This window comes from Magnolia sinica, chromosome 17, assembly GCF_029962835.1.
Source record: "Magnolia sinica isolate HGM2019 chromosome 17, MsV1, whole genome shotgun sequence".
Taxonomy (NCBI): Eukaryota; Viridiplantae; Streptophyta; class Magnoliopsida; order Magnoliales; family Magnoliaceae; genus Magnolia; species Magnolia sinica.
The window spans coordinates 3,919,385-4,063,563 of NC_080589.1; the positions used below are offsets into that span (position 1 = coordinate 3,919,385).

The 144,179-nt window shown below is 39.7% G+C and overlaps 7 protein-coding genes across 16 annotated transcripts in view; 4 read left to right on the forward strand and 3 right to left on the reverse strand.

The window, feature by feature from the left end:
- Nucleotides 1-4,184: 4,184 nt before the first annotated feature.
- Nucleotides 4,185-5,475, reverse strand: LOC131231422 (transcription factor bHLH147). 2 transcript variants are annotated; one of them, XM_058227592.1, is made up of 2 exons: nucleotides 5,337-5,475; nucleotides 4,185-4,970 (listed from the first exon to the last, which is right to left on the reverse strand). In XM_058227592.1, exon 2 carries the CDS (start codon nucleotides 4,891-4,893, stop codon nucleotides 4,324-4,326), a length of 570 nt encoding a protein of 189 aa, XP_058083575.1. In that variant the 5' UTR covers nucleotides 4,894-4,970; nucleotides 5,337-5,475; the 3' UTR covers nucleotides 4,185-4,323. The 2 variants fall into 2 exon arrangements, with proteins under 2 accessions (XP_058083575.1, XP_058083576.1); XM_058227593.1 differs by having other exon boundaries at nucleotides 5,124-5,441.
- A 16,176-nt stretch (nucleotides 5,476-21,651) lies between these two features.
- LOC131230817 (protein SUPPRESSOR OF QUENCHING 1, chloroplastic) lies at nucleotides 21,652-90,328 on the reverse strand. Of its 6 annotated transcripts, none has more exons than XM_058226816.1 (28): nucleotides 89,926-90,328; nucleotides 88,006-88,106; nucleotides 87,816-87,872; nucleotides 87,639-87,733; nucleotides 86,895-86,994; nucleotides 85,272-85,330; nucleotides 83,729-83,856; nucleotides 77,636-77,744; nucleotides 76,113-76,200; nucleotides 75,856-75,934; nucleotides 75,258-75,318; nucleotides 74,752-74,827; nucleotides 68,140-68,250; nucleotides 60,335-60,430; nucleotides 58,194-58,316; nucleotides 55,904-56,101; nucleotides 55,679-55,783; nucleotides 55,332-55,396; nucleotides 54,080-54,173; nucleotides 53,681-53,838; nucleotides 44,538-44,587; nucleotides 44,331-44,452; nucleotides 44,035-44,142; nucleotides 40,230-40,322; nucleotides 38,876-38,912; nucleotides 31,180-31,427; nucleotides 30,357-30,506; nucleotides 21,652-21,834 (listed from the first exon to the last, which is right to left on the reverse strand). In XM_058226816.1, exons 1-28 carry the CDS (start codon nucleotides 90,290-90,292, stop codon nucleotides 21,673-21,675), a joined length of 3,240 nt encoding a protein of 1,079 aa, XP_058082799.1. In that variant the 5' UTR covers nucleotides 90,293-90,328; the 3' UTR covers nucleotides 21,652-21,672. The 6 variants fall into 6 exon arrangements, 5 of the variants coding, with proteins under 5 accessions (XP_058082799.1, XP_058082798.1, XP_058082800.1 ...); XM_058226815.1 differs by lacking the exon at nucleotides 21,652-21,834 and adding an exon at nucleotides 21,845-24,497; XM_058226817.1 differs by lacking the exons at nucleotides 21,652-21,834; nucleotides 68,140-68,250 and adding an exon at nucleotides 21,845-24,497.
- Nucleotides 79,228-80,128, forward strand: LOC131230820 (uncharacterized). The gene is made up of 2 exons (XM_058226822.1): nucleotides 79,228-79,633; nucleotides 79,936-80,128. The coding sequence occupies exons 1-2, from the start codon at nucleotides 79,273-79,275 to the stop codon at nucleotides 79,968-79,970; spliced, it is 396 nt and encodes a 131-aa protein (XP_058082805.1). The 5' UTR covers nucleotides 79,228-79,272; the 3' UTR covers nucleotides 79,971-80,128.
- Nucleotides 90,329-103,025: 12,697 nt separating the features above from the next.
- LOC131231753 (FHA domain-containing protein At4g14490-like) lies at nucleotides 103,026-104,242 on the forward strand. The gene has a single exon (XM_058228057.1). The coding sequence runs from the start codon at nucleotides 103,088-103,090 to the stop codon at nucleotides 103,979-103,981; it is 894 nt and encodes a 297-aa protein (XP_058084040.1). The 5' UTR covers nucleotides 103,026-103,087; the 3' UTR covers nucleotides 103,982-104,242.
- A 3,451-nt stretch (nucleotides 104,243-107,693) lies between these two features.
- On the reverse strand, nucleotides 107,694-111,666 carry LOC131230818 (protein SUPPRESSOR OF QUENCHING 1, chloroplastic-like). 3 transcript variants are annotated; one of them, XM_058226821.1, is made up of 6 exons: nucleotides 111,422-111,658; nucleotides 111,165-111,243; nucleotides 110,567-110,627; nucleotides 110,053-110,128; nucleotides 108,558-108,633; nucleotides 107,694-108,104 (listed from the first exon to the last, which is right to left on the reverse strand). In XM_058226821.1, exons 2-6 carry the CDS (start codon nucleotides 111,238-111,240, stop codon nucleotides 108,085-108,087), a joined length of 309 nt encoding a protein of 102 aa, XP_058082804.1. In that variant the 5' UTR covers nucleotides 111,241-111,243; nucleotides 111,422-111,658; the 3' UTR covers nucleotides 107,694-108,084. The 3 variants fall into 3 exon arrangements, 2 of the variants coding, with proteins under 2 accessions (XP_058082804.1, XP_058082803.1); XM_058226820.1 differs by having other exon boundaries at nucleotides 107,694-108,633; nucleotides 111,422-111,666; XR_009164102.1 differs by lacking the exons at nucleotides 107,694-108,104; nucleotides 108,558-108,633 and adding an exon at nucleotides 109,835-109,879 and having other exon boundaries at nucleotides 111,422-111,635.
- Nucleotides 111,667-121,756: 10,090 nt separating this feature from the next.
- LOC131230774 (FHA domain-containing protein At4g14490-like) lies at nucleotides 121,757-126,297 on the forward strand. The gene is made up of 2 exons (XM_058226742.1): nucleotides 121,757-123,128; nucleotides 126,058-126,297. The coding sequence occupies exon 1, from the start codon at nucleotides 121,823-121,825 to the stop codon at nucleotides 123,101-123,103; it is 1,281 nt and encodes a 426-aa protein (XP_058082725.1). The 5' UTR covers nucleotides 121,757-121,822; the 3' UTR covers nucleotides 123,104-123,128; nucleotides 126,058-126,297.
- A 10,616-nt stretch (nucleotides 126,298-136,913) lies between these two features.
- The window catches only part of LOC131230775 (uncharacterized), an 8,083-nt gene continuing 817 nt past the window's right edge, over nucleotides 136,914-144,179 (forward strand). Inside the window, exons 1-4 of one of the 2 annotated variants that reach the window (XM_058226744.1) lie at nucleotides 136,914-137,064; nucleotides 138,982-139,170; nucleotides 139,264-139,523; nucleotides 142,131-142,468. In XM_058226744.1, the coding sequence (XP_058082727.1) occupies nucleotides 139,004-139,170; nucleotides 139,264-139,523; nucleotides 142,131-142,468 (765 nt within the window). In that variant the 5' untranslated portion in view covers nucleotides 136,914-137,064; nucleotides 138,982-139,003. Of the gene's footprint in view, nucleotides 137,065-138,981; nucleotides 139,524-142,130; nucleotides 142,469-144,179 lie in introns of both variants that reach the window. The other variant, XM_058226743.1, reaches the window with a different exon arrangement.

A 144,179-nucleotide genomic window follows, 5' to 3' on the forward strand; every position in this document is an offset into this window, starting at 1 on the left:
ATGCCCTAAAATGACCTAGAAAAATAAATGGATGGTATGGATATACAGTACATACATCAAGGTGGGCCGGGAACTCACCTAATAGGATTCCTTGATGCAAGGGCTATAGGTTGCATGGATTGATTCATTTCTCGACCTCAAGTATGTGGTCCACATCCATATGAAATTGATGTCATTTAAGACCAATCACTATATATTTCAAGAAACTCCCAATGTGTGGGGTCCACATCATTTAAACTTCATATATGTCATTGTAAGACATAGGTCATATTCAATTTCCAGCCACACATCAGGAAACGAGACAGATCCACCGCACAATGCATCCATTGAACCGTCACCATTGCATGGCCCACCGAAAGCGATTGCAAATTGCACGTGTCGCCTGATCAAATCCACTCCCGAAATGGATAAACTGGACGAGCTGCCTGTCCGACACGTGTCGTCCCTCAAATCAGGGAGAGAAAAGTACACCAACCGTTGGAATTCATGCATCCCAATCACTGGGCCCACCACCCATCATCAAAGATGGAGAGTTTAAAATCGACAGCTCCAAAGGTCACTGTTTTCTTTGTATTCTCATTTGGTACACCTCCTTCACGTACCTTCTAAAGCTACGCACCCCCCACATGATGACAAGGCACATGAAGCTAAAGTACGCCGGTGGGGAATGCATTAAAGGGTGGGCACATTTCTATTTGGACGTTCCTCTTAAATACTTTGGCGGATCCGATAATTTCTTTGATGGGAATTTTTGCTTGAAAAAGGGGGTATGCCGATTATTCGAATCTAAAGAGATATCCGAATCCATATCCGAAACCGTCAAAAGACGTACCAGGGTTAGTTTCTCCAACGTGAAGGAAACGAGTCGACGTGCATGAAATCCATCCGTTCGATCAGGTACACCACCCATTTTTTACCCTTGATCCCAAAGATCAGGCTGCTTCAACACTCAGGTCGGCCACCTGATAGGTACAAGTATAAAAAGCCACTAAATTCATCTAGTATGGCTCACCTGGATTTTGAAAATCCGTGAATTTTTGAGTAGTTCTTTCATCTTTATGAGGCACATCAGATTAATGGATGGGATGACATGTAAATACCACATTGGGCCTTTACACAAAATTAACGGTGGACATCTCATCTAAACTGTTTTATATGGTGTGGCCCACCTGAGTATTGGATCGTCATGATTTTTGGGTTCCGGGGAGAAAATGAGGCGATGTACCTAATGCATAGGTTGGATCGCGTGGTACGCTACTGAGGCTCTGATCATGTGCGCAGTGGGCCGTAAAAGCTGAATTAATGGGTCGAAAGGACACAAGGACACCTGATGGAAATAGCGTTAACCTGAAGAGAAAATTTTTTGATACTCTAGAAGAGTGTGATGATTGATACTCAGGAACTAAAAAATTACTTTGAACTTGCACATATGGCTTGCGATTAATTAAAACTAAACCGTTAAAATAATGTAAAACAGTTTATATGTTTCATGTACCAAAAATAGAATTTATTTGATCATCTGACTATCAGATTGATGAACATTTTTGTTGAACGGTTAGAATGAAAACATTCAATGGTCTTATTTCAACAGATAAGTGTGCTGGAATCAGAGGCTAGGATTATTTCAACCAATCTCATTTTTGGATTGTCACTTAGAGACAGCAGATACTTCAATTTAGTCGGTTGAATTTGAGTTGATATATGCCACGTGTACCATCGCCGTGTCACCGGTGCACCGACCTTTATGCACAGCCAGAGTATCGAATAACACCCCATACCTGAATTTATATCCAAACACTGCCATAACCCCACCAAATGGAGGAATGGGGAGTGGATTCGGTCAGGTAGCAGTAACTCAAGTTCGGTCAGGCCGTGACAGGGGGTCCCACCTTGGTGTATGGGTTGTATATCCACACCGTCCATACGTTTTTCCAGGTAATTTTGGGACATGATGTAAAAAATGAAGCAGATCTAAATCCCAGGTGGACCATACCACGGGAAACAGTGGTGATTGAACGCCTACCAGTAAAAACTTCTTGTGGTCAACAAAAGTTTTAGATCAAACTGATATTTGTGTTTTCGTTTCATCCAGGTCTGTGTGACCTTTTCAACGGGTTAGATGAAAATAAACATTATAGTGGTCCCTAGAAAGTCTTTAATGTTAGGCTTTCAATCACCACAGCCTCCTCTGTTGTGGTACACATGAAATTTGGATCTGATTCGTTTCTGGGACCATCAAATAAAATGAGCTGAAAAAACGGATGGACTGTGTGGATATACAACCCATACATCACGGTGGGCCCCACGGTCACGGCCTGACCGAACACGGTTTTACCCCATCCTGATCGAATATGCTCCCAATCAATGGCCAGACTCAATTTGTATTTATGACACCGTTACAGGGTCAATTTCGGGACAAGTAGTTAATGGAGTTTATTTCAGCGTTTTTTTTTTTTTTTTTTTTTTAAAGCGTATCGTCTATTTCTGCAACTGAGGCGGGCCACCCACACGTGTTGCTGACAAACCCACACGTGTGTAGGCCCACTGAGGTGGTCCATTCATTTATTTTGGATACCGTGGAACATCTGAAGAGTGAAACGGCCTGATTTGTGTGATTTGTATGTCAGAGAAGAATATCTAACAAGGATTATGTCCGACGTATTAATGTGCCAGATTGACATGCGTACTTGCGCGTGGACACACGTGTGTAATTTAGGACAGCTAGAGTCCGGAATGAAATCTTTTTCACGAATGTCTGTGGGCTGACTTGAACCCACCGATGCCAAACAACACCGTTGGTTTGGACCATGATCGAATAATAACCAGACAGTCAAGGGAACATAAAAGGCGTAATCACCATCGATCTTCCCATCCCTTATTTGGATGGTTCCCATCGCCCGATCAGGTTGATATAAGGGCCATGTGCAATTCACGGTGGGCTGCTTGTCCACCATGATCAACATAGTCCGCTCATTTGGGACCTACCAGTTCCAGATCCGAGAGATGGGGGCGTGGATTCAGTTGGATCGGGATGGTGGGGCCCACCTCGATGTATGTGTTATATATCCAGCTCATTTTAGGGTATGGCCCCAAAAATGCAGCAGTTCCAAATCTCAACGGTGGTGATTGCCAATTAAAATCTTTGTGGGCCACACGAGTTTCGGATGGAGCTGATATTTGTATTTAATCCTTCATCAATACATGTCTGTGTGACCTTATCAAAAGCTTAGACGGCAAATTAACATTAGGGTGGACCCTAAGAAGCTTTTAACAGTAGGCCATCAATGATCGCTGTTTCCCATGGTGTGGTCCACCTGAGATTTGGATATACTTCATTTTTTGGGCCCATGCCCTAAAATGATCCGGCAAAACGGATGTAGGGCGTGGATACACAACACATCCATCTAGGTGGGCCCCACGGTCACAACGTGACCGAACAGGGTCTGAATCCGCCCCCCCGAGAAACGATATATGCATATTTTCCTCTTTTTGGGATTAAAATGGTACATTTCTGTGAAATTATAAATATCAAAATGGCAGAAAACAGAACTGATCACCTACAGCCAACGTTGCCACACATGTGCGACCGTACCATCTCTCTCACAAGCATGCCTCTTTTGTGGACCGTCAGTGCCATGAAAACCGCAGGCCCCACCATGAAGATCACGCCCATCCATCAAATAGGTAGGCCACAACTGTCTGTTGAGTCAGACCATCGGTTTTCCAATGATTCTGATACAGTGGCCCACCTTATCATCGTACAAGCATGGTTTTTTCAGAAGCTGATATCTATGGTGGGCCCTAGCGTTTCCTTGGCATTGATTTCCTACATGAATCGCATTTTGGCGGGAAAAATGGTGCGGTATCACAAGTTCTGGTACGTCGCTATGGGTGATCAGTTGTACCAAAAAAAATGGATGCATGCATCAACAAATGGGGTGTACATATCATTTCTCTCTCTCTCTCTGTTTTTTTTTTTTTTAATGTATTATGGGAAAATCTCACAACAAATTTACAATATTACCCTCCAACTGCATTTCCCTGGTTTGAATTTCTAGGGTCATTTTTGTCAAACCCGTTAAAAATAAGACAATAGAATTAAATATCCACAATTGACTAAACTGCCATCAGATTGAGGTTACTCCTAAGAGATTTAAGAAAAAATTCAAGGGCATTTCCGTCAATTTGAAGATTAGAACGGGTTTTTTCGTAATTTCAAAATAAAAAAATCTTCCATTGCGCGTTCCGGGAAAAAGTCATGTATGTATACAGAATACATGAATTTTTAAGAAAAGAAACAAGAGGACACCTGGCAGCCGGCCGTTAGCTCGGCGCGATCCGAGCCGATCCGAGCAGGCTTTCCGACGCGGCGCCGGTCGAGAGAAGCTCCGTTAAGGCGCTCATGGCTCGGACTTGCATCTCCAAAGCTGCGATGTAATCAGTCGCTTCTTCTAGAAGGACCGGAAATGACAGTTTCCGGCAACCGGGAACAAGCCGCCCGAGAACCCGGACTCGCTTCTGCAAAGCCGGTAATCTCTTCTCAGGCAACCGGCAAATTCCGACTTTCGATCTCTTCGACTTGCTATTTCCCGTCACCGCCTTCTTCCGGGTCTTCAACTTAAGCCGGCTCGAGAGAATCGCGCGGCTCCACCTCGTCCGACCACGCGCCGCGATGGCCAGGGCCCGGTCGGCGGTTTCTCTGACGGCTCGGCTCGGCGACGGAGCGGGCGCGGAGGGGCTCCGGCGGACGAACCGGAGAGCTTCTAGAAGCTTCGATGAGTAGTTCAGATGCTCAGCCTCCGTTTTCCATCGCTCTTGCGTTTTCTTCCTCTTCTTGTTCGAGTTTCGGGTTTTACTGGAATCCTGGTCGAGATTTGAGATCGGAGACACCATCGAGTTCGAAATCTTGCGAGAAAATCGACTCAAAGAGACACTACGCGATATTTTCGGCGACCGGAAGAGAAGTAGACCTGCAGGAAACGAGAAATAGCGATAAGTTTCCGATCGATTCTTTCCTTGTTCCGATCTCATACAAAACAAGAGAGAGAGAGAGAGAGATCAGATCGGATTTTTAGGAAATCATGATTTTGAATCAAAGTGTCTATCCGCCAACGGATTCGTACCTTAGAGAGAGAGAGAGAGAGAGATCGGACTTTGGAAAACTTGAAATCAGAGGTACGATTTCCGCGATAGGATTCGTACGTTTGACCAGGAGAGGGGGGGAAAGGAGAATCGGATTTTGGAAATTCTTGAAATCAGAGGTCCGATTTCCGCGATGGGATTCGTAACTCGGACGCGAGATAGAGAGAGAGATGCGTCTGTGACGGTATTCGTACCTTGGAGAGAGAGAGATAGATCGAACTTTGGCAAATCTTGAAATCAAAGGTCCGACGCTGGGGTTCGTAGCTTTGGGAGAGGGAGAGAGAGAGAGCTGGGGCTGAGGTTGGGAGGGAGGGGAGGACGGAAGAGAGGCTTTAAGGGAATCACGCGATCCCACGCGTCGCTCCCTTAATCACATTAAATGTCTTCCCGATTTTTCATGCGCCGAGGTTCTATTCTCTCTCTCGTTTCTGTTTTTGTGGGGGGTGTACCTTTGAGTTATACACTACACATGCCCCGCATATTTCCATACTATACACCTGTTTTCCTTTCTGATATGTGGGGCCATTTTCTCTCAATCCTGACCATCCGTATCCTGATTCATAGAATGGATATCTAATTCCCAAGGAATATTCCATGTACCAAATATTACAAGTTTTTCTAGTTGAATATGGATCGTTGAATTTCTCTTACTAACCGTCTATTTTTAATCTACAAATTGAAAGATTGATGATGTTCTAAAAATGGGTACTTTGTGTATGTAGTCCATCCATAGACGTACAAAACATTCCAATGGTCTGGATTAATGAATCATGGGCCCACTTAAGATATTTGAAAACCAGTGTATATTGTGGATCAAGGCGAGCCACGTAGACAGGATTCCTCGCAGAGCAGCATGAGAAGAACAGTGTACTGCCGCGCGCAGCTGGTACAAGTAACAAGTCTGACTACATTTAGATCCAACCGTTGATCTGATGTGACAAATGATAGGGGGATACCGCAAAAATATCCAAATTTGGAAGATCTTAGCCGTTCGATCACGGCCCATAGAAGGTCGATTAATGACTGATTTAAACTTTCGTTGATTACGGAAGTGATGAGGCGAGTCTATAATACGAAATGAAAATGGCGTGGTGATTCGCGCGAGGAGAAATTATAAACACGCGACTCTACAATACTCCACATATTTCAGAAAGTTAAAGGGATTTATATATATATATATATATATATATTAGAATTGCATGATTAAACACATTTTTCTTTTTCTCTTTCAAACAATTACCACTAAAAATATTTTTGGGGGTGATTTATAAATTAGATATTAGTGGTAGCTGCCCATTAATAAAATTAAATAAATATTATTTTTTTTAAAAAAAATAGAGATGAACGAATTATTCCAAATGGCTCAAAAATGAATGAATTGAGATTGGCAAAGAACACCATTGTTACCTATACAATTTTCCTAATGCATATAGAAATTCTAATTAATTTAATTAGAATTCTCTATTTTAAACTTATATATATGTGTGAGTGTATCTTTCTCTTCATTATTTTGATTACAAACTGCATTAAACCATGCTTTTTTGTCCTTCAAAATTTTCAAGATTACAAATTCTTCCACACCACCTTGTAAATGGGACTTGGCCCCTCCGGTACCTAGCTTGATATTGGTCGGTGCCAGAAAAGTTACACATCTCCATTGTGATGCTTGTGTTATGTAATACCATCCATCCATTCAGGGAGCTTGTATAGGGTGTAAGCTTGAAAGCTAGGAAGATTCAAATTTTAGATGTACGTATGCTAAGAAATCATGAAAATTTTATATTGCCATTGAGACATTATTGTAGTTATATATGTTATGGATGAGGATAATATTTGCATTTTTCCTTTTAACATGGTAAGTATCACTACATAAATGACTCAAATGTAGGGTTGAACACAAGTTGAACCGGGTCGAGCTGGGCAAAGCTTGGCTCCGCTCAGCTAGTAACCAACCGTAATTCAAACTTGGTTCGACTTAGTCCTCAAGCTTGACTATCCAACTCGGCTCGATTCATTTAGCAACTCAGGCCAATTCGAACTTATGCGACATTTCTTCAAACACATGAAATGCATCTTTAATCTATTACAAAACGTAAAGCAGGAGCAATAGTTTATAGGTATTTAATCAAACATTTGGTGGGCAGCATCAAAATCAAAATATAAGAATAGTTTTATACTGTGAAGTTTTTTTTTTTTTTTTTTTGTAGTGTTTTGTTTCGTATCCATTAATTCTTCTCCACTAGCCAATCATATGGACAATGTATACACCCAAAACAACACTTCATTGAGTCATTTCATCAAATACTCGGCGAGCAGCGTCAATATCAAAATAATTGAGTCACCGAGCTGATTCAATCCGATTCTAGTCGAGCTCGGGCAAGATCAAACTCGGCTCGAAATTTTTTTGAGCTCCAAAAACCCATTAGACTAGGTCTGAATCCAATTTTGAGCCGAGGCGAGTCGAGTGATCTGACCGAGCTAACTCAACTTGTGTACAACTCTACTCAAATGACATATGATGAATGTGGTGGCTCTTGCAAAGCTTATGGACAAAGGGTCTGAGATTGGATGTTGTCCTTATGTTGAGCTTCACATGCAGGATTTGATTGGATGACAATTCATCTTAGAAACAGCCATGCAAAAAATCTTTGAAAGTTGTAGGTTGGGTGACTCTTAAAATAGTAGCAATGCTGAACAATCAAAACTTCCCACCAAGTGATGCCGGCCTAGTCAATAAGGCCAAAATAGTAGTAAATCCCCAACCTACTCAATCAAAGTCCAATTTAAAGGGGATACCGTTTGACTAGTAACCCTACACTTGCCACCTAAGCTGGTGTCAAAGGTTCATGGCCCCACTATGATGTATGTGTTTTATTCACACTATTCTCTTTTTTTTTCGCTCATGAAATAATGGGGATTAAACACTTATTATTGAAAACTTTTTAGGGGCTACAAAACTTTTAGATCAAGTTGATATTTATATTTTCCCTTCACTCATGCCGTGTGACTTTATCAATAAGTTCAATGACAAATAAACATTATGATGGGTCCTATAAAGTTTTTAAAAATAGATATTTAATCAACACTAATTTTATGCAGTGTGGTTCACTTGAGATTTGAATCTACCTTATTTTCGTGCTCATGCCCTAAAATGAGTTAGCAAAATAGATAGATGGTGTGGGTAAAACACGTACATTATGATGGGACCCACGGAGCTTTCACACCAACTAACTTGGTATGTTAGGTCAGTAGCCAAACCGCATCAGGTTAAGGAGATGAAGACGGTGTCCCAACAAGATACATAATTTAGTTCTTTTAATCTCCATATCTGAAGTGATGTCGGCCTAACCAATAAAGCCAAAATAATAGTAATTCCCCAACATACCCAATCCAAGTATGATTAAAGGGGATGCGGTTTGACTAGTAACCGTACTTTTGCCACCTAAGTTAGTGTCAAAGGTCCATGGCCCCACTATGATATATGTGTTTTATTTACAGTATTTATTCATTTTTTTCAGCACATTATAGGATACAAGCCTAAAAGTGTGCTAGGTCTAAATCACAGGTAGACCATGGGACATGCAATATGTGGGGATTGAACCTTTATCATTGAAAACCTTTTAGAGGTTGCAAAATTTTTGGATCAAGTTGATATTTATGTTTTCCCTTCATCGAATTATGTGTGACTTTATCAATAAGTTGGATCGCAAACAAACGTTACAATTAGTGCTTAGAAGTTTTTAATGATGGACATTCACTGTTTTAATATCATGTGGTCCACCTGTGATTTGAATCTGCCTTATTTTTGTGCTCATGACCTAAAATGAGCTAGCAAAATAGATGAACGGTGTGGATAAAATGCGTACATCATGGTGGGGGCCCACTGAGCTTTCACAGCAACTAACTAGCCGTGTTAGGTCACTGGCCAAACCGCGTCCGGTTAAAGCAGCTCCCGGAAATTCGCGTCCTATCTTGTGTTGGGAAAATGGTTTGTTTCTCCTGGCGCGAGGCGCCTCAGCATTTTTCAATACGTAATGGACCGTTACAACTATCGTAATTGCTGGGATCATAGTCTTTGTTTCTCTGCTAACTGAACTTGCACACGTGGCATCATACCGTCCCTATACCACGATTGATGCGAGTACAAGCAGTTCATCAACGGTGGCCTTTTGCGAAACGGCCCTGATCTTGCACGCGTGGCACGTGGGCAGGTTTGCCCTACCATCCATGGACCGTGAGGCAAAAGACGTACTGATCGGATCATGCTGTTCATCCTGGAGTCAGGTTCGTTTCTATAGCCATCCATTTTTCAATCATGGATGGAATAGAAGGGGTCATCTGATCATGGTGATTGTTTAGGACTATTTGCAATCCGTGATGGGTTTGAGCATGTGGATGGTTCGGATTGCTGATTGGACGAACAGTTCATAGACAGTCTTCCTCGTTGATTGGATGGTTGTAATTATCCAAGGAGTATGATTTTTCATGGTGGCCCGTTAATTATGGGCTGGCCCTAATTGACGGTCCACATAAATCGACTGGAGCATCTAAAACAATTAGCGGCTAGGATCTTGAAATCTCAAGAGCTTTCGAGCATGGTCCACCCACATATGGTCGCAACAGACCAACGGTCTGGATTATTGAACCAAGTTTATTCATGTACTACAACTCTGGCTTCAGTGGAACAAAGCATTGATATGATGGGCTTACTATGAATGGTCCATCCAACAAAAATATCCCAGATTGGAGAAGATCATAGCCCTTTAATGCAGGCATGAAAATAGAGCAATGGCCTATATTCGACCAGGAAAAGTCCAAAGATCCAATGGCTGCCTTGTTCCAATCTAGGAAATTTTAGGCGCATGGGGCATCCAGGATGTGACAATTCAAATCAACGGTTTGAATGACTGGATTTCAGCTCTACAACCTGATACTCGAGCTTACTGCAGATTACCTTCTGAAAAATTACAGTTATGCTTCTGTATTTTGTTTTGTATTTACTATTCTATACCTACATTTCGGAAAATAATTCCTTTTGCTTCTTAAATAGAATATATTGATATGGACAAAAATGCCCACTTGCCTGTTGACTACAGGATAAATAATACTTCCCATTTTCAACTGCCAAAATCCTTGTGGCACACGTGTGAGCAATTGCAATCTTGTGATCATGTGGCCACAGTTGCACAAAAATCTGTTTTTGAGAAGTTTTTCAGTGATTTAAACAGCTAGTGGGCCATGGCCAAAAACTCTTCTCCAACGCACATTTCATGGGCCGCCATACAAACATCACACTGATCAGAAACTAAGGATGGCAAAAGAAACTAAGCCAATTCAAGGATAGATTGGATCATCCAATCAGTGCAATTTTTGAATGGTTATCTAAGAAATGTCTTATGGACTCAATGGACGGTTCAGATTGATTGATTCAACTGTCCAAGTAGACCTTTGCAACTGGGAGCACTATAGCTTACCATGGTCATCAAGAGCGTTGAGCATTTCTTAATTTTGCCTGGTTTGCCGTTTTGCAGAAGGACATGGTGGTAAATTTACAAATCTTTTTTTTTTTTCTTTTTCGTGGCCCACCAAAAGACCTGGAAAAGCTGGGGGCCGTTGAATGCATCAGGAATTCCGAGTTCCCACGAGCGGACCCCACCTCTGGTAAACAGGTACATGATTCAAGATCCAACAGTTACGGGGAATGGTCACATACGTACTTACGTATAGTTATCATCATACGTTCGAGCTGTGTGGGGCCCACACATGATGTGTATGTGGAATCTAAACCGTTCATCTGGTGTGCCTCATCATGTACACTGTACTTTCCGAAATTTTCCAGATCGAAAAATCCGTGGGACACACCAGAGGGAGAAACGTATGATCAAACCTAGAACAGGTATATTCAATTGTTGTGGCCCACATAAATTTTAAAATGGCTTTAGTTTCTGGAGGCCCCTTCATCCTTGTGGGGATCACCCGATGACTGGGCTGGATGCGATGTACGAAATACGGTGGGGTCCCCATTGCTCCTTTTTGTGCGGTCAACCTGAGCTACGGATCAAGCTGGATACTGGGACACCGGACTGTTAATGAGCAGTTGTATGGAACTCGCATATCAAAGTGGGCCCTATTTTCGAACGGACATGATCATTCCCCTGCCACATGAACACGAATATAGAAGGCTTATCATCTGTCCGCCACCACCACATGTGACAACGTGGAAGACACGTGCAATATCTAAGCCGTCCATCAGGTCGTCCGGAATAGTAAAACTTTGCACTATTGAACTTGGATCACCAAGGTTGAAATGACTTGCACGTTGCACCGGAGTCGTTCGTAACGCCTGTTTTATGCAACCCATAAAAAATCCAAACTCTGTGGGGCCCATTATATTGTATATAAAACTTCCACTCCGTCGATCAAGTGAGAAACATTATTATCACCGTAAATAAAAAATATCATCGGAATAAAATACTCAAGTGGGCCACACCAATGGAGAAAAAAATGCAAAATTGCTACTAAAAACTCCAAGTTCAAGTGGTGTGGCCTGCATGAGTTGTTTTATATAGATGAACTTCGTATTTTATCTTTAAAATGGTTATTTAAACATGATTAACGTCTTTGATGAAAAATACACATCATGGTGGCCTCACACAGAAACCTATGGCTGAAATACCATCTCCATTTTTTCATGTGGTATGGTCCTTATGAGTAATATATATGGCTGATTTTTTTAAACTTATCTCAACGTCGAGGATAGTACATGATGGACGGATTGGATATTACACATATAAAGTGGTGGCCCCACAGAGTTGGTGTTTTACGGTTTGCGTACAACAGATGTGGTAGCCGATTCCACTGCAAGGCTTCAGATGTTCCATGTCTGACACCCACCCGACTCGACTGATAAATACATCCGTCACGCTAACGTTACTTTCGTACGGACTTTTGCTGCCATAGACGGAACGGATTCATGTGGGTGAGATCCACACCGTCCATCAGGTGATCTACCTTTTTTCTTAGACTGGCCCCAAAATTCAGGGCTATTAAAGAATCAGGTAGGCTATACCGTAGAAAAAGGTTGAGTTGGGACACACACTATTAAAATAGTTCAAATTTCGTGTGGGGTCCACTGTCAATGTATATGCCATCCAATCCATTCATCTGATGCACCATCCCAGGATAAATGGATTTCCATAAAATCAATGCATTCCAAGACTCATGTGGGCTACAACACGTGAAAACGGGAGTACGCACCTAATGGACGGGATGGATCTGATGCATGTTTGTCCCACGCAGGATCCGCGTGCCCGTGCAGGTCAGGCTCGTGCAATCCTTGTGCTTGAGTAGAGGAAAACTTTGATACTCAGGCTGACAATGATGTATGATACACGGGCAGTTGGAAATTACTTAAAAGATTGCAGATGAGGCATAAAAATAATTTATATTAGATCCCACTTCATATATCAAGAACTAATAATTGAAGATTCTATCTACCTATTAGATTGGAGGAAATTGATTGGACGGCTAAAATGGCCCTATTTCAACAACCGAGTGACGACGAGTCAAAGGTCAGGATTGTTCAAGCCATCGTGGGTCCCACACGGTTTAGTTTGAGTTATGCATGATACGTGTACGATTACCTGGGTGCCTGCGTATAAAGAGCACACACTGCAACCAGTAATATATTTGAAAAACTTTAATACTCCGGCAGAGTGTGATTGATGATACGCATGCGCTTAGAAACTGCTTACAAGTTGCATATGTGACGGTCAAATGAGTCGATTTAAACTGTCCAAATTATATTTCCATTTTATATGTACTAGAATCCAAAAATATATTTCATTTGATTATCTAACTATAGGGCTGGCGGAATTTTTTGTACGGTTGAAATTAAAAATATCCAATGGTCCCGTCTCAACAAACAAGTGTCAACAAATCAGAGATTACGCTTACTAAATGAATCTGATTTTGGATTATGATTAGGTGTCAGTGGGTTCCACAATTTTCAACGTTTAATTTGAGTAAAATTATGCCACGTGTACATGTTCTAAGTGCCTGCGTATCAAGTATCATATGCTTCCCGAGTATCATAATAGCTCCACTTGTAATATTTATCCCGGAAGTAGAAGGGAGATGGGAGGAACCGCACTCCGTCAGACCGATATATCGTTACGGTACACGTGGCAATGTAATGTGCTAATCGTGACTGTCCATCTAGTGGGCCCTTCTATGGATGGCATATGTCTCAAGATACACATATATGGAATGATCCTGGCCGTTCGAAAAGTGTTAGCGGTCAACCTGACTGAAAGTGAAGAAGAGTGCGATTAGTTTGACTGTCTAAACGTAGGCCATCCATAATAGGGTCCTCTCGATGGACGGTCCTGAGACGCATCATCATGCCACGTGTACATTTTCAATTTGTCCACGTGGATCCCACGGTTCACCCTTGCGATGACTCACTCTCGAATCTTGATGGCCCATTTACTAAAATCTCCGAGGATCTTTGCTGTAGAATTAGTTGGATTTTATCATTTATTAACCGTTTATTTGCTGGCCCACCTGATGAAGGCTTCAAATTTTCATGTGATTTTAATGCATGGGCCATCCACAGTGGGGCCCATCATTTCAATGGTTTGGATCATTTAAAAATAGAGTCTCATGGTTGGATTCAATCTGATTTTGAGGATATACGCAGTTCCACTGGGTCCCACTATCTGGGCAGTTCCAATTTTTGTGTGCATGTGGACCGTGTATCAACCTTCTACCGTAACCGAGCGTTTTCGTTTTGAGTATTTATAATGACCAAATTAGCCTTGCGTGGGTCGAACTATCAATTTTAGGGGGTGTAATAACAATCCACCTCTCTACTCATCAACCTCTCACGTGTTCTGTGTGTAGTTTGATAATTCCTCACGCGTGTGGGAACGCTACAAATTCACATGCAGCGTGTGACATGATGTACGACGTGTGAGATCTGAGTTTTCTATCAGGTGAGATACAATGTTTAGATCTTCTATCATAAAAATCAGGCCATTTCATACCTCATGTGGGCCATAGAATATCAACGCAAATGGATGGCTAGAGAAAAAGATTTTAACCGTCAATTAACTTTGCATGTTGTCGGCCTATCCAAGGAATGAAATTTTCTAATTTTTTAGGAAAAATATTTAGGAATTATTTCTATCCTTATGGAAGGTTCAGATCTCACACATGTGCTTCATATTTTAACGTGTTTCCGCGTGTGGACGTGTACGGATCTATACGCGTGTTGAATTAGCAGACAACAGCGTACCTGCGTATAAACATGAATATGTTTGTTAGAATACATCCGCCTCGTATTGCAATTCGATACATCCGGACTTTCGCCTTTGAATGTAGATGATCTTCCAATGATCCAAGCCGTTTATATGACGAGTTTTACATCGTATCGTGGATGAATGGTCACCATAGTTTCTGTATAATCGAAGGTCTGGAGCATCCAATCTGATATTTTTCCGGGACATCCCCATCGAAGGGAATCCCTATCAAATGAACCGTTTGGATCATTGAAAAACGCCAGATCCAACGGCCACAGTCCCGATGTAGCATTTTTCAATACATCGATACGTATACTAGCAAATCCTCACCCAACAATCAGGGAACCGCGATGACGTCAGCCTTCTTGTCGTGCCTCCCACGGCAGCTCGGTGCTCCCCATACCCACCCTGTCCACCGTACTCTATGATGACGTGGAGGCATCTTACTGGCTGGCCCAAGTGGGCTTGTCTTCCACTAGTTGGCCTGATGTGGGGCCCACCTGAGCCCTTGGTTTTTATTCCTAGCAATGATTAGTGGGTGATGGTACAAAAGGAGAAAAAAGGGAGTGTATGCAAAACGCATGTGGTTGTTTCCAAAGCACTTTCTATCTTGTTCCCTTTTATTTGTTTTTTTATGTTTGGCCTTTTCTCCCTTTTAGTTAGTGGACGGGTCGGATCCACCTTGCCTAAGGTTCCTCCCCACTTGATGATCCAAGCCGTTCATCAGGAATGTCCCATCAGAGATGGACCATGTGGCTAAGATCTCGTTGATTACAGATCTCTGCAGTCCTCCCACAGGTGAATTAGAAATAATGGTCCAAATTTCAAAACTTGGGTAGATGATACACATATAAGGCCTTAAGATGGGTGGTTTATATATATATATATATATATAGCCATTAAAGTGATGGCCTAGAAGAAACAACTGACAAGATTAACAGTCAAATATTCAGTGGGACAAACTGTAGAGAAAATAATGGATAGGATTTCTCATGGGTTTTGTTTTTATAAGATGCACCATCTTCCTTGTCATGGTTTAAAGACTCATTGAAGTGCGACTCGGTCGAGTTGACTCGGATTCAGCACCACATGATCAAGCTCTATACCATAAGCCATCCCAAGTCGGTGAGTAGGCCGACACATGCCTTAAATCAGGTAAGTGGCAATTTAAGTCATGACCAAATGGGTGGACCAGATATGTGTATTACACCCTGATCCATAGCTCAAGTGGTAGACTGAGTGAAAGACACCTGGTTTCAACACTGCGGTCTAGGTATCGATCCATAGTGGGGGTGGATAAAAGTGAAGTGTGAATTGACAGTGTTGTGTACTAACAAGCTAACAAAAAAAAAAGAAGAAGAAGAAGAGAGATAGACCCATCTTATTACAGTTCTTTGAACTCTACCATGTTAAATTTTACTATATTGCGGTTTTTATGGCTTTTAAGTCTTATTTGAATTGAGGATTGCTATGGTCATGCAACAGAAAAGTATCATTATGATTTGTTGCCGACACATCCTTTTAACTTGTGTTAGTGACAACTCGAGTCATGGCCAAATGGGTGGATCTGAGCTGTGCCTTACCTTGCTATGCGTCCTTTAGTGAGATGGTTCCATCATATTTCCGTTCTTTTAGCTCTACCATATTTAATTCTAGCATATTACGGTTTTTAAGGCTTTTAAGGCTTTTCCGCGCTGGGGATTGCTATGGTCATGTAATAAAAAAGTGTCATCATTACGATTTGTTACTAACATACCTCCTAACTTAGGTAAGCGACAACTCAAGTCATGACCAAATGGGTGGATCTGATCTGTGCATTACCTTTCCATGTGTCCTCAGGTGAGATGGTTCTATAATATTGTAGGTCTTGTTAAAGGCCGTCGGTGACTCCAACGGCTAAAAGCCGTCGGGGAAATTACCCTAATGACTGTCAGCCTCTGGTCCTTTTTTTTTTCTAAAAAAATCTTTTTAATTTTTAATTTTTTTAGCGACCATGTTAAATTCTACAGGCTTATCTGAATTGGAGATTGCTATGGTCATGCAATAGAAAAGTGCATTCATTTCGATTTGTTGTTGACACACTTGTTAATTAGGGTAAGAGAACTGGAATCATGGCCAAATAGGTAAATCTCATCCATGCATTACCTTACTGTCTCCTTTGGTGAGATGGTTCTATCACATTGTAGTTCTTTGACCTCTACTAAGTTAAATTTTACTATATTATGTATCTTTTGGCTTTCAAGGCTTATTTGAATTGAGGATTAGTATGGTCATGAAATAGAAAAATGCTATCATTATGAATTTACCACTGTAAAACCAAACATAGCCAACCTTAGTCAAATGTAAATGTTTATAATCATTGCACTTCTCGATCGCAATCCTGTGCAAATTTTAAATCTAAACAAATACATCAGTGTATGGATTTATTAATTTAACTTTGTAATGAAAAAGTGTCATAAATATTGATAAATCATGCATAGGGGCTATTGATCAAATGTAAATGTTTTCAAGAGTGAGATAAAAGAATGAGTAATTATTTTACTTTTTATTACATTATGGTAATCCTCGATCTAAACAGACTCTTACTATATTATCTCTTATAATGATGGAATTGAAAGAACTGGAACATGGTAGAGCCATCTATCCACAAGCCACATTACAAGGTGATGTATATTTTGGGTCACCCATATACTCGCGTGGGGAGGGATGGCTTATCTTTAAAAACAAAATCACAAGATGTTATTTTTCTTATGGTTTAATTATTTTTATTTTCCACCATCACTTTAATGGTTACAAATTAAATTGAAATAGGATTGTATAATATGAGTGATTTTTTAGACAAACCATCTAAGCTAGGGGCTTGCACATGGCGAACCTGGTCTGCACATCTGGCTCTACCATATCACTGTTCTTTCAGCTCCATGGTATCATTTCGGAGCTGTAATTGGTGCATCTCAGCTGTCCTTTGGGAATCAAGACAAATTGTGATGTCAGCCTGGACCGTGGATTTTCCATGGCCCAAAATGTACAATGATCAAACGGTTCTAACTATCACCTTGTAAGTGATCCTAGTTGCATTGTGGTGGGACTTTTTGAACATGGTCCATCCAAAATAGGATGAAACAAAGCAGTGGTTCGGATTAATGAGGCATGGGTCCCATATTTCAGGACCACATGTCTTTCCATAATTTAGAAAGGACCTACGTTAGAGGTTTTGGTAGGAATTGAAAGCCTACATTAGTTTTAAATATTTTGGTATCTTTTTCTATGTAGAAATCAAAGCTTGAAGCAAACTCTTTGTTAGACACTTTGTTAAACCTCTACAACCTAACACTAACCAATCTCTCTCTCTCTCTCTCTCTCTCTCTCTCTCTCTCTCTCTCTCTCTCATTGTGGGTGGTCCGGATCATCCATTTACTTGTAGATCATCCACTAACTTTTGGATATTGGGCCCATCCATAGATGGTCAGAATCATCCCTCTCTCTCTCTCCCCCCCCCCAAGAAACGTGATATACATTTAAAATAAGGCAAACAGCTTACTCTTGACTCTTTAAATGAAGAAACATAACTGCCCAAACATACTCATTTCACATCGTTTTCATTTCATTAATTCTACATTTCTACCCTTCAATACTAGACCCTACTTCACCTGTTCCAGCCGTTAACAATGTCAAAACAATAGAAAATGTACAGTCATGATAACCATCCTTTTTATTAAAAAATGATACAAATAACCATGTCTCCACAAATATTTTTTCAATAATAAGGTAGCGTTTAGACGCGCCCCAAATCATGATTGAAACAAATATCCACCCATATGTACCCGTCCATCGATCGAGTGTTGTATTTGGGAATATCATTATTTTCCCCATGTTTACATCGGGAAAAAAAAAAAATCCCACATCCCACCCCTTAGACTAGTGGGCCATTTCGATTAGGGCACATGAATAATTTAAATATTTCAATTACCTAGTATTGCAATAACTAGTGTATTATAATTGCTATGAATTATAATCACTGCATTTGAATAACATCTTGGATTGGGTGGTTATGATGGGAATGGCGTACAAAAAACATATGTATAATGGAACAATGGCCATTATTTTCCCGTGGACATTTTCCTTTTTTTTTTTCCCTATTTTCTTATGGTCATTACCATCATATAACAATAATCTTAGTTGGGTTTTATGAGAATGTAATGTTATTTTTTGTAAACCTCCATTCACCTTCGAAATGCGTAGGTTTCAGTAATTTTCTCTTAGGCTTACATTAAAGGGTAGTTGGGAAACTTAGACAATAGGTTGCAGACTGATCACCTACAAGCAGTGAAAGTTTTATTTATTTATTATTTATTTTTTAATCTAATTGCATATTTTCAAGGGCAAGATGATTATAAAAGTGGGTCATAGGATAGGTTAGACAACAACTGGTTGTAGGTGATCATTTCTCTCTAGTAGGTCTAAGAACTGATCACCTACAACAGGTTAAATGACACAAGCCACCTTTTTTTTTTTTAACCTTTTCTTTTTGCCTATTGAATTTCTATCACCTTTAGTGTGGATATTTCACCTATTGAGAGCTGGTGACGAGAGATCTGCATAGGGTTGTTACACCAGGATTCAGTGCATGTCTTATAGAGTAGAGAAAAATCTGACTGTCAAAATTGTTGAATCAGTGGTACAGATTAAAGATTGGCTCAGACACCATGATAACAAATAATTTGCAAATAATTTGCTTGTATGTACTTTCTCTATATTGATGGTGTATATATACATTGAAAGGTGTATAATATACATTGAATATGGACATTGTCAAATTTTGAATTTTGAAAATTTTGAGGCCATTGATTGATAATCAGCTAGCTAGAGAGGAGCTTTGATTGATGTAGTTGCCTAATAATTTTCAAAGGTAAAATGCTTGTAAAAATGGGTTGTAGGTTAAGTTAGCCAACATCCGGTGGCGACCCGCTCACATATATAATCCTTCGGTCTTTTGCTCTTAAAATCAATGGATATTTCCGAGAGCAAAATGCTCATAACGGCCGTAGAATTTCGTTTCCATTTCCACCCTTGAAAATAGTAGGATGTTTTCAAGGGCAGAATGCTTGGGAAAATAGGTTGCGGGTTAAGTTAGCCTACAACCTTTGGTGGGTAACAAGTAGTTCTCAGTTGGGTCCTTGTTAAGTTAGCCTCTAGGTCTTATCTATGTTTTGTGGCACTTAAAAAAGAAAAAAAAATCATGCAAGTGGATAAGGTATGCAAAAGAGGTCATTTAAGACAAAGAAGCCCTTGTAATCTTCCCACTCATCACATGATTATCTATTGTATTCTATTCCCTTAATATAAGTAAAACATTCTTTAGTTTTAATAGGGAGAAGGGCTCAAGTCCAACTAGTTGTACCATAAGTTACAATCCATAGCAGATAACTTCCAACTTATTAAGTGCATGCGACATCCAACCCTTCCAATAGATTGGCCCCACTGGGAGGATCACTTGATGAAGAAAATCAGCCCCATCTATTCATCAAGTGGGCCGCACCATAAAACAATATCTATTGATTGGTAAATGAAAAAAAAAAGTACAAACATTGCCCATTCAATGTGGGTGTGGCTGATTTTTGCACTAGGTGATCCTCAAGACGGGGCCAACCTCTTGGACGGGTTGGATGTTGCATGCACACGAAAGGTTGGAAGTTATCAGATGGGTGGACCACTTAACTTGTGGTCAGTTTTAGACAATTTCTTATTTAAAAGTAATGAGAGTCATTGCTTGGGAATTGGGTTTGATTAGCAAGATGTGTCCCTCTCATTTGTCATGAGAATCAGTCATCTTTCTTAAAGAAAAATCACAATTATTTTTTAATAAATGCATGTTTGGTGCTGACAAAACCAAAGCGAATCAGATCATGAGATGAGAATGGTTTTAATTATCTGATCTATAGGAGTCATTGGCTAACCTGTTTTGTGGGTGAAATAAACTCTGCAGTTATCTTTCAGTTGAAAAAAAAAAAAAAAAAGATCTTTTATGGCCCACCTTTTAATTGACATGCCGGGCGGCCATTCGTCGATCTGGACTGTCCATTCATTCATACCAATGATGTAAAAGTCATACCTGATCTTGTTTTGTTGTGTTTGGATCTTAAGACTGAGATAATATCACATAATAAAAACATGGACGGCTATCAGCCAAACTCTAATCTGGTAAAACTTCTAATCTCACGTGTGTGTAAGAGAAGCTGCCGACACACTTTGATAGTTTCACAGGTGCGGCAGGCTGGCACGACAGAGCATGGTGCCTTTTCTCTGCTTAGGTTGATTGCTATATGACTGATCAAAGTGAAATAGGAAGAGTACCGCCCACAAACATAGAAAAGATTAAAGCAATTCTACCTTTTTGACAGAAATTGTTACTTTGCTTAAAAGAACAGATACTAAGATTTATCAGTATCGATTAGATCCGAGATTTGTTTAATAAAAATGCTTGAAGAAAACTCAAACCTCTCTTTAAGTACCCTTTTTATTAAATGTCGGTCGGCCAATCTTTTCACCATAACACCCAGCATTCATCACACACACACACATCTATGAAATGCAACTGACTTCAATCTAATCTAAAACCCAAAATCATTTCTCTCATACATGTGAGAAACAAAGCTTACGTGCGGCAATGATCGACAATATGGATAGACATGTTAGGTTATGGATTTGGTGGTACAAGGGTGTTTAGGTGTCATTTCTATCTAATATATAATACAACCACTGATTACACATTACTTAAATGTACAAATGCTTGATCATGTATCGATTGTCGCTTTTAAAATTAATTTTCGATTTAATGTATTCTTTTGATAGGTATACATGGGGCTCTACATTATTTTTTTTATCAGCATTGTTTAGTCATTTATATTCCCAATCAATGATCAAGCACTATCGATTAATTAAAGATGCGGCACGTGCATGAGTTAGTCAAGAACTCCATCCCTGAGTGACCCTGGTTCAAGAAAACCTGCTCAATCTGGCACAAATCGGGCAGGACCCAAAAGAAATTTTCGGTATTTTAATCCATTTTTTTGTATAAAAGAAAAAAAAAAAGGCCATTTGATGGTCCACAAGTTAAGCTGTTTTGGGCATGATTTTAGATGTTGGTCTTATGATAGGAAACATATCAATCAAGGCACTGATTTTGAGTTAGAGATAAGAAAAACTCTTCTTTTTTTTTGGTATAGGACTAGTTGGTAACTGATAACTGTAGGCTACCTGTGGGAACTTTGGGCTGTACAGTAAATGGAAGTGTGATCTCCGCCGTTGATTCTGCGGCATTGTCTTTGAAGGGTACTTCAAAGGCCAGAGATTGGTATAAGCAGACCTCATCCTCCTTGCAGTAGTAGACCTGCCAACACAAAAAAATGATTTCAGTAGGGCTATCAACGGTCAGGTCCTATAGCACCCTTAAACCGGGTTTTGGTTTTTCTGGGTCTAGTCTCATTCTTGAATATCAGTACCTGGGTCCAATTGGGTCTGGGTACTGTCAGGTACCCATTTCGTTATTAGATCTTGGTTTCTAGTTGGGTTTGGATTAAATAAGAGCAGTTACATGGGTGGGTCCATCTGATGGATAGATTAGATCATACACACATGTGCCACTTTGACACATGCATGGTGTGTAAATGGGCTTTCTCAATATATTCAACACTTGCAACATTACCATTAAAAATAACTAGACCTGACCAGGACCCAACTTGACCTGAAGTGACCAGATTTCAACTGGGTCCAAGCTGATGAACCTGACTTGAACCCAATTAGACCCGAATTAAATCAGGTCCTGCAAGGTGAGACACGAACGCGACCCAAGTTCTTGATGGGTGTAACAAATTGGACCTGGACCTGTTAAAATTGGGTCAGGTCCAGTCTGGGTGTCCATTGACAGCCCTACATTTCAGCCATGATAAATAAGTTGGCTGAGCCATGGCTAGGACAGCCCAGAGTTGTGGACCACATTATTACATGGGCTAGGCTTGGGATGAGCCCTGCCCAGCCCATTCCTGACCTTACCTTCGACTCGAAGGCATCGAAGTCATCAAAGTAATCATTTTTAGATGACAAAAATGCCCATGGATTTTGATAATTCATGAGGATTACCACACTCTGAAGCATGGTAGAATCAGAAATCAAACATATCAAGCATTCTACCAAATTAGTAATTATGTGGGGTTGGTAGTGCTATCAATGGGCCGGGTGTGGGCCTGAGAAAAATCAAAATTTTGATTATGGTGGGCCAGACAGGCCGAGCCGAAACAGTTTAAAATTCCTGCCAAAACCATCCCTGGGCCTAGCCCAGTGACAGCTCTAGGGGCTGGGGCTGTCCTTAAAGGATTCCATGCATGTGGGGCCCACTTTGCTCGTAGGATTGTTTTTCATTGGGTTGGGGACAATTTCTGTTTTTTTCTTGTTAACCGTCGATTTGGAAATCATTGATCCAAGGGTTAGGATCTTCTTATCCAGAAGATTTTCGAGGCATGCCCCAAAATGCTAGGGATTTGGACCAATGGACTACAGCGTTGTCAGTGGGGCAGCCCGAGATCTGTCCAAGCCCGGCACACATACAAAATCCTAGGCCTGAGCCTAACCCGGGCCCATGACAGGTCAGAACAAACAGGCCCAATCCACGACCATGATGATTGTGCATGACCCAAGCTTGAGCTAGGCATGTCCCATCATGCATGATATATTACTAAATGGCCTCGGGCTTGTATTCAAGCCGAAGCCTGTCTGAAAGCCTGTCAGGCCAGCCCGGCCATTGACAGCCCTAACATACAATGGTCCCACGTGTATGGAATCCTGTGCCTAGTTTTATAATTATCATAAGTTAGGGGGATTTTGGACAGTTCAATAGATGAGTCTGAACTGTCCATCAAGTCAGGAAAAAATTTCATAGGCTAAAATGCAAAAATCACATTGATTGGGTGATTCAACCTGTTCTTGATTTTGGCCTTATTTTTCTGGTTATCCTTTTCCCATTCCATGTATGGGATAGTAGCTATGTACAGGATGGACAGATCAACGGAGCCCGGCTTTTGATCCAAAAGAAAACAAGAGAAGGAAAGGAGAAGTGAGTTGAGGAGAATTTGAAAGTTGTTGGATTGTAAATTCAATCCAAAAACCTATCTAAATTCAAGAAGATATCTCAAGTCTTTTGCTCTAAGAAATGAAATTTCATTCATATTCAACAAAATGTCCTACAATCTTCAAAACAAGTACTTGTAATAAGCCCTGGAACTACTAAACAGCCTTGTAACAAACTTCGTAACTAACCTTGGTAGGCTTAAGTCTTGTGGTGTTGGCTGCCCTAATCGATCCCAGACCTCCATATAGGTCAGGTCCACTTGCACTGTATTAGCCTACCTTATTGGGAAGGACTCGTCCTCGAGTCATCACATTCTTTTTCAAATTGGTGGTGCCACCAACGTATGGGACAAGATGCTTGATATACGTTCACTGTTTGTATGCGGCTAGGCAATCGAAGATGGTAGGCATTATCATTGGTCTTCTCTATGATCATATGAGGGCCAATCTTTTTCTCCTAGTTTGTGGTAGTCACTAGCAGGAAAGTGCTCCTTGGTGAGCACGGCCCACATGTAATGACCTACTTCAAGAACGACTCAATGTTTATGTGTATCTGTTGCTTCCTTGTGGCAGGTGTTTTGTGCTTCAATTTGAGTTTGCACCTTAGAATGAATGCCCTGCAAATGTTTTGCCAATTATTGGCCTTCCCACTAGACCAGCCAACTTGCGGTATGGGAACAAGATCCAACACAGTCGCCAGATTAATTCCATAGACCACCTCAAAAGGGCTCATCTTTGTAATATGATTTGTTGAATGGTTTATAGGCAAACTCCGCTTGAGATAGAGCTGTCCCACTGCTTAGGCTTGTCTCCCACTAGTGCCCATAACAGATTTCTGAGGCTATGGTGTGTCACCTCCATCTGTCCATTGGTTTGTGAATGATACGCACAGCTAAAATTGAGTTGTGTGCCCATCTTTCTCCACAGTGACTGCAAAAAATGATCAATGAATTTTGAGTCCTGGTTGGAGGTGAGGCTTCTTGGCACGCCATGGAAACAAACAATTTCTTTGAAGTAGAGATTGATGACGTTTGACATATCCATTGTCTTCCAACATGGCACAAAATGCACCATCTTTGAGAATCGGTCTACCACCAACATAATGAAATCACAAAATTTTTTAGTTTGGGTTAGACCCAAAACAAAGTCTAGGCTTCATATCAATCCATCGACCAGATAGAATGGGATGAGGTGTGTATAATCTGACATTTCTGCCCCACCTTTGGAGATTTGGTAAATTTGACAACGGTTTATTGGGACTTGTGGAAGCACAAAGCAGAATCAAGTAATCACAATTGCACAAACAAACCCAACAAGAAGACAATCTGAATTTTATGTAGAAAAACCCTTGTGGGAAAAAGCCACAACACAAAGCGACAAATAATGCACTATGAAAGTAATATTACGATATAGTAGATCTTACCGATTCGAACAACCCTCGAATCTCCTTGAATCCCTAGCTATGCCCTTGAACCCTTTAGAACACCTTAGAAAGCCCCAATCACCTCTAATCCTCTCCCTAATCCCGATTACACCTGGTATATATACTACCCAACCAGAATAGGAAACAAATCGCACACTTACGCAAAACTGCGCACGCATTTGATGGGTCCTTCAATGGCATCGACAGACATCGAAGATCAGTCAATGACATCGAAGATCCTTCAATGCCATTGAGTAGCAACTTTCAAAACTGTCCAGCAATCAACTAGGATTTTTCTGGATTTTCTCGATGGGATTGACAGACCCTGTTACAGATAGACTTAAGGCATTCAACAACATGGTCCACTTACTGGCCAATGTTGAACCATCTATGGCCAAAAATATCGTGCACTAACTAAAACTAATGTTTTGTCATGGACAAAATGGCCTTCATTGTGCAACTCCTTCAATACACTCTCTTATAGATAACAATCCAGGATGTAAAGTCACACATTCATGAAGAGAAACCCATCGTGCACATTGTAGGCGTTCCTCCACACCTCACAAACATCCACCCAAATCCTGCCGAGAGGGATTGTTGCTATAAAAATCTTGCAAGTGTTCGAAGCTGGTCATTGTTGCCCACATCGTAGGCAACAAAGTGACCCGATGGCTCAAAGCATTTGCCACCCAGTTCAAGGTCCTAGCCTTGTGCTCGAGAGAAAACATGTATTTCGAAAAACCATCACCCACTTGGCATGACAACGGTTTAGCTTGCTTTGACCATCAATGTACTTAAGGGCTTCATGGTCCAAATATAGCACAATATCGTTTTGTATCAAGTAATGCCTCCAATGTTGGAGGGCCCACACGATAGCATAGAACTCAATGTTATATGTGGAGTAGTTTAACTTGGACCTGTTGAGCCCCAACATGGCACCAATGCCAAAACGAGATGCATCACAACTCACCTCAAACACTTTATTAGAATTGGGCATAGCTAAGATGAGAACTTTGGTCATCTTGAGTTTCTCAAGTTGAAAACTATGATCCGTAGCTTCGTTCCGTTGAAACTTTCCACTCTTCATACAATCGGTAAGTTGTGCAACTATGCTGTTGAAATCTCTAATGAAATGATGGTAGAGGGTAGCAAGCACATGAAAGCTGAATAGTCTTCGGCATTAGCCATGAAACAATTGCATCCACCCTGCTTTGATCGACCTTTATGCCATCGGCCGGCGCATCATAACCCAAGAAAACTACATTGTTCGTCAAACATCTACATTTCTTGGCATTCACATAGTGCTTATCCCACCTCAATGCATTAAATAGACAATGCAAATGCTTCAAGTGTTTGTCACAAGAACAGTTATAAACCAATATATCATTGAAGAAAGCTACAACGAAGTTACCATTGAATTGCCACAACACTTGGTTCCTCACTCTCATGAATGTACTTGGGCGTTTGACAAACCGAATGACATGACAAACCACTCATACAACCCCTTGCTTGTCTTAAAGGCAATTTTCCATTCATCCCCAGGTTGGACAATTCATCCCCAGGTTGGACACAAATTTGATGGTAACCAATCTCCAAATCGATTTTTGAGAACACCCTCAATCTTACAAGCTGATCAAACACGTCATGTAACCATGGAATTAGAAATTGATACTTTACGATACTTATTCGTGGCACGACTATCGATACACGCGCCATGAACTATCCTTTGGGGCAAGGACAATGGGAACTACACAAGGAACTTTCTTGTATATAATCCTTCTCAAGTAGCTCCCGCACTTATCAATTGAGTTCTTTATGCTCTTTAGTATTCATCGACATGTCACCTTGTTTGGTAAACTAGAGCTCAAGATGAGGTCAATATGATGTTGGATATTCATTGGGATAAGCCCTTAGGAAGGTCGTTTGGCATGCTAGCCTCATGCTCTTTGAGTAATGGCTTTACTACATCTGGTACACTTGACAGCATGTGCCACCACAAGATAGACCTTGTCCTCCTCTTGTGTCGCCTTCACACTCCTCTTGTTTCACCTTCAAAAACAATGACATGGAGAGGAAGTTCTCACCCTTCCTTTCAAAGGCTTGGGTGGTACTTCTCCCTGCAACGGTCCCAAAATGATCTTAGCACCGTCCTTGTAAAGGTCTAGGTGTTCATTCTACCGTAATGGACGGCGCTATGACCAAATTGCCATGGTCTTCCCAATAGAAGATAACAAGCATTGGCACCATGTTGCAATACACACGGTCCACATACTTCTTGCTAATTGAAAAAGAAATGAAGCATCATTTAGTGATGTTTACCCGATTGTCCTTGTTAATCCATGAGAGTTTGTAGGGAGTCGGATGTTGCTCCTTCGACAAGTATAGCTTCTCCACAGCTTCATGAGAAACAACGTTATGTAACTTCCTCCATCAATGATCAACCTGCATGCCTTGTCGTTTGGAAAATACTCGAGTGGCCCCAATCCTTCATATCAGTATTCTTTGGGATCAAGAAGTTTATCCGAAGCACCAACGCCTCCCCATCATCACCATATACGATATCATCACCACCCGTCGTTGTCCTAGTAGTTGTAGATCAGGTCGCCACTGATCTCCCAATTGTAACCCATCTCGCTTCCATGCACCATGGGTTGCTTGCCTTTTCCATGAGTGAAGGGCTTAAAGTAACAATTGGCCGCTCGATGCCCCGATTCGTCATACTGGAAGCACTTGAGAAGTTGTGCCTTGACATTCTCTAGAGCGGTTGGTGGTGCTCGTGCACTGCCCACGGTAGTGTTGAGAGGTTTCCGAGGTTGGGGGATGAGATCTTGAAGCTTAGTCGACCGTGGAGCTAATGTCGTTATGGAGGTTTGGAAGGAAACATCTCCACGGGGTTTCTGCACCATACCAAGGTAGCTTTGCATCCCAGATCGAGGCTCGATGGATAGCTTTGAGCACCATCTACAACTCTTGGATCATCATCCCATCAGTCGATTGCAACCCACCAATATAACGTGACATGAGTTGCATCATCAAGCCTTGGAGTTGTTGATACATCATTCAATCATAGTTGAATGGTAGGAATGTCTCGGGTAGGAGATGCTTCATCTTATGCCAAGAGGAGACGGGTGCTCGACTTGTGCACATTCAGCGCATTTGCTCCCACTACGCTGAGGCTCGCTTGGTCAAGCGAATTGCAACAAGTTTCACTTGCTTGTCTTTCGGAATCTCGTAGAAATCAAAGATCCTCTCAATGGTATCAATCCAATCAACAAATTCCAAAATCTTCCACATGTGAACCTCCATGGAATTCGGGGATCTTGATCTTGATTCCAAGATCGTTGCATTCTCTTCCACTAGGAATCCTCTTAAGAAATCCTCACGCTCGTAGACCTCACACAAAGGACCTCTACGGCGAGAAGAACCTTCGAAGTCATCTGATGAATCCGACTCGTCAGCAAATGTGACTCATTGGGTTGTGTTGTGCAAGGCACTAGGATAGATCTGAAAGCAAAGAGAAAATGATATGAAGGCAAAGAGAAACGATTCTCCTTTGGTTTTCTGTGTATTTGAGACAACCCAAAGGGGTTGAATATATAGAGATTTATAGTCATCTATACAAGGTAAATGATAAAGACAGAATCATCTATTTATGGAAATTAGATATATAAGGCTTGAGGCTATACAAGGCATGTGGCTATACAAGGCATGTGGCTATACAAAGCATGTGGCCAGCGGCCTGTCTAACAAGATCCACCACCTACCTTTTAGTCTTTCAAACTCCTCATCCTCTGAATTGATTGCCAGGTCTTCGTTTCAGATAGTATATCCACAAAATCCTCCATGAGGTGGCATCATGACCTCCTCCAATCACCTCAAATTGACTCTCAAACTCTTCAACCTCCGAAGGTGCTGCTACAAACAACTTCCCCTACACAACTTCCACTCAATGTCATGTTCGTTGATTGCTAGTGGTCTATGGTGATGAAGCCTCTCCCTCGAAGACATGCGGAGATTGATCAGATATGCAGGGTTTTTTTTTTTCGAAACCCTTGCTCTTATACAAAATTGATGACGAATGGGATCAAAAACTCGATGAACCCCGACCTTGGATCGAAAAGAAAACGTGATAAGGAAAGCATAAGGGAGTTTCAGAGAAATTGCAAAGTGGTTGGATTGCAAATTATAATCCAAACCACCACCCAAACTCAAGAAGAAGGGCTCTCAAGCCTCCTAATCCAAGAAATGAAATTTCATGCAAATTCAACAAAAAGTCATTTTACAATCTTCAAAACAAGTATTTATACTAAGCTCTACAACTACTAAACAAACTACAACAAACTTCCTAACTAATCTTGATTAGGTGTAACTAATCTTGTCATTAGTTGCCTAAGACTGCAACTAAATCTACACCAAACTAACTACCAACCACCCACAAGAAAATGTCCAAAATATCCTCAGGATTCCCACCAAAATTTGAATTCAAACCAAACAAGTGCTAGACACGCGTGTAGCCCAAGGTGTCAGTTACCCTAATTGATCCCAACCCTCCATATAGGTTAGGCCCACTTGCACTACATCAGGATAATCAAAATGGCCTAGAAAAAAAGTTTTTTCTTTAAAATCATAAGCAATTCATGATGGGCCCTAAAAAATAGATGGGCCAAGTTGTTGATCGGACCCATTTTGTGTAAACAATATTGACTGTCCATATTTAAGGGTTTTGTTAGATGATTAAGATTGTCTTATCAATGTGATGTTTGCATGGTAGACCATGAAATGTGCATCGGACCTAATGTCTAAATCAATGGATTGGACCATAGTTCGAAAACCCAAAAACTTGACTCAACTCAATGTCTATTCGGCTCAAGTCAACTCAAAAAATAGCTATTTAATAGGTTTTGAATATAAACAAAAATATTGACACAGGTGGTCATAAATGATGTGCATGGCTTGTTTGTAGGGTCGGTTGACTTTCCAAGGTTGGTTTCCAAGTTGAGGTTGAGGGCTTGAATCTCTCTCTCTCTCTCTCTCTCTCTCTCCCCCCCCCCCCTTTATATTTTTCATGTTGAACAGCAATCACCCACTGAGCGACATTTGAATTGTGCTGAGTCACATCGAAACGACGAAGTAAGCGAGCTGACTCAATGAGTTTGGCCGATTCATGACTGAGTTGTGCTCACCAGCGAATTTCATGGTGACTTGGCTCAGAATCTCATCGAGTTGAGTCACTGAGTTTAGAACTTTGGATTGAACTAAGAGTCCCAGTGCAACAAGAAGCACTACAACTTATAATGCTCTAAGAACACTGGATCATTTCCATTTAAATTCTAGTAACATGGATGGAGGCATAGATTATGGCATACCTTGCAGTTTATTCGCCCCATGGCAGGTGAAGAGGTGGACCTCCTGAAATGAATGGAAACAGATCCTTCTGGACTGAGAACCCCTTTTGAGGGTTCGACAACGACTCCATTGTCTGGCTCGATGTCCACATCGAACTTGCTTTGTGCTTCCTGCATTTGAAAATTTAAGGCCATAATCTACGTTTACATGCAAAACTTTCACTGTTAAGACCCCAACTATGAGATAGTCATATTACTTTTAAATACTCTATAGTTGGCTGTTTTGGCATTAATTACTCAGGTGTTAGACAGTTTGCGGCACACGTGTCAACATGGCACACTTGTGGCAGAGAAAAATGAGGTCTATTAATCAGGGAGCATGCACTGTGTAGAGATGATGATCCAGCGGGCCCCACATAATTGTACTATTGCAATTGTTTATCTGTAACAGTTTGCATATGTACACACTGTTAGAGATAAATACATTGCAATGGTACAATATTATGTGGGGCCCACTGGATCATCATCTCTACACTGTGATCATGCCATGGACCCAAAACTTGAATGGTCCACTAATCAGTCAGGCCAAAAGTGTGAGTGAGTATGAACTATTGGTCGGGTCCAATGAGTGGAAGTGTCCGATCTATGATGGAGCATGCTCACAATGAGTAACTGATGAATGGCATTGATCATGTATGTGTTCCACGTTGGCACATGAGCTGGGCAAGCAAATCGCATTCATGGAGAGTAAATCATGGCTTAATATAAAGCCTTTTGTTAAATGTATGAAAGTTAAGAAAAAGCATGTGATAGTAAAGAGTGGGTTAATGATTGAGAAGAAGACCTTGGAGAAATGGTATCCTTCGGGGACAGATATTTTGATAAACAAGTTTCCTTCTGTGGAGGAACTGCCATCGATCCTAACAATTTGGGTGTCAGCAGATGGCCGGCTTCTAAGGCGTTTGAAGGATCTTGATTTTAGTGACGGTGGTTGGACTCCTTTCAGTTCCAAAGTACGGAGAACTGCATCTTTTTCATTCAAATCTAGACATCTGATTATGCTGTTGTTCGTATCTGCGATGAAGAACTTTCCTGCAAAATGTATCATGCAAAAGTTCTAGTTAAGGATCACTGTCAAAACAAGCTAAGGTGCATGTGAAACTGAAATTCAATTCCTGCATAAAATGGAAAATCAAATTCAGAAAGAGGCCTATAGTACATCATGCAATAAACTAATGTTGGTTTGTTGCCACTTCAGCAAAGACAAGGTTATATGGTTAGTGATGTAAACAGAGAGGAGCTGAAAGCTTTTGTGTATTTGAGACAAACTAAAGAGGTTGAATATATAGAGATTACAGTCATCTATACAAGGAAAATAATAAAATCAGAATCCTCTACCTATGGAAACGAACTATACAAGGTATACTAGCTATACAAGGTATATGTGAGTCTGTCTAATATCCCCCCTCAAACTAATGCGGGTCATCGACAAGTAATAGTTTGCCAACTAGAAATGAGTGACGTGCAAAAGTGAGGGACTTGGTGAGAATGTTTGCAATCTGATCATGGGATGCAACATGTGGAAGATAAATGAGGCCAGACTGAAATTTCTCGTGGATAAAGTGACAGTCAACTTCAATATGCTTTGTCCGTTCATGAAAAACCGGGTTAAAGGCAATCTGAATGGCACTTAGATTATCAACATGGAGTGGAGTAGGATTCTGCAGAGGAACGCCCAAGTCGGAAAGAAGTCTACGTAACCAGACAAGCTCACTACACATAGCGGACATTGTCTGATACTCGGCTTCTGTGCTTGATTTGAAAACAATGGCCTACTTCTTACACTTCCAAGAGATGAGAGAAGTGCCGAGAAAAACACAATAGCTAGTGGTATATCTTCGTGTGAGAGCGCAACCAGCCCAATCAGCATCCGAATAAGCACGAAGGTCCAGAGTCGCCGTGGAGGAGAAGAACAGTGATCGATCTAGAGTTCCACGTAGGTACCGTATGATGCACAACACCGCAGTTATATGAAGAGTCCGAGGAGCAGAAACAAACTGACTGACGACTTGGATAGCGTAGGCAATATCAGGGCCAGTCATATTTAAGTAAATCAGACTCCCAACCAAACGGCGGTATAAGTCGGCCTGTGCAAGTAGATCACCATCGTCAAGGCTATATTGAATGTTAAGTTCTAAGGGAGTTTGAATTGTCTTCTGATCCGTCAATGATGCTAAGGCGAGAAGATCCTTGGTATATTTACACTGGCTGACCAGGATCCCACGTTTATAACGTGAAATTTTAAGCTCAAGAAAGTATGTGAGATGGCCAAGGTCTTTCATCTTGAAGGAGGATTGCAGAACTTCCTTTAAAGCCAAGATGCCAGTAGCATTGCTACCAGTCAGAAATAGGTCATCAACATATACGAGAACAATGACAATTCCGCGAGCAGTGGTGCGCAAAAATAAGGATGAGTGATGACTACTTTGAGTAAAGCCAGCACCGGTAACAACATCGTGAAAGCGTTGGAACCATGCCCGAGGTGCCTGTTTGAGGCCATACAGGGTTTTCTTTAGGCAACATACCTTATTGTCAGGGATTAAAGACCTAGGAGGAGGTTTCAAATATACTGTTTCTTGGAGGTTTCCATGAAGAAAAGCATTTTTCACATCCATCTGAGCAAGTGGCCAAGAGCAAACAGAATATATTGCCAGAAGATACGAACAGTTTTCATCTTGGCCACGGGAGCGAATGTCTCATCATAATCAATTCCGTATTCCTGTTTGTGTCGCTGAGTTACAAGTCGAGCCTTGTATCGATCTCATGATCCATTAGACTTGAGCTTAACAGAATAAATCTATTCGCTACCAATTAGCTGTTGGTCAGCTGGTCGAGTGACAATGTCTCACGTATGATTATCATCTAATGCCATAAGTTCTTCTGCCATAGCCTTCTTCCAACAGTCATGAGTGGCTGCTTGAGAGTATGAAGTAGGAATAGAAACAGTATCCAGAGTGGCATTCATGGCAGACATAGAGCATATCAAGCGATTAGGTGCTCGATGTACACGATCGGAACGACGTATCGAGGTAGATTCAGGATCTGCAACAGGTACAGTAAGTTCTGGTTGAGTAATAGGTGGTAGAGCTGTACGTGATCGACGCGAGTAAACCTGTAACAGGCGAGAGAAAGTACTCGAGGCAAAAGGAATATCAGGAAAGGTGGTTAGACCAGGAGATTTTGGGGCATGTGGAGGAGGAAGAGATGAATGAAAGGCAATATGTTCAAGAAAAACAACATGTCGTGAAACCCAAACATGACGAGAAACCGGATCATAACATCAAAAACCCTTCTAAGTTTCTCCAAATCCCAAGTACACACATTTGATCGATTTAGGAGATAGTTTGTTACGCTCACGTGAAGCCAGGTGAACATAACAGACACAACCAAAAATACGAAATGTGGAATATGCAAGAGGGAAGCCGTGGAGAACAAAGTATTCAGAACGTTGGTGGGCATCCGATTAATCAAGGAGACTGAATGTAACATTGCTTCCGCCCAGAAAGAACGAGGAACACTCATAACTGTCATCAGGGTGTTGGCAGTTTCAACAATATGACGATTTTTTCGTTCAGCCACCCCATTCTGTTGCGGAGTATCAAAACTGGTGGTCTGATGAATAATCTCATGACCCTGAAGAAATGTACAAAAATCGGTTGAGAGATATCCCCCCCTGAGTCAGAGCGAAGAGTTTGAATTGGAACCCGAAATTGAGTCTACACCATAAAGTGAAATATCTTGAATTTTTCGAAAACCTGTGACTTCGAGTGCAGAAAGTAAATTCAGGTGTAACGTGTGAAATCATCAATGAATATAACATATTAACGTAACCCAGAGAGTGACATAATTGGTGAAGGACCCTAGACATTTGTATGCACTAGTTCAAACATAGAAGATGATTTTATAATACTTAGAGGAAAAGGAATACATTTACTTTTTGAAAGACAACAAGATGAACAAGAATAATCCAAATCTTTTTTATTAAGAGAAATGTTCCCTAACATGCCAGAAGAAAACAACTGAATTAACCGATCGGAATGTGGATGACTCAGGCGAAAGTGCCACAGTTTCCATAATTTATTTGCCGAACATATATCTAATGAAGATGGAGAAAAGAAACAACGAGCCGAAGTGACAGATGGATCAAAGTCCAGTATGTACAGACGACCATGTCGCCTACCTATCTTAAGTACCTTTCCCGTTGCCAGATCCTATACAAAACAACAGTTGGGAAGAAATATGACTAAGCAGTTATTGGATGTGAGTTGACCAACTGAAATTAAATTGGAAGAGAGGTTAAGGACATGAAACACATCACGAAGGGTGAACTGGTGATGAGCAGAAGGAGAGAAAGTCAAAGATCTAACGGACAAAATAGGTAGTCTAGTGCCATCTGCAGTAGAAATAGCCTGATTGCTGGTGTAGAGACGAATGTCATGAAGATGGGATACAGCACCAGTCATATGATTGTAAGCACCTGAATCGAAGAACCATGGAGAAGATGGGGATGTACCTAACATACCGGCCGCAGAAAGGGCCTGAACGATTTGTTGGAGTATTGCAGGAGTCAAACGTGATGAAAGACCTTCAGCAGAAACAGTAGATGTATAATCACTAATAGACGGCTCGGAAGAAATAGTGGCAGAAAGAGCATGACCACGGTCACGACCACGACCGAAAGAAGATGCATAGGCACGTGTACGACAGTCCTGAATACCATGACCAGTCCGTCGACAATAAGCGCACCACTCTTTGCATTGAGCAACAACATGACCCACCTTGTTGCAGCCGTAACAAGTCAAAGGAGTGGAACCACGTGTTGGTGTAGTGGTAGACACAGCAAGCACCATATCAGATGATCTTGGAGTTGAGGAAGGAAGAGAGAGAACTTTCAAAAGGGCGCCGATATTTCGTTGTTCCCACCAACCACGGGTGGGAACTGTAGCTAACAACCCCCTTTTATCGATAAAAGGGGTCGTTGTCGGCAAGAAAATCATAAACAACATAAGAAATACCCGTTTTTTCGCCCGGATTTGGAGGAAGACGCGAATTCAACAGCTGTTGAGTGCAGATCGGCATTTCCGGTAAGATTCGACCCCAAAATTTCCTTTTTTTTCGTCCAAAAATCCTCTGCAACGTCTTGATTCCGCCAGCGGGCCGAGATCTTGGTTGAAATTAGGGGGTTTTTTTTATTTGGGATAAGGGAGAGGGATTTTCGGGTTGAAAATCCAGAGAAATTGGTGGGAAAAGAGATAAAATTTCGAAAATTTTGAAAGGGGAGAGGGATTTTGGGGGGTTTTATCACAATTTGGGGATCGGGCGCCGTAAATGGCATTGCGTATGTGGTTAGTCAATACGCTCTTATCGTATGAGTACACTCTGTTGGCCCACAGAGAATGTATCTCGTCTATCCATGCAGTCCATCCGTTTTTTCATATTATTTTAGAAGTTGAGACCAAAATTTAAGCGTACTAAACGATCAAGTGGACCACACCATTGGAAATAGTTTGAATAATGACTTCCACCGTTAAAACTATTCTAGGGCCCACAATGATGTTTATTTCTCATCCAACCTATTTATAAGATCACACAGACATGGATGAAGGGAAAAAACAAATAGAAGTCTGATCCAAAACTTTTGTGGCCCCCAAGATATTTTCAACGGTAAATGTCCAATTCATACTGTTTCCTATGGTGTGGTCTACTTGAGGTTTCGAGATGCTTCGTTTTTAGACTCAAGACTAAAATTATCTATTAAAATGGATGGACGGATTGGATAAAATACATAAATCACGGTGGACCCCACAAGTGAGCTTTGACGGTGCAGCTCACTTTCACTCTGACGCTGTTAAAAAGACCCACGGCGGGTGCAGGTCGGTGCTACGTGGGCCCCACCTTGATGCATTTGTTGTATCCATGCTATCCATTAATTTTGAAATATTATTTTAAATGTTTATCCAAAAAATGAGTTAGATCTAAAACTCAGGTGGACCACACCAAGTGATTGGATATCCACCATTTAAATCCTCCTAAGGCCCACTGTACTGTTTATTTGACATCCAACCTGTTAATTAGCTTATAAAGACTCAGATGAAGGGAAAAAAACAAGATCAGCTTGATCCAAAACTTTTATCGTCCCCAAAAAGCTTTTAGTGGTCTACATTCATTCAACATTGTTTCTTGTAATGTGGTCCAATTGAGATTGGGATATACCTCTTTTTTTTTTTTCTTATATCATAAAATTACCTATAAAAATAGATGAACGGCATGGATTAAACACATACCTCGTGGTGGGGCCCACAGAGCACGGCAGGGGAGTAGCCAAAGCCCTTTCCGCAGGAAGCGGATTGCTTACTGAGTAACTCAGTACGGTAAGCGTACTGCGTAAACTACGTGGGCCCATGTGTCATTCATGCATTATATCCACTCCGTCCATCTCTTTTAACACATAATTTTAGGGCTTTATCCCAAAAATGGAGTATACCCAACCCTCAAATGTATCACACCACCAGAAACTGTGTAAATTGAACATTTACCATTGAAAAAATTTTAAACATCACTGGGGGCTTTAGAAAATTTTCAACGGTTGAAATCAATAGTTCCACTTTTTCCAGTGGTATAGCCCACTTGAGCTTTGTATATGCATCAATTTTGGGTTGAACCCATAAAATGATCTAGAAAAACGAATGGACGGTGTGGATAAACCACATGCATTCGCGGTGGGTCCAACTGAGTTTACTCAGAACCATAAGAGCGTACTGAGTAACTCAGTACACAATCCGATTTCCTTTCCACATGGACCAGGGACGCGGATTTACTGCGGAAACCTTTCCCACTCTTCCTACGCTGCAAGCTCGGGTGGGGCCCACTGTGATGGCTGTGAGAAATCCTCTCCGTCCATCCATTTTGTGATTTCATTTTAGTACTTGTTTTAAAAAATGAACGGTATCCAAAGCTCAAGTGAGTTGTACTAAAGGAAAATGTGGTTTGGGAAATTCCTACCGTTGAAACCTTCCTGGGTTCAACAGTGATGTTTAGATGCCATCCATACCGTTGAAACCTTCCTGGGTTCACTTGAGCTTTAGATACGGTTCATCACAGTGGGCCCCAGAAATGGGGACAGTCATCCACCATTCAAAACTTCTTAGGGGCTACAGAAGTTTCCGATCAAGCTTATATTTTTGTTTTCACGTCATCTATCTCTATGTTAACTTATGATGAGGTTGGATCTAAAAAATACAAAATAGTGGGCCTTATAAATGTTACAACGGTGGGTGTGACTGATCCCACAGTTTTTTCAAATCAGTGTATCAAATTGCAGATTACATCCTGCCCTTGCAAGGCTCTGTGGGTCCCACCTTAATGTATGAGTTTTATTTATGCCATCAATCCATTTTTCCATGTCATTTTAGGATATGAACCTAAAAATAAGGTAGATCAAAGGCTCAAGTGAACCAAACAGTGGGGATTGAACTGCCACCATTAAAAATTTCTTGTGAGCGGCAGAAGTTTTGGATTAATCTGATATTTGTGTTTTCCCTTCATCCATGTTTATACGACCATATGAAAAAGTTGGATGGAAAATAAATATCATGGTAGTCCCTACAAAGGCTTCAACAGTGAGTTTTATTAATGCAACTGATTAGTGTGGGGCGGTCCACTTGAACATTGGAACTGCCTAACTACCTAATTTTTAGAATCATGTCCTAAAATGATCTGAAAAAATGATGGACGGCGTGGATTAAAATCCATGCATCACGGTGGGCCCCACAGAGCGCATCCCTACACGCATTAAATGTGGTTTGCTATACACGGATGCATGCTCTCACGTGCACATGCATTGATGATTCCATTGGCCGCAACGGAGGATGGGTCAATTTTACTCCATCATGTTGTATGTATAAATCACAATAGGCCCCATAGAGTTTACTCAGTATGCAATCTGTAGACTCTTTCCTCAATTGTAACTTATAAGAAATTTTGATTTGATCTAACATCTTAGCCCTTGAAACTCATTTTGATTACTATTTGAGTGATTTCTTACGACAATGCATGCCTTTTGGCCCCCATTAAATGGTAACTTATTATTTAATGCATTTTTATTACAATTTTTTCATTCCTGAATATGTAAATATGTGTATTTAGGCATGTCCTGAAGTTTCACTAAAAAATTCCACCATTTTCTCCATGTTTCCTCCTTTTTCCCTGCATCTTTAGGTTTTCCAACCATATTAGATGATTTTATTTTATTTTTTTGACAAAGAGGTGTAATTGAACCCTTCTGAGTCATCTGTAATAATGTGAATTATGAAGCTTTAGCCATGCAAGGAAAACAATATCTTCAATATCGGTGAAGATGAAATAATAAATTTTGCAATATGCACATGTAGGGATTCATCAACACCAAATAGCTGGACAAGACAATGATGATGATGACAGGGATGTAGGATCATAAGTTACAGATAAAAGGATAACATCACCATTTCCAGCTTCAACAAGTCCTGATGGCTCTGACAGCTGCATAAAACATTATAAATGCCTCAGAAGTGGATTTGATTGATATTTATTGAGCCTGTCCAAAGAAATTTCAGCAGATTGATACACTATATATATATATATATGCTGTTCATTTTCAGACTTATATGGATAGAGAGATCGAAACAGATGCCAGTAGGTACAAGTAGATCGTATGTGGCCCACTAGCAGAAGTATTACAATGGCTTCATTGCTAAGTAATTAGTATTCACATTGAAAATCAAGTTGCAGACATCTACACTATTGCTACCTTTAGATGGTGAAGTGAACTGTATTCCAATAATTCAATTCAATAGTGGAAATGACCAGGGGGAGCTGGCCCCACTCGCAAACCCAACCATTTCAAGTTGGACTTGAAATTCATTGAATTATAATGTGGGATTGGAATTGCATTGGGACTTAAAATGATCCCACTTCCAATTTGGTTATTTTGTTCATATTTAATCGAATCATTTCCATTCATTATTCATCTCAAATGAGAAATCCAAATGCACCCAAAAGCTAATCCATATGATTAGTTCACTTAACATGGGAAGTGGTCGATGGTTATATTATCATAATATTATTAAAGCTATTCCCTTCAATAGATTATTGTAGACTTCCTATTTAATGGTTATACTATTATTTAATCAAACACCTTAGATCCATAAATTATCACTTCATAATAGATCACTTTTTTCATAAACCATTGACACTCTTCTATGTACAATTTTAGAGTGTCTTTAGCCATTCTCCATCTTCATCACCACATGCTGGAAAAGATTCGTTTTGTGGGAATTGCTTCTGCAAAGTATGAAACATAATCAGACATACGCTAGTTTTATCTTATGAATTTGAAGAGATTAACTTAGATTTCTGGTAACACACTAAGATCAACTTCTTAAAACTGGTTCTTTAGTGTTTCTCTTTCCGGATCATTATCAAATAGAAATTTCAGAAAATGACCTTGATGTGGAACTCCCTAATATGTACACCTTTTCCATATCTTGTTTTTGCAAATTTCCTAGTTATTCTTTTATCACATATTTTATTTTTCTTAAGGAATCTGAAAAGATCTGATGATTCATGGAATAGATTTGTTTATTCTCCAGAATTATCTTTTCCTCTTCATTGTTGTATGCTAACATAAGAAAAATGCCAACCTCCAATTCTGGGTAAAATCACAAATAATTTAGACATTTTTGCTTCTTTATTTTTTCTTTCTTTCTTGTAACAGGATGGTCATTGTACCTATTGGCCAGGAAACAAAAATTTTCTTTAGCATTAACGAGGACAATAAAATGTCAAGCATTTTCAGACCTGAGCTAATAGGGCTGATCCGTCCTTGAAACCAGCACTCCCGGTACCTGCTAACGTAACAACTCTTTTACTCACTGTATCGAGTTTCTTGATCTGTCATTATGGAAATGCAGTTTAGCAGATGGCTGGAAGTTGGTTCAATGCTTATAATAATCAAAAGAGCAATCTGACAGAGAAAATTGTGGCACTGTGATAGAAGCTATTAAAAAAAGGGAAAATCGTTACAAAATTTGGGAAATTCACTAAGAGATCTATTGTGCATTAAAAAATCTGCATTGAAAGGTGACCAAAGACAACAGCAGAAAATATCCTGATTCCAGAGTGACCAAAGAGCTTAAACTTGGGTGATTCCGTGCACAGTGAAAGGTACGTTTCTGGCTTGGCACGACAGTATGCCTGTTAGTTTGCAGAAGGCAAGTGGAAGATGGCTCTGCTTGGCAGTCTGTTGACCATTTGGGGCGTGAGAAATGACTGTTGTTTCTGAAATCTGGGTCTGTTCAGGCAGCTATCAATCGAGTTTTTTCGCTTCTCAGGGATTGGGCCCCTGATTAGGGTTTTTTATTTCCTGTTGTTTGCTTGTATTCTTTTTTCCCATTTTCTTGGCCTTGCTTGGGGCTTGGTGGGCTGTTTGGAAGGAAAGAAACATGAGATGTTTCCAAAATGAAAGGAAGTCGATTGAAGGAACTTCCCAAAGGGCAAGATTGTTAGTGGTTGAATGGGCCTCTCGTGTGCCAAAGCTGAAGGGCTGTATTTTTCTTTTTCTCGGGATGTAATAGGGTTGCCCCCTCAGCACCCCTGTTTCTTGCTTTCTTTGTTCATTGTTTTCTTTTGCTATTTTGTTGCTTTGTTTACCTTTTTAAATAAAATTTCCATTATCTCAAAAAAAAAAAAAAAAAGGTCTCTGCTTCTCTATAGGGAAAAAAGAAAAAAGAAAAAGTAAAGAGCTTAAACTTGTTTGAGAGGCATCATTTGAGGCGATAAAGGCAAGGTAAGAGCACTGTGATTTAAAATTGTTCAAGGCATCTTTTAGGAGGCATCTCATCGCTATATTTCATGAGCATCATAAAACCAAAAGAAAGTTGCATATACTAGAGGGCAGAGATCACCCAAAAGATTCAGAGGCCTAAATACTCCCTCTTTTGAGAGACTCTCAGCTACTACATTTGCTTCATGGAGTATAGGTATGAACCTCTATTAAACTAGCTGCTACATCATAATTTATTTAACTTTAGGCTCCATTCCCATGGACCTATCTTTGATTTTGATGTTCGTGAAATATAGCTTTAGTAGATTCTTCTCATTATCAGCAGAGAACAAAATGACTTCTGCCACTGAAACATGCATTTATTCCACCCTAGTCAGACTGAGTCATATTGGTTTCACTCTCAGGTGAGTCACACTCTGAAACAATGTTTTAAATAACGGCTGATATATGCCATGATATATCTTGTATCCCACCCGTGCGATACGAAACGCACAAGTAGTGCCGATATATCTCACATATTTGATCCGGTGAGCATTTTCAAACTTCGATCCTTTTTTTTGTTGAAATTATGTTAAATCAGTATCAAATGGTTATAAAATCATTGGTTCTTCATGTTAAAGATCATGGAGTTGGAGCTATGATTTTGATATTCATTGGTTCTCCATGTGCTCCATTTTATTTATTTTTTTTTCAAAAATTTCCTTTTCAAAGTATTTAGGAGTATTTGATGAAACGATCATCACATACACTCTAATTTCGAAATATGAGTGCAGGTGGTCCGATTTGGGGAAATTGGGAAAAATTCAAAATTTCCCCTATTTCTCCCAAATCGCTTGCAATGTTGCACTCCAAACATGAAATCAAGCATGTATGAGAGCTGATCTACTGATTTGTTAAGTCCTTGTCAATTTTCAAAAAATAAAAATCATTTTTAATAAAAATATTAATTTGTTTTCGAATTTCCCTTCAACCAGTTGTCATTTGAGACTAATATCTAAGTATTTAGGAGTCTTTAGTGAAATGATTATCACATATACTCTAAATATTTTGCATTCAATTTGAATATAGTTGCATTAGTTTAGTCAGACAACGAATGGCTTAGAACCCTATACAAAGGAAACCTATTATGAGCACTTCTTTTTTGAGATGTTATGATTTAAAAGTGTGTATTGAGGCCCTTTTTAACAATCCCCGAAGTTTCATTGAAAAATTCAACCATTTTCCCAATGTTTGTAGTGCGATAAATTACCCGATACAAACGATATATCCCGTGCGATAACCAATACATATCTGTATCCTAATGATAAGATACATAACGCAATACCGACATTTCGAACAATGTTCCGAAATAGGCATTTCAAACCGTGACACATATTAGGCATAGGTACTTTTGGGATGCCAATACGACTCATGAATGCTTCCGCTTTCAAGTTCATGTTTCCCCACCAAACCTAGTCTATGTTTCCGCTTCTACTGATGTTATAGTGAAGGTAACTCAAATGTCATTTTGATATTTCTGGTAGAATGCTTTAATTTACAAAAATATTTGTTAGGGAGAGAAGGAAGAAGAACTAGGGTTGTGTGGGAAAACCTAGCTTTAATACCATGTTGTAGAGAACGGGATTTTGGGAGAATTCCGTATTAGGGAGAAAATGACTCCCTAATCTCTTTTATTAACCATAGAATGTACAAAGTTATGGTGCCTCGAGAGAGCACCCAAATAAAATAGAAAAAATACTCTCTTCTCTCTCTAACCATATTTTTTATTACAAGGTTTTTTCGTAATGAATTCAATTTGAGGACCAGATAACTCTTCTTCTTCTTTTTTACCCACACACCCACACCCTGCACACTCACACACCCATTCACACCACATGGGCACTCGATCCCTTGTCTCAATGTTGAAACAGAGGCCTGTCTACCACTGAGCCATGGAGCCGGACCCAAGGACCAGATAACTCCTCTAAATCATGTGACTAGAAAACTTCTACGCCAAATACTTACCAAGAGGTTTTACGTATGTTGTGGCTGACCAACAAAATCCCAACGTATACATGTAGGGAAGCAAAGCATGTAGCCACTTGGAAAAAATTGGGGCACATAAGATAGAGCTTTTCACTGGGAAATCCCTGCCCATGTTGTAAGGTGTTTGTAGTTTTAATCATAGGTCAAAAACTCAACTCGACTCAATGGCTAGCCGGGATGGGTCAACTCGAAGGCTCGACTCAATATTTTAATAATTAAATTTAAAATAGTTAGGTAGAGGAGAAAATCTTAAATTTCTTGGAAAGTGATAAACTACAAAAATACCCAAAAGAAAACAAATTCCATTCAATGAAGTGATGATAGTGACTAGGAGCTTCTTGTCTAAGTTTATCTGTTCAAACTCTATTGCATGCATATTTAAAATTTTTAAAAGTCAAACAGTTGAGTGGGTGAGTGACTCAGTTGAGTTATGTCAAGTTGAATAGAGTCAAATGAGTTTTTGAGTTGATTCAATGAGTATTCTGGAGTCCCAATCAAGTGAGGGTCTCCAGCGCGTTTCCAAGAGACTCGGCTCGAAATCTCAAGATTCAAGTTGACTCAGCCAAGTTCTGAGTCAATCCACCGAGTTTTTGAACTATGGTTTTAATTAAGCAGCAATGTTACTTATCAGAAGAAGAAGAAGAAGAAGAAAATTTGTGTTGTATCTGAAAATTAATTCTCCCAAAATTTTTCGAAGCTGAAATTTACTACTACATTTTATGCCTTTTGGGTGTATAGAGCCATTTATCTTTGTCAGCAATCCTAATGCTTATGCTTAGATTATTTGGCTACTACCTTGTGATTGTAAGAGTCTGCAATATAAATCTGACCATCCTTCCCACACAAGACGCCCAAGGGATGTTGGAAAAGTGCATCTGAGCCACTTCCATCATGGTCTCCAAACTGCAAAATGTATGAACAGTTCAAATCATTAGAAGGAACTTGATCAAGAAACTGACAAGAGAAACTAAATGAGTTGATTGGGTTGAAAATCTGTCCGTGCCTGCATGAATATGTTCAGAGGTAAATTTCTGAAGTCTGGAATCTTAACTGAAAGGAAATAATGGAGTATCACTGATAATAACGAGTACCTTAAACAAATTTTCTGAAAAAACAGGATCACCCCCCGCAAGCAATCTCGATCCTCCTGTTTTCAGATCAAGTGCTCTTATGGAACTGCTTTCACTATCAGCAACATACGCCTCCAGCGAATCTACAGTACATACTCTGTATGAATTTACAATTCAGTAAAATTTGCTAAAATTCATAAAATTTAAGAGATGCTTGTAATCTATTACCAGGGAATAAAGATATTCCAGAAGGCTGTGCAAATGATGTGCTTGCAGCGCTACATCAATACACAAGAATAAAATGTTAGTGCATTTGTGCCTCCTAGATAATACAAGTTGATGAGAGAGAGAGAGAGAGAGAGAGAGAGAGAGAGAGAGAGAGAAGAACTGATAGAAAAAGGAAAAAAAAAAAAAACCAGGAATTCAGGTGCTGATGCAAATTCTCTGATACACACTTGTAAATTTAGTTATTGTACAATTAGCATGGAAGAACCAAGAAATAGTACTAATTGATAAAATGCTTTATGTTGATTGGAAGTAGGAGGATTTCTAAGACCCGGATGATCGACACAACTTGAAGCAACAAATGGATGCATCCAGGACAGGATGGACTACACGTGTGACAGATTCTTTTTATATAGGATCAGATTGAACAGTGGGGCCCACAAATCCAATTGGATGGTGTTAAAAACTTAAAGGTACCATATATCTATAGGAGTTGCATTGTACTTACCATATTTATTTGGGTGTGTGAATGCATTGTGTTGTGTGCTCTTTTGAAGCATCTATGTTTGTTTCTAGTGATATAATAAAGGTGTGTTAGTGCTTGTAGCTATAAAAACACAAGACAAGCCTTTCTCAGAGACAGGGATGCTTGGATGCAAGCATGCCACTATACCTATAGATACTGCTGTGAAACTCAGTTCTAATGATGGCACTCTCCTATCTGATCTAGGGATGTATCGTTAGTTGGTTGGCCGACTTATTTATCTCATTATTAATTGGTTGGATCTCTCTTATGCATACCCCTCATACCATGCATTTGACAGCAATGTATTGAATACTTCGGTATCTCAAGTCCGCAGCTAGTAAAGGATTGTTTTTTCAGCAGGATGGGCATCTTCACCTTTCTGGCTACTCCAATGCCAAATGTGTTAGAAGCTTACATGATCGACGGTCTACTTCCATGTGTTGTACGTTTGTAGGTGGCAATCTTGTCACCTGGAAGAGTAAGAAGCAATCAGTTGTTACACGATCTTCCGTTGAAGCCAAATAAAGGGCGATTGCTCATGCGACATGTGAGATTGTGTGGTTTCGAACCCTCTTACAAGAACTTGGCTATAATCCTTTAAGTCCCATTCTTGTGTACTGTGATAATCAGGTTACCATTCACATTGCCAACAATCCAGTCTTTCACGAACACATGAAACGCATTGAGATTGATTGTCACTTCAATCGGGAGAAGGTCGCTAACAAGGAGATTGTCACTTCAATCGGGAGAAGGTCGCTAACAAGGAGATTGTCACTCCCCTTGTTCACTCCGGGAAACAAAAGATTGATGTCCTTACCAAGTCTCCTAATCAGGATGCTCTTATCCAAATTACTGACAGTTGGGCATGATCAACATCTATGCTCCAACTTGAGGGGGAGTATAGGAACTGCATTGTACTTGGTGTATTTATTTGGGCGTGTGAGTGCACGATGTTGTGTGCTCTTTTGGAGCATGTATGTTTGTTTCTAGACTTCTAGTGATATGATAAAGGTGTGTTAGGGCTTGTAGCCCTAACACACAAGCCTTTCTCTCAAAACTTACTCCTCTCTCCTTCATCTCTTCTCTTCCTTCCTCATCCCAAATCTCTCAAATCAACTATATCAACTGGTAGTCTGTTTCAAGGCTTGAATAAATAACCATAAAGCATGTATAATAACGTATGGCTATATTGTTGGAGTATAAGGCCCATATGGCCGATATATTGAGAGCAATGTTTTAAATAGTGAATAGCGTGTAGCATACCGTTCACCCCTCTAAAGCGTGAGTCTTAAGCTATATAGTGTGTAACATAAACTATGCGTTACTTCTAGATTTCTAATCAAGGTTGTGCTTGGTTGCACCAAATATCATGGAATTTTATGATATTTTGCACCAAATTAGTATAATTAATAAAGAAATTTAATGACATTTGGTGCAACCAAACACTGCCTAAAATAATAGGAAAAATACGCAAAGATTAAGTATAAAGGTAAATAAAGAACAACCTAACTGATTTAATAATATTACTTATACTATTTTACTAAAATCATTGAAAAGATTAACTAATTTTTATTAAAAAATGAAAAATATAACAAATGATTGAAAACATTAATTTATTTTAATGTCTTAGTGAAGAATAACTTGTAGTGTATGCTACACAGCGTATGCTATAGGCTATGTGGTGTGTAGTGTATACAAAATTAGCATGTAGCATAGGCTAACTTAAGCTATTTGCACGAGCTACGTGGCGTTAAGGCTAAGCTATGGTATGTAGCATAAGCTACACACTGCATAGAGAAGCTATTTAAAACACTAATTGGGAGATCTAGTTGAAATTGGAGTCCTCAATGGCATTAAGTGAGTATATAGATTAACCGGCTCCCTTTCTTAGGATTTATACACAACCGTACATTCGTATTCCATATTGTTGTGTATAATGAATAATGTTCCCATGCGGTTGGTGTAAACGAAGTAAGATTTAGTTTTGGGTTCCTTATTTGCAGAATTTTAGTTTCTATATTTAATTTGAGTGGGATTAGGCCATCATATATCAACCAAGAGGTGTAGCCTTTGCCTTTATTAGGGATTTGCATAAAAAGGCTATGAAGATGGCCATATGTATGGGATCGAATGGACTATGATGACTCAATTATTGGTTTTGATAAGATTTTCATTTAGTTGTTCATCAAAATTGATGGGATTCAAAACTCTACTGGTATGATCCCTCTGGAGCCCCGTTGATGCGATGCCATTGGGTTTTGTGTACAGTGATCCACATATTTATCTTTAATTGCTGTTTCTTTATCGTTATTGATGACTCATAAGTTGATTGCAGGCATGTGACATCCTAGAGGAGATTAGATCTCTAAATTGGTATGTATTTTCAAATCCAACACTCTTGTTCTTCTAGTTGCTGCATCACAATTAGGCTAAGTTTTACTTACACCTTAATATTTTAAAAGCCCAATAAGAACTCTATTGAATGCTGAAAAAAACTTTCAAGTTTATATACTAGTGCATTTCATTACTCAACCAATAGCTCTTAAATTTCTGCATTTTCTACATTCAAGTGCCCTCATGCCTGAGTTAATTCAATGCAGAAACCCCAAAACAAAGGAAAGAAAAACTTTTAGCAAAATGGCAGTTGCACACAAGCTTTTCTATGCTCTCTGTGTTCTCTCCAGCTTTGGAAAAGAGATTTGTGCGTCTTGGAGCTTATTAGATATTAAAGTGGACCAAATGATCACCGGAAAAGACATCCAAAGCAACTTGCAGTATGCACTGGAGGCGAGCAACTGGTGTCTACGTCACAGACAGACATGCAACTGAAAAATGATGAATATAGTACCATCAAGAGGCTGAACCCTGTGATCTTTAAACTTGATGGGTCGAACTGCCTTGTCAACAAAAAAGTGTAAACAAACCAAAAAACAATGGAGAAGAATGGAGATTTTGAGGAGAATGATTCTCCTTTTCTCTTTTGTATTTGAGACAACCCTGAAGGGTTGAATATATAGAGTTTTACAACGACTATACAAGGTAAGATGGTAAATACAAAATCTTCTATATAAGGCATGTGGCCTGTCTTCTATACAAGGTATGTGGTGCCTGTCTAACATCCCCCCTCAACCTAATGCTTGTCATCAACAAGTAATAGTTTGCTAACTAGAAATGCGTGTCGTGCAGAAGTTAGGGACTTCTGAGAATGTCAACAATCTGATCATGGGATGCAACATGTGGTAGCAAAATGATCTGAGACTGAAACTTCTCACGGATGAAGTGACAGTCAACTTCAATATGCTTTGTCCGTTCATGAAAAACTGGATTAGAGGCAATCTGAATGGCACTCAGATTATCTACATGGAGTGGAGTAGAATCTTGTAGATGAACGCCCAAGTCAGAAAGAAGTCCACGTAACCAGATAATCTCACTACAAGCTGCTGACATTGCTCTATACTCGGCTTCTATGCTTGATATGGAAACAGTGGCTTGCTTCTTACACTTCCAAGAGATGAGAGAAGTGCCGAGAAAAACACAGTAGCAAGTGGTAGATCTGCATGTGAGGGTACAACCAGCCCAGTCAACATCTGAATAAGCATGAAGGTCCAAAGGGGTCGTGGAGGAGAAGAACAGAGATCGATCCAGAGTTCCACGTAGGTACCGTAAGATGCGCAATACTACGGTCATATGAAGAGTTCGAGGAGCAGAAACAAATTAGCTGACAACTTGGACCGCATGGGCAATATCAGGACGAGTCATTGTTAAATAAACCAGACTCCCAACCAAACGGCCGTAAAATGTGGGATCCGCAACGAGTTCACCATCGTCACGGCCATAGTGAACGTTAAGTTCAAAGGGAGTTTGAACTGTCTGTTGATCCGTTAAGGAAGCCAAAGTGAGAAGATCCTTGGTATATTTATGCTTGTTGACCAGGATTCCACGTATAGAATGCGAAAATTCAAGTCCAAGAAAGTATGTCAGATGACCTAGGTCCTTCATCTTAAAGGATGACTGCAAAACTTCCTTTAATGTCGAGATGTCAGTATCATCGCTACCAGTCAGAAGTAGGTCATCAACATATACGAGAACAATGACGATTCCATGCTTAGATGTGCGTAAGAATAATGATGGATCATGACCACTTTGAGTAAAGCCAGCTCCTGTAACAACATCATGAAAACGTTGGAACCATACCCGAGGGGCTTGTTTGAGACCGTATAGAGCTTTCTTTAGGCGACAGACTTTATTGGCAGGGATTAAAGATCCAGGAGGAGGTTTCAAATATACTGTTTCTTGGACTTCTCCATGAAGAAAAGCATTTTTCACGTCCATCTGAGTGAGTGGCCAAGAGCGAACTGATGATACTGCCAGAAGAGTGTGAACAGTTTTCATCTTGGCCACAGGAGCGAATGTCTCATCATAATCAATTCCGTGTTCTTGTTTGTATCCCTGAGTGACAAGCCGAGCTTTGTATCGATCCAATGATCCGTCAGACTTAAGCTTCACAGAATAAATCCATTTACTTCCAATTAATTGGTGGTCAGTAGGTCGAGTAACAATGTCCCACGTATGATTATCATCCAATGCTACAAGTTCTTCTGCCATAGCCTTCTTCCAACAATCATGACTGACTGCCTGATGGTATGAAGTAGGAATAGATACAGTATCCAGGGTAGTATTTATGGCAGACATAGAGTATATCAAGCGATCAGGCTGTTGATGTACACGAGTGGAACGACGGACGAAGATAGGATCCAATTTGGTTACGGGTACAGTAGGGAGAGTAGTAGGTGATGGATATGTACGTGGTCGTCGTGAATAAACCTGCAATGGACAAGGAGGTGTACTCGAGGCAACCGGAATGTCAGGAAAAATAGTAAGACTAGGAGAGTCTGGTGTGGGTGAAGGAGGAACAAATGAATGGAAGGCAATATACTCAAGAAAAACAACATGTTGAAAGACCCGTACATGACGAGAGACCGGATAATAGCAACAAAAACCCTTCTGAGTTTCTCCAAATCCCATGTGCATACATTTGACTGATTTTGGAGAAAGTTTGTTACGTTCACGCGATGCCAGATGAACATAACATACACAACCAAAAACACGAAATGTGGAATATGTTGGAAGAGAACCGGTGAGAACAAAGTAGGGAGATTTACTATTTAGGATTGTAGTTGGCAATCGATTAATCAAGTAGACTGAATGCAACATAGCTTCCGCCCAAAAGGAACGAGGAACACTCATAGTTGTCATTAAGGTATTGGCAGTTTCAACAATATGGAGATTTTTTCGTTCAGCCACCCCATTCTGTTGTGGAGTATCAGAACAAGTGGTCTGATGAGTAATCCCATGACCCTGAAGATATGTACGAAAATTGGTGGAGAGATACTCTCTCCCTGAGTCAGAGTGAAGAGTTTGAATTTTTACTTGAAATTGTGTGTTCACCATAGAATGAAATATTTAAAATTTTTCAAACACCTGTGACTTAGAGTGCAGAAAGTAAATCCAAGTGTAACGGGTGCAATCATCAATGAATATAACATAATATCACAGTCCAGAGAGAGACATAATGGGAAAGGGCTCCAGACATCCGTATGCACCAGTTCAAATATACATGATGATTTTGTAGTACTTAGAGGAAAGGGAATACACTTACTTTTTGAAAGGCAACAAGAAGGACAAGAATAATCCAAATTACTTTTATTAAGAGAAATATTCCCTAACATGCCAGAAGAAAAGAGTTGACTCAAACGATCAGAATGTAGATGACCAAGGCGAAAGTGCCAGAGTTTCCACATTTTATTTGCCGAACAAATATCCGAGGAAGAGGGAGAGAAGAAACAACGAGCTGGAGTAACGGACGGATGAAAGTCCAGCACCTACAAACATCCATGCTGCCTACCCTTCCTAAGTACCTTCCCCATTGCTAGATCCTGCACAAAATAACAATTTGGAAGAAATATAACTAAGCAGCTATTGGATATAAGTTGACCAACAGAAATTAAATTTGAGGAGAGTTTAGGGACATGAAACACATCACGAAGGGTAAACTGACAATGGTCAGAAGGAGAGAAAGTTAAGGAATCAACAGACTGAATTGGTAGTTTAGTGCCATCTGTAGTAGAAATAGCCTGATTGCCAGTATAGGGACGAATATTGCGAAGATGGGATACATCACCAGTCATATGATTTGAAGCACCAAAATCAAAGAACCATGGAGAAGATGCGCTAATACCTGACATACCAGCCGCAGAAAGGGCCTGCACGATCTGCTGGAGCATCGCAAGAGATAAAGGTAAGGAAAGACCTTCAACAGAACCAGTGGATGCAGTATCACTAACAGAAGGCTCGGAAGAAGTAGTCACAGAAGTAGCAGAAAGAGCACGACCACGGCCACGACCTCGACCACCATGTCCACGGCCGAATGAGGATGTGTAGGCACTGGAACGACAGTCCTGAATACCATGACCAATCTTTCGACAATATGCGCACCAATCTTTGCACTGAGCAACGACATGTCCCACTTTGTTACAGCCACGACAAGTTAAATGAGTGGAACCACGGTTTGGTGCAGAGGTGGATACAGTAAGTGTCAGGTCAGATGGTCCCTGAGATGTCCCCTGAGAGAGGACCTGCAGTCGTTGTTCCTCGGCTAATAAATCATTGATAACCGAATTCATTGAAGGAGTTGGGCTATGGTTCAGGAGAACAGCCCTGCAATGCTCAAATTCCGGACACAGTTTCATAAGAAACTGTCTAACTTGCGCGCTCTCGCGCATTGTGTGGAATATTTTAAAGTCATTTGGGAAGTCAGGATCCATCATAGTCATCTCTGTCCAAATTATAACCATTGTAGAGTAGAAAGGTTGAATACTCTTGTCACTCTGAGTAAGGTGAACCAGATCTTGTTCCAGGCGGTATAACTTAGCCGCATTACTCTGTTGATATATTGTCTGGAGATGCTCCCACATAGTCTTAGCAATGTGATGTGGCGTGAGGCCAACAGCTATTGATCGATCGACTGAATTAAGAATCCAGGTAATAATTCGTCCATTTTTCATTTCCCAATCAGCCATTCTGTCGACATCGGTGGAAGCGGGGATAGTAATAGATCCATCAATCATTCCCCACAAACCACGACACTTGAGAAAACTTTGAAAGTGGATGGCCCATAGATTGTAGTTGGTGCCATCAAAACTACATCGTGCAGCCCCTGTATGGGAGTCTTTATCCATAGATAGGACGAGATAAATAACGATGCGGAAGAAGAAAGTACCTTGCAGTCGAAGATCATAACAGCAACCAGCAAAAGATCCGATGGAGCAACCAGCAAAAGGGGATCAGATGTAGCAGTAGATTAGCTGTAGATACTGTAGAGCAGGAAGCAAAGATCGGAAGCAGAGATCGGAAGCAGAAACGCAACAGAGATCGGAAGCAGAGACGCAACAGAGATCGGACACAGATCGGAAGCAGAGATCTGGAGTAGAGATCGGAAGCAGTAGATCGGAAGTAGAGATCGGATGCAACAGAGAGGCGCGAAGGGTGCAGGGAGCATGCGTGCGCAGGGACGTGCGCAGGTGCAGATGCAAGGACATGCGTAGGTGCCTGCACAAGGTCGTGCACAGGGGACGCATAGAAGGGGCGTGCGGACAGGCCTGGGGAAGATCGGACGCACGTGGGGAGGGCCGGATCTGACAGATGGTAGGTGATGAAAAGATGCCGGATTAGGATCGGTCTGATACCATGTAAACAAAACAAAAAACAATGGAGAACAATGGAGGTTTTGAGGAGAATGATTCTCCTTTTCTCTTTTGTATTTGAGACAACCCTAAAAGGTTGAATATATAGAGTTTTACAACGACTATACAAGGTAAGATGGTAAATACAAAATCTTCTATATAAGGCATGTGGCCTGTCTTCTATACAAGGCATGTGGTGCCTGTCTAACAAAAAGCAGCGGGTTATGTTGAGGAAAAAGGATCATGTACAGGTATGCATGGGATGCATTGACTGACTTTGCTCCTGCCAATGTTAAATGTGCTCAAGGAAAGAGTATAAAGATGGGCTTTGCTATCTAAGTTTTTTTTTTAAAGGTGGAATATGTTTTTTAAGTATGGTTTTTAGGTTTATGATGTCGTATTTGTTACTTTATACTAAAATGGTGGCTTGTAGTTTTCAATAAGAAGTTGTAGTGTAAAAAACAAAGTTAAAGTTAATTCAATGCAAGGCCAAGTAGTGCTTTCACTTTATTCTATTGAGCTAGTCTTTCAATATTTTACTTTTCAGATTTTTAACCATGTTAGAAAGAACTCAAGAGCTGAATGATTCCATTGAATACTCTACAAAGTCCCAAGGCTAACCTATGCCAACTCAGACCCTTGTTGAGGAGGGTTTCAAGTTTTTAAACCTGGTTTGAGTTTCCAACTTATTCATGTAGCCTTATCCCTCTATAGCATAGTAGTTTTCCATGAACTGTCTTCTACATGCAGATAAAATAGAAACGGCACAACAGTTCCTTGTGGCATAGAATTGCAGAAAAAAGAAAAGAATGGTTGTTCACAGAACTTGATCGGAGAATCATTCATAGCATGATACCCTTTTGGCTGATGTCTTTTACCTTGACCCATTCAAGTTTCTTTCAAAACCATCACCACTAAAAGCTCTTGTAACTCCATCTAATGTATTGTGCTCCCAGATTTGATGCTGCCCAGCCATTGCGATGTAAACTATCTCACTGGCAGGCTCAAAGCAAAGATCCCATGGAGAGTTAAGAACCTAAGCAGAACACACCAAGTCATGCATAAGAAACTCTAGAGAAAATAGTGAAGCTCTCTCTCGGAAATTCAATTATTAAATTTAAGAGATTTTAACATGAAATTCAGTAAGTCAGCATCAAAATGAAATGCACCTTAATAGATATTGTCATAAAAGGGAAGCAACCTTTTGAAAAAAAAAAAAAACATTGCAATAATTCAACTAAAAGAAATTGTGAAAGGCCATGATCATTTTATCTTGCCTGACTGGTCCCTTTTCCTCCCCCTTTGTAGTCAGAACCTTTGGTTCCATTTCCAGCAAGAGTCTGCACCATCTCATTCACAAAATCAATCTCCCTGGAGAAATAATAGGAAATTTCATTAAGTAAAAAACTATCTGAAGAGGAATATGTTTAAGACTCAGCGAACTCAATTTTTTCACTACTAGGGAAAATTCTATCTTTTCTAATTTGTCCTCCATTTTTAAAAAATAGGGTTGGGTAGTAGTTCCACAATCAAACCCCAGGAAAAATTCAGGGCTTTAAACAAGCTAAAATCAAGTTAACAAGAGTTCGACCCAACTTGACTTGCTGAAATCACAAACTCGCGATCGTAGTCATCTATTGCTTAGATCAAGTTGATAAGAGTTCATCCCAGATCAACTTGCTGAGTTATCATAACAGCAGCAGCAGCACCAATAACAACAACATCACTATCATCGTTATTGTCTTCATTATCCTCACCACTACAACCACCACTGCCTGTATCATCATCATCATCACGACCACCATCGCCACCATTGTCATCCTCCTCACCATAGTCTTGTCCCAGCTATTTGATGTTGGTTTTAAGAAAATTCTCATGGTAGCTCAACAAAAGTTTGAGGACCAGCTGCGTGCTCAACCCTCCACCAACAAGGGGGACAGGCTAGTGTAATTGCTACCAGGCATAGTTCTCAAATTCTGATATATGAAGCACGGAAATATATAAGCACTTTCCCTCTATGCATCAATATTATGGCAGTTCTTTCTTTTCTTCTTTATCTGTACCCTACTGAAACAGTACAAGTTTGAAATTTAATAGAAGCTAGGAAGATATTTTTGCAACAACACTACGTAGATCACTTTTTAGAACTTCACAACTGATGTGAACAACATAACGATGGACCCAATAAGCATCATCTCTCGAATGCTTTTCTCCACATTAGAGCCTAGGAACCAAATTAAAATCATTTCAGCTCATCTAAGGTAAAGAATAACTACAAGCTGTTCCTAAAAGAAACATGTTAGATGGTGATTAGGACAAGCACATGTGATACATGTTAGACAGGCACACATACCTTGTATAGCTAGCTTTCAGCTCCTCCCGGTTTACAATACAAAGGTACCTAGCTCTTTTTTTCTTTTCTTTTTTTTACATTTTTTATATTTTTATTTTTATTTTGCGTAAGTTCAATGGCCCAAAGTTGAATCCACCATGAAATTCAAAACCTTCATGCTATAATTCACTGCATACCTCAAAGCATGATTCTCGGTATCTGCTACATACAGCACATTTTTCTTTGGGTTGTATGTCAGGCCCTGCAAAAAAATAAATATAATTTATGGATAATGTGCATGAAACCCACTTCAAAACATGCACGAAGGCATGAATGACAAACACGGATATTGGTGTACAAGTATGCAAATGAGCTAAAAGATTGATTGAGAGATTAGGTGACCCTTATCATGCATAAATATAAACTCCTTTTCATGTGCAATATATTCTAAGATGTAATGAATGCACAAAAGCATTCTGAGATGAATTACTAATTCACAAAGCCAGTGGCTTCACAGCTTTGAATATTTGACTACTATTCTTACCTGAGGCCGATTGAAGGTGGCAATGTCGAAGGTACCATCACGTAGACCCTCTTCTCCAGTGCTCCCAACTTGGACAATAAAATTCCCTTGTAGATCCGTTACCACCTAACTTCCATACAGGATAAGATATTGATGGGTATGCTTTCAGACCATAAAATCTCAATACTTAATGTCTAACAGAGAATTGCATGGGAAATGATCTAAGACTTAATATAAAATACCCACGATGCGGTTATGGTTACTGTCTGAAATAAAAAGCCTATTGTTTAGCACATCAATAGCCAGCTTTCCGGGAAATTTCAACGGTGATGTCGATAAACGTGGATCGCTATCCTTCTCTAAAGCCAAGGGAATGCTACTGTTGTTCAGGATCTTCTTTTCTCCATAAAATTGAAGAGCTGCCTCTACAAAATCATCAAGATCCTGAAATAACATTGTTCAATATTACCAGACACATAACCTGGATGTAAAACAAATGAGTGTGAAATACCATAAATAACAACAAGAAGGTCAGTTGGAGCTGCATGAGTAACAACATCATCTAGAGGAACATTAAATCATTTCAATAACAAGTTTACTAATATAAAGAAACATGTTTCAGTCATGTCCAAGTCATAGACATGTAAAGTCAAGGCATACCTTAAGACACCTTACAGTCTTCATGCCCATGCTGGAATGGCATGATATGGGATGCAGCAAAACACAGCAACTTGACATGTTAAATAATGTCATAGTGCATGATAGACTTAATAGTCAGTAGTTGAGATTTGAGAATGCAAATGGCGGTGTAGACCGCCAACAGGTGAAGTGCTAAATCTAAAAACAAGCCTTTGTTGTCTTGAGGTGATATCTAGCCTTATGATTAATGCCAAAGTGTCATTGTGGGAATTTGGATGGAGGAGAGGCTTGTCAAGTGGCTAGCACCGATGTTGGGATGCAGTACTGAGACGCTTCCTATTTGGAATATGAGCCCCCCTATTGGAGCATATGCAAACATGGTTTTGATTTAGGACCAGATGAGCCTCCTATGTTCGAAAAGCACCTTGAACCTGGAAAAAGAATTACCTCTCTTTCAGAGGCCTTATCCTGCTGATTAAATCGGCTCTAGCTAATCAACTGAATGGCACATTAAGTAATGTGCAACTAGCACTTTTTTGTCAACATGTCATGTGTGTGTTACATGCAACCCATCCAAAAGATTGTCCACCATAACAATCTCTTAGGAAAACAATTAGATCCTCCATTCTGATCCAAAGTATAGGTAGTGGCCCACTTGATGAGTGATTGGCCTGATTCTTGTGCTGGATGATCGTGATGGTGGGGCAATATTTTGGACAGGTTGGATGTCATACGCACATGACATCCTGGAACTAATACACCAGTTAGACCATAACTTAACAGTAGAACTAGTTGTTTTTATCACTCTTCTACAAGTGTGGGTGCATGCATGCATGCAAATAACTGGAATAACTGCAACAAGGCTATGATGATTTTACACACACACACACAGGGAGAGAGATCTATATATGTTGAAAACCATTTAAAGCCACATGCTTATTGTTCAAAAAAAAATTAAGCCACATGCTTATAGAAGTCAAGTTTTCTTGAGTAGGATAAAGACATGAACAGGTTAAAGTCAAAAATAGCATGCGTACGTCTATCTAGTTTATCACTAGACCATATACAGATGTTATGATTCATCTACACACATATATGATGCAGGACAACTAACCACTTGCTCTAAAAGCTCAAATTGATAGAGTGTGATGAATCAATCACTTTATCTCATAGCCCAGGTCAGGCCCTCAGCCAAACCCCCCTCATGGGCCCCACTTCACACAAGTCTCTCCTCACATGGACTGCCCACCCCGAGTGTGTCCCCACTTCACACAGGCCACCCCACTCAAGCCCAGTGTGAAAATGCCCCTGCATTAGTGTATTTGCATGTCTATGCAAATATGATCATATGAATGCAACACATGCATGTTTATATTTACATCTACATATTCATAGTGGCAAATGATTGTACAAATGCAATATATGTATGCACACGTCAATGTCTACATATTTATAGTTGGTCCAAGATAGAAAATGGAAAATGCAGATAGAGAACCATACAAGAGAAAGGCCATGCTTTCTAACAAGTATACAAATAAGGGAATCATTAGAAAATTGAGAGGGACACCATGTGCCAGAAATCCTCTTAAAAATGTTACTGGACCAGAGTTATCCATCTTCCCTGGAACTCTACATCTTGACAAAAATCATGCATCAGTTTATTCTAATCAAACACTTGAAAGCTACGTTGATCCTAAGAATGGAATTTTAGAAATTGTATATAAGAATGTAACAATGATGGCAAAGATAAACATCGTAGTTTCTCTGAAAAAGAACCAGAATGGTATTTCATATAAGAACACTCCAAATATAAACATAACACTTTAGTATATACATATTAAAATTTACGAAGCTGATTTGAAGAAGAGATTAAAAACATTGTAGAAGATACCAATACCTTTCGATGACCTTCGCCTGATATCTGTGCTAAGAGCTTACCACTAGGGGCCACGATAGCAAATGTAGGCCATGAATTTATACCTAATGCTCTCCATAAATACATATCCCCGTCATTGACAACCTATGGAGCAAAAACATGATTTACTATTTGAAAAGGTGATAACTACATTATTAGGGGACGTGTGTAGGTGATATGAGGTGTCTCACAAAAAATTTCATAAAATCAATCAAAATACTTAGACTTGGGGGGTAGCATAACAATATTTTAATATGTCAATTGATTTAAGAATAACTTGTAATCAACCTATGTGATAGACAATTAGATAGCACTTGATTGTAATCAACCTATGTAATTGTCTATTACATTGCGCCTGTGGGAGTTCTATGCTCTCATTGCTATTCCCCGGCCTGGTTAAGGAGGAAGGTTGCGTCAGGTTGGCAGACGGTGTCAGACTTACACCAAAAGTTCCAGTATAAATCCGATAGCGAACCCCAATTAGTTGGGATAAGGCTTAGATGATGATGATGATGATGATTAATTGATTTAAGAATGAAACTAGCAAATATTTCAAACGAGGATGCAATAATAGAATACTAAGAACAATGATGCTATTAATATTATTATTCAAAAGACTACCTTGAATGCCAAATTTTGTTTATTCAATACTTCCATAATATAATATTTTAGCTAATGATAGCAAGATTATCTATTTATATTCCTTTTGAGAGGAATCATCATCATCTAAGCCCTTATCCCAACTAATTGGGGTTGGTTACATCAATCTTTTTCCACCATTCCACTCTATCGAGCACCATAACTTCATTCAGACCATTGGTCAAGTCTTTTCTTACTACCTCCACCCGCGTCCTTATGGCCCTTCCCCTTGCCCTTTAAGAGCCTTCAACTTGCACTCATTTCTAATCAGAGCTCACACCTAACCAGCACACTTTCGAGAGGTATACTCTCATTTTTTTTAGTTCAAGGTGGTCATATTACAATTAGGGTGATTTCTATTTTCACAATCATGTAATTTACATGGAGGATTTTACCATTTTATTATCATTAACAGATTATATTATGTATAACTGGCGAATCAAGTGAGCACCATATTAGTATCTAGGGTAGTTATGTGTCATATCATATGTTACATCATATTCTACCTGGCATGCATTGGAAGTTGGCAACACACCTAGAACAGAACATCATCATCATCATTGTCCTGGGTGTGTTGCCAACTTCTAATACATGCAATTTTTGTAAGGCGATACATTAGGTAATATCCCTATGCATGAGGAAAGGAAAAAACCAAACAAGCATCAGGCATGAGAATCTAAATAGCACAAAGCAAAGATCATCAATTGACTTTCTCTTTCCAATAAACCATCATGGGCAAATTTTGGGACATTGACTAATGGCCAGCAAGGTAAACTGCAGTAATTCATGGCTGGCAGTTTTGCATTTGCAGCAGTTGTATAAGCCTCTAGCCGTGATTGATATGAACAAAATGGCAGCCTGTTCTGCAAACAGCGATCATGTATGCATGTAACGGAAGCTTGAAGAAATCTGTGCCACTGGATCACAAGAATTGATGGTTGTGGATCCCCAAAAAGTCATATTTGCATGAACACATTACAAGCTTCAGGAACAAAGAACCACATTCAAACAGGTTTCTCATGCTAATATTAATTTGATTAATGAAACGATATAAATAATATGTTTAGAGTGATTCAAGGCGAAAGATGTTTATGGGGCCCACTGATACTTTAATTGTATATATATCATGGTAAGCAATATTGTATTTGATGATAACTTCAACTTTGGCATTGAGTAGTTTAAGAGCATGACAATATTTATTCCCACCAGAAGAACAAGTTCATGCCAATAAACATAACTACAGCACCATACAAGGGATGCACAGCCTACAAAAAGATTAAAAGAAAAATCATGCATGAGGAACCATGTCGACAACATAGACCCAAGCAGGGGCAACATGCTATCACCCAGTCACTGTTGTCTTTTGCACGCCCATTTCAATAGAAATACTTGTTTACAATATCTACATCCCCATATAAGAATTAACATTTCTTTCTCTTAACATTGTCAATGTTTGGTATCAAACTACTTCACATTTGACTTACTGGGTGTGTGATGTTATAGCGCAACACTGCATTTCGAATGGCTTCTAGGTCCTTCTCATTATCAAACTTTGCAGAATGCACTCCAACAACTGTAAACTGCAAAACATAACAATTCAATATGACACTGTAAAATGGCATCATTGGCATTCAAATGTCCGTGTCATGGCATTAAAATGATTACATTATGGCCATATTGGCTGTTACATAAAGGAAATGGTTACCCCGTTACGCGACACAGGGGTGACTTTATCCCTTGTGAAAAAGTGGGATGTATCAGCCCATATCGGCTGAAAGGGCGCCCATTATGAAAGTTTTTATTTTCAATTTTTCTCTCATTTTCCACTTCTTTATTCATTTCAACCATGAGGAAGCTTAGAAACTAAATTTAAACTAGATCTAGGTCTATTTTGGGGATCAAAACACAAAATTTTAGTGGGATTCAATGAGCCAAAGCGAAGTGGACCATTTTGGAAAATATCAGAAGGGTAAACCATCACTTTTTCATTATTCCATCTTCTTTTTCGTATTTATATGTACTGGGCTCTAATCCACCAAATCCTGCTTGATTTGTGTTTAGCTAGGGTCTATTTGGTTAACTTCCAACAGGTCAAGCTGATATTACCAAATAGATAGCATTCTTACCGAGGAATGGCCCATTGCACCCTCAAATACACATCTCCGGAACCAAAAGGGGAGAGAGAGAGAGAGAGAGAGAGAGAGAGAGAGAGAGAGTATTTGGAATCTTCACATTTTTTGAACTTTACCAATATTTTTTGAGATTTTTCCTCAAAAAAAATCAGTCATTACAGGGAAAATCAGCCTATACACCAGTCGATGTCATTACATAATACCTTTGTTGAAGTAAACCGGCTCCTTATCACACCACAACAATAGAAACTCGAGCCACAACAAACCCAGATCAACCCTGGGTATTAGAAATACGGATCTAATACCACTACTAATCTGTATGCTTTGCAGAAGCATGATAAACGAAGATAGAACAATATAATAAAGCAGATAACCGAAAGCAAAAAACCACAAACACAATGATATTTTACGTGGAAAACCCTTGTGGGAAAAAATAACGGCACAAAGTGACAAAGATCTCAACTATAATCAAAACATATACTACTCACCTTCTTCGATTACAGGATTGCCCCATCTCCCCTTGTGATGTGCACCTCTAGGAAACCCTAGATCCCTTGAGAAAATCCCTTCTCAAGCCCTTATAAGTGTAGAAACCCTCTCCCTTAGCAAAATCCTTGCCTCTTAAGTGAAAACACTCATATTATTAAAGCCATAATCTAATTCAGACTTAAATACCCTCATTTGCGCAAATCCACGCAAAACCAATGGTCGCACCACGGTCAACCGACGATCAACTGTGAACTTCACAACGAGTCACTGTCGACCCTAGAATTCCCTAGTCGATCGTGAACATCACAGTGAGTTCCGATAGACACCAGAATTTCCCGTTCAAACCAAAACTCTACACCTGCAAAATGCAGGCATCCTGCACAACAATCTCCACCTTGACTTGCATTCTGCTTTATGGAGTGATCCAGACCGTTGGATCAGAGGGACGTGACGATCGGGCTGTTGGATCACATGATGGGGCCATTGATCGTGGATCGTCCACATTAGTTTTTCTTAGTTTTTATCAGTTTATAGGATTTAGTTTTGTTTATGTTATGTTTGGACGCAATTATGAGTGTTTTTAGTTGATTTTAGTTAGGATATGGTTATTTTTGTCAAAATTCACAAAACAGTGTGTTTATTGTAATTTTTGAACTTTCTTGAAGCTATAAAAGAGGGTGGGCGTGTGACCCTCACCCTCATTGGATTTTGTGATTTTTTTTATTTTTTATTTTTTAAGAAGAGAAAAGCTCTTGCTTTCTTCTTCCATCTTCATGCGATTTGAAGATACTTCCATGTGATTTGGAAGGGAGATTAGTGCGAGGCTAATCTTCATCAACGGAGGTGCGAGGTCTCCATATATCCTCACACCATCTTCTCTCTTCCCCTCCATCAAGGTATTTTCTTCGAATTATTCGATTCTCCCATCCTAAGCCTTTATCATTTCAAAAACCCATCTTTCCTTTACCTATCCACAATCCCAAACCCTAACCGACCTAACCCGTCCATCCCACGCCACCCGTGTTACCGTACGGCCACACATGTGAATCCTACGGGTTGACTGTACAGCCACACCTTGCCCATTTTGACTTTCCATCACCCTTATGTCAAAACCCATTTCTTCCATTCCCAAAACCCTAACCTTAAACCTAAAATCCCTAATTTTCCTACTTTCCCAAATTACCCAAATCCTAATTTTTGCCCTAGGTTGTATTAGGCATTCTACTTTGAAATATACTATATCCTTTGCTAATTGGATGTCCCTACATCCATTAGATCCTAGTTTCGTTTTATTTACTGATCTTGTGTGATGATGTTGGTAACTTAGGCTAGGATCATGCATGATGTTCTTTTGGTTTTCATGGAATTCGTGATGATTATGGCAATGCTTGTGTTTTTTTGTTAATTGTCTTAATTCTGCTACTTGATCTCACATGTTATTTGGTTCATGCATTGGTCATGCATCAAATGGTGCCCAATCTCATTAATGGCTAGTGAGATTAATCATGCCCAAGCAATGCTTGAACTTCTCTGAGGTCACCAACTTTGTTAACATATCCGAAGCATTCTTGTCCGTATGAATCTTCTGAAAATGGATCTCCCCTAAAGTAATGAGCTCTTGTATCTTATGGAACCTCACGTCGATGTGCTTGGTTCTTGCACGATACTCCTGATTCACTCCAACTATTGCAATGTAGCTAAATCGTCTCCTGCTTTAGCTTGAGCTCTTATCAGACCTTTCAACCACAATACCTCCCTTCGATGCCTCTTTCACAATCACATATTCCGCCTCAATTGTAGACAACGCTATCATAGACTAGCGTAGATCTCCAACATACCGGTCTACCTGCTAATGAGAAAACATATCCCATAGTGGACCTTCTGTTATCCAGATCACCTAATCCGAATCCACGTAGCCTACAACTCCACTTGAAGCTCCATGTCCCCCGAACATGATTCCAGATTCGACTGTACCCCTAAGATACCTGAGAATCCACTTAACAACATTCCAATGCTCATTCCCTAAATTCGACATATATTTGCTAACCACACTGATTGCCTATGAGATATCTGGTCTTGTGCAAACCATTGCATACATGAGACTCCCCACTGCATTAACGTACAACACCCATAACATTTCTCAAATCTCTTCCTCTGTACTTAGACACGACCTAACTTACAACTTAAAGTGACCTGCTAGAGGTGTGCTAACTAGTTCAGCACTTTCCATATGGAAACTCTATAGCACCTTTTACACATAACTCTTCTGAGAAAGCCACAGTTTCCCAAACTCTCTGTCTCTGCTGATCTCCATGTCTAGGATCTTCTTCGCATCGCAGTGCCCAAATCCTTCATGTCAAATTCCTTGCTTAACAGAGACTTAAGCAAGTATATCTCCATCTTGTCCTTCGCAGCAATCAACATATCATCTACATAAAGCATAAGTAGAATGTAGGACATGTCTTCAAGTACCCTGTAGTATCGCAACAATCATACTCGCACCTGTTATACCCAATCTCCACCATGTAGGAATCGAACCACTTATACCACTACCTCAGAGAATGCTTAAGCTCATACAGCGATTTCTTCAACCTACACACGTGGCCTTCCTTAACAAGCTCTTCGAATCCTTCAGGCTACCTCACGTAAATGACTTCCTCTAAGTTTTCATGAAGGAATGTTGTCTTTACATCGATTTGCTCTGATTCTAAATTGGATTCCGCTACCATCGCCAATAGTACCCTGATTGAAGTATGTTTCACGACCGGAGAGAAAACTTCATTGTAATCCACTCCTTCCCTCTGTGAGTACCCCTTCGCTACGAGCCTTGCCTTGTACTTTTCACCCTCCTTTTCTGTTAATGCTTCTTTCTCCCTGTAGACCCATTTGCACCCTATAGCCCGCTAACCTTAAGGAAGTTTCACCAACTCCCATGTTTAATTCCTATGAAGAGATTCCATCTCCTCCACCATGGCCGACATCCACTTGTCACCATTCTTTTTATATTTTGCCTCTTGAAAGGTGAAGGGATCTCCACTCCCTGTGAACAATGCAAAAGACACCATGTCCTCAAACCTGTACTGCTCTAACAGTTCTTTTCTCCCTGTTCCTGTCTATACTTTCCTGAGTATCCTGATGATTATCTTAATCAGTTTCTTGCCCTTGCTGAATTTCACCTTCAGTCACCTGCTCAACTGGCTCCACTTGCACCGACAATCTCTCGATCTCACCATGTGTATTTAACTGCCCTGTCGCAGCATCCTTGTTGGTCTTTAGCATTGACGCCTCATCGAAGATAACATCTCTACTAATGACCACCTTCTGTGAAACTAGATCCCAAAGTTTGTAGCCCTTGGCACCTTTTCCATTCCTGACAAAGATGCACTTCCTAGACTTTGGATCCAACTTTGACCTTTGTCCACTCTGCACGTGGACGTATGTTAGACACTTGAAGATTCTCAATCCTAAGTAATCAATGTCCTTACATGTCCAGACTTCCTTTGCAACCTTTGAGTCCAACATTGTAGGTGGTGACTGATAGACTATATGGCATGCCATGTTAACCGCTTCAACCTAGAAGCTCTTAGGTAGCACTGCATGCAACCGCATACTTCTCGCCCTCTCAAACAAAGTTCTATTCATCCTCCCTGCCACCCTGTTCTATTGTGGGGTTCCTAGAGTTGAGAAGTGGCTTGTGATGCCTTGTTCTTTGTAGAATTCCATAAATTCCCCCCCTCTATACTCTATACCATTTTCTGACTTGAGACACTTAACTTGTCTCCCACTTTGCTTCTATGCTTCCACTTTCCATTGCTTGAACTTGTCGAATACCTCACTCTTGCGCTTCATGAAGTAGACCCAAATCTTCCTCGAGTAATTGTCTGTGAAGGTCACGACATATCGTGCCCCTCCCTTAGACGGTACTGTCACTGGACCTCAGACATCGAAATGAATATAGTCGATCAACCTGCTACTAGTGTGTGTAGCAATCTTAAACCTTACCCTACACCACTTGCCTAGGATGCAATGCTTACAAAAATCCACCTTGCATGCCTTGACTCCCTTTAACAATTTCCATTTGTGGAGTTTCATCATGCCCCTCTTGCTCATATGCCTTAACCACATATGCCACATATTTGTATCATCTATGCCGGATTTTGTGTTTGGGGTGGTAGCAGCCTCACCCATAATTGTGCTCCCAACCAACTTGTACAGATTTCCAACCTTATGCCGCTTCATCAACACCATTGCACCTCTGGTGACCTTTAATACACTGCCGGATGCGGTGAATGTGCAACCATTCAAATCTAAAACCCCCAAGGATATTAAGCTTTTCTTCAGATATGAGACATGTCTAACATTACCTAGAGTCTGTACGACTCTGTCAAACATTCCTCACCTTGATAGTCCCTATTCTGATAGCCTTGCATGCTGCATCATTGCCCATCAGAACACTTCCACCATCATAAGACTTGTTGGAATCAAACCAAGTCCTATATGGGCACATATGATATAAACATCCTAAATCTAGTATTCAAGTGTCTGAGAGACAACTCGTACCTGAAGAGACCAAGAAGAGGTCTCCTTTTGAGTTCTCCTCTGCTACGCTCATTGATTCACCTTGTTCCCTTTTCCTTTTCTTTCCAAGTCATCCTTTCATTTCTGGCAATCTCTCTTGAAGTGCCCCTTAATGCCACAAAAGAAGCATCCGTCCTTTGCCTTCAACTCCAATCTGGACTTTTTCTTCTTGTCAGATCGAGATCACTCCACAAATTGCTCACGTCCTTGACCCCCTTTCGCAACTAGCCCTTCTGCCTGAGATTCCTCATCACTCGGCTTCTTCCTCATCTCATTGAAAACAAGAGTTATAATGATTTCTTCAAGCTTCACTGTATTCTTCCCATATATTAAAGTAATGACAAGATGGCCATATGACGAGGGAAGCGATGCTAGAAGTAGCACCGCTTTATCTTCTTCCTTGACCGTCTCTTCGAGCTTTACCAACTCACTACAGACCTTTGTAAATGTATTCATGTGCTCCAGGAGATCAGATCATTCCTTCAATTTCAGCCCGAAAAGTTATTTCTTCACAAACAACTTATTTGTTAGGGACTTCGACATGTACAGGTCTTTTAGCTTTTTCCACATCTCTGGGAGAGAGTCCTCATCCAGGACATTGTACATAACCTCATCCAACAGACATAAACATATGGTGCTCATAACTTTCTCCTTGAGATCGCTCCAATTATCATTTAACATCTTTTCAAGTTTTGTTTCCAACAACACCTTGCTCAACCCTTTTGAAACTTGCCACAAACTAAAATTGTTTTTCCCATCGAATTTCTATATATCGAATTTAGATCCTGACATCTTCGTTAAATCCCGAACGTCCAACCTGACTCTCTGATAACACTTTGTTGGAGTAAATCGGCTCCTTATCACACCACAACGATGTAAACTGGAGCTAAAACAAACATGGATCAATCCTAGGTATTAGAAATTTGGATCTAACACCACTGTTAATCCGTGCGCATTGCAAAAGCACAATAAACAAAGATAGAACAATATAATAAAGCAGATAACCAAACCAAAAGCAAACAACCACAAACACAATGATATTTTACGTGGAAAACCCTTGTGGGAAAAACCACGGCACAAAGTGATAGAGATCTCAACTATAATCAAAACCTTAAGAGTACACCACTCACCTTCTATGATTACAGGATCGCCTAATCTCCCCACATGATGCGCACCTCTAAGATACCCTAGATCCCTTGAGAAAATCCCTTCTTAAGCCCTTACAGGTGTAGAAACCCTCTCCCTTAACAAAATCCTTGCCCCTTAAGAGAAAACACTCATATTATTAAATCCCTAATCTAAACCGGGCTTAAATACCCTTATTTGTGCATATCTGTGCAAAATCGACAGTCACACCACGGTTGACCGTGAACTTCACAGCTAGTCACAGTCAACCCCGAACTCTGCACCTGCAAAATGCAAGGCATCCTACACAACATCCTTGATCTGTGTAGATCACTTAAGTTGCTTCACTTCGATTTGGGTATCATTTAATGAAGTGAGGATGATTGAAAAATGGAAGTTTGTAAAACTTTAGGGAAAGAAAAAGGTAGGGTTGGAAGTCTCTAAAGAAAAGAAGCTTAGTTGGAAATCCAGTTTTGCCAAAAAAGTAAGATTGCCAAGTGTTCTTTAGGAAATACAAGAAGAGGAGTGAAACTCATTTGTGCCTAGGCTTCAGTGAAAATCTTGTGTTCTTCCAAAAAAAAAAAAAGGAGTTCCCTATATAAGTCTAGCTGTTAGCTCTTGTAACTTGACATGGAAGATAAAGGTCAAAAGATTCTAAAACCTTAAGCCCGGAACTTTCTAATCGTGCACTATCCGTTGCATTTCACTGTCAAATATAAAACTATTTTCATTGAGTTGGTTTGATAGTACCATTTTCACTGGATTAGGCTAGCTTTTTAGAGGAAACTGAAAACTGAATTGGGTAAGTGAAAACAGCTCTGTTAGGAGAAACCAGTTACAACAAGGTCCAAAAGCACTTCTTAACATACAAATAACTAACAAGAATAAACAAAAGAAGTAAAATTTACATGGAACATTAGACAAAGAGCTAATGGGGATGCATAAAACCAAGAAGGGGATTTTACCGGCTTATCATTATATTTCTTCTCCAAGAAATCGAGATCTGGCAAAACATGCATACAGTTTATACAGCAATATGTCCAAAAGTCCAGTAGAACCACCTTTCCTTTCAAATCCTGTTAGAGGCCGAAAATAAGCTTAGATCTGAGGCCCATTAGTAATTATCGTCTTCCATCTTAGAGATGCTATTGAAAAAAAATTTCAGGGAAAAAAATAAAATAAAATCTTGTTGAATTTTAATAAAATAATAACAGTATTGAAATAGAGCAATTCATGTTCGAAATACTCAGAAACTTCAAAACCCATGAACAACTCGCTAATCCAGTGAATGGTCAATACAATGCCAGAGGATCATATACTTGATTTAGTATTAGTGGAAAATCTCATATCCCATGCTTCCTTAAATAATTTACAATGGCTTGTCCATATAAAATGAATTCAGATGCAGTCTTGTCTGACAATCAACATCATAGAAACCAAGTATTAATAAAAGAAACACAGAAGGCTACATATCTGAGTTAGGCAGAAATGCCTCAGTGCGGGTCAAAGACCTGATTGATGCAGCGACTCTAGGATTGGTTGTGTGATTGGCTGGGACAAAGCTTAAGTTCAAGAGAAAAACTTTGATACCTTGGCAGAGTGTGATTGATGATACGCTGGCATTTAGAAATTGCACACATGGCATACAAGTAGCCAAATTGAACCATCCAAATTATGGTACCCAGTGTAGATGTATTATGAAACAAAAATTAAGCTCATTTGGTCATCTGGCTATTGGATTGGTGGACATTTATTCAATGGTTAAAAATGAAAAACATCCAACAGTCATATTTCGACAAACGAATGAGAGATTAGGATTGTCCAATCGATTTAATCTTGGGATTTGACTTGGCGACAATGGGCTGCACAATCCAGTCCGTTTTAATTTGATATCATATAACTTCTTCAAGTTCAAAGGGGGCAAACCAAATTTTTAATTGTGAGGCATGAGTCAGTGATTGGTGATAGTGTTGCTCATGAACAACTAAACCTGCATTTGAGCTAGTAAGTTAGTATGGCATCTCTTCTCTGCTTGATAGAAGTAATCACATGTTACTTCATAATCGTATACCTGAAGATTTGCATGGCACTATGAAGAACATGGGACACAAGAATTATACGTAGATTATTAGTGAGAAGCAGTGATTGAAGTATCAATATCACTACAAGTTTCGTTGGCGGGGGATAAGGAATAGTATCATTATCACCAATAATATCACCAATTCTCGGAATATACGAGGAAATATGGGGAAAACGGTGGAATTTTTCAATGAAACTTCAGGAGATGCTGAAATACACATATTTGCATATTTAAGAATCAAATAATAGCGAAAAAAGATGCATATTTGCATGTTTAGGAATCAACTAATAAGTTTTCCTTTATCAGGGACTAAAAGTGTAAATCTTTGACACGAGAAAATATTGGGGAAACATGGGGAAAATGGTGGATCCATCTATCCATGCATGCACATACGTACATACAAACAAACATGCATGATGCATCCATCCATCCATCCATGCATGCATGCGCGCACACACACATATACACATCCATCCAACCATCCATCCATCCATCCATCCATGCATACATATACACATACAAACATGCATTTAATCATACAACCATGCACCCATTAAAAATTTTGAAATGATTTTTTCTTTAATAAATAGATTTTTGGTGATATTGATAGATTGGCAATACATTGGTGATACATTCGCAATATTATCGAAATATCGCTAATACACTGCCGATACAAGCAACGCCTAAAATTTGCATGGTAAAAAATATTGACAATACATTGGCGATATCGATACATTGACAATACAAGAGACACCTGGAATTTACACAATCGAAAATATTGGCGATATATCAATACATTGGCGATACTTAGTGATATGTCATCGACACTTGAAATTTTTGATATACCAGCGTCCAGTGTTATCGCTATCGCTACCAGTGTTATTGGTATCGTCGAGCTGGAGATACAGATAATATCGAGGATATTTTGATAATATCGAGGATACTCCAAACAATGGTGAGAAGATTATGAAGAGCAAGCCTCTATTAGTTAGCCTTCAAAAATCCATTTTCCCAGGGGTTCCACTCACAACCTTGCATCTGCTAAAAAAGATCATTCACCTACATACATTTTTCATATGAATAAGGAAAATCGGGTACAGATGTTAAAAGAGGAGAGTTGTGAATCCGGTAAACCGTTGTCCAAAACAAAATTGGATCAAAATAACATATCCAATCTCATTAAAATAATTAATGCGCTTGTAGAGAAAATTGAATAGAGTTGTTACAACTCAGTTGCATTTGCCTTATGTAATTTTCTTAAAATAAGGATGTATAGACATGTAGTGAGATTATCTGGTTACGTGGACTTCTTTCTGACTTGGGTGTCCATCTGCAAGATCCTACTCCACTCCATGTAGATAATCTGAGTGTCATTCAGATTGCCTCCAATTGCGCTTGTAGAGAAAATTGAATAGAGTTGTTACAACTCAGTTGCATTTGCCTTATGTAATTTTCTTAAAATAAGGATGTATAGACATGCAGCTCGAAGCCCAACCCACAAAAGATCAAGGAGCCCACTCTTTAATGAATTGGAAAACTTTACAAAGAACCCCGTTGATAGAACACTTCTTATTTTCAAAACAACGGTTATTCCTATCTAACTGGATGACCCAAAGAACGGCAAGAAGAGCAAGTTCGCACTTGATTTGGAAACAGGAACACGAAATTGATTATGATGAGACATTCGCTCCTATGGCCAAGATGAAAACTGTTCGCACTCTTCTGGCAGTATCATCAGTTCGCTCTTGGCCACTCACTCAGATGGACGTGAAAAATGCTTTTCTTCATGGAGACCTCCAAGAAACAGTATATTTGAAACCTCCTCCTGGATCTTTAATCCCTGCCAATAAAGTCTGTCGCCTGAAGAAAGCTCTATACGGTCTCAAACAAGCCCCTCGGGCATGGTTCCAACGTTTTCATGATGTTGTTACAGGAGCTGGCTTTACTCAAAGTGGTCATGATCCATCATTATTCTTGCGCACCTCTGAGCATGGAATCGTCATTGTTCTCGTATATGTTGATGACCTACTTCTGACTGGTAGCGATGATACTGGCATCTTGGCTTTAAAGGAAGTTCTGAAGTCATCCTTCAAGATGAAGGACCTGGGTCATCTGACATACTTTCTTGGACTTGAATTTTCGCGTTCTATACGTGGAATCCTGGTCAGCCAACATAAATATACCAAGGATCTTCTCGCCTTGGCCTCCTTAACGGATCAGAAGACAGTTCAGACTCCCTTGGAACTTAACGTTCAATATGGCCGTAACGATGATAAACTCCTTGCAGATCCCACCTTATACCGTCGTTTGGTTGGGAGTCTGGTTTACTTAACAATGACTCGTCCTGATATTTCCTACGCGGTCCAATTTATCAGCCAATTTATTTTTGCTCCTTGAACCCTTTATATGACTACAGTATTGCGCATCTTATGGTATCTACGTGAAACTCTGGATCAATTTCTGTTCTTCTCCTCCACGGCTCCTCTGGACCTTCGTGCTTATTCAGATGCTGACCGGGCCGGTTGTACTCTCCCACGTAAATCTATCACTAACTACTGTGTTTTTCTTAGCACTTCTCTCATCTCTTGGAAATGTAAGAAGCAGACCACTGTTTCCAAATCAAGCACGGAAGCCGAGTATAGAGCAATGTATAGACATGTAGTGAGATTATCTGGTTACGTGGACTTCTTTCTGACTTGGGTGTCCATCTGCAAGATCCTACTCCACTCCATGTAGATAATCTGAGTGTCATTCAGATTGCCTCCAATCCGGTTTTTCATGAACGGACAAAGTATATTGAAGTTGACTGTCACTTCATCCGTGAGAAGTTTCAGTCTCGGATCATATCGCTACCACATGTCGCATCTCATGATCAGCTTGCCAACATTCTCACGAAGTCCCTCACGTCAACACGCCACTCATTTCTATTTTGCAAACTATTACTTGTTGATGACAAGCATTAGTTTGAGGGGAGATGTTAGACAGCCCACATTCCTTGTATAGAAGATTTTGTATTTATCATCTTACCTTGTATAGTCGTTGTAAAACTCTATATATTCAACCCTTTAGGGTTGTCTGAAATACAGAAAAATATTCTCCAAATCCATGTGTTTACATCCATCACTTGTTTTCGAGCTTTCCACCACCCCCTATGTCCCAAGACTGAAGACGCCCATCGATAAAGTAGGGCACGACCCAAGAGACATCGGCCTGCTACAGGATTCCACTCCAAACTTCCGAGAAGGGCCAGTGAAGTAGCAAGTGATCCATCAATTCTACATCAGCAAGGCAAAAGAGATAGGCACCAGGGAGGAAAAGGCCTCTCTTCTGAAGGTTGTCAATAGTGAGGATACGATTTCTGCCAACCAACCAAGCAAAGGCCGCGAATAAGACCACACTAAACCCATACAACTAGGGGAAGCTTGATCCTCAGGGGAGGAAAGGATGCCATAGAAAGATTTCACCGTGAAGGCTCCCGACCTGTCATGGCTCCAAATGATTAAATCCTCTACCCCAGGGTCTACCACGAATCCCTACACACGAGAAAGGAGAGCAAATAACTCCACTATTTCTTCATCCTTCAAATTTCTACAGAATAGGGGTGTCCACCCCTCACCAAAGCCGCTAATCAAAAAACAATCAACCACAAAGATCTCCAGGACTAGACAAAGTCTAGATAAGGTTGGGGTGGAGAATATAAGGGAAAGGACACAACATCAAGGGTCCAACCAAAATCTAACCTTTTTCTCTATTGCCCATAGAAACAGTTAGATTACGGAAGACCAGGATAGCCACCTTATTAATCTCCTTCTAGAGAAAGAAGGCCCTATACAAGGAGGATTTCTTAGTCCTCCACCCTCCCAGATCCACACAATACTTGGCCTTGATTATAGATTTCGACAAACTGACCTCCTTAGAAGTTAGAACCAAAACACCAAATCCACTTACCTAATAATGCAAATTTAACCAGATCAAGATGTTTAATACTTGTTACTCACTCCAAGATTGGCTTACACACCTCATTGCATTTTAAAAGAGGAAATTTCCTAGTCTGAGATCCACCCTGCCAAACAAAATTTCTCCAGAGCCTGTCAATCCTCAAAATAACTGATTTAGGAGATCAGAATAAAAACATGAAATATTAAGGGAGGTTCGAAATAAAAGCCTTGATCAAAGTAATTCTCCCTCCTGGAGAAGGGAGGTTACTTTTCCCCATGGATAATTTTCTCTCCATCCTCTCTAAAACCTTATCCCAAAGTGCAAGGCCAGCTTACCAATGCCTTCTCAGCAATTTCTCAGCCCAAAAATTTCTCGAGAGATTTTCGATTTTTGAGTTTTTTCTCAAGATATTATCAAGAAAATCTTACCAAAAATAAAATATTTTAAAATATTTATTGTAAATTAATAAATAAATTAAAATTTTAAATATACATTTCTATAACAAATTCCTTAAGGTTGTTACTAATTTCCTGATAGTCTCGCGATATTATCACAATATAGATGTGAGATTTTAAAATCTACTGATTTTTTTTTTATAATCTTATGATAATATCATGGAGTGTATTTTCGCAAATATAATTGCATGATTTTCAAAATCTCAGCAATATTTCTCACATTGCTTAAGACTACTAAACTGCCACCAAACTTTAATATTTTCCTATAGCCACTTGATCATAAACATGTCTCAAAAATTTCCATGTCTTAATTGGATAAGCCATCACATAAGTGTTTAGCAATGGCATACTTCATCATAAAACTTCATTTTCCGTCATCTAGTTCTTTCACATTACTCTATCGGCCCATGAGATGACTCCAATGAGCATAACTATATGAGATTCATCAGTCCAGTGACTAACTTACGATCCTATCAACATCTCCTCTATAAAGATTAAAGAGCAAAAGACTATCAATTAATCAAGTAACAAATTCCACCTCACTTAAGGTTGTTTGCAGTTCCCTAAACCACATTTAACGAGGTTACAAACCGCCGAAATCAATCAAATACCAAAAATAAGAACAACAACACTTAGGTTCTTGATAAATCGATGGAAGTGCATCAACTTGAATTCCTCTTCGAAGGACAAAATCTGCACAACTATTAGTGGTCCAGTACCATGCTGAAAAACACAAGATGAGCAGAATGCACTTTCAACCATTGTTTTCAGACTCAGCCACTCATTTAGTCTCGAGTCAAGTTGTGACTCGCCGGGGGGGGGGGGGGGGAAAGAGAGAGAGAGAGAGAGTCCTAAAATCATACTTACAAGTTTCAAACCACCCATCAATTTCCAGATTCTTGGATCTTTTTAGTTTGAAAATCAAACAAACTAAATATGTAAATGAATATAAGTCAGAGAAAGAATTCAATTAATAGATAAAACTCTTAGATCACCAAGCAATCATTACTACAATAAAAATAAATACTAATGAGAAAAAGAAAGAAAAATCATCTGGAATGTACTATAAAAGATCTATGGTATAATAAATATGTAAGAATTACCCTGTGCCATTGAAGTGGAGCTGTATTCAGCCAATCAAGTTTAGATGGAAACTCTGGGACAGTAGGGGTAGTCCCGCTTCAAGAATAAAGAATGGCAATTAGAAGTGAATTAAGTGATGAAAATGTCAGGAAAAAAAAAAGGAAGATAATTTCCAACTCTACCAGAAAATCTACACTAAGGGCCTGTTTAGAGAGAGAGAAAAGAAAAAGAAAAATGTAATGATTAATTGATTATCCAATGGTGATTTCCATGAGCACTATTCAAACAAAGATTCCCATGGATTTCATTTTTGTGAGTTTTCTTTGGATAGCAAGTGCAAATCTTATAAAGCTCTTACAATTGTCCACTCGTATCTTGTGCTCATAATTTGACTATGTTATTTTGGTAGATGTTGCTGTTTGAAATCCAAACATGGTGAAACATCCCATTATGGAAAAAGCAATCCATTTTTTTTATTTTCCTTTCCCCCTATCCAAACAGGCCCTAAAAGCAACTTGTTATCTACCTGGCTTCAACATCAGATATATATTTCACAAATTGTTGGATTCTTGAAGATTGTGATTCTCCTATCACCAGTAAAAAAAAGCAACAAGTTATGAGTATTAATTTCTTGATGTGAGTTCCAATGAATCAAAGAAAAACCAAGATACACCACCACAAAGTGCCATGATTTGCCTCCATCCAGGTTCTAGCTTGGCATATTTCACTATCACAGTGTTTTCGTACTGACTTGTTTGCATTTTGCAACTCTCAAAGCCATCGTGTTCAAGATTCTATATCTGTGTCTGAGACCAGCACACGTGCCATTGTCTAGGTTACAATTTTTTTTAATGTATCCCAAAGAAAAAGAAATGAGTTGCTTGCACTTTATCATTTACCAAAGGTGCTACTAAATGAATGAAAGGTGGACTCTATTCAAGTATTCAACCTTTGAAGAGGAAAGATCTCATCACCATGAGATTCATTAGTATCTTCTTCCTATAAGAACATATCTTGGAATTTTGCAAGAGGATGCGCTGGGAGAGCACAACTGGCATTGAAACTATCAAAAACCCCACCTCCTTTTGAAAGAAAAGAACTTTCATAAATACAGGATATCTTACCTTTCTTCTGATCAAGGTTTGGCTGGTTGACCCCAAGTAACATATTTAGGACACCCTTTGGAGATGCATATTGCATTGCCTACACAGTCGTAATGGATTCCAGTTTATCCAATACAGGAACTGAAAACTTAAAATTGAAGTGCTCCACAAAAATAAATACAAACTTCATGTGATCCATCAAACAATTATGCCAGATGTAGTTGAAATATGCCAAATGTACGCCTTCTAGTTTGTGCTTTCTGTTTGGAGAGTTTTACCTTCCAATTGGTGGCAGTAAAAATGAAACAAGACACAGCAATGCCCAAACTCCCATATCTCAAAATATCTCGGCGAGAACCCTGCAACCTGTCAGTAAATTATTCTGCAATCCAAGGCTAGATTTATTTACTCAAATAAATTCCTTAAAATACTGCTCAATTACCAATGCAAACAGGAAACAATATAACCACAAAGCAATGAATATAGAGCATTATTGGAAGAAACTAGGTGCAAGATGGAGCTCAAATGAAAAAAAAGGTCACCCATGAGTCAGGTTTCACAGAGGACTCTAACAAAATCTTCAGGAAATAAGCATATGACTAAAACGTCCTTAAGATTAATTTACTAGAAACTTATTTAACTCTAAAATGATAAGGTTTGTGAGAGGGGCCTTAGATGCCATGCCAAGTGGTGGAAGTGTTAGTGGGAGCAGCAAAAATACATAGACGATTAGCTATTTTATGTGAGTGGGAGCAGCCAAATTACATAGAGAAATTAGCTATTTTATGTCCAGAATTTTCTAGGAATTGTAAGATTGAGTGGCGCCCTGTGTTGGAAATTTGTGTACTATAACTGCGGCTCTTTCTCAACCCATACTCATACGAAGTCCAAAGGAGCTGCTGATGGTTTGCCCCAGTCATACTGTTTATGTGCTAGATGTAAGGAACATGGATTTAATACTCCAATTATAAGCTACTTGTCATGGCCCAAGTGGTTCCCTGAGCATAGGTTGTGTGGCACTCGCACTCACAGTCCTGTTCTGGGTGAGTCACCCTACTCCCCAGTGCAAACACTGAGCATTGTGCACCAAACACTATCAAGATGCAAGAGAGATGCAAGTGAGAATGAAAGAATGCTTCCAAAGAATGGTTATAAATGATGACAACTCCTCATATAGACCCAAGAACCTTCTAGTTACTTTACATGGATGGGTAGAATGGTACTATGGTGGTCATCCAATAGTCAAGAACACTCTAGAAACCTTCTAGATAATTCTACATTACTCTCGCTGCAAGAAGAGAGTGGAGAACTATAGAATATTCTAGAGATCTCTACAAAACTCTACACTATTCTTGTGCTTGAATTCTCTACACAACTTTACACACTATGTACAAGCCTCTACCATACAAGATGAGCATAACTTGGCCAAGTCCCAGATTTAGTTCCTGCAACTGTCCGGTTGGTGAAATACTGCTTCCTCCATACTCAAAAAATTCTCGATGAAAGAACACATCATACACAGACCTTATAACCCAGGTTTACGGCATGGTGACAGTATATGACCCAAGTTATCCTAAAGTTTGGAGTCAAGATCATGAGTGGGATAAGCGTAGGGGATCTATGACTCTAAAGCATTTACATCCACTATATTGATTTTTCTAGAAAAGGCTTTTTTAAAAGGATGATGCAATATTATTAAAAAGCCAAAGCCGAAAAGAAAAACACAACCAGAGCAAAAAAAAGGAAAAGTAGGAACTACAAAATAATTTCATCAATGTTTCCCTCACAGAACTCATCTTACCTTCCAGACTGCATGTCCTGGTTTGCCTGACCATCTGTTGTCTCATTGAGCAGCTCTACAGAACTCCGTGTTGAAGAATGACCATCTTGGGAACCCTGCATCTTCTCATCTGCAACAGTACCTCTTCTTTAGATCACATCATGCCAGAAAATAAGTACTCTTCATTCCATTATTTGAACAAAAATGTTGGAGGAATGCAAGAATTGACACTTTTTCTTTAAAATGATAATCCGAGCTTAAGCATGTTAGACAGACTCACATACCTTGTATAGCTAGTATACCTTGTATAGTTCGTTTCCATAGGTAGAGGATTCTTCTTTTATTATTTTCCTTGTATAGATGACTGTAATCTCTATATATTCAACCCCTTTAGGTTGTCTCAAATACAGAAAAGCTTTCAACTCCTCCCGGTTTACATGGTATCAAAGCTTCATTGATCCAAAACCGGCACCACCTATCAGATCCGACCATCCCTGCGTTCGGTCATCATCCCTGGTGCATCCGGCCACCTTCCCTGCTCGTCCAACCGCTCCTACGTCATCCGGCCACCCCTGCTGCGTCGTCCGACCATCACTGCATCTTCCAACCACCCTACAGCGTCGCCCCTACTCGTCCGACTACTCCTCTGCTCGTCCAGCGCTCCTGCGTCGTCCGGCCACCCCTATTGCACGCCCCTCTGCGTCTCCGGCCACCCCTCTGTTCCAGATCTAGCTTTTCCAAATCTAGAGCCCCTATTGTTGTTGCTCCATATCTAGATTTTCTAGATGCAGATCCAGATCCAACGCCCCTGTTCCTGTTGCTCCAGATCTAGATTTTTCAGATCCAGATCCAGCGCCCCTGTTCTTGTTGCTCCACATCTCGATTTTCCAGATCCAGAGCCCCTGTTGCTATTGTTATTCCGCCAGATCCAAAAACTACAATCCCTTAGGTATCTCCTGCTGTACGGTATATGTAAAACCTTCTTCTGCTGCAACTCTTTGTGTGCTTTACATTACTTCAGATCGATGGACAAGAACTCATCACGTACAGAGGCCCCACGTTGTAGTTTTGAGGGTACCAGCTATTCTCAATGGGCCATCCATTTCAGATGTTCCTTAAGGGTCGTGGTTTGTGGGGACTAATTGATGGATTTGTTACTATCCCCACTTCCACAGATGCCGACAAATTACCTAATTGGGAAATGAACAATGGACCTGGATTCTCGATTCGGTCGATTGGTCCATTGTTGTTAGCCTCACACCTCATCGCACTGCTAAGCCAATGTAGGAGCATCTCCAGACAATTTATCAACAGAGTAATGCGGCCTGGTTATTCCACCTGGAACAGGATCTCGTTAACCTTACTCAGGGTGACGACAATGTTCAATCATTTTACTCCAAAATTGTCACCATTTGGACAGAGATGGCTATGATGGATCCAACATTTCTTCATGACTTTAAGATATTCCAAATTATGCGCGAGAGTATGCAAGTTCGACATTTTCTTATGAAGCTGCGTCCGGAATTTGAGCATTGTCGGGCTGCTCTCTTAAACCGTAAGCCTACTCCTTCATTGAATTCGGTTATTAATGATTTATTAGCGAGGAACAACGACTGAAAGCTCTCTCTCTTCCTTCCTCAACTCTGGGATCATCTGATATGGTGCTTGTTGTGTCCACCACTACACCAACACATGGTTCCACTTTTTTGACTTGTTGCGACTGCAACAAGGTGGGTCATGTTGTCGCTCAATGCAAAGAATGGTGCACTTATTGTCGACGGATTGGTCATGGTATTCGAGACTGCCGAACACGTGCCTATGCATCTTCTTTCGGCCGTGGACGTGGTGGTCATGGTCGTGGCCGTGGTCGTGCTCTTTCTGCTACTACTGCCACTATTTCTTCCGAGCCGTCTATTAGTGATTCTGCATCTACTGTTTCTGCTGAAGGTCTTTCATCACCTTTAACTCCTGCGATGCTCCAGCAAATCGTTCAGGCCCTTTTTGCGGCCGGTATGTCAGGTATATCCCCATCTTCTACATGGTTCTTCGATTCAGGTGCTTCCAATTATATGACTAGTGCTGTATCCCATCTTCGTGACATTCGTCCCTACACCAGAAATCAGGCTATTTCTACTACGGATGGCATTAGACTACCTATTCAGTCCGTTGGATCATTGACTTTCTTTCCTTCTACTCATCGCCAGTTCACCCTTCGTGATGTGTTTCATGTCCCTAACCTTTCCTCCAATTTAATTTCAGTTGGTCAACTCACATCCAATAACTACTTAGTCATATTTCTTCCCAACTATTGTTTTGTGCAGGATCTGGCAACGGGGAAGGTACTTGGGATGGGTAGGCGGTATGGTCGTCTGTACGTGCTGGACTTTGAACCATCTGTCACTCCGGCTCGTTGTTTCTTTTCTCCATCTTCATCATATATTTGTTCGGCAAATAAATTGTGGAAACTGTAGCACTTTCGCCTGGATCATCCACATTCCGATCGGTTAATTCAGTTATTTTTTTCTAACATGTTAGGGAACGTTTCTCTTAATAAAAAAGATTTGGATTATTCTCGTTCATCTTGTTGTCTTTCAAAAAGTAAGTGTATTCTTTTTCCTCTAAGTACTATAAAATCATCTTCTATGTTGGAACTAGTGCATACAGATGTTTAGGGTCCTTCACCAATTATGTCTCTCTCTGGGTTACAATACTATGTTATATTTATTAATGATTTCACACGTTACACCTGGATTTACTTTCTGCACTCCAAGTCACAAGTTTTTGAAAAATTCAAGATATTTCACTCTATGGTGAAGACTCAATTTCGGGTTCCCGTTCAAAATCTCCGCTCTAACTCTGGGGGGAATATCTCTCAACAGATTTTCGTGCATTTCTTCAGGGTCATGGGATTATTCATCAGACCACTTGTTCTGATACTCCATAACAGAATGGGGTGGCCGAACATAAAAATCGTCATATTGTTGAAACTACCAACACCCTGATGACAGCTATGAGTGTTCCTCGTTCTTTCTGGGCGGAAGCAATGTTCTACACAGTAAATCTCCCTACTTTGTTCTCACCGGCTTAGCTCCTGCATATTCCACATTCCGTGTTTTTGGTTGTATCTGTTATGTTTACCTGGCTTCACGTGAACGTAATAAACTATCTCCAAAATCAGTCAAATGTATGTACTTGGGATTTGGGGAAACTCAAAAGGGTTTTCGATGTTACGATCCTGTTTCTCCTCGTGTTTGGGTTTCACGACATGTTGTTTTTCTTGAACATATTGCATTTCATTCCTCTCCTCCTCCTCCGCACACTCCAAACTCTTCTGGCCTAACCACCTTTCCTGAAATTCCGTTTGCCTCAAGTACTCCCCCTCGTCCGTTGCAGGTTTACTCACATCGACCACATACAGATCCACCGCCTATTACTCAACCCGAACCTACTGTACCTGTTGCGGATCCTGAACCTACCTCGATACGTCGTTCCGCTCGTGAACATCGAGCGCCTGATCGCTTGATATGCTCTATGTCTACTATGAATGCTACTCTGGATACTGTTTCCATTCCTACTTCATATTCTCAGGCAGCCGCTCATGATTGTTGGAAGAAGGCTATGGCAGAAGAACTTGCGGCATTGAATGATAACCATACATGGGACATTGTCACTCGACCTGCTGACCAACAGCTAATTGGTAGCAAATGGATTTATTCTGTCAAGCTCAAGTCTGATGGATCATTGGATCAATACAAGGCTCGACTTGTCGCTCAGGGATACAAACAGGAATACGGAATTGATTACGATGAGACTTTCGCTCCTGTGGCCAAGATGAAAACTGTTCGTACTCTTCTGGCTATATCTTCTGTTCGCTCATGGCCACTCTCTCAGATGGATGTGAAAAATGCCTTTCTTCATGAAGACCTCCAAGAAACCGTATATTTGAAACCTCCTCCTGGCTCTTTAATTCCCGACAATAAGGTATATCGCCTAAAGCAAGCCCTGTACGGCCTCAAACAGGCACCACGGGCATGGTTCCAACGTTTCACGATGTTGTTATAGGTGCTGGCTTTACTCAAAGTGGTCATAACCCATCCTTATTTTTGCGCACCACTGCTCACGGCATTGTTATTATTCTGGTTTATGTTGATGACCTCCTACTGACTGGTAGCGATGCTACTAGCATTTCGACTTTAAAGGAAGTTCTACAAGCATCCTTCAAGATGAAAGACCTCGGCCATATAACATACTTTCTTGGACTTGAATTTTCGCGTTCTAACCGTGGGATTCTGGTCAACCAGCGTAAATATACCAAGGATCTTCTCGCCTTGGCATCATTGACGGATCAGAAGACGGTTCAGACTCCTTTAGAACTTAACGTTCACTATGGCCGTGACGATGGTGATCTACTTGCACAGCCCGATTTATACCGCCGTCTGGTTGGGAGTCTGGTTTACTTAACTATGACTCGCCCTGATATTGCCTACGCTGTCCAAGTCGTCAGTCAGTTTGTTTCTGCTCCTCGGACTCTTCATATGACTGCGGTGTTGCGCATCCTACGGTACCTTCGTGGCACTCTAGATCGATCTCTGTTCTTCTCCTCCACGGCGACTCTGGATCTTCGTGCTTATTCGGATGCTGATTGGGCTGGATGCGCTCTCACACGAAGATCTACCACTGGCTACTGTATTTTTCTTGGCACTTCTCTCATCTCTTGGAAGTGTAAGAAGCAGGCCACTGTTTCCAAATCGAGTATAGAAGCCGAGTATCGGGCGATGTCAGCTGCGTGTAGTGAGCTCGTCTAGTTACGTGGACTTCTTTCAGACTTGGGCTTTCCTCTACAGAATCCCACTCCACTCCATGTCAATAATCTCAGTGCAATTCAGATTGCCTCTAACCCGGTTTTTCATGAACGGACGAAGCATATTGAAGTTGACTGTCATTTTATCCGCGAGAAATTTCAGTCTGGGCTCATTTCTCTTCCACATGTGGCATCCCATGATCAGATTGCTGACATTCTCACCAAGTCCCTCACGTCTGCACGTCACTCTTTTCTTGTTGGCAAACTATTACTTGTCGATGACCAGCATTAGTTTGAGGGGAGATGTTAGACAGCTCACATACCTTGTATATCCATACCTTATATATCTTGTTTCTATAGATAAAGAATTCTGCGTTTATTCTTTCCTTGTATAGATGATTGTACTATCTATATATTCAACCCCATTGGGTTGTCTCAAATACATAGAAAACCTTCTGCATCTCTTTGCTTTCAAGATATCCATTGGATGGGCCGCACCATGGCTGTTTCGGATATGAGATTAGGGTCCATGTGAAGATCAGCGGTAGACTCTTGTTCGGAGAGATAACGACTGCGTTAATGGCAGATTCTCGTCCGAGGGGTCTTTCTTCGAATCGATGCTCATGGGCAGTCTTAGATTGATACATTGGATGATAATCATACATGGGACATTGTCACTCGACCTGCTGACCAACAGCTAATTGGTAGCAAATGGATTTATTCTGTCAAGCTCAAGTCTGATGGATCATTGGATCAATACAATGCTCGACTTGTCGCTCATGGATACAAACAGGAATACGAAATTGATTATGATGAGACATTCGCTCCCGTAGCCAAGATAAAAACTGTTCGTACTCTTCTGGCAATATTTCCGTTCGCTCTTGGCCACTTGCTCAGATGGATGTGAAAAATGTTTTTCTTCATGGAGACCTCCATGAAACCGTTTATTTGAAACCTCCTCCTGGCTCTTCAATTCATGACAATAAGGTATGTCCCCTAAAGAATTATTTTCCTTGTATAGATGACTGTAATCTCTATATATTCAACTCCTTTGGGTTGTCTCAAATACAGAAAAGCTTTCAGCTCCTCCCGATTTACAAAACAATCATTAGAAATCATTTATAAAAGACCATTCAGTTCAGTTGAAAAAATAAAAATAAAAAATCCACTTCATAGAATCAGAATTGCATTACAAATGTTTAGATACTTCATCCGGACAACTCTTTAAAAATCAATTGGATCTGTAGCTTAACAAATGTTACATTATTCATGGATGTAAAAGGATTTTGCAATGTACTCTCAGAACTACATACTATGGTGATCAGAACCACCGCCATTGAGAATGTCACGAAGTGAAATATTTCCTATCTCCTTTCTGATAAGTGATGGACCAAGTTGTTGTAGAGCCTCCCTTGATAATGTAGTTGTTAAAGCAATACATCTGCAAGAAGCACAATATGGGGGTGCGTTTAAGAAAAAGAAAAATTGTCTCTAAAGTGTGAACAAGAGAAAAAACCATGGAATGGATCAAAGATGAATCATTTCTTACAGAGTTTCTATACAAGCATGCCAGAATTGCAAGGATACATGGACACTGGCCTTAGAAGCAATGTTCGAAATATCGGTATTGCGTTACGTATCGCATCATTGAGATATAGATACGTATCGGTTATCACACAGGATATATCGTTTTTATCAGGTAATTTATCACATTTTTGGAAAACATTGGGAAAATGGTTCAATTTTTCAATGAAACTTCACGGATTGTTAAAAAAGACTCTAATACACATTTTTAAATCATAACATCTCAAAAAAGAAGTGAACATAATAGGTTTCCTTTGTATAGGGTCATAAGTTATGCGTTGTCTGACTGAACTAATGCAACTGTATTCAAATTAAATGCATAACATTTAGAGTGTACATGATGATCATTTCATTAAACACTCCTAAATAGTTCAAAATTAGTCTCAATTGACACTTGGTTGAAGGAAATTTTCGAAAAAAAAAATATTTTAATTATTTATTATTCAAAATTATTTTTATTTTCTGAAAATTGACAAGGACTTAACAAGTCAGTAGATCAGCCCTCATACATGCTTGATTTCATGTTTGGAATGCAATATTGCAAGCAATTTGAGAGAAATTGGGGAAATTTCAAGATTTTCCCAATTTTCCCCAAATCAGACCACCCACACTCAAATTCGAAATTAGAGTGCATGTGATGATTATTTCATCAAATACTCCTAAATACTTCGAAATTAGTCTCAATTAACAGTTGGTTGAAGGAAATTTTCAAAAAAAAAAAAAAAAAAATGGAGAACATGAAGAACCAATGGATTTGTAACCATTTGACACTGATTTAACATAATTTCAATATAAAAAAAGGATCGGAAATTGAAAATGCTCATCGGATCGAACATGCGGGATATATCGGCACTACCTACGCATTCGTATCACACAAGTGGGATACAAGATATATCATGGAATATATCGGCCGATATCATCGATATTTAAAACATTGCTCAGAAGTGACCTTTATTTTATTAGTTCTCCTAATATCTACTATTGCCTATATAAGATGTGTGTGTGTGTGTTTCCATTTATCCGATAATGTTTTCTATGCTAATAGCCAGATGATGATATCATTTTCAATAAGCAGCAACTGCTGAATTTGCCACATATTTCAAGTTTCCAATAGGGTATACCATTGTACAAAATTATCCGGGAAATGGAAGCTCCATCTCCAAGTTGTGGGTTAGAGAGTTCATGAAACCATCCATGAGCTTGATTGAAAATGCAAGTGAAATCCATTTTCACACAATAAATAAATAAAGTTGGTGCAGCTTGCAGGGTTACCTCATTTGTGCTGCTTTGGCAGCTTGTACTCCAGCAAGTGCATCTTCAACCACAATACACTGATCCAAATATTAAAAAGTGACAGTCAACACAAAAACTTGTAGACCAATTTAATATCAGACCCTCAATTTTTACATCAGAATACAATCGATAAGTTATGCCTCATACTAAAGAAAACGTTTGCTTTAGAACAAGAAGCATGTTACAGTTCTAAGAAGCTGACAGCTGTGCTGAATAGTGAAAAATCGCAAGATCAGGACTGTCGGACGTCACCCAAATGAAGAGGGGAATATCATGAGACTGGGAATCGCAATGGGAGAGTGCTCTTCCTGAGCGTGCGTGATTTTCTCTGTTTTCTTTTTCTCTATTTTACCCTTGGTACTTCTTCTATTTGTAATGGGATAATTAATCCACTTTTATAGACATCCATTCCACCATCCCAGAGGTCAGACCATCAACTCTCCCAAGGTGAAATAGCTCTCTCTCATTTGGGAACCGTTAATCTCCTTCTTAATCATGATTTAAACAGTTCGAAAATGGATTTGCAAAATCAACTAGCTCCCTAAAAAATGCATTTACGAAATAAGTAGCATTAATGATATTATTAATACAAAATCAAACCGATTAGAAACTTGATTAACAAGCTGATGTGAAGATTACCCAGGATTCTCCACCACGAATGGCTAGGATCAAGAGGGGATGGCCATTGATCTAACAAATAGTAAGATAGCATACAGGTATGCCATAGGAACAACTCAACAAAGCCCACAGTTGAGTTCCTTTTAGGAGTGGTATGGAAAAGATTCGCATGGAATCCATTTCATTGCTATAGTTTCTAGTGAAGTTCATATAAAGGAGATAACAGATCCAAAAAAAATTGAACTGTGCAACGCAAAATATACAACTCCTGAATCACAGAAATTCTGAAAGAAAATGAAAAAATAGAACAGATTTTCAGTCGGGATAAGTATAAGAGATTGATGGAAGACATAGTTGGATATATTTCTAATAGGTCTCAATCCCAACCTGTTGGACCATATGCTACCATCCATCCAGTGGAAAACTTCCAATCTTTTATGTGTGTGACATCCAAACCATCAATGAGGTTGTCCATATCACGAGGATTGCCTTGTGAAAAAATCAGCCACATCTACTCATCCGGTGGTGCAACATCCTACTGTTCCGATAGGTTTGCTGCAGCACAAGGATCACCTGCTGATTTTTTTGCAAGGTGGTCCTTGTGGTGTGGCAAACCTATTGGAACAGTTGGGTGGAGCACGCACATGATGAGTTGGAATTAACTGGGTGAACAGTACCTTATGATCCAGCTGCTTGGACTTGAGACCTTCTCTGTCTAATATGCCTACTGACATTCACATAAAGATGATGAGGCTGGCAATGGCCCAGTCCACATACTAGAGTTGTATCCAAAAGAGAACATACTAAAGAAGAGAAGGAAATAAATGTACATCATTCAGACATACCGAGAAACTGCATATCCAAAAGAGAGAAAATGCAGATATACAAAGAAACAGCAGTTAGAAACACACAGGGAAAACACATCCTTCCTGTAATCAACGACATTAAATGACAGAGTACAGCATAATCTCTCAGTTGGAGTACCTCACTCGCAGGCACATTCAAGCTCTTCGATGCAGCTAAAAATACATCTGGAGCAGGTTTCAAATTCTCAAAAGAATCTGCTGACAAGATTGCGTCAAACCTGATATATCCACAACATTATCAGACACAGGATCAGTGATTCATCTCAAGGCTTGTATGTGCTCCGGGAATCAGTAGCCCATTGCTTACAAGCATTTAGCTGCATTTCTCCTTTCTCATATTCTTTGTTACCTCATCAATAAAACTGTAGACAGGATACCAAATCCTTTTGTTCATTTTGGGAAAATGCCCAGATATTCAAATGTATTTTGTTTTGGTTCAGAGTCGAAGAGAAAGACATTTTTTTTAAAAGAAGATTTGTATTCCGAAGAGAAAGACATTTGAATAGCAGCGCGTCTTCCTGCAAAGCAACAATTTATTTATTTGTGGGGGGGGATGTGGGCAGGCGGGGGTGCAAAGCAAAACTGAACTGATAATGCAGGACTCTGAGTCCCACGCTGTCAATTCCTGATGGGATCCAAAAGAATTTTGATTCACTTTGCACAAACAGGCCGTAAGATTTGGAATAACTTTCAGTTATCCTGACGCAATAGGATTTGAAAATTAAAGAAACTGGTTTTGAGATCTTGGTAAATTTTGAATAACCAAGAAAAGCAAAGTGGAAACTGCAAATCATTCCAGACTGTGCTAAGCTGATGAGAAGCATAATGGTGCAATTTCAGGAAAACAAATACTTTCACTTAAATCGACTGCGGTAAATCAGAAGCAGCTAAATTGGCATCAACCTTGACGCGATCAGCACTAGATGCAACAGCTACTTTAAGACCATTGCTTTTACACTGGTGACAGAAACATCATGGAATCACTTGTTTCAGCATTGAAGCAATACATTCGTGACACTTATGGATAAACACTACGCACCTGCATAATGAGTTCTAGTGCACCCGGGAATCCAATTCCAGATTCCGGTTTAGCATACTGCAAAAGGAAGATTTTTTATTGTCTGGTAACATTCTCAATTTGAAACTGGACAACAGCATGACATCAATGAATTTCCATACTAGCAAATATGTTGCATCGCATGAAATGTTTATATAAAAAACCTGACTACCTTTTCAAGATAGATCTCATAAAAGCGTTTCTTGGCCACCTGGCAATCAAATCCTGTGATTCCTTTTAATGCAGCTACACCTCCCAAAAAATTCGCATCACCTAATTCAATTGTAGCAAGAACCAAAAACATCCTCATATCAGTAGACAATGATTGTGGCATCAGTGTGAACTTCGTATGGTTGCCAATCCAAGGTGGGGCCCGTCGCAGGGACGTACGGATCGTCTGTCCATGCAATGGGCCCCATCATGATGGGCCAAAGCAATGGACCCACAAGCACTGCAAAGGTAAAACCTTCTCTTGAGTTATCATGACCAGTATTTAGGCCACCGTGTGTAGAGGCAGGGCCATCTTTCAGTTATGCACATCATTCATGCCTCAACCCAGATGGACATTGGAAGAAAAATCCCCTCCATCAGATGATTCCAACCATCTGATTGGCGAACTTTCTCCTAATGCATGAGGACTATCATCTGCATTTTCTTCTGCTGTCTGGTCACAGGCCAATTAATTGGTGGCTAAAAATTCCCTTCCTTGCAGCATCACCACAACTACAGCGGGGTCCAAAAGACCACTCCGGATGACCAAATTTTTTGAGGCGGTGAGTGGTGTGGTGACGCATGAAATAGGGAGAGACTTGCTCTCTCTCTCTCTCTCTCTCTCTCTCTCTCTCTCTCTCTCTCTCTCTCTCTCTCTCTCTCTCTCTCTCTCTCTCTCTCTCTCTCTCTCTCTCTCTCTCTCTCTCTCTCTCTCTCTCCCCTCACATACGTAGGTATGTTACATGTAAAGCCTAGTTCCATAAGGTTTTGTCACCTGCTCTCTCTTGTGGTGCTTTCTATTTAAGGAGAACATGTGTAGAGAGTGTTGATTCTTCTAGCTCTAGGGTATTCCTTGGTGAGCGAGTTGGAAGAATGAGGGAGAGATGAGCCTTCTAATTCAATTTTTCTTGTTTTAGTGAAGAAGAAAACCCTGTATTGCTAATCCGTGGAGGTGAGCATATTGCCAAACCATGTAAATATTTATGCCTCTTGTCTCTTGTTTTCCCTTTGGCTTTGGCTTTTGTTTTGGCTCTTTTTCTTTTGTGCTTTTGCATTGCTTGCATCGATTATGTGTGGGTGTTTTTCCGCAACACAAATTATGTACATCCAGCCTCAACAAAATGCCGGCCCAACAAAATACACCAGCAACTATGGCCCAGCACCCCACATTTCGCCCACCTAGTTATGTCCAATTCCTGTTCCAGTCTCCTAATTCCCTTACAATCCACTTACCAAGATTTGAGGTAGCAATGGTCCAAGCGGCACAACCTGATCCAGCAGGGGTTTGAGCTCCCAACTTGCCCCAAGGGCTGGGCTCGAGCTTGAAATCTAGACCCAGTGTCTAGGCCAGCGTGGACCATTGACTGGGTCCAATCCTCAAATTAAGTAAAGGAGTCCTGAGCTTAAAGTGTCTTTTAATTAGGAAAGGGAGGCTCTTAAAGGCTACTTTTCTTTAATAAAATACCTCTTCAAGAATTTACAAAAAGAATGGACGGTTTAAAATGCTTGTGAGTGGTTCCCATTCACCATACATCTGTTAGTTAAAGACACTCATTGGATCTGGATAATGTTTCAGTAATCCAAACCATATACATGATACGACTCAAAATAATTCTTAGATTGGACTATTTCAAACCTTTGATCCATCCGACCCACCCTGCATACATACAACATGAATTTGTTATAGCCCATTCCCAATACGATACTATCCATTTCCTACTATTAATCCAAGCACAATATCAAATGTCATTGAAATTACTCAAATAAGAATGCATCGACGATGCACATTCCAATACTTTCATAATTACTACTCAATATAACTAAAATCGACATCGATTGAATACCAAAAATTCAAAATTCAAATCAAATCAGATGTGCATACCAGTTCCCATGAACGGCACGAAATCCTCAGCCTCAACATCAATGCCCATCTCCGTGAAGACATCAACGGCGGCCTGTCGTGCAAGCACCTCACTGTTGCAGAGTACACCGTCCATGTCGAAGAGGACGGCTGAGACCTTCCCCCACACCGTCGCAACTGGAGTAGCCTCCTTCACTTCCTGCTTAAGGCAGGAAGCAGTGAAGGCGCCACTCCATTGCTGGTGGAAAACAGAGCTCGACCGCAACTGGAGGTAGCTGGAGGAAGGGGAGAGGGCTGGTTGAAATTTTGGAGAAGATGGAGGGTAGATTGGGAAAGCGTTGGGTCTGGTTTGGGAAGTGATGGCGGGAAGCAGTGACCGCAGCGCCATATGGGGAAGTGCCGTTTGGCCGTTGGAGAGTGGGAGAGGCTTTATAGGCAGCGGGAGGAGGTGCTGAAATGACGAAAATACCCATGCAGTTGATACTCTGGCTTCGTATGATGCTTGATACGCATGCACTCAGAAATTGTACGTCTGGCATGAGTTAGCTCAGGTTAAACTGGAAGAATTTTGGAACTCACCTTCCATAAGTTAAATTCTAGAAGTCAGATTCTTCGAACAAATCTATCTTCTCATTTGTGGACAGTTTTCTGTTGAAAGAGGACCATTTTTAACCGTTCAATAATTGTCTTCGAATCCGACAGTCAGAAAACCAAACGAGCATATTATTTGTGTCATAATACATCTAAATTGGGACCCATGATTTGGACAGTTTAATTTGAAAATTTTCTATTTTAAGTATGCAATGTCAATGTAATTTTTAAGTGCCTGTGTACGATCCATCACGCTTTACAGAGTACAAACGGCTTTTTTCTCCTAGGGAGCTCGTGCTTCGTAACGGCTGCTCGGGCGCACTTGATAGTCTGTGGGGCCCACCGTCAAGTAAGTGTCTTATCCATACCGTCCATACGATTTTTCAGATTATTTTATTACATAATCCCAAAATTGAAGTATACCCAAGTTCAAATGAGTCATATAACAGGAACAGTGGGAATTGAACGCTTACCATTGAAAACTTCTTAGGGACCACAGAAGTTTTAAATAAAGCTGATATTTATTTATTTTTCCATTCATCCATGTATTTTTTATCTTATGTACCGTTTGGATGAGAAATTAACATCACTTTGGGCTCTGGAAAATTTCAACGGTGGATGTCTTTATCTCTCAATTTTTCGTGTTGTGTGGTCCATTTATGATTTTTATATGCTTAGGTTTTATTATCACGAACTAAAATGATCTTAAAAGACGGATTGACGGTGTGGATAAGACAAAAAAAATCATATGTGGACCCCACAGAGTTTACTCAGTATGCTATACTGAATTACTCAGTACGTAATCCGCTCCAGGAGAACTTTCGATGAGAGGGAACACGCGTCAGGTGTATGTATGGTTGGAGAGTCTTGGAGACGTTCGCTCTGTTGCAGCCAATGAAAAGCTTGGTATTATCCGCTCTTATATTACGGGCGGAAATGAGTGGAACTTCTATGATAGTTGATCACCGTTTTGAAAATGGTGGTGACTCATCCATCTCACATGTGGCAATCATTTAGAACTATCTAAACCGTTCAAATTGTAGTAACGGTGTGGGTGGACCAAATTTAAATACCTAAATTATGGATAGTCAATGAATAGTTAGCACTAAAACAGTGAGTGGTCCAAATTCGAAGGGCAAGATCAGATGATAAATCCAATATTCTTCGTGTATTTTGTTAGATTCAGGGATTTGGACAGAACGAGTGGATGTAAAAATATGCCACGTGTACGATTGACGAATCAACACCGTTTTCTAAATGTTTCTAAACTCTCACAGTAGTCTATGTTCCCAAATTATATTTGGGGAGCTGATCGGAAGCGGATTGGGTGGTGACCACAACACCATCCAGCTAGGTGATGTTGGGCGCTGTGTAGCCAACCTTGATATTTTTTTTATTTATATCCACGCCGTCCATCCGTTTTTTACCCTTATTTTAGTGCATGAATCTAAAAATGAAAGCACACATGAAGTTTAAGTGGACCACATCACAGGAAACAGTGTGGATAATGACACCCACCGTTTAAACCTTCCCAGGGCGCACCATAATTATTATTTACAATCCAAACTGTTGACAATGTCAGACAGACCTGGATGAAGGGAAAACACAAATATCGAGTTTTTAATGGGGCACGTTTAATCCCCACTATTTCCTGTGGCGTGGTCCACTTAAACTTTTTATATGCTTTATTTTAGCACTTACGTACTAAAATGAGCTGGAAAAGGAATGGACGGCATCGATAAAATATATAGATGACGGTAGACCCCACAGCGACCAACATCACCTGGCTTGGTGGTCTTGGGTCACCACCCAATCCGCTTGGGAAGGATCACCGCCACGTGGCTGTTCAATTATTTGTGATGTTTTCCCGTCTTAGGCGTCTTTGCGAAGGATCACCACCACGTGGGCGTACAATTATTTGTGATGTTTTTTTCCCTCGCTGCGGCAACTGTTGCTGTCGCTGCAGATGCCACTTTTGGCATTCTTTGACTTTTTCTTTTGTCTTTTTTTACCATTTAAAAACCTGTTTTTGGGTATTTTGAAAATATTCGGACGTTGAAAATGATTGAAGAAATTTTTAACTTTATTAGTATGGTATTGAGTATTTTACTATTTGCTCGATGAATCTATGGATAATCGAGACTTGCGCATGGACTCGGAGTTGGTGTGAGGGCATGGGCATGCAAGGTAATGCGGTTCTAGAGGCATTAGTAGTGTATTTTGCACTTTACACTTCGCACGTGTGTATCATGTTGTAGATGAGTCGTTTCCTCGTTACCTCACTCAAGACGAGTACAAGTCACGATGCGACTATGGATATGGGTCAAGTGCCTGAAATGTTGTGAATAAGAAGTTTGAGAGAGACTTATCTACCTTATAAAGTGGTTAAAACTAACCGTTTAAGAGTCATGATATAACTGTTCATGCATTCTTAAATTAAACTATGCGAAAACGGTTGCATGTAACTAGCACAAAAATCAAAAATGGTTATCTACTAGGCCTAAACGGCTAGCATACAGTTAGTTTTTTCACATGAAAAATGGTTAGAAACTACTAAATAACAGCTAGTTTCTCACTAATAGCTAGAAACGATCATTTAAAATTATGTCCTTAAACCAAAACGTTTAACTACCCTAGTCCTTTTTTTAATTTTTTTATTATTATTATTTTTTTAGGTTAACTTGTTAATACACACCCATGTCAGTACACACACTCCATGTTTAACCACCCTAGCCTATATAGACAGAGCTTTGATGGTTCATTTCACCATCATAAACCATTCGAATCACACTCATGCAAACTAGTAAAAAGTTCAAGAGTTCTTTGATCAAGCCATCAAGGTTCAATATTAATCTTACCAGGCAAGTCCTCAAGTAACAGATTAGTGTAGCCATCTAAGGTAGCAAATTCTTTTTTAAAATTATTTTTAATTTGGGATTTCTTTACATTTTTTAATTTACTAGCAAACTGTGTACACAGAGTTTCATTAGTGATTTTTTCGTACTTACTAAACACAGAACCACACATAAGCTTGTCATCATATAAGCTATTCACCTGCAACCTAGTTTCATTAGTGATTTTTTCGTACTTACTATTGAAAATGAGTGAATAACACTTCAAGAATAGCGTGATCAGACAACCTCCAACCTATCCTTAATATTTTCGTTTTCTTTCTTTATTTTATAGAAATTACAAATTTATAATTTGATAATATTAAGTTTATAAAATCCACCGGATGCATTTTGGCTAGGAAGCAGATTGGCTAGTGTACCACATACCACCAACCTAGCTGATGTAGGAAATGTCTTGGAAAGCAAGCTATGACTCTGATGGAGCTCCAAGTTGTACTTACCGTTCAAAGGAGACCAAAGCAACATGGCCCCAAATTTATGTATTTATCATATCCAAACCGTTCATCCATTCAGAGATATCATTTTAGTGCATGGTCTAAAAATTGAATCATATCCAAAGCTCAACTCGGCCACATCACAAATAGCAGCAGGACAATGATTCTCACCATTAAAACATACAATTTTTCTTTTTTTTTTTACACACGCACACACCCACCACACACTCACGCTGGTGGAATTTCACCGCCTATGGGTACTCGAACCCTTGACCGGGAGTTGAAACTCATGCAAGTCTACCACCCAGGCAAGAGTAAGGACCCACCGTTAAAACATACATAGGGCCCACAACAAAATTTATTTTCCATCCCATATATTCATAAGGTGACAAATGCTTGGATGAAGGGAAAACCAAATATCATATTGATCTAAAACTTCTTTGACCCCAAAAAGGTTTCAATAGTAGATGTTAAACCCTCCATTGCTTTTTTGCAGTGCGGTCTAACGAGCTTATAAAATGGATGGACGGTTTGGATTTAATAGATACATAAAATGAGACTGGGTGGATTTCTCACAAACATCTCTGTAGGCCCCACCCAGCATCCTTGCGCAGGAATTCAAGGGAAATCCGCGTCCAACCGCAGGTTACCACCTTGCAAAAGACCGAGAAAGGAGGCCTGTGGTTGAAAGACTCGGGAAATGGATTGGCTACTCCCCCTGTCACCAGCCCCGTGGCCGATGGTTGATGCTCTGTGGGCCCCACCATGATGTATGTATTTAATCCATTCCGTTCATCCATTTTTAAAGATCATTTTAGTCTTGATCCCAAAAATCAGAGGGATGTATGTTTCAGGTGGACCACACCATAGGAAAATAATAGTGATTGGATATCCACCATTAAAATCCTCCTAATGCCCACTGTACTGTTTATTTGACATCTAATATGTTGATTAGGTCATACAGACCTAGATGAAGGGAAAAAAGAAAGATCAGCTTGATCCAAAACTTTTGCGGCCCCCAAAAAGTTTGTAATGGTCAACGTTCATTCAACACTATTTCCTATAATGTGGTCACTTGAGATTTTGATATACCTCATTTTTTGTCTCATACCATAAAATGATCTAGAAAAATAGATGGACAGCATGGATGAAACACATACATCATCGCGGAGCCCACAGAGCACCGACCGACCATCATCCATTGGCTGGTGGCAGGGGAGTAGCCAATCCGTTTCCGAAAGAGACTCACCGACTCAGACCCACTCGGTTCTGTCTGGAGTTGAGTCAAGACTCGCCTGAGTTAGCGGTGAATCGTCCCGAGTCATCTGAGTCGGGTGAATTGAAAATTGAAATCGATAAAGTCTGAGTAAACTCGGACGAGTAGAACGTGAGATATACGAGTCTTAAAACCATGGTTTAAATAGTGGGTTGAGGCTGACGTCAGACCAATCATTCCCAAGTGGGCTGTACACAGCTCATGTGCTGTGCTTGGACACGCCTGACTCAGTTAGGGACAGATCACATGTAGAGCCCCTCTGCAAAGACCTCGTAGGGCAGTGACGTTTTCACCTATGAAAATGGGTCCCCAATGCAATAATGATGTTTTATCCATGAATCGTTCAAGATTTTTTACTTTTCACCGTAGATCATACGCCAGAAGAAATATATGTAGGGGTGTACATTGAGTCAAACCTAGTGGACCTGTGGCTGAGCTCAGCCACTAGCTGACCACATCTTAAACTTAGCCTGGTTCGGTCAGCAACTCCGGCCAGTTCGAGCCGAGTTCAAGCCAAGATCGAGCCGAGTTTGCCATTGCAGCATTTTCATAAACACTTGTGTTGCACTTTCAAAATCTCGCTATATTTGAGATAGCATCAGTGGTTTTACTAGTATTTTATCAAACACTTTCTAAGCAACATAAAAATCAAGAAAAAAAGGGTGTTGGTTTCATATACATACCTCCTTTGCCACGCCACACTTCTTTGAGTCATTTCATCAAATACTAACTGAGCAACATCAATATCAAAGTAACCAAGTCACTGAACTGGGTCGATCCGAGTTCGATTCAAGCTGGGTTTGATCTGAGTCGAGTCAAGCTGGGGCCAGCTCGAACTCATTTTCGAGGTCAAAAAATCAGCTCGACTTGGCTCGAACTTAGCTTTGAACCGAGTTGAAATGAGCTTTTTCGAGCCAAGTCAGTTTGTGTACACCTCTAAATATATGAAATGCTTTTCGGGTGCTAAATGACTACGGCCTAAGCAGGACCTATATAGAAAGGGACAATCGGGGCTTTGTGGCCCCCACCATGATATATGTGTTTTATCCAAGCTGTCTATCCATTTTGAAAAGATCATTTTGGAGCATGAGTTCAAAAAAGGAGATATATCGAAGGCTCAAGTAGGCCACACTACAGGAAACAATGGGGATTTAATGCTTACTGCTGAAAATCTCTTTGCGGCCACTTAAGTTTTGGATCAAGATGATATTTATGTTTTCCTTTCTTCCATATTTATATAACCTTATAAACATGTTGGATAGAAAACAAACATTATGATGGCCCTAGGAAGGCTTCAACCGTGGAGACCTATGTCACCACAGCTTCCTCTAGCGTGGTGCACTTGAGCCCTCCATCCATCTCCTTTTTGGGCTTTTATATCCTAAAATGATTTTTCAAAATGAATGGACAGAGTAGATAAAACACATATTACGGTGGCCCCACAAAGTCCATGATAAGATCATCAATCTATAGACAGGTTATGGGATAGTACAAAATTAACATATATACTTTTTCATTAACGACACATCCTTTTGATTAAAGCCTTGAGTATTATAATAAAATCGAAGAACATTAGTATTGCTACATGCAAGGGAAGATATTGCCACATAATCCAGAGAATTGAAATATCTTCTCGTGATCTACCTTTATACTAGCATCAAGATGGATGACTTAACTTTTAAAATAGAATGATGAGGAGATTAAGGGGCCCATATGATTGTAAACGGTCCACCCCATTCATGTAGGATTCAATGCCTGATTCACAAATCCTTGTGGGTCATGCCTGGAGGATAAAAATGGCTTAATTTGGAAAATAACCTACCACTGTCAATAATCAGCCCACGCTGCAACCCGGCTGATGAGTGGACTAACCTAACATTCGGGTCAAGTCATGTTAAGCGTATGGAACCCACCCAAGGAATGATTCAGTTTTCTGACATGAGTAAGTACCCACATGGGTAGTGATACCCCTTAACTGTTAAACTTAGGTTGGGTATTGCTTGTACTAAGCTTAACATAGGCACGGTGTAGCAGAATTTGATTGGACGGTAAGCTACGGCAAGAGAGGAAGCCAAGTACATACTCACCTAAACAACTTTTAAAAGGGCTCGGATTGGTTATTGCCCACCCATGCCTGTACTGAGCTCGACACAAGCACAATGTGGTAGGTTTGACTGGACGTAAGCTGGTGTTAGGGATGGAGCCCACTTGAATATATACTTGGACAAATAACTTTCAAACACGCTTGCCATGGGGCCCATCTTTGTCAACCGTCTGCCAGCCAATCAAATCATGCCATGTCCCTAGCTTTGTACAACCTAATACCCAATACATTCAGTGAGACTGGGGCCTCATTGAATAATCTAAGGCCCTGGCATTGGGAGATTTTATTGAGCCAGGTGTCGCTACTAGAGATGGGACCACACAAAGTGTTTGAAAGTGGTTCGATTGAACACGTAATCAGTCAATATCACATGACACGTGGCCTAATCAAATCTCACCACTTCAAGGCTTTACTCAGCTCTCAACCAACATCACATGGCCCGTGGACCAATCAAATCTCCAATTCAAGGCTCTATTGTGTCCTGACCTCACCAAATCTGTTCCCAGTGAGAGACCCTTTCAAACTCAAGGGGATTGGTAAAACCAACTATATCCCTAGTGATCAAGCTCCATACAATCCACTATAATGTATGTGTTTCATCCACACCATTCATCCATTTTTGTCAACTCATTTTAGGGCATCAACCCAAAATTGAAGCATATCCAAAGCTCAAGTCAACCATACCATAAGAAATAATGGTAATAATGACGTTCACCGTTGAATCATTCTTATGGCCCACCATGATGTTTATTTGTCATCTAACATGTTCAAAAGGTCACACAAACCCAGATGAAGGGAATTTTTTATGGGTCCTAAGAAATTTTCAACCATAGGTGTTCGATAACCACTATTTCCATGTTTTGTGTTGTGGTCCACTCCTTCCATCTACTTCATTTTTGGGCTCATATGCATGGAAGGGATTGCCAACTAAGGTGGGGCCCACCTTGGTGTTTATATGAAATCTACCCCGACCATCAGGTACATTGCCTCATGTTAAGTTTAGGGCAAAAGAATTCAGCTCCATTCGTGTTTTAAGTGGACTACACAATTAAAAATAGTATATAGGGTAATCTCACCCTCTAAGTTGTTCCCAGTGGTGTGTTCCACCTGAATCACACATGGGCCTAATGTTTTGGGTCTCAAGCTTGTATTTTGGTATGGCATATAATGGTTGGAGTGGATTTCATGTAGTCATCGTAATTGGCCTTGAAAAAATCAAGGGTGGATGTCTCTCTTAAAATTTGTCCTTTGTTATGGTCCACCTTAATCAGGTCAACTTGACGTTTTACCTCAACCCTAACTTGCAATTGCACATGGCATGGCCGAAGCGTATTTCACATACGCATAATGGTATGACCCGTAAAAAATCAAGGGTGGGCATTCATGTAAGTGTTGTTTCTAACGATATATTAAGAAAAGGAATTTTATGATGTGTATGTGAAATCTACTTTGACCATTAGATGTCTAATTCCATGTTAGACCCACCGCTAAAAAACCTAAGTTGATTCGTACCTAAGGTAGGGCCACACCAACAGAAAGGGTTTAGGAGAGATACATCCACCCTTCATTTTTACTAGGCCCATTGCGATGATTATATGAATTCTACTCTAGCCATTAGATGCCACACAAAAACTTAAGTCCTTGATTAAAAAAATAAGGCCCATATGTGATTTAGGTGGACCACACTAAGGAAAACAGTTTGGAGGGTGAATATTGCCCTGCTTATTGTTTCTAATTATGTGGTCTGCTTGAATAGTGGATGGGGTTGATTTTTGGTTTGTAGACCTAACATAAGGTGATGCACCTAGTGGTTGGGGTGGATTTCACATAAAGACCACGGTGAGGCCCATTTGAGCCAAATAAAATTTTCCTTCCCTCCATGCATTTATTAACAATAATTAACCATTAATTAGTGGCCAATTTCTAAGTTGAGTTCCTGTTTTTATGTTACAAATTTGTCATTGCAAATAATTATAGGCCCAGTCGAGTTGGATTTGGGCTGGATCAATGGGCCATTGTACACACGCATACACACACACACACACTCTTTCTCTCTCTCTCTCTCTCTCTCTCTTAATTTTAACACACGCACACATACCCCCACACACTCATGCCGTAGTGGGATTTCACCACCTATGGATACTCGAACCTTTGACCAGGTGTTGAAACTCCTAAGAATCTACCACCAGAGCAAGAGTAAGGTTCCGGATTGAAATATGGGCCTTAATTTTAAGTCTAAGCTCAACCCTCGGGCCTATACCCAATCCAAGTCCAGCCCAAAGTGGACCAGGCAGGAAAGCCCAATGTGCTGGCCTGACCAATAATAGCTTTTGGTCAAATTGCACATGATACTAGTGGGAGGAGGTTTTTGACTAATGGTGCAAAAGGCAATTCGTTTCATGAAAATGTATAAAAATAAGTTGTTTTCGGTCCCTAATTCAAAATGCTAAGAATTATATTAAAAGATTTCTTATTTTTAAAGATATCTGTATTATAATATTACTACAAAAATGATTAGAATAGATATTTGTGAGAAATTGAGATTTTCATAATGACTTGTTAAGTTGGATGTGTGTATGCTGGCCAAACACTAGATCAGCAGTCAACTCCATTTAATGTGGTCATGCGGACTAAGACAATCATTACAAAATTTGATTTATTGAGTGCTTGTTAAGTAGTCACTTAGTACTTAGATACTTTATGAAAAGACAATGATGTTTCAGCTAATTCCATATTTCTGATTTTTATAATCATGTTCTTTAATTTTGGTTGTTATATGACAAATTAAGATAAGCAATATACATTGGGCCCATCCTGCAATGTGATTGAATGAGAGAGATTGAACTCACCCCAACTTGTGAGCAACCACTAGTAAGTCAGTTTCATGAATTTTTTATATTTCCTCCATCTCTTTAATTTAAGTTCTAGACTTGAAATGGAACAGATGCATGAGAGAAATTGAAAGAAATAGGAATGAGCCTTGCCTCATTTAAGCTCCTTCGATATCCTCTTCAATTGAAATTCTCTCATTAAAGGTATATATATATATATATATAAACAAAGTTTTAGTGAAATTTTATGAAAAAAGTGCTAAAATATCCATTGTCCATCTTCCTTGCTTGTAGATGATCTAAGTAATCTATGAGCTATTCTAGCAGTAGAATTAGAGAGGTGATAAGATACTCTCTGATTATGTTGTGATTAGTTAGACCTTTTGACATTCATTGTCATCATCTAAACTATTTGATCCTATTGGGCATTTATTAGGCCTTCATTTCATTTATGATAAGAGCATGTTGTCCAATCAAATCCTGCCACAGTGTGCTCATGCCAAGGTGGGTATTTCCTACCCTTAGGATATGAGCCCTAAAATGAGGCTAATCAAAGGCTCAAGTCAACTGCACAATGGTGATTCATCGCCCACCATAAAAGACTTATTGGGAGCTAGAGTTGTGCATCGAGTTGAGTCGGACCGAATTGGGTCTAACTCGACTCGGTCTAAAATTTCCATGGCATGATCCGAACTCGAACCGATCCAGGACCAAGTTTGGGTCATCTAACTCGATCCGATTCGGTGCACCATTAGCCTAATCCGATTCGAGTCCAACTTGGTCAAGGAAATCGAGTCGGATCAGATTGGGTACGGTTTAGATCGGTTCTAATTTTTTATTTTTTATCTTTGAAATTTTTTTAAAAAATTAAAAAAATTTCAGGCTAGCAGACCACTAGGGTAAAGAATGTGAGGCCTAGCATCAAACTGTGTTTCTTCAACCAAAATATTGTGCAAAAGCTCCTCGAGAAGAAGATCCCCTTCACACAGGCGAAGGCGATCAACTACTCGACAAAAGATTCCGAACCGTTGATCCACCTCAACGCCTAATCGGCCTTCTTCGCAATGCAGGGGATGGTCTTAATTGCACGGAAGAGATGAGCCATTTTGGTGGAGTCCTTGATATAGGACTCTAGAAGGAGGCTGTACATCTCGGAGTGGATGTCCTTGATGGCAATCTGGAAGCCGTAGAAAGCACGGGCCTTTGAGTGGCCAGATCGAGATGGGTGGCTACGGGCCGTGCGACGCTCATTCGGGAGAGAAAGAGAAAAAAATATATATTAGGGTTCGGATGAGGGTAGCTGCTGCCGGGTAGGTAAAAAGTAAAAAAATAAATATAAAAAAACTACTTATATAGACCCGACCGAATCGGATCGAATCGATTCGGATTGACCACTAATCTGAACTCGATCCAATGTACGATCGGATCTGACCAGACCAACTCGATCCGACTTGATCCTGGCCTTCGGTTCGGATTAGATCGGGTCAGATCCGTCAGATCGGTCCGGATTCTGCTCAGCTCTATTAGGAGCCATGAGAGTTTTGATCTAAGTTGATATTTGTGTTTTTCCTCACTCTGAACGAGTGTGGAACCATCTATCTGCGCAGACCCCAACTGTAGAGCCCACCTCAATGTATGTAACCGTATGGCCCACCTCAATGTATGCATTGTATATCCACACGGTCCATTTATTTTATCAAGTTATTTAGGACGTATTTCAAAAAAAGATAGGTGTGCCATACCATACCATAGGAAACGGTGGTTATCAGCGATTGGCCACAAAAGTTTTAAGAGCAAGCCGATATTTTTTCTTTTCATTTCATCTATATCTGTACATATGATCTTATCAACAGGTAGGATGGTCAATAAACATTACTGTGGACCTTAAGGAATTTTTAAATGGTTGGAGTTAAATGACTGTTGTTTCCTGTGATGTGGTCCACTTGAAATTTTTATTTATTTCATTTTAGGAACCATCTCTTAAATGGTGGACGTTAATATGCCCACTGTTTCCTTTGGTGTGGTCCACTTGAGTCTTGGATATGCTTCGATTTCTGGAACATGTCCTAAAATGAGCTTGAGAAACGGGTGGATGGGGCGGATAAAACGAAATACATCCACAGTGGCCCCACTGAGTTTACTGAAGCGTACTGAGTAACTCTCAGTATGCAATCTGACTTCCCAAATAATTAGATCTCCCACACCATGCTGATGTGAAACCCACCTAATTATCGGCTCAGATCTCCCACGTGTGCGCTTAGTTAGCTCGTACACTGCGAATCGCCTCTTAATTTCCCTACTCCCGCGAATCGCTGTATTATTTTACAAATTCAAATTTCACTCGAGAGAGGGAGAGAGATTCCTAGGGTCTGTTTGGGCGGTGGGATTAGAAGGCAGGGATTGTCCCTGGCCATGGGATAAGATTAATTCCCTGCTTTGTTAATAATACAGTGGTACATTGAATGCCCTGCTTTGTTAATAATACAGTGGTACATTGAATGAATATACCCACCGTCATTTAAAATTACTGAAAATAACACACATGTGTTATATCTGAACTGTTCATTTGTTTTGTAACCTCATTTTATGGCATGGGCCTAAAAATGAGGTAGATCCAAAACTCATGTGGCCCCAAAGAAGTTTTCAACGGTAAGTATTCAATCCCTGTTACTTTCTATGGTAGGGTCCACTTGAGCATTAGATTTACCTGATTTTTTGGCCCATGCTCTAAAATAATCCTGATAAATGGGTGGACGGTGTGGATATAGCCCACACATCATGGTGGGACCTATAACAACTTGCTAACATTGAGTGAAATTGGCACGAGACCGAATGCAATTCTATTTAATGAAATTCCAAGCTTTTCCGTTCTCCCCAAACGTGGATCCCTTCTAATCCCACCGCCCAAACAGACCCCTAGGGTTTTCGCATTTCTTCTCATTTCCTTCTTCTCTGGATTTCGATTTCTTCTCATTTCCCTCTTCTTCTCTGGATTTCGATTTCTTCTGTTTTCGCATTCCTCCAATCTCTCTCCCATGGAAGAAGCCAAAAACCCTACCTTGAAACTGACCATAGACAAAGGCCCTCGGCAGGGCGAAACCCTAGAATCTCGCCCGGAGTTATCCTCCATCCGAATCGGCCGAGTCATCCGAGGCAACACCTTCACCATCAAAGACCCGGCCATCTCGCAAAAGCATCTAGAAATCGTCTTGACCGCCGGAAAATGGAGCGTCTCAGATCTCGACACCTCGAACGGCACCTTCCTCAATGACGTCAAGCTCCATCCCCTCTCTCCGTCTAGCCTCAGTGATGGCGACACCATCAAGATCGGCCAAGCCACCTCAATTTCGGTCAGGATCGACAGCAGATCTGATCCCGGCCCTGATCCGCTGGAGAATCAGCCGCAGAGGAATAAGGGGCGGCAGGGCCGACAATGCAAGGGCAGGGCTAAGGCTAGGATTGTTTCGAAGGATGATCCAGTGCTATTGGAGTCTGTTACTGAAAAATCGAATCTAGGGTTAGACACCTCAATTACTGTCAAGGTTAAAGAAAAATCGGATTTAGAGAATGCTCTAGTGGAAAATGGATTGCGTAGAAATCCGAGGCGGCGGGCCGCTCCAAACAAGGGCAGAATTACTTCAGAGGATGAATTGACACAGTTGGAGTCTGTTCCAGTCAAGAAGGTTGCAGAAACATCAGATAGAGTGAGAGAGGATACTACAGCTATTGAAGAGAATTCAGCTGTTCCAAAGGAATTGGAGAAGATTACGTTGGGGGAGTGGTTTGATCGGATGGAGAGATACTTGCCAAAGCAGATTAATGACATTACTGAAGAGATAATTCAGAGTCTAAGGCAGAGGCATAAGCAGTTTGAGGAGTTTATAGAGCAACAGCAAGATGGGAAGGGTAAATTGGCTGTTGCAAATTAGATCGAGAAGCCATTTCTCATGTAAGGTAATTGCTGACTACATTGGTATCAGTTCCCTTTTCTGGTTCTGAACTGGCTGCGGTATCTAATTTTGTTTGCGTATGTAGTTCTAACAGTGTGGGTTCACAGTTGTTTTAGTTTCTGTATAAATATTTGCTTTTTGAGTGCCAATGGATCCCTACAGTGTATTGCAGTTTCATTCATATATGTATGCATGGAAGATGTTACTATGTTGATGAAGAGACTGAATGGCGGTTTCTCATTTGAGTTTAGCCTTTGATTTCACTTCTGTTTAGGAGTCGATGCACTTCCGGTACCATTTAGTAACTAAACTATCACATTTAGTAACTAGATGGTGCTGTCCGTAAAACCATTTATTAACTGAATGGTTTTTTTCCTTCTTCTTCTTCTTCTTCTTCTTCTTCTTCTTGACAAGATAACTGAACAGTTCTGTCCCAGAAAACCATGGATTGGTTTGGTTTACAAGGTCATGAATCCAGAGCCTGCAATAAGTCAGCAAATTCTTGGATGAGCCATAGCCTATTAGTCTACAAGTAGCTACAACCGGAAAGTCATAAATAGCTGATCAATTGTTGTTTTTGGACAGTCAGAAAAGGTTTACAGCAACGGTCCAGAAAGAGAATCTATAGATAAAATGCTTAGGCCCTGTTTGGAAGACAAGTAAAAACAGTTCATCCCTTTTTAATTAACAGTAATTCTGTCATATAGATCAAGATTTCTAATACATAATTACTGTTAATTGTTAACTAAAATGAGATGAACTCATTTTTTGGTGTCCACCAATTGGGCCTTAGAAACATCCACGTATTTCATTTCTTTTTGGTATCCGCCAACCCATGAGAAAGCCATGAATTGGTTGTCCTCGGTCGATCAACATAAGTGCCATGTTTGTGAATTGTAGGTTGGTCTCATTTACTAAAAAATACTAGTAATACACAGGATCCAGCTCTTTTCACTTGAAGATCTACTCTGGTATTTACCATGATTGTTGTTAATGATTTATCTACTTCCTCAAATAAGGTATCATATCTTTTCCAAATGTTACTCTCTTGTGACAGTTATATGTTGCAAGTGTCCTATAGAAAACCTGTATGGCTGTATTGCCAGTTCTCATGGTTAGTATGCAAATGGATCCTGGTACCGTTGCTTTGCTTTTGTAGATGTTGTTGAATTACTTCTAACAACACTTCAGATTTTGGATTCAGCACTGAGAATCAAAGATACAGGATTTTATTTAGAGTTTGCATGCCAGATGTAGCAGTCTTTCCTTTGTTGCAATTATTTTCTTTTGCTCATTTGATCATAATTCATTTTCTAGAAATCGTTGCTGTTATCTTGTTTATTTGCTCATTTATTTGGTGGATGCATTTTGTTAATGTAATCAATGAATTTGTTTGTTTTTAATATGTTGAGATTATTAGTTCAAGACAAGGCAGGTCTGAAGTTCTATTCTAGCTATCGATTTATTTCTTATCCTACCAAAATTAATTTACTATCATAAACTTTCAACACCATGGAAACCAAAAAGACCCTGAGGATAATTGGCTAAGTGGGTTTGCTCACCAAAGCCTTTAAGTGGGTTCGCATTTCCCTCTTCGTGATATGTCATCGACACTTGAAATTTTCGATATACCAGTGTCCAGTGTTATCGCTATCGCTACCAGTGTTATTGGTATCGTCGAGTTGGAGATACAGATAATATCGAGGATACTCCGAACAATGGTGAGAAGATTATGAAGAGAAAGCCTCTATTAGTTAGCCTTCAAAAATCCATTTTCCCAAGGGTTCCAATCACAATCTTGCATCTGCTAAAAAAGATCATTCACCTACATACATTTTTCATATAAATAAGGAAAATCGGGTACAGATGTTAAAAGAGGAGAGTTGTGAATCCAATAAACCGTTGTCCAAAACAAAATCGGATCGAAATAACATATCCAATCTCATTAAAATAATTAATGCGCTTGTAGAGAAAATTGAATAGAGTTGTTACAACTCGGTTGCATTTGCCTTATGTAATTTTCTTAAAATAAGGATGTATAGACATGCAGCTCGAAGCCCAACCCACAAAAGATCAAGGAGCCCACTCTTTAATGAATTGGAAAACTTTACAAAGAACCCCGTTGATAGAACACTTCTTATTTTCAAAACAACGGTTATTCCTATCTAACCGGATGACCCAAAGAACGGCAAGAAGAGCAAGTTCGCACTTGATTTGGAAACAAGAACACGGAATTGATTATGATGAGACATTCGCTCCTATGGCCAAGATGAAAACTGTTCGCACTCTTCTAGCAGTATTATTAGTTCGCTCTTGGCCCCTCACTCAGATGGACGTGAAAAATACTTTTCTTCATGGAGACCTCCAAGAAACAGTCTATTTGAAACCTCATCCTGGATCTTTAATCCCTGCCAATAAAGTCTGTTGCCTAAAGAAAGCCCTATACAGTCTCAAACAAGCCCCTCAGGCATGGTTCCAACGTTTTTATGATGTTGTTACAAGAGCTGGCTTTACTCAAAGTGGTCATGATCTATCATTATTCTTGCGCACCTCTGAGCATGGAATCATCATTGTTCTCGTATATGTTGATGACCTACTTCTGACTGGTAGTAATGACACTGGCATCTCGGCTTTAAAGGAAGTTCTGAAGTCATCCTTCAAGATGAAGGACCTGGGTAATCTGACATACTTTCTTGGACTTGAATTTTCGCGTTCTATACGTGGAATCTTGGTCAGCCAGCATAAATATACCAAGGATCTTCTCGCCTTGGCCTCCTTAACGAATCAAAAGACAGTTCAGACTCCCTTGGAACTTAACGTTCAATATGGCCATAACGATGGTACAGTCCTTACAGATCCCACCTTATACCGTCGTTTGGTTAGGAGTTTGGTTTACTTAACAATGACTCATCTTGATATTGCCTACGCGGTCCAAGTTGTTAGCCAATTTGTTTCTACTCCTCGAACCCTTCATATGACTGTAGTATTGCGCATCTTACGGTATCTACATGGAACTCTGGATCGATCTCTGTTCTTCTCCTCCACGGCTCCTCTGGACCTTCATGCTTATTCAGATGCTGACTGGGCCGGTTGTACTCTCACATGTAGGTTTACCACTGGCTACTGTGTTTTTCTCGGCACTTCTCTCATCTCTTGAAAATGTAAGAAGCAGGCCACTGTTTCCAAATCAAGCACAGAAGCCGAGCATAGAGCAATGTCAGCAGCTTATAGTGAGATTATCTGGTTATGTGGACTTCTTTCTGACTTGGGCGTCCATTTGCAAGATCCTACTCCACTCCATGTAGATAATCTGAGTATCATTCAGATTGCCTCAAATCCGATTTTTCATGAACGGACAAAGCATATTGAAGTTGACTGTCACTTCATCCGCGAGAAGTTTCAGTCTCGGATCATATCGCTACCACATGTCGCATCTCATGATCAGCTTGCCGACATTCTCACGAAGTCCCTCACGTCTGCACGCCACTTATTTCTAGTTTGCAAACTGTTACTTGTTGATGACAAGCATTAGTTTGAGGGGGGATGTTAGACAGCCCACATTCCTTGCATAGAAGATTTTGTATTTATCATCTTACCTTGTATAGTCGTTGTAAAACTCTATATATTCAACCTTTTAGGGTTGTCTGAAATACAGAAAAACATTCTCCAAATCCATGAGTTTACATCCATCACTTGTTTTCGAGCTTTCCACCACCCCCTATGTCCCAAGACTGAAGACGCCCATCGATAAAGTAGGGCATGACCCAAGAGACATCGGCCTGCTACAGGATTCCACTCCAAACTTCCGAGAAGGGCCAGTGAAGCAGCAAGTGATCCATCAATTCTACATCAGCAAGGCAAAAGAGATAGGCACCAAGGAGGAAAAGGCCTCTCTTCTGAAGGTTGTCAATAGTGAGGATACGATTTCTGCCAACCAACCAAGCAAAGGCCGTGAATAAGACCACACCAAACCCATACAGCTAGGGGAAGCTTGATCCTCAGGGGAGGAAAGGATGCCATAGAAAGATTTCACCGTGAAGGCTCCCAACCTGTCATGGCTCCAAATGATTAAATCCTCTACCCTAGGGGCTACCACGAATCCCTGCACACGAGAAAGGAGAGCAAATAACTCCACTATTTCTTCATCCTTCAAATTTCTACAGAATAGGGGTGTCCACCCCTCACCAAAGCCGCTAATCGAAAAACAATCAACCACAAAGATCTCTAGGACTAGACAAAGTCTAGATAAGGTTGGGGTGGAGAATATAAGGGAAAGGACACAACATCAATGGTCCAACCAAAATCTAACCTTTTCTCTATTGCCCACAGAGACGGTTAGATTACAGAAGACCAGGATAGCCACCTTATCAATCTCCTTCCAAAGAAAGAAGGCGCTATACAAGGAGGATTTCTTAGTCCTCCACCCTCCCAGATCCACACCATACTTGGCCTTGATTATAGATTTCCACAAACTGACCTCCTTTGAAGTTAGAACCAAAACACCAAATCCACTTACCTAATAATGCAAATTTAACCAGATCAAGATGTTTAATACCTGTTACTCCCTCCAAGACTGGCTTACACACCTCATTGCATTTCAAAAGAGGAAATTTCCTAGTCCGAGATCCACCCTGCCAAACAAAGTTTCTCCAGAGCCTGTCAATCCTCAAAATAACTGATTTAGGAGATCAGAATAAAAACATGAAATATTAAGGGAGGTTCGAAATAAAAGCCTTGATCAAAGTAATTCTCCCTCCTGGAGAAGGGAGGTTACTTTTCCCCATGGATAATTTTCTCTCCATCCTCTCTAAAACCTTATCCCAAAGTGCAGGGCCAGCTTACCAATGCCTTCTCAGCAATTTCTCAGCCCAGAAATTTCTTGAGAGATTTTCGATTTTTGAGTTTTTTCTCAAGATATTATCAAGAAAATCTTACCAAAAATAAAATATTTTAAAATATTTATTGTAAATTAATAAATAAATTAAAATTTTAAATATACATTTCTATTACAAATTCCTTAAGGTTGTTACTAATTTCCTGATAGTCTCGCGATATTATCACAATATAGATGTGAGATTTTAAAATCCACTGATTTTTTTATATATAATCTTATGATAATATCATGGAGTGTATTTTCGCAAATATTATTGCGTGATTTTCAAAATCTCAGCAATATTTCTCACACTGCTTAAGACTACTAAACTGCCACCAAACTTTGATATTTTCCTATAGCCACTTGATCATAAACATGTCTCAAAAATTTCCATGTCTTAATCGGATAAACCATCACATAAGTGTTTAGCAATGGCATACTTCATCATAAAACCTCATTTTCCGTCATCTAGTTCTTTCACATTACTCTATCGGCCCATGAGATGACTCCAATGAGCATAACTATATGAGATTCATCAGTCCAGTGACTAACTTACGATCCTATCAACATCTCCTCTATGAAGATTAAAGAGCCAAAGACTATCAATTAATCAAGTAACAAATTCCACCTCACTTAAGGTTGTTTGCAGTTCCCTAAACCACACGTAACGAGGTTACAAACTGCCGAAATCAATCAAATACCAAAAATAAGAACAACAACACTTAGGTTCTTGATAAATCGATGGAAGTGCATCAACTTGAAATCCTCTTTGAAGGACAAAATCTGCACAACTATTAGTGGTCCAGTACCATGCTGAAAAACACAAGATGAAAAGAATGCACTTTCAACCATTGTTTTCAGACTCAGCCACTCATTTAGTCTCGAGTCAAGTTGTGACTCGCCGGGGGGGGGGGGAGAGAGAGTCCTAAAATCATACTTACAAGTTTCAAACCACCCATCAATTTCCAGATTCTTGGATCTTTTTAGTTTGAAAATCAAACAAACTAAATATGTAAATGAATATAAGTCAGAGAAAGAATTCAATTAATAGATAAAACTCTTAGATCACCAAGCAATCATTACTACAATAAAAATAAATACTAATGAGAAAAAGAAAGAAAAATCATCTGGAATGTACTATAAAAGATCTATGGTATAATAAATATGTAAGAATTACCCTGTGCCATTGAAGTGGAGCTGTATTCAGCCAATCAAGTTTAGATGGAAACTCTGGGACAGTAGGGGTAGTCCCGCTTCAAGAATAAAGAATGGCAATTAGAAGTGAATTAAGTGATGAAAATGTTAGGAAAAAAAGAAGAAGAAGAAGAAGATAATTTCCAAGTCTACCAGAAAATCTACACTAAGGGCCTGTTTAGAGAGTGAGAAAAGAAAAAGAAAAATGTAATGATTAATTGATTATCCAATGGTGATTTCCATGAGCACTATTCAAACAAAGATTCCCATGGATTTCATTTTTGTGAGTTTTCTTTGGATAGCAAGTGCAAATCTTATAAAGCTCTTACAATTGTCCACTCGTATCTTGTGCTCATAATTTGACTATGTTATTTTGGTAGATATTGCTGTTTGAAATCCAAACATGGTGAAACATCCCATTATGGAAAAAGCAATCCATTTTTTTTATTTTCCTTTCCCCCTATCCAAACAGGCCCTAAAAGCAACTTGTTATCTACCTGGCTTCAACATCAGATATATATTTCACAAATTGTTGGATTCTTGAAGATCGTGATTCTCCTATCACCAGTAAAAAAAAGCAACAAGTTATGAGTATTAACTTCTTGACGTGAGTTCCAATGAATCAAAGAAAAACCAAGATACACCACCACAAAGTGCCATGATTTGCTTCCATCTAGGTTCTAGCTTGGCATATTTCACTATCACAGTGTTTTTGTACCGACTCGTTGGCATTTTGCAACTCTCAAAGCCATCGTGTTCAAGATTCTATATCTGTGTCTGAGACCAGCACACGTGCCATTGTCTAGGTTACAATTTTTTTTAATGTATCCCAAAGAAAAAGAAATGAGTTGCTTGCACTTTATCATTTAGCAAAGGTGCTACTAAATGAATGAAAGGTGGACTCTATTCAAGTATTCAACCTTTGAAGAGGAAAGATCTCATCACCATGAGATTCATTAGTATCTTCTTTCTATAAGAACATATCTTGGAATTTTGCAAGAGGATGCGCTGGGAGAGCACAACTGGCATTGAAACTATCAAAAACCCCACCTCCTTTTGAAAGAAAAGAACTTTCATAAATACAGGATATCTTACCTTTCTTCTGATCAAGGTTTGGCTGGTTGACCCCAAGTAACATATTTAGGACACCCTTTGGAGATGCATATTGCATTGCCTACACAATCGTAATGGATTCCAGTTTATCCAATACAGGAACTGAAAACTTAAAATTGAAGTGCTCCCCAAAAATAAATACAAACTTCATGTGATCCATCAAACAATTATGCCAGATGTAGTTGAAATATGCCAAATGTACGCCTTCTAGTTTGTGCTTTCTGTTTGGAGAGTTTTACCTTCCAATTGGTGGCAGTAAAAATGAAACAAGACACAGCAATGCCCAAACTCCCATATCTCAAAATATCTCGGCGAGAACCCTGCAACCTGTCAGTAAATTATTCTGCAATCCAAGGCTAGATTTATTTGCTCAAATAAATTCCTTAAAATACTGCTCAATTACCAATGCAAACAGGAAAAAATATAACCACAAAGCAATGAATATAGAGCATTATTGGAAGAAACTAGGTGCAAGATGGAGCTCAAATGAAAAAAAAGGTCACCCATGAGTCAGGTTTCACAGAGGACTCTAACAAAATCTTCAGGAAATAAGCATATGACTAAAACGTCCTTGAGATTAATTTACTAGAAACTTGTTTAACTCTAAAATGATAAGGTTTGTGAGAGGGGCCTTAGATGCCATGCCAAGTGGTGGAAGTGTTAGTGGGAGCAGCAAAAATACATGGACGATTAGCTATTTTAAGTGAGTGGGAGCAACCAAATTACGTAGAGAAATTAGCTATTTTATGTCCAGAATTGTCTAGGAATTGTAAGATTGAGTGGCGCCCTGTGTTGGAAATTTGTGAACTATAACTGTGGCTCTTTCTCAACCCATATTCATCCAAAGTCCAAAGGAGCTGCTAATGGTTTGCCCCAGTCATACTGTTTATGTGCTAGATGTAAGGAACATGGATTTAATACTCCAATTATAAGCTACTTGTCATGGCCCAAGTGGTTCCCTGAGCATAGGTTGTGTGGCACTCGCACTCACAGTCCTGTTCTGGGTGAGTCACCCTACTCCCCAGTGCAAACACTGAGCATTGTGCACCAAACACTATCAAGATGCAAGAGAGATGCAAGTGAGAATGAAAGAATGGTTATAAATGATGACAACTCCTCATATAGACCCAAGAACCTTCTAGTTACTTTACATGGATGGGTAGAATGGTACCATGTGGTGGTCATCCAATAGTCAAGAACACTCTAGAAACCTTCTAGATAATTCTACATTACTCTTGCTGCAAGAAGAGAGTGGAGAACTATAGAATATTCTAGAGATCTCTACAAAACTCTACACTATTCTTGTGCTTGAATTCTCTACACAACTTTACACACTATGTACAAGCCTCTACCGTACAAGATGAGCATAAATTGGCCAAGTCCCAGATTTAGTTCCTGCAACTGTCCGGTTGGTGAAATACTGCTTCCTCCATACTCAAAAAATTCTCCCTGAAAGAACATATCATACACAGACCTTATGAGTTAATTCCACATTCAAGCGGAATGCATTTTTACCTCTAAATTAATTCCACATTCAATCAAATCAAAAGTCAGAACCAACTGACAGAAAAAGCCAGGAAAAGCGTGGATATCATTCCAATGTGTGCCGCGGGGGAGTTCAGTCACAAGATTAGGAGTAAGAAACAATTTGGTTACACAATTAGTTTGATTAATTTGAATGTTTTTAGTGCCTGTGTATCAATTATCATGTTCTATCATAGTTTATTAAAACAAAAAAAAAACTTTGAAATTATCAATTCCTGCACGTGGGCCGTTAAAAATCACTAAATTGAGCTGGCAAAAAGTTGTACGGTGATGTGGTATTTTGGCAGGTTATGGAAACTTCTAGGTCTTGCGTAGGGCCTGTCAATGCCAATGGTTGGCAAGGGAAAGATTTCAATCTTACACCGTAAATATCTCGTGCTCTTTTTTTTTTTGGTCTATTATAAAAAATCTTAATTGATTTGCATAGTTAAATGGGGCCCATTTTATTTTCAGGCCCCAAAGTAGCATTTTCTTTTCCTTTGAATTTAGAGGTGGGCCCCACAGTGTAAATGGCCTGGCTTAGAAAACAACGGATGCGGATGGCCTATGACCTCCAACGGTGGGAAGAAAAGTTACCGCTTGTTTCTATGGTAAAATGTGGTAGCGCGCCTGAATTGATAGTCATTTTGAAGTTGGCATTCTTAATTGCCCCATCTAATAAGGTACTTTGATTTTTTTCAGGGCAAGATAAGTTTTCACTAACTGGAGGGACAGGGACGGGAGAACCTAGGTGGGGCCGGCCATCATGATTGTGAGAAATTCACCTGGTCAATATGTTTTGCTGGATTAGAAAAATGAGGCAGATCCAAAACTCAAGCAGGCCATGGTAAGAAAAATTGGGGAGGAAAATGCTTACAGATGAAACCTTTAAAAGTCCCCTATGATGTTATATGCCATCCAAACCATTTATAAGGTTATTTCAAGTGGGATAAGCTAAAAATACAAAAATATCAGCTTGATTCACAACTTCCATGCTCTTTTGAATGTTTCAATGGTGGGCTTTCAATCTACATTGTTTCTCATGGTGCATTACACTTGAGTTTTGTGTCTACCTCATGTAGGGGTTTATATCCTAGCACAAGTTATTTTAGGCTAACCTAGTTAACCTCATTTTCAAAAAAAAATAAATTTTATTGAAAAATATTTTTTAAGGACAATGTAAAATATATAATATTTTGGGTAAACCAGATGAAATATGTTTTAAATAAAAATACATTTTTTTGGAAAGAATTATCTTTTAAAAATAATAGAAAAGAAAAGAGTGGAATTAATATATGTAAATTTAAGAGCGAAGGTGGAAAAGTTTTAGTAGTTGCTAGCATCGTACTACAATTTGGTAGTGACCCCTCCAATAATGCCGGTACTAGTTGGTCCCGTAAAAACTTTGTGGGCCCATCAAATGAAGGGTTTTGATAGAATGTGTAGGAATTTTGGATTTGTAAATTTGTAATGATGAAAATTTAGAATTTAAAAATAATTATAAAAAAATTAAAAATTTGAATAAGAAAGAATTTAAAAAACTTATTTGATTTGATATAAGATGACCATCAACCGTCACGATACCTTCAAATGTTATCTTGTTACATTAGAGTAGTCCCATCCATATACTTCAAAGGTTGCATTAATGGGTGTACACACCCTTGCCAAGGGTCATGACTGTTGGCTGAAAATTCGAAACCACATAACACCACACTGCATTACAGCCACAACCTGGTGCGCCCGTGTGGTTTATGTTATAGATTGTGGCTATCAGTGCGGATAATACTCAAAATAGCTAAATTCACGTGCCCGCCAAAGATTTGTTTGAATTTTCAATTCAGTCTGTAAATGGGTAATAATTATTTCATTTGGTATTTACAGCACTATTCCTGACGCAGAAACTAAGATGGCCACAAAATATTTATGGGTCCCACCATGATGCGTATTGCTTATCCACACTGTTCATTTATTATGTTAACTGAATTTATGACATGAACCAAAAAATGAGGGATATCCAAAGCTCAAGTGGACCACGCCATGGGGAAAAGGAAAACGAATATTTACCGTTAAAAACCTCTTAGGGCCACTGTTTCTTTTGGTGTGGGCCACTTGAGTGTTAGAACTGCTTCATTTTTTAGATTATGCCTAAAATATTGTGGTAAAATGGATGGACAGAATGAATATATAATACACATCACATTGGGGTCCACAAATTTAAACTAACTCTTTTAAACCATTTCCATGACTGAAATTCGTTTGATGTTCAAATGGAGTGAAATGGTAATAATTACCCATTTATTAAGGTAATTACATGAGCTTTCAAAAATCAAACAGGCTCTAAAAGGGGTTTAAGCCCTATATAAATTTTTTTTCTTATAAACTCAAAATTTTCTCTTTACTTGTACGTGAAACTAAACCTACACCACTATTATATAAAATGACTTTATTATTTTTTGAAAATTTTAAAATCATTTATTTATTTTTAAATTTTGAAACACCCAGATACGTTGGAAGAATGCATAGCCTCATTTTCACCGTTTAGATGACGTGTAATCCGGACATCCAGACAATTCATCAAGTCGTGTGAACACTACAGCGGGAACAGATTAGGTGCGGCCTAGTCTCACCCAAGATGGGTGCCCTTATCATAGGGCCCACCTTGATGAATATATTATATACCTACATCGGCCGTCCATTTTTCATATTATTTCCAGCCATGAACCCAAAAATAAAACAGAGCCCAGCCTATTGATAAGGTCATCGCAAACCTATATAAAGTGGGAAAATCAAACAAATATCAACTTAATACAAAACCTTTGTGGCCCACAGTAAGTATTTAATGGTCCATCACCACTTTTTCCTATGGCATGGTCTACCTGAGATTTGGATTTATTTCATTTCTATGCCCTAAAATGATTTAGAAAAACGGATGGATGGCATGGATATAAAATATATACATCAAGGTGGCCCCATGTTAAGGGCTGCACCTAACTGGCTCCCCACTAGGAGCACTCTCTAGACGAAAAGAGAAAAAAATGTTCCACTGATTAGGTAAATTACTCTTGCATGGGAAAAATGGGTAGAAAAAGTCTAACGGTCAAAATTCAGTGTACATATGTGGGGCCCAGAGAAATGTCTGGACCAATCCAAACCACCTAACCGTTTTGAAATATCATATCATATCATATGAGGGCATGCGATTAAAAATGAGGTTCGTAGATAACAACAACAGTGGGGCCCGTGGGTCCATTTGATGATCAACCCCAATATCCTGCGGCATACGAAATGGGGTCTGTTAGCCCCATGGGGATGATATCCAAGCCGTTCATCTTTATCTCCAGATCACCTTGTCGCCATACATTAAAAAATAAAAATAAATAAGCGGTGTGAAATCACAGTTGGATCAGTTTTAAAAAAATAGAGAAATTTGGCCATCCAGTCAAACTTTGATACTCTAACATTGCTATGGATGAAATTCAGGTATTTTAGAAATTACTTAGAAACTGCACACTTCAACCAAAAGTTAGGGGTTTTAATGAAAAAAATAAAAAATAAAAAAACCTCAAAACACTGAAATTTGGATAGAGAAAAGCGCCATGACCATTTGAAATTTTCAAAAGAATAGCAATGGAGGGAAAATGGGACAAGATACCCTTGGTTGATTTTCTACTTAGTAGAGCCAAGCATTGTGTGGGGCCCACCATCAATTTGATTTTCTACTTATTAGAGCCAAGCATTGTGTGGGGCCCACCATAAATTTGATTTTCTACTTAGAAGATCCAAGCATTGTGTGGGGCCCACCATCAATTTGATTTTCTACTTAGAAGAGCCAAGCATTGTGTGGGGCCACCATCAATTTGAATTTCTACTTAGTAGAGCCAAGCATTGTGTGGGGCCCACCATCAATATGCTCATTTGACAATCTAACAATTAGATTGGTGGATGCAAAGCCATCGCTCTACCATCTGAGCTACATCACTTACCGCCGGGAATGGATAGGGCTGTACACGAACGGGGCTAGCCTGGTTAACTCGCTTGACTCGGCCCAACTCGGAATTGATATCGGGTCGGGACGGGCCATTTTCTTCCGCCCGAAATTGAGTTTGGGCCGAGTTTGGATAAGTCCCAGTTCGGCCCGACTCGATCGAGTAGTGTGTGTGTGTGTGTGTCTATATATATATGGGAAAAGGTATTATGCGCTCGACCTCACGATAAGCTCCCGTGAGGTCAGCTGTGTGGGCCCCACTATGATGTGTGTCGACCATTAACACCGTGCATTTGATGGGTCCCCTCTAAATTATGGGATATCTCAAAAATCAGCCGTATACGGAACTCAGGTGGGCCATACCATCTAAAATCATGTGAAGACATCGTTAAAACATATAAAAGCACTTCGTGGGGCCCACTTGAGTTTTTAATGCTACTGAAACTTGGTCTGAACCCTCATTCAAGTGGGACACACATAATGGATGGGCTGGATTTGCAAACCACATCTCGGTGGGCCCAAAAAATGATTATGAATGTTTTAATGGTGCCCGGCCCCTCCCCACTTCTGTATGTGGTGTAGCCCACACAAGTCAGGGATTGACTTGATTTTTAATGGTGCATGGCCCCTCCCCACTTCTGTATGTGATGGGGTAGATGTTCGAAACGCATCACGGTGGGGCCCACATAGCTCGACCTCATGGGACGGACTCGTGAGGTCGAACCCTACCTATCCCTTTCTCATTTACCCTTCTGAGATAGTTCACCGCCCATATTTGAAGTGACAATGACTTATCTACCTCACAGACGTATAACTTGAACGGCTTATATTCATATAAATACAAAAAAGAATTATAATATCTTGACTAATTAAATTTTTTGTGGAGTTCATAGTTCAACTATATAAACCGTTGATCAAGAGTCTTGTAATGGAACGCGGATTACCTGCCAAAGCCCTTCTCATGAACTTGTTGTAAGGTCCGAAACTAGCTCGAACTTGGCCTGAACTTGCTCGATTGTTGACCGGGCTGAGTTCGGGCTGGACATGTTGGACCAATGACCGGGTCGGGCCGGGTTCGGGCTAGGTTTGGCTGGTGACCGGGCCAGGCCGGGTTGAGCCTAATTCGATTCAAATTGACCCGTGTACACCCCTAGGCATGAATGGTGAAAGTGAAAAATCTAATAATCATATTTCAACTAAGCATCCATGGTTAGAATTGTTCAATCAATCTTATTTTGGAACATGATTCCGGGAAAGTTTGATTACACAATTTAGTTATATTAATTTGAATTACAAGTGCTATATGTACAGTTTTTAGTGCCCGTGTATCAACTATCATACTCTTTCATAGTAAAAAAAGCACCTTGAAATTATGGATGCCCCCTCGTGGACCATCAAAAAGCACTAAATTGAGCTGGGCCAAAAGTTGCACGGTGATGTGGTATTTTGGCTGGTTATGGGAAATCTAAGTCTTAGGTGGGGCCTGTCAATGCCAATGGTTAGAGGGAGAAAGATTTCAATGTTGCACACAAAATACCTCATGCTTATGTACTTCTATTTCAAAAATTTTCACTTTACTTATATCTATATATATGGGGCCATTGCCCCAAAATAGCAGTTTTCTCATTTGAATTTGCCCACCCACATGATAACTGTACTTTTGAGTTATGCTAAGGTGACATGCACCTCTATATTGGGCGAATGTACGCAACGGGCATTGTCTCAGTGCATCAGGTGGGCCCCACAGTGTAGACGGCCTGGATTAGAAGTGGTTGGGAGAAACAATGGACATGGTGTGAACTCCAACTGCAAGAACTTCACCCAGGTGGGGCCACCATGATGTTTGTGAGAAATTCACCGTATCCAACGGTCTTACTAGCTTACATTAGGACATGAGCCCAAAAAATGAGGTTGATTTAAAACTCAAGCCTCCCTGTCCACTGTTATTTTTATGCCATCTAAGTTATCAGTGAAATTATTCCCAACTAAGATGAATTCAAAAGACAAAAATTAGCAAGTTTCAAAACTTTTGTGGCCTTGAATGTTTCAAGGGTGGGCATTCAATCTACACTGTTTCATGCAGTTTGGCACACTTGAGTTTTAGATCTACTTCATCAAAGGGTTTGTATCCTAACATAAGCCCACAAATCAGATGGCCCCAGGGATTTGATAGTGACCCCTCCCATAGTGGTCAGCTACGGAAAAGCTCCATCCTCTCACCACGCTGTCAATCCATTTTAGCAGCTCATTTCACGACATGGCCCAAAAAATGAGGCAGATAAAAATATTAGGTGGATCACATCACATGAAACAATTGTGACTGAATACCCACAATTAAAGGCTTTGTAGGGCCTGCTGTAATGTTTATTTGCCATCTAACCAGTTGATCATCACATGGACCTAGATGAGGGGAAAACAAATATAATCTTAGTATAAAATTTTTGTGACCCCAAAAATATATACATATATTTTTTTCCAGATAATCGATCACCACTTTTCTTATGGTGTGGTCTAGCTGAGACTTGGGTCTGCCTCATTTTTAGGTTCATGCATAAAACGAGCTGAAAAAAATGGACAGCCGATGTAGATAAAACAAATAAGTCATGCTAAGGCCCACATGTCATTTCCACCAGGATTGGTTATGGACAATCAAATGAATGTTATAAAAAGTATGAAAATTGATATGGAACAAACATCATGTCGGGTGGAAACCTTTGCTTGTCCATCTTTTTCAAATTCTAGTCAGATAGGAAAATCAACGGCCCATATTAATTAATTGAAAGAGGGAATGTTCATTTTCAATTAAAGGTAATGATCCTAACCATTTTAGGAATGGTAGATGACCCATATTGATTGATTATAGCTCCAAAATGCCTGATCATTGATTTAGGAGCGTTGATCATGTGCAACCCACTTATGGTGGTGCATCCCTCCTGATCAGTACTTTGATGGGATGATCCTAATCATTTGATTTGGACCGTCCATCTTGTGAGGCCCACCTTGATTGTCCACCTCTATCAAAAGCCACTTTGATTGAATGATCATGATCATTATTTCGTCATTAGGTAGGATAATGGACGATCTGTATTGATCGTGCTAATGAAAGGTCTGATAATCAATATTCACTATTATGATATTGGGTCACGACACATAGATAGCCTGTGGCCACCTGATTAACGGCTGGCATCCTGCACAGCCTTTCTTCGTTGGCACGTGTTAAACCTTTCTGCGTGTGAAACTTTCTGCGTGTGCACATGCTCGGTGCATCGCGCGGTTGCCTGCTTCCCACTTCATACATGCAAAGTTAAAAAAGCCTAAGCCCGAAAACGAAAAGAGAAGGAGTTATTTGATACTCAGGCTGCGGATGACGCTTGATACGCAGGCACATAACATGGTACACGTGGCACATATGAACTCAAATTAAACCGTCTAACTTATGTAATCCACTTTTTTTTAAGGTTAAAATATGAAAAAATAAAATATTAAATAACTTATAACCTCTGATTCGTGTACACATGTTTTTCGAATTAAGACCATTTGATGTTTTAATTTGGAATCGTCCAAGAAATGTCCATCTGTAAAATAGGCAAATATATCTATATAAAAATAAATTTTTAATTAAACATCTAAAATTATATCCATAATTTGGACGGTTTATTTGAATTATTTATGTGCCAAATATGCAATTTCTTAGTAATTTCTAACTGCCAGCGTATCATTTATCACACTCTGCCAGAGTACCAGTGTATTTCTCCCGAAAAGAGAAGCAAATTGAAAGCAATTAAAAAAAGTTTCGTTTCTCTTCTGTCGCGACTGAGCATCCTGTGTGTGTCGCTGCCTAATGGGGCCCACAAGATCAGTATTTTTTTATAATCTGAATTGTCATTTTACTGAAATCCATCTAAATACATAAAATAATTTCTTAAAGGATGTTTTTGATCATCATTATCTGTAGATAAACTTAAGAAAATGAAATGAAAATTTTCAATGGTTTGTATTCAACTATTAAAAACGAAGGATAAGATCATGAAATAGGCTTTACTTTGGGTTAGTATATTATCTATATTATTAAAGAAAAAATGGACGGTTCTAATTATTTGTCCAATTGAAACGTGGGCTCCAGTGGATGGCGACACACGCTGATTCCTAAGTCGCGAAACGAACTAAAATAAAAAAAACCTTGCGCGCGCCAGACTGGCAAAAGAAGAAACCTGCGGCCAACCATGGCATGACACTTGTCGAAAACCCAATGGTTGCGCGCTTCGGACTCTTCACAAAGCACCAGCGGATCTCCACGTGTCCAAAAATCGTCATCATCCCTCGTCAAACTATGAATCTCAACCGTCCGCATCTATCAATTGATTTGCTTCGACAAAATGACTAGCGCGCTAACTGTATGTAAACCTTCCCATACAACTAGTTGCATGTTTTCTCGTTCACATCATTACCACCTATCTGAACCGTCCAATCTAAATATAAATCAATTTCGTAAATTTTAAACTGATAACATGATCAGAACCATCGAACTAGTCGAAAAAAATTGAACGGTTAAGATCGTTGACAAAGATGGTTCTGAAAAAAGATGATCAGAACCATTGAATTTTTGTTATTTTTAGTAGGTTGTGGGAGAATATTGGATTTAAGCTAATGGACGGTTCAGATAATACGATGAAGATTCCAACAAGGCTAACCGCAACTTAAGTGTATGGGAATTGTGTACGGTTAGCACTGATTATTTCTATTTTTTCGGAAAGCTCTTCCCAAACTCTGAATTTTAGGCAGAGAGTCTCTTCCAAAGAGACTAGGAAGACACGTGCGTGCTGGAGGTATGTGTGATTTTTATTTTTGTTTTTATTTTTTAAATTTGAATTTTACCTTTTCTTTCAACATTATTTTGATTTTGATATTTGCTTGCAATCATTGGAATTCAAAAAACAATCATTAATAAAATCAATAAAAAATCAATTTTTAGTAAATGGGAGCTTTAATCTTTCTTCTTGGGTTGGAAAATCGGTTGGGTTTTGATTTTCTGGATTTTTGTAGAGGTGTAGAGATTTGTGGTTTTCGCATTTCCCTCTTCTTCTCTGGATTTCGATTTCTACTGTTTTCGCATTCCTCCAATCTCTCTCCCATGGAAGAAGCCAAAAACCCTACCTTGAAACTGACCATAGACAAAGGCCCTCGGCAGGGCGAAACCCTAGAATCTCGCCCGGAGTTATCCTCCATCAGAATCGGCCGAGTCATCCGAGGCAACACCTTCACCATCAAAGACCCGGCCATCTCGCAAAAACATCTAGAAATCGTCTTGACCGCCGGAAAATGGACCGTCTCAGATCTCGACACCTCGAACGGCACCTTCCTCAATGACATCAAGCTCCAACCCCTCTCTCCGTCTAGCCTCAGTGATGGCGACACCATCAAGATCGGCCAATCCACCTCAATTTCGGTCAGGATCGACGGCAGATCTGATCCCGGCCCTGATCCGCTGGAGAATCAGCAGCAGAGGAATAAGAGGCGGCGGGGCCGACAATGCAAGGGCAGGGCTAATTCAGAGGATGATCTGGTGAGACCAGAGTCTGGGCCGGTTGAGAAGGTTCTAGAAAGGTCGAATCTAGGGCTAGGTGCTGCAATTACTAATGATGTTGGAGAAAAATCTGATTTGGGGAATGTCCCGATGGAGAATGGATTGCAAAGGAAGCCGAGGAGGCGGGCTGCCCCACATAAGGCTAGGATTGTTTCGAAGGATGATCCAGTGCTATTGGAGTCTGTTACTGAAAAATCGAATCTAGGGTTAGACACCTCAATTACTGTCAAGGTTGAAGAAAAATCGGATTTAGAGAATGCTCCTGTGGAAAATGGATTGCGTAGAAATCCGAGGCGGCGGGCCGCTCCAAACAAGGGCAGAATTACTTCAGAGGATGAATTGACACAGTTGGAGTCTGTTCCAGTCAAGAAGGTTCCAGAAATGGTGAATCTGGGGTTAGATACCATCAAGATTGGTGAAACTGCTTCAATTCCCGTCCAGGTTGAAGGACAAAATGATTCGGAGAATGCTCCGGTGGAAAGCAGATTGCAAAGGAATCAGAGGCATCGGGCCGCTCTGAATAGGGCTAGGGTTTCTTCGAAGGACAACATGGTGCCTTCAGAGTCCGTTCCAGTCAAGAAGGTTGCAGAAACATCAGATAGAGTGAGAGAGGATACTACAGCTATTGAAGAGAATTCAGCTGTTCCAAAGGAATCGGAGAAGATTACGTTGGGGGAGTGGTTTGATCGGATGGAGAGATACTTGCCAAAGCAGATTAATGACATTACTGAAGAGATAATTCAGAGTCTAAGGCAGAGGCATAAGCAGTTTGAGGAGTTTATAGAGCAACAGCGAGATGGGAAGGGTAAATTGGCTGTTGCGAATTAGATTGAGAAGCCATTTCTCATGTAAGGTAATTGCTGACTACATTGGTATCGGTTCCCTTTTCTGGTTCTGAACTGGCTGTAGTATCTAATTTTGTTTGCGTATGTAGTTCTAACTGTGTGGGTTCGCAGTTGTTTTAGTTTCTGTATAAATATTTGCTTTTTGAGTGCCAATGGATCCCTACATTGTATTACAGTTTCAGTCATGTATGTATGCATGGAAGATGTTACTATGTTGATGAAGAGACTGAATGGCGGTTTCTCATTTGAGTTTAGCCTTTGATTTCACTTCTGTTTAGGAGTTGATGCACTTCCGGTACCATTTACTAACTAAACTATTACATTTAGTAACTAGATGGTACTGTCTGTAAAACCATTTATTAACTGAATGGTTTTTTTTTTTTTTCCTTCTTCTTCTTCTTCTTCTTGAAAAGATAACTGAACAGTTCTGTCCCAAAAAACCATGGATTGGTTTACACGGTCATGAATCCAGAGCCTGCAATAAGTCAGCAAACTCTTGGCTGAGCCATAGCCTATTAGTCTACAAGTAGCTACAACCGGAAAGTCATAAATAGCCGATCCATTGTTGTTTTTGGACAGTCAGAAAAGGTTTACAGCAACGGTCCAGAAAGAGAATCTATAGATAAAATGCTTAGACCCTGTTTGGAAGACACGTAAACACAGTTCATCCCTTTTTAATTAACAGTAATTCTGTAATATAGATCAAGATCTCTAATACATAATTACTGTTAATTGTTAACTAAAATGAGATGAACTCATTTTTGGTGTCCACCAATTGGGCCTTAGAAACATCGACGTATTTCATTTCTTTTTGGTATCCGCCAACCCATGAGAAAGCCATGAATTGGTTGTCCTCGGTCGATCAACATATGTGCCATGTTTTTGAATTGTAGGTTGGTCTCATTTACTAAAAAAATACTAGTAATACACAGGATCCAGCTCTTTTCACTTGAAGATCTACTCTGGTATTTACCATGATTGTTGTTAATGATTTATCTACTTCCTCAAATAAGGTATCATATCTTTTCCAAATGTTACTCTCTTGTGACAGTTATATGTTGCAAGTGTCCTATAGAAAGCCTGTATGGCTGTATTGCCAGTTCTCATGGTTAGTATGCAAATGGATCCTGGTACTGTTGCTTTGCTTTTGTAGATGTTGTTGAATTACTTCTAACAACACTTCAGATTTTGGATTCAGCACTGAGAACCAAAGATATAGGATTTTATTTAGAGTTTGCATGCCAGATGTAGCAATCTTTCCTTCGTTGCAATTATTTTCTTTTGCTCATTTGATCATAATGCATTTTCTGGAAATCGTTGCTTGTATCTTGTTTATTTGCTCATTTATTTGGTGGATGCATTTTGTTAATGTAATCAATGAATTTGTTTGTTTTTAATATGGTGAGATTATTAGTTCAAGACAAGGCAGGTCTGAAGTTCTATTCTAGCTATCGATTTATTTCTTATCCTACCAAAATTAATTTACTATCAAAAACTTTCAACACCATGGAAACCAAAAAGACCCTGAGATTAATTGGCTAAGTGGGTTTGCTCACCAAAGCCTTTATCTCTTCTGTTGACATCAAATGCGTATGGTTTGCTCAAGCTTATACAGCACATAAGAACATGCCACATAGCTTTGTATGTCGGAGAAGCCGATCGACAATTTTACTCATGCAATTAATCTTTGAAGAGTTGTGAGCTTTGGGCTTTAGAAGGACATTGGAAGGATTCCCAACATAGGGAAGGGTATTTATGTAATTTGGATGTCTGAAGCGTGGTTTGGGGATACAAATCCATGGCATGAAATGCTTTCATAATCCTATAGATTAGTATGTGTATGTTCTTCATGCATGTGAATGGTGCCTCTTTCGCCACTGCAGAAAGAGCCTCCGGAATTTCAAGCGTGTCTGTAGGTAATTTTGATGTCGGATTATTACAAAAAGACTATACAGAATCGGAGGAATGTTTGCTGAAATGAGATGAGCAAGATGAGCTGACCAAGCCATGAGGAGACGGACGGATGTGTTTGTCTTGCAGTTGGATATTCAAATACCTAAGAAAAGGTTCTCAATGTGCTTTTCTCCTGTGAAAGTATTCTTTGTTTTGGGTGGACTGGCATTGTGTACAACTCATATTTTATGCACTGTGGGGTCCACCATGTTGCATATGTCATCAGGTGAGAAACCATCATTTGGAACATACATACAAAAGATAGGTTGAATTAAAAAGTCATTTGGGCCACATCAATGGAACAATGTAAAATTGCTCCCAAAACCACTAAGTTCACATGGTGTGTGGCCTGCCTGGTATCAAGCTGATTTTTGTATATTTGGGTCCTTACTCATGGTTTAGTGGTAGACTCATAAGAGTTTCAACACTAAGGTCACGGGTTCGAGTACTCATTGTGGTGTGTGTGGGTGCATAAAAAAAGAAAGAAAAAGGCTGATTTTTGTAATTTCTCTTCAGCCTGGCAAGTTACACCTGATTAATGGGTTTGATTAAAGATTAAAACCATGGCAGTCCCACACAAACCTGGCATCACATCTCCATTGTTCAATGTGGATTGGCCCATCTGAGATTCTGAAATTGTGAATCTAGCTAGTTTTTGGCACTAGGACCTAACATCAAAGATAGAACCTGATGGATGGAGTGGATTTTAATTTTACCTAGACAACATGGTGGGCCCACAGATTTGGGTGTTTTACTAGTGTTGTAGAGGATTCCAGTTCATTCCGGCTTGTATATATACTGTGGTTGATTGCTTTCTTTCTGTGCATTTGCTACAAAAGGTTGTCAATGGGCTGTTGGCTTCGGCCTAGATTTTGAACTGTTTGGCCAGCCTGATTCAAAATTTTGATTTTGCCCGGTCTGAACCCTAGCTCCATTTATCTTAAATCATGAGGTTAGCTAAATCCAAGCACTCGCGTTTTTCAGGCAGCCCATTGCGTGCCTGGATCCAAGCTGTCTGTCTGCCCAATGGAAGTCTACTCAATGGGACCCACATGATGGATTGCCTTGATCTCACACCGATGCTCCACTTAGGCATATGCGGCGTCGTGTGGATGGGCTGCCGTATACAACAGTGTGAGATTTGCCAACCTCCAAACCTAGCTATCCTCCAATGGTAACGGTGGCATCACTATACCGCTATGATAGGGGCTGTAGTGGCCGTGACGGCACCAATTTTTTAAAATTTTTAATTTTTAATTTTTTTTGTAAAAGAAATCTGTATCAGCCCTGTAACTGGCTGTTAGGGGCGGTTAGGGGTCTTTTTTCTTCCCTTTTTTTTTTTTTTTGTTTTTCATAACAGACGTTAGAACCCCATACTGCATAACAGTTGTTGCCATTCCCATTATGTAACGGCCATTATGGCACACCTTGCTCCAGATTCATTGTATCTTCTTCAGGAGTTCTAGCTTCTCCAAGTCATTGTTTCTCAAGCTAGCTGAGCAGCTGTTGGCATTGAATTGGAATTGTGTGCATGAGTGGAAGGATGTAAATGTCATGCATCTTTATCTATGCACATTCACTGTCAAAACTGATAGAAAACATTGATACTTGGGAGCAGTGATGGATGCTATACAGGCATTGAGATATTGCAGATGTGGGACACAAGTAATTTGAGTTAGTGTTCAAAAATTACTCTTATTCTTCAGTCGATGATCTGAATATCAGATTGGTGGACATTTATTGGATGGCTAAAAATGAAAAAACAAAATCAGATAAACCTATTTCTACAATGAAGCATCCATAAAACAGAGGCTAGGATTGCTCAAACAATCTGGTTTTGGGACTGTGACTTTGAGTTCATGTTTTCCATGTGTGCAACTTTTGATTGCCTGCGTATCAAGCATTACACTCTGCTAGAGTTTGGGTGCGGCCTTGCATTTTTTTTTGGAAGGCTACCACCTGGAAAAGGCAAAATCAATCTCGATTTGCAGGGACATCCAAACAGGCCCCCAGTTTTGTGGGAGTATTCCTATGAGATTGTTTATTGAGTGAGACATGATGTTTTGGAGATCACTTTATTTGCTCTCAAGTGAAGGGTTTTGATAGAATGCAGGACCTCATTTCCACCGTTGGATGGCATTTATTCCACACATCCAGACAATTCATCAGGTAGTGCTCACTACAAACGTGATCTGGACAAAAAAATGGAAAAAAAAAATGTTCTGCTGATCAGGCAAATCACTCTTGTATGGGAAAAATGGGCAGGGAGGAAAAAGTCCAACGGTCGAAATCCAGTCCACGTGTGTGGCTCGCTTGCTAAGTTTACTCAGATTTTTGGTGTATGGCATGTTCCCACAGTGCACTAACTAATGAATGGACCAGATCGACCACACATGTTCCATCTGAGAGTGAAAACCATGCCTAGCATTGTACATTTGATGCAGGCCCCACTAGACTCAAGGAAAACTTTGTTACTCTGGCAGCGCGATTGATGATATGCAAGCATTTTAGAAATTATTTGCACACGTGGCATTAAAGTAAGGGTTTCTTTTAAAAAAAAAAAATCCTGAAAAACCTGAAATTTTGAAAGAAAAAAAAGGAAGCGCCTAGACCATTTGAAATTTTCAAAAGGATAGCAATAGAGGGAAAATGGAGCAAAATGCCCTTGGTTTATTTTCTTCTAAGTGGTAGAGCCAAGCATTGCAGAGGCCCACTTAGATTATGCTTATTTGATTATCTGACTATTAGATTGGTGGATGATAAGGGACCACTCGATCATGTGAGCTACATCACCTTGGATGAATGGTCAAAATGAAAAATCTAATCATCATATTTCAACGAAGTGTCAAAGGTTAGAATTGTTCAACCAATCTTATTTTGAGATAGGTCGACACCCCACCTTAAACAAGCAAAATCCTACTTTGGTCATTCCCTGCTCGCCACATGATAAAAAATAAATTGTGCTCTCGTTCAATCCAGTTCGCCATGGTAGCTAGGCGACATATCATTAGCCCATCCGACCGTGATGAATGAGCCTCAACTACCTATTCAAGCAAGCTCCTGGGAGACCCATCAGAGAACAATCTAGAGAGATGCTGGCTATCCTTCTCATAAAAAAGATTGTCTGATTTCTTTTTTCCCTCTCATGTCTCAAAATCAAGCTGTATTTCACTTCACACATTTTCTACAGGCTTACAATGATTACACCCACTCTTGCTTTTACACTGCTTTTATTTTTTAATATTTTGCTAACCCGGGCCTTAAAAAAACCCACGGAGTATGGCTTAACCCTTTTTACTTCTTTTGCTTTCTACTATGTCGAGTGCTTTCCTATTCTGCTTACCTGAGCCCTAAAAAGCTTGTGAATTATGGTTTTCTTTATGTAGTATTAGAAAAAATTTTAAACTTTCAAAAGAAAAGGTACAATGGCATAAAGTAGGGACTGTGTATTATATGGACGAAAGAGAGTGCCTAATCTATTTGTTTTTCGTTAAGCCTTTACTTAAAATTTATGGAGTATACCAATCGCAAGAGTCACTTAAATTTGAAAATTTTAACCTAATAAGCGTTTTACAACTTCAAGCGGAATGCATTTTTACCTCAAAGTTAATTCCACATTCAATCAAATCAAAAGTCACTTAAATTTGAAAATTTTAACCTAATAAGCGTTTTACAACTTCAAGCGGAATGCATTTTTACCTCAAAGTTAATTCCACATTCAATCAAATCAAAAGTCAGAACCAACTGACAGAAAAAGGCAGGAAAAGCGTGGATATCATTCCAATGTGTGCCCGCAGGGGAGTTCATTCACAAGATTAGGAGTAAGAAACAATTTGGTTACACAATTTAGTTTGATTAATTTGAGTGTTTTTAGTGCCTGTGTATCAATTATCATGTTCTATCATAGTTTATTAAAAAAAAAAAAGCTTTGAAATTATCAATTCCTGCAAGTGGGCCGTTAAAAATCACTAAATTGAGCTGGCAAAAAGTTGTACGGTGATGTGGTATTTTGGCGGGTTATGGAAACTTCTAGGTCTTGCGTAGGGCCTGTCAATGCCAATGGTTGGAAAGGGAAAGATTTCAATCTTACACCGTAAATATCTCATGCTCTTTTTTTTTTTTTTTTTTTTTTGTCTATTATAAAAAATCTTAATTGATTTGCATAGGTAAATGGGGCCCATTTTATTTTCAGGTCCCAAAGTAGCATTTTTTTTTTTCATTTGATTTTAGAGGTGGGCCCCACAGTGTAAATGGCCTGGCTTAGAAAACAGCGGATGCGGATGGCCTATGACCTCCAACAGTGGGAAGAAAAGTTACTGCTTATTTCTATGGTAAAATGTGGTAGCGCGCCTGAATTGATAGTCGTTTTGAAGTTGGCATTCTTAATGGCCCTATCTAATGAGGTACTTTGAAATTTTTTTTTTTACAGGGCAAGATAAGGTTTCACTAACTGGAGGGCGAGTGACAGGAGAACCTAGGTGGGGCCGACCATTATGATTGTGAGAAGTTCGCCTTGTCAATATGTTTTGCTGGATTAGAAAAATGACGCGGATCCAAAACTCAAACAGGCCATGGTAAGAAAAAGTGGGGAGAAAAATGCCTACGGGTCAAACCTTTATAAGTCCCCTATGATGTTATATGCCATCCAAACCATTTATAAGGTTATTTCAAGTGGGATAAGCAAAAAATACAAAAATATTAGCTTGATTCACAACTTCCATGCTCTTTTGAATGTTTCAATGGTGGGCTTTCAATCTACATTGTTTCTCATGGTGCATTACACTTGAGTTTTGTATCTACCTCATGTAGGGGTTTATATCCTAGCACAAGTTATTTTAGGCTAACCTAGTTAACCACATTTTCAAAAAAAATAATTTTTATTGAAAAATATTTTTTAAGGACAATGTAAAATATATAATATTTTGGGTAAACAAGATGAAATATGTTTTAAATAAAAATGCATTTTTTGGAAAGAATTATCTTTTAAGAATAATAGAAAAGAAAAGAGTGTAATTAATATATCTAAATTTAAGAGCCAAGGTGGAAAAGTTTTAGTAGACATCGTAGTACAATTTGGTAGTGACCCCTCCAATAATGTTGGTACTAGTTGGTCCCATAAAAGCTTTGTGGGCCCATCAAATGAAGGGTTTTGTTATAATGTGTAGGAATTTTGGATTTGTAAATTCATAATAATAAAAATTTAGAATTTAAAAATAATTATAAAAAAATTAAAAATTTAAATAAGAAAGAATTTAAAAAACTTATTTGATTTGATGCAAGATGACCATCAACCGTTACGATACCTTCAAATATTATCTTGTTACATTAGAGAAGTCCCATCTATATACTTCAAAGGTTGCATAGAATGGGTGTACACACCCTTGCCAGGGGTCAGGACTGTTGGATGAAAATTCGAAACCACATGACACCACACTGCATTACAGCCACAACCTAGTGCGCGCGTGTGGTTTTTGTTATAGATTGTGACTATCAGTGCCCATAATACTGAAAACAACTAAAATCACGTGCCCCCTAAAGATTTGTTTGAATTTTCAATTCAATCTGTAAATGAGTAATAATTATTTCATTTGGTATTTACAGCACTATTTCTGATGCAGAAACTAAGAAGGCCACAAAATATTTATGGGTCCTACCATGATGCGTATTGCTTATCCACATCGTTCATCTATTATGTCAGCTGAATTTATGACATGAACAAAAAAATGAGGGATATCCAAAGCTCAAGTGGACCATGCCATGGGAAAAAAAAAATCGAATATTTACCGTTAAAAACCTCTTAGGGCCACTGTTTCTTTTGGTGTGGGCCACTTGAGTGTTGGAACTGCTTCATTTTTTAGATTATGCCTAAAAATATTGTGGTAAAACGGATGGACGGAATGAATATATAATACACATCACATCGGGGTCCACAAATTTAAATTAACTCTTTTACACCGGTTTTCATGAAAAAAATTCGTTTGATTTTCACGCGGAGTGAAATAGTATTAATTATCCATTTATTAGGGTAATTACATAAGCTTTCAAAAATCAAATAGGCTCTAAAAGGGGTTTAAGCCTTATATAAATTTTTCTTCTTATAAACTCAAAATTTTCTCTTTACTTATATGTCAAACTAAATCTATACCACTATTATACAAAATGACTTTATTAATTTTTGAAAATTTTAAAATCATTTATTTATTTTTTAATTTTGAAACGCCGAGATTCGTTGGAAGAATGCATAGCCTCATTTTCACCGTTTAGATGACATGTAATCCGGACATCCGGACAATTCATCAAGTCGTGTGAACACTACAGCGGGAATAGATTAGGTGCGGCCTACTCTCACCCAAGATGGGTGCCCTTATCATAGGGCCCATCTTGATGAATATATTATATACCTACATCGGCCGTCCATTTTTCATATCGTTTCCAGCCATGAACCCAAAAATAAAACAGAGCCCAGCCTATTGATAAGGTCATCGCAAACCTATATAAAGTGGGAAAATCAAACAAATATCAACTTAATACAAAACCTTTGTGGCCCACAGTAAGTATTTAATGGTCCATCACCACTTTTTCCTATGGCATGGTCTACTTGAGATTTGGATCTATTTCATTTTTGGACTTATGCCCTAAAATGATTTAGAAAAACGGATGGATGGTATGGATATAGAATATATACATCAACGTGGGCCCCATGTTAAGGGCTGCACCTAACTGGCTCCCCACTAGGAGCACTACGAAAAGAGAAAAAAATGTTCCACTGATTAGGTAAATTACTCTTGTATATGAAAAATGGGTAGAAAAAGTCCAACGGTCAAAATTCAGTGGGGCCCACAGAAATGTCTGGACCAATCCAACCCACCTAACCGTTTTGAAATATCATATCATATCATATGAGGGCATGCGATTAAAAATGAGGTTCGTAGATAACAACAACAGTGGGGCCCGTGGGTCCATTTGATGATCAACCCCAATATCCTGCGGCATACGAAATGGGGTCTGTTAGCCCCATGGGGATGATATCCAAGCCGTTCATCTTTATCTCCAGATCACCTTGTCGCCATACATTAAAAAATAAAAATAAATAAACGGTGTGAAATCACAGTTGGATCAGTTTTAAAAAAATAGAGAAATTTGGCCAGCCAGTCAAACTTTGATACTCTAACATTGCTGTGGATGAAATTCAGGTATTTTAGAAATTACTTAGAAACTGCACACTTCAACCAAAAGTTAGGGGTTTTAATAAAAAAAATAAAAAATAAAAAATCCTCAAAACACTGAAATTTGGATAAAGAAAAGCGCCATGACCATTTGAAATTTTCAAAAGAAGAGCAATAGAGGGAAAATGGGACAAGAAACCCTTGGTTGATTTTCTACTTAGTAGAGCCAAGCATTGTGTGGGGCCCACCATCAATTTGATTTTCTACTTATTAGAGCCAAGCATTGTGTGGGGCCCACCATAAATTTGATTTTCTACTTAGTAGATCCAAGCATTGTGTGGGGCCCACCATCAATTTGATTTTCTACTTAGAAGAGCCAAGCATTGTGTGGGGCCACCATCAATTTGAATTTCTACTTAGTAGAGCCAAGCATTGTGTGGGGCCACCATCAATATGCTCATCTGATAATCTAACAATTATATTGGTGGATGCAAAGCCATCGCTCTACCATCTGAGTTACATCACTTACTGACGGGAATGGATAGGGTTGTACATGAACGGGGTTAGCTCGGTTAACTCGCTTGACTCGGCCTGACCAGGAATTGATTTCGGGTCGGGACGGGTCATTTTCTTCAACTCGAAAAGTTCGGGCCGAGTTTGGATAAGTCCTAGTTTGGCCCGACTTGATCGAGTGGTGTGTGTCCAAAACCCTACCCATACCTTTCTCATTTACCCTTTTGAGATAGTTCACCGCCCATATTTGAAGTGACAATGACTTATCCACCTCATAGATGTATGACTTGAACGGCTTACATTCATTTAAATACAAAAATGAATTTATAATGTCCTGACTAACTAGATTTTTTGTGGAGTCCATAGTTCAAATATATAAGCAGTTGATCAAGGGCCTTGTAATGGGACGCGGATTGTCTGCCAAAGCCCTTCTCATGAACTTGTTGTAAGGTCCGAAACTGGCCCGAACTCGGCCCGAACTTGCTCGATTGTTGACCGGGCCGAGTTCGGGCTAGACATGTTGGACCGGTGACTGGGCCGGGCCGAGTTCGAGCTGGGTTTGGCTGGTGACTGGGCTAGGCCGGGTTGAGCCCAATTCGACTCGGATCGACCCGTGTACACCCCTAGGCATGAATGGTGAAAGCGAAAAATCTAATAATCATATTTCTACTAAGCATCCATGGTCAGAATTGTTCAATCAATCTTATTTTCGACCATGATTCCGGTAAAGTTTGATTACACAATTTAGTTATATTAATTTGAATTACAAGTGCTATATGTACAGTTTTTAGTGCCCGTGCATCAACTATCATACTCTTTTATAGTAAAAAAAGCACCTTGAAATTATGGTTGCCCCCTCGTGGACCATCAAAAAGCACTAAATTGAGCTGGGCCAAAAGTTGCACCGTGATGTGGTATTTTGGCTGGTTATGGGAAAATCTAAGTCTTAGGTGGGGCCTGTCAATGCCAATGGTTAGAGAGAGAAAGATTTCAATCTTACACACAAAATACCTCATGCTTATGCACTTCTATTTCAAAAATTATCACTTTACTTATATCTATATATATGGGGCCATTGCCCCAAAATAGCAATTTTCTCATTTGAATTTGCCAACCCACATGATAACTGTACTTTTGAGTTATGCTAAGGTGACATGCACCTCTATATTGGGCGAAGGTACACAACGGGCATTGTCTCAGTGCATCAGGTGGGCCCCACAGTGTCGACGGCCTGGATTAGAAGTGGTTGGGAGCAACAGTGGACATGGTGTGAACTCCCAACTGCAAGAACTTCACCTAGGTGGGGCCACCATGATGTTTGTGAGAAATTCACCGTATCCAACGGTCTTACTAGCTTACATTAGGACATGAGCCCAAAAAATGAGGTTGATTTAAAACTCAAGCCTCCCTGTCCACTGTCTTATTTTTATGCCATCTAAGTTATCAGTGAAATTATTCCCAACTAAGATGAATTCAAAAGACAAAAATTAGCAAGTTTCAAAACTTTTGTGGCCTTGAATGTTTCAAGGGTGGGCATTCAATCTGCACTGTTTCATGCAGTTTGGCACACTTGAGTTTTAGATCTACTTCACCAAAAGGTTTGTATCCTAACATGAGCCCACAAATCAGATGGCCCCAGGGATTTGATAGTGACCCCTCCCATACTGGTCAGCTACGGAAAAGCTCCATGCTCTCACCACGCTGTCAATCCATTTTAGCAGCTCATTTCACGACATGGTCCAAATAATGAGGCAGATGAAAATATTAGGTGGATCACACCACATGAAACAATTGTGACTGAATACCCACAATTAAAGGCTTTGTAGGGCCTGCTGTAATGTTTATTTGCCATCTAACCAGTTGATTATCACATGGACCTAGATGAGGGGAAAACAAATATGATCTTAGTATAAAATTTTTGTGACCCTAAAAATATATTTTTTTTTTTTTTTTCCAGATAATCGATCACCACTTTTCTTATGGTGTGGTCTACCTGAGACTTGGGTCTGCCTCATTTTTAGGTTCATGCATAAGACGAGCTGAAAAAAATGGACAGCCGATGTAGATAAAACAAATAAGTCATGCTAAGGCCCACATGTCATTTCCACCAGGATTGGATATGGACAATCAAATGAATGTTATAAAAAGTATGAAAATTGATATGGAACAAACATCATGTCGGGTGGAAACCTTTGCTTGTCCATCTTTTTCAAATTCTAGTCAGATAGGAAAATCAACGGCCCATATTAATTAATTGAAAGAGGGAATGTTCATTTTCAATTAAAGGTAATGATCCTAACCATTTTAGGAATGGTAGATGACCCATATTGATTGATTATAGCTCCAAAATGCCTGATCATTGATTTAGGAGCGTTGATCATGTGCAACCCACTTATGGTGGTGCATCCCTCCTGATCAGTACTTTGATGGGATGATCCTAATCATTTGATTTGGACCGTCCATCTTGTGAGGCCCACCTTGATTGTCCACCTCCATCAAAAGCCACTTTGATTGAATGATCATGATCATTATTTCGTCATTAGGTAGGATAATGGACGATCTGTATTGATCGTGCTAATGAAAGGTCTGATAATCAATATTCACTATTATGATATTGGGTCACGACACATAGATAGCCTGTGGCCACCTGATTAACGGCTGGCATCCTGCACAGCCTTTCTTCGTTGGCACGTGTTAAACCTTTCTGCGTGTGAAACTTTCTGCGTGTGCGCATGCTCGGTGCATCGCGCGGTTGCCTGCTTCCCACTTCATACATGCAATGTTAAAAAAACCTAAGCCCGAAAACGAAAAGAGAAGGAGTTATTTGATACTCAGGCTGCGGATGACGCTTGATACGCAGGCACATAACATGGTACACGTGGCACATATGAACTCAAATTAAACCGTCTAACTTATGTAATCCACTTTTTTTTAAGGTTAAAATATGAAAAAATAAAATATTAAATAACTTATAACCTCTGATTCGTGTACACATGTTTTTCGAATTAAGACCATTTGATGTTTTAATTTGGAATCATCCAAGAAATGTCCATCTGTAAAATAGGCATATATATCTATATAAAAATAAATTTTTAATTAAACATCTAAAATTATATCCATAATTTGGACGGTTTATTTGAATTATTTATGTGCCAAATATGCAATTTCTTAGTAATTTCTAACTGCCTGCGTATCATTTATCACACTCTACCAGAGTATCAGAGTATTTCTCCCGAAAAGAGAAGCAAATTGAAAGCAATTTAAAAAAGTTTCGTTTCTCTTCTGTCGCGACTGAGAATCCTGTGTGTGTCGCTGCCTAATGGGGCCCACACGATCAGTGGTTTTATAATCTGAACTGTCATTTTAGTGAAATACATATAAATACATAAAATAATATCTGAAAGGATGTTTTTCATCATAATTATTTGTAGATAAACTTAAGAAAATGAAATGAAAATTTTCAATGGTTTGCATTCAACTTTAAAAAACGAAGGCTAAGATCATGAAATAGGATTTACTATGGGTGGGTATATTATCTATATTATTAAATAAAAAAATGGACGGTTCTAATTATTTGTCCAATTGAAATGTGGGCCCCAATGGATGGCGACACACGCTGATCCTAAGTCGCGAAACGAACTAAAAAAAAAAAAACCTTGCGCGCGCCAGACTGGCAAAAGAAGAAACCTGCGGCCAACCACGGCATGACACTTGTCGAAAACCCAATGGTTACGCGCTTCGGAATCTTCACAAAGCACCAGCGGATCTCCACGTGTCCAAAAATCGTCATCATCCCTCATCAAACCATGAATCTCAACCGTCCGCATCTATCAATAGATTTGCTTCGAGAAAATGACTAGCGCGCTAAGTGTATGTAAACCTTCCCATACACCTAGTTGCATGTGTTCTCGTTCACATCATTACCACCTATCTGAACCGTCCATCTAAATATAAATCAATTTCATATGCTTTCTAGTAAAATTTAAAGGATAACATGATCAGAACCATCGAAGTAGTTGAAAAACATTGAACGGTTAAGATCGTTGACAAAGATGGTTCTGATAAAGGATGATCAGAACCATTGAATTTTTGTAATTTTTAGCAGGTTGTGGGAGAATATTGTATTTAAGCTAATGGACGGTTCAGATAATACGATGAAGATTCCAACAAGGCTAACCGCAACTTAAGTGTATGGGAATTGTGTACAGTTAGCACTGATTATTTCTATTTTTTCGGAAAGCTCTTGCCAAACTCTGAATTTTAGGCAGAGAGTCTCTTCCAAAGAGACCTGGAAAACACGTGCGTGCTGGAGGTATGTGGGATTTTTATTTTTATTTTTATTTTTTAAATTTGAATTTTACCTTTTCTTTCAACATTATTTTGATTTTGATATTTGCTTGCAATCATTGGAATTCAAAAAATAATCATTAATAAAATCAATAAAAAATCAATTTTTAGTAAATGGGAGCTTTAATCTTTCTTCTTGGGTTGGAAAATCTGTTGGGTTTTGATTTTCTGGATTTTTGTAGGGGTGTAGAGATTTGTGGTTGAAACATCAGGATTCTGTTGTATGGATTTTGTTTTGTTTTTTCGTTTTCCCTCCTTCTTTCCCTGTCTTCTGATTCTATCTTCTTGTTTTTGTTATGGAAATTGAATTTTGGGATTTGGGTTTTGGTTTTGGAAGGATGACTGCAAATGGGTTTAAGGAAGAGAAGAAGTAGAGAATTTTAGTATGGATGATATGTTTTTTCTTTTTTGGCTTTTTTTCTCTACTGTTTTTTATTTTTATATCTTCCTAGTTTGGATTAGGATTTTTAATTTTGGGTTTTGGGTTTTGTTCTTTGAAGTATGATGGATTAATTCATAGAAAAGAGATTGGGAGTTACGGGTCAATCGAGTCTGGCGAGTGTCTGTTTAGTACTAGAGTCATTTTTGTTTTTTGTCCGTAGTTTGAAATTGAATTCTAGTATTTGGGTTTTGTTTCTTGAAGTATGATTGCAAATGGGTTAAATTCAATAATAAAAAAAGAAGAAGAAGAATAATAAGAAGAAGATGAAGATGACGATTACTTACCTGCTTAGGCATTTAGAGCTGCTTTTGTTTTGTTTTGTTTTGTTTTGTTTTTTTTTTTGTTTTTATAAAATATATATATGGAATGATTTGAAATTGAATTTTGATACTCGGGTTTTGCTTGTTGAAGAATGATAATGGATGGGTTTAAGTACTTTTTTGAAAATGGAAATAACAGAAGCTGATATTAGGGTCGATTAGGGTTTGAGAAGGTAGTATTATAATTTAGATTATCATTGGGTTTGGTCCTGTACTTTTACTCGCCAGTATTGGAAATGATTTTGAGTTTTTTATTATTAATTTTGTTTCTTTTAACAGTTTGTTAAAGAAATAGGCAATATGTCTAAGTTAAGAGTGGGACTTTTTGGATTGAATGAGTCAGTCACCTGGCCGGGATGAGTAAAATATGTGCAACATCAGAGCAGCTCATCATGTGCCCAGTGCGGTGTCCCAATGATATGGTGAATTTGATCATCAGGTGGGCCATATGTGTACATAGAATTCCAACCGTTTATCAACTTGTCTTTAACTCTTAGGGTTTGTTTGCCGACAAGGAATTGAAATCTGGTGGATTTTCGTATGTACAGAATCAAGTTGATTTAAATCATAGCTTTGAGGTGGGAGTTCAAAAGTAGCACTTTTGGTGATTTGGGCTCCTCTTATATCCGAATCCCTTCAATTCTTGCTACCAAACGACCAAAAACAGCAAATCCCACATATCCCTTCCCTTCTAAACTGCCAAGTGGGCACTTATGTTCATTTGTGCACTCATGGTCACATGATGATCATATAGTCACATCTGCCTGGTGGGGATAATCTGATGAGCTCCTCTAGACTCACACAATGTCACTAGTTTCCATGTGCAAGGCACTCGAATAAGTGGGCGCTTAGCATTTCTAGTTTCTTTTAAAGGAATTGATGTTTTCACCCATCCATTTGACATTTTTTCCTCAGTCATAATTTTGTGCAATTCTTTCCTATTGTATTATCAAAAGTAGAAAAGTGCTGTATCTATCAAAATGGGTGGCTATCTCTTTGGCTCTAAATTGTCAAGTTTTGTTTTGTTTTATTTTTTTCTAATTTAAATGAGTGAATGGTCTGTTAAAAAGAAATTCATGAATGATGAAACAAAATTGCTTCGATTTGTTGCTGTTTTCAGATAAGTAGAAATCGAGGCTCTCATGACATATTTTGTCGTGAAGATGACAGAGACGAAAACCCTCACTGAAAGCAGTGCTACAATTTCTAATACATCTGATTTTCGTGATTCCGATGCAACTCCTGATAATCTCGGTGTCAATGCCTCGGCGGAACTTCAAGATGACATGGATGTTGAATCCAGTCCTATGTATGACCATATCGACTTGGAGGCGTTGTTTGATATATCCGAAGGACGCATGGTTTGGCCATTTAATGAAGTTAATGCGGAAATTGAATATAGGTATGATACTGGGGCAATCGAAGATGCTCTACTAAATGGCGACGATGCATGTTTGATGTTTGCAATTCAGCAGTCCACATTGTTGGACAGTGGTGGCAACAGTTGCAATGGAATCACGGATGAAGTGGATGGCTTTGATCCTTATTTACTCTTTACAAGCTTTCCAGAAGTTCCCGAGACGGGCCCATCTTTCAAGCCTTTCTTATTTCCAAGCCATTCACAGAAAAGACTTCCCATCACTCTGGTTCTAGATTTGGATGGTACAGATTGCTTCTATTTTGCAATTATTTCAGGGCATCTTTTTGATCGCTATTGTTTTTTCCTGATGAAGGCAGTTTTATCCCTTTTCTTGTGCATTTAATTGTATAGGATTAAATGAATATATCATTGGTTTGAGAAGAGACTTCTAGGAAGGTTCATCGCCCCACATTTTGATTTGAACTGTTCATCTAGTAGGCCCCACCATGTAAGTCTTGTCTTGAAGTATGGACCAATTGTTTTTAACTCGCCTTTATATGGATGGTGAGGAGCTTTGATCAGTTGGATTTTCACCATGTGATTCATCTAGGGGACCTTCTACATGAATAGCTTGTATCACCATGTGGTGGTGCAGAAGGGGTGGGCCTCTAGAGTGCAACCCTCCCCAGTATTTCCCATTTGAGAATACTTTCAGTAATAGTTCTTCCTTTCACCATTTGATTGAGAACAGATCCAACTATTATTTTTCAGTTCACATTGTATTTGTGAAGCCACTTGTTTTGCATTTTTACTGGAATTCCATTACCCATTTGCATTTTATTTCATATAAGGTTAGTTTTGAGAAGCAAGAGGTCTAGTGGACAGTATGTAGTGGTAGCTTCCTGCCCTTAGGGCCTGTTTGGATGCATTTCCTCAAAAGGAGGTCTCTGCAAAAGGGGTTTCAAAGCCTGCTTCTTTGGTTGACTCGTTGGTTTTCACTGGGTTGGCATTTTGGCTCCTATTTTGTCAAGCAGGATATGAAACAGGGGTCTGCAAAGCGCATCCAAAAACATAACATCAACTGCTGTTTGGGTCAAAACAGCATTTACGACTCAAATGGCCAGTCAGAGGGTGTGTCCAAACGGGCCCTTGGGGAGACATCTGCCACACTCTATTGGGTCCACATAGAGTACAAGACCTTGTTTTTGGGTTAGATGCACCTTGCACTGGTGCTTACAAGTTTTGTATGTTTCCACTTTTGGTATCTTTTTGCAGATAGTATTCCTAGAAAAGCTTATATTGCTTTTATAATTTATAGGGGAATTTTCAGCATTTCTTGTTTAGGTGGAAGTGAATGTTTTGCCATTTATGGCAATCCATGTATATCTCCCATTTATCAAGATTCATATTTTAATCTTGCAATCAATGTTTCTTTCTTTCCTTTTAATGATAGGCGTTTAGGGTTCATACTCGGCTTAAGTCGCATGGTTTTAAACACTGGGTTTCACAGTGCAACTTGCATTGTTCTGATTGGGAGGGTTTGGAGGTGATTCGTTTCGTTCTTCACTGGGACTGATTTGACTCGGTATTGTGTGATATTTAAAACCATGATAAATTGGTCAAATCTTAATTGTGTAAATCGTAACTGCGTAAATGAAGTATTCAGATGCAGTTAATCTTGTCCCTTCAAAAATGGGCCCATGCAACCGCCACCAACTCTTTGGATTTTGGACCATAAAGAAGCATGTTTGGCTTTTATTTGGGGACAATCCAGCAATTGGTTATATCGTCATTAATAGAGCGGAATCTCTATTATATATAACAAGAGGAGAATACAGATACACGGGCGAGAATCTGTTTGCAATTAGTTTTAAGAATTGCTAAAAATAAAATTATGCATTATTAAAGGACTTGGGACGGACTTTAAACAAAAAGTAAGGGCATCTACGTAATTTGGTGACGCATCGGTTCCCATCTCCCTTTACAATGGGAAAAATTGATTGGTGGATATCTAATGGATGGTCAAAATTAAAAAAAACAGTTGATGGTCCAAACTCAAGAAACAAATTCTTATTAATCTGAGGTTAGGATAGTTAAATAAATGCGAACATCAGGTGATGACCTATGTAAAGTGGGTCTAACAACTTCAGAGTGGCTGAGTATCAACCACTGCACCCTACCAGAGTAGCCAAAAACTCCCTTTCAAAACCACTCCACCTCTATTTCCCATGACCCATGTCTTGCAAATCACTTCCTCTCTCCACATGCAATCATGCATTTGATGTGCCATGTCTGCTTGTATACATAGTTTACATAAAGAATATATAAAAGCAAAATGTAAAATAATAAATGTAAGCGATTGGGTAGTGATAGTTGCGGGTTACTGGTGTTCGTTTCCGATTACGTTAGAATGCCTGAAGTTATTGATAGTTGCCATTCTGCATGATCTTGAAATCTCAAATTCTCCTTCGAATTTGATTATAATATTGCCTTGCGGTGGCACATCTGCAGGCGTCAAACACATGCTCCCTATTCCCTACCAGTGCTGATGTAGGACACATGTGCAAGATCCGGGACATTCATCTGTCAAGATGCTGGAGGATGTGTGCCTAAAGATCAGGATTTCCCCCCATTCATCACGTGGCCCACGCATGCCTATTGAGTGTGGACAGTTGGCTATCCATTGCTAACCTCCCATTTCTTAGCACAAATGTGGCCCACCTAATGAGTGAACCAGCTGCCCTTTTGTGCTAAGGAACATAAGCTGTGGTCTCCTGGTGAATGGCTCGGATGTTGCAAGCATATGCCATGCCGGAATGTATAGGGCGCTTATATTTTGTGGGTGCAGTTGAGCACCTGAAGTTGGCATTGCTCCCTTCTGTTGTTCTGACAGCTTATTCTCTCTGCAGAAACTCTGGTGCATTCTACATTGGATTACTGTGAAAATGCCGACTTCACTTTCCAAGTCTGCTTTGGCAATGAAGTGCAGACGGTGTACGTTCGCCAGAGACCGTACCTTCACATGTTCTTGGAAGCAGTTGCAGGGATGTTTGAGATTATTGTATTTACGGCCAGTCAAAGCATTTATGCGGAGCAGTTGCTGGATATTCTGGATCCTGAACGTCGGCTTATTTGTGACCGTGCTTACCGGGACTCATGTGTGTTTTCAGAGAGTGGGTATACAAAGGACCTTACGATCCTAGGCCGTGATCTTGCGAAAGTTGCCATCGTGGACAACTCTCCTCAGGTTCGCCTCTTCTCCTCGTTTATAGTACTCATTCAGTCTCAGTCGAATCTAACAGGTTTGGCACTATGAGTCAGCAGTGAAAATAGGTCAGACTCAGCCCGACTCAGATGAGTCAATCCCTGACTCGTCCGAGTCGGACTCGAATCTGGATCAAATAGGTTGGCCTCAGCTGTCGAGTCTTAAAACCATGTCCGTAAGGCTGCGTTTGGATGCTCAATTGAATTGCATTGAACCAAATTCAATAAAAGAGTAAACGATCAGAGTTTTATATGAGGAACTAGTCCCTGTATTGCAATTGCCATTGTTTCTTGTCCAACCTGAATCATGCGAATTACAAATAGGGTTTTGGTTTCCATGATGAACTAAAATGGTTCCACCCCACCTGGTCATTGCCTTTATGATTAATAAAACAAATTGCGATTCAGTTCAATTGGGCATCCAAACACAACCCAGGGCTGCATTTGGAATTTGGATGCACTACTAGATTTAAATGGAAAAGAAAAAAATAGTTCAACTGGGGAGGAAATGACCAAACTGCAATCATCATTGCTGATATTCCATATTGCGGGGCTGGGCCATGGATTACAGCTACATTACTTACAAGTTGGTTGAAAGCCATGCAGAACTTCTTATTCATTACCATTTCTTTAGGAAGGTAATTACTTTTGTGTTATTTCCTCCCAATATGGCAAATTAGATCAATTCGATTCTAGTGCATCCAAATGCATCCTTAGGGCCTCTGATGTTAATATAGAAAGAAATCCATTTGAATTTGGACCAACTCTGACAAGTGGGACCCATGGGCCCAGGTCAGATTAAGTTGTTTTTTTGCACAAACGCATGACTGGAAACTGAACAATTTTCTGTTTCCTCTTGAAGTAAGCACATTCATTTCATCAGCGGGTTTTTTTTTTTTGCAAAACTATGTATCGATGAATCTTGCGCGGAGCAATCCAAATGGATCACTCTCTATGTTTACACAACGGGGAGTTATTTGATTCCTGCCAGAGTGATGCCAGATACACAGGCATTCAGAAATTGTATACATGTTGGCGTACATTACCTTGAATTAAACAAACTAGATTGTGGAATATGCTGTTGCTAATTCAAATGCCAAAAATCAGATTGGTTGAACAATCCTAACCTCTGATTCGTGAACACTTGTTAAAATTGGACCATTGGTATATTTTTCATATCTAATTGTCCAATAAATGTCTGCCAATCTGATAGTCAGATGATCAAATAAGCATGGTTTTTGGTTCACGATACATCTAAACTCAAGGAACCCATACAATTTTGAAGTAATTTCTAAATGCTACATATCCATTACTCTCTGCCAAATTATCCAAGTTTCTCTCTTACACCAAAGGCCCTAAATCTGTGTTCTTCATCTGAGAAGGCATTTGTCTTTCTAGTTGAATTTTATACAGGAGGTAATAAATCAGTATTTCTCCAGATTATTTGAAATGATAATCAATGAGGAAACATTCAACGGGGAGTTTTTAGATTAAGCATAATAACATGGTATCTTTGGGGTATCATATAAAGCTCACTTCAAGAGTTTCCACAGTACACTTTGTATTATCAGTTTGTACAAGTGGGGCCCATTACTCATTGATTTAGACCATTTTTTGAAAGACCATTGATACGATGAGTATCGCATTGGATGGCCCGTTTGCTGAAATTCCTGCAGGTTGGAAGATCCCAAGTG

What these genes read in the sequence shown, in the direction of transcription:
- LOC131231422 (XM_058227592.1), bottom strand. Translation starts at nt 4,893, where the DNA reads ATGGTGTCTCCGATCTCAAATCTCGACCAGGATTCCAGTAAAACCCGA.
- LOC131230820 (XM_058226822.1), top strand. Translation starts at nt 79,273, where the DNA reads ATGGTGCTTGTTGTGTCCACCACTACACCAACACATGGTTCCACTTTT. An exon ending in TTTTGCGGCCGGTATGTCAG is followed by an intron (nt 79,634 to 79,935) that starts GTATATCCCCAT and finishes TGTTTTGTGCAG; the next exon opens with GATCTGGCAACGGGGAAGGT.
- LOC131230817 (XM_058226815.1), bottom strand. Translation starts at nt 90,292, where the DNA reads ATGGCGCTGCGGTCACTGCTTCCCGCCATCACTTCCCAAACCAGACCC. An exon ending in ATATCTGATGTTGAAGCCAG is followed by an intron (nt 74,828 to 75,257) that starts GTAGATAACAAG and finishes TTATTCTTGAAG; the next exon opens with CGGGACTACCCCTACTGTCC. An exon ending in GAGGAAAAGGGACCAGTCAG is followed by an intron (nt 53,839 to 54,079) that starts GCAAGATAAAAT and finishes TGTTCTGCTTAG; the next exon opens with GTTCTTAACTCTCCATGGGA.
- LOC131231753 (XM_058228057.1), top strand. Translation starts at nt 103,088, where the DNA reads ATGGAAGAAGCCAAAAACCCTACCTTGAAACTGACCATAGACAAAGGC.
- LOC131230818 (XM_058226820.1), bottom strand. Translation starts at nt 111,240, where the DNA reads ATGCAATATGCATCTCCAAAGGGTGTCCTAAATATGTTACTTGGGGTC. An exon ending in AAACCTTGATCAGAAGAAAG is followed by an intron (nt 110,628 to 111,164) that starts GTAAGATATCCT and finishes TACTGGTGATAG; the next exon opens with GAGAATCACGATCTTCAAGA. An exon ending in ATATCTGATGTTGAAGCCAG is followed by an intron (nt 110,129 to 110,566) that starts GTAGATAACAAG and finishes TTATTCTTGAAG; the next exon opens with CGGGACTACCCCTACTGTCC.
- LOC131230774 (XM_058226742.1), top strand. Translation starts at nt 121,823, where the DNA reads ATGGAAGAAGCCAAAAACCCTACCTTGAAACTGACCATAGACAAAGGC.